Source organism: Mytilus californianus, unplaced genomic scaffold, assembly GCF_021869535.1.
Source record: "Mytilus californianus isolate M0D057914Y unplaced genomic scaffold, xbMytCali1.0.p SCAF_1, whole genome shotgun sequence".
Taxonomy (NCBI): domain Eukaryota; kingdom Metazoa; phylum Mollusca; class Bivalvia; order Mytilida; family Mytilidae; genus Mytilus; species Mytilus californianus.
In genome coordinates this window covers 75,406,303-75,550,481 of record NW_026262581.1, presented here as the reverse complement: position 1 = coordinate 75,550,481, position 144,179 = coordinate 75,406,303, and the positions used below count along the sequence as shown (strand labels likewise).

At 32.0% G+C, this 144,179-nt stretch overlaps 4 protein-coding genes across 5 annotated transcripts; 2 read left to right on the top strand and 2 right to left on the bottom strand.

Moving 5' to 3' along the window:
- The first annotated feature begins 17,626 nt into the window (after positions 1 to 17,626).
- On the top strand, positions 17,627 to 21,961 carry LOC127707663 (translation initiation factor IF-2-like). Its single transcript, XM_052212318.1, has 3 exons — positions 17,627 to 17,738; positions 19,790 to 19,838; positions 20,842 to 21,961. Exons 1-3 carry the CDS (start codon positions 17,673 to 17,675, stop codon positions 21,813 to 21,815), a joined length of 1,089 nt encoding a protein of 362 aa, XP_052068278.1. The 5' UTR covers positions 17,627 to 17,672; the 3' UTR covers positions 21,816 to 21,961.
- Positions 21,962 to 32,752: 10,791 nt separating this feature from the next.
- On the bottom strand, positions 32,753 to 49,019 carry LOC127707564 (histone-lysine N-methyltransferase SUV39H2-like). The gene is made up of 6 exons (XM_052212167.1): positions 48,708 to 49,019; positions 44,703 to 44,779; positions 40,000 to 40,833; positions 38,815 to 38,967; positions 38,162 to 38,291; positions 32,753 to 37,531 (listed from the first exon to the last, which is right to left on the bottom strand). Exons 1-6 carry the CDS (start codon positions 48,877 to 48,879, stop codon positions 37,191 to 37,193), a joined length of 1,707 nt encoding a protein of 568 aa, XP_052068127.1. The 5' UTR covers positions 48,880 to 49,019; the 3' UTR covers positions 32,753 to 37,190.
- A 9,248-nt stretch (positions 49,020 to 58,267) lies between these two features.
- Positions 58,268 to 81,142, bottom strand: LOC127707540 (carnitine O-palmitoyltransferase 2, mitochondrial-like). The gene is made up of 15 exons (XM_052212132.1): positions 80,997 to 81,142; positions 76,758 to 76,807; positions 75,775 to 75,974; positions 74,490 to 74,549; positions 71,887 to 71,990; positions 69,887 to 70,020; positions 68,894 to 68,998; positions 67,744 to 67,841; positions 66,629 to 66,775; positions 65,473 to 65,593; positions 64,529 to 64,725; positions 63,762 to 63,931; positions 62,765 to 62,993; positions 62,068 to 62,256; positions 58,268 to 61,418 (listed from the first exon to the last, which is right to left on the bottom strand). The coding sequence occupies exons 1-15, from the start codon at positions 81,060 to 81,062 to the stop codon at positions 61,267 to 61,269; spliced, it is 2,022 nt and encodes a 673-aa protein (XP_052068092.1). The 5' UTR covers positions 81,063 to 81,142; the 3' UTR covers positions 58,268 to 61,266.
- A 94-nt stretch (positions 81,143 to 81,236) lies between these two features.
- LOC127707529 (muskelin-like) lies at positions 81,237 to 124,841 on the top strand. 2 transcript variants are annotated; one of them, XM_052212117.1, is made up of 21 exons: positions 81,237 to 81,463; positions 84,576 to 84,645; positions 85,070 to 85,212; positions 90,121 to 90,209; positions 96,769 to 96,878; positions 99,171 to 99,308; positions 102,755 to 102,809; positions 104,767 to 104,841; positions 105,656 to 105,727; positions 108,212 to 108,324; positions 108,832 to 108,945; positions 109,728 to 109,885; positions 110,512 to 110,656; positions 112,288 to 112,417; positions 114,230 to 114,297; positions 115,103 to 115,179; positions 115,875 to 115,986; positions 116,606 to 116,683; positions 121,336 to 121,500; positions 122,392 to 122,452; positions 124,243 to 124,841. In XM_052212117.1, exons 1-21 carry the CDS (start codon positions 81,387 to 81,389, stop codon positions 124,368 to 124,370), a joined length of 2,178 nt encoding a protein of 725 aa, XP_052068077.1. In that variant the 5' UTR covers positions 81,237 to 81,386; the 3' UTR covers positions 124,371 to 124,841. The 2 variants fall into 2 exon arrangements, with proteins under 2 accessions (XP_052068077.1, XP_052068067.1); XM_052212107.1 differs by having other exon boundaries at positions 81,238 to 81,463; positions 112,288 to 112,507.
- The last annotated feature ends 19,338 nt before the right edge of the window (positions 124,842 to 144,179 follow it).

Here is a 144,179-nt window from a genome sequence, read left to right as displayed (position 1 = left end):
CGGCTGATATTGTTAGCACGAGAGAAACTTCTATCAATATCTCTTCTTCTGTAGTCTCTATTTTTTAGGTGACTTCGAAGTTCTTGTAATCGCTTGGTCACAGTATCATAATGACATTGGTGGAGCAAATCCGCTTTATTCTAAATAGTCTGATTGTAGAGAATGATCTCGGTGCAGTGGTTTGGATGAAAACGTAGGGGAGAAAGATATATTGATGTTTTTCTTTGGGCTTGCAATACTGATCTGAGAATTTGATTCCATTCTTCATTTGTGTAGCAGTGTCAAGGAATGTGAGCTTAGAGGAAGATATTTAAATATATATATACCGTTTCGATTCCTAACATCACTGAAGAGACATTAATTGTCGAAAGCCGGATATGGTGTACTAATTTTTGCACCTCATGTTTGCGGTATACCATCTTTTCCGCAAGTTTATTGTTTTCTGTTTGGTATTAAATTAATAATAAAGATCCATTTTGTTACACCTTGTGATCCGTTTATTTGGCAATCGCCAATGGCAGTCAGCAGGGTTTAAGAACATCCGTTGTTTGACCTGTTAGTCAAATGCGTTTTGTTTAAATATACTTTTTCACTTTTTTGGTCTTTTGGAAAATGTTGTTTGTGCTGTATTTAGACCCCTCTATCAAGAAATTTGTTTTGCATGCACACGTATAAAAATTGCGGTTTTTATCCAACGCAATCATAGGTTTGGACGTTGTTTTCAATTTAGACTTATATATATATATATATATATATATATATATATATATATGGTTCTTAGGAAAACTACCCACTTTACATCGAGGGCGCCAATCGTCGGGGCAATGGCCGTGCGTTTACATTTACAAAAAAAGTAAATCATGCAAATAATGTTAAAAAAAAAAAACTATGCAGTAGAATTAATTACTACTATCACATATATTTTACATATTTTGTGATAATTGTTAACAATAGAAGTGTTAGAATCACTGAATATCTATCAAATTCAAATTCTTTATTTACTTTGAAGCTTATGGCTCATCACCGTATAAAAATATGGTTTATTTTAAACAATTTTAACAATATGTATAAACAAAAATAGTTGACAATAGTAGTTTCAGGTTTACAAAATATCTTTACAATAGATTGTTATTTAATTTAAAAGAGAAATGTATATATTTTCTTATGTTATCAATTTCCTCTCATTATAATAATATACTGAAAGAAACATTCTAAAGCTATACCTGTAAAGCTTGTTATACAAATGTTTATGCATCGTACAAATACTACCATTCATTCCAATTATGTCATGTTAAACAATAAGTTGGAATAAACTATAAAAGTTATAAAATGTAAATTAAACACTTCATGTAAACCTAGTTACGCATCATTTGCATTCATTAACTAGTTTGTTTGTTTTATTCAAAGCATCAATAATGTAAAGTTTTACTATTTTTGCAATTTTCCCCCAACCCCAACTCAATTTTAAAAGTAGGAGACACTGAATAACAACAAGAATGTAATATTATATTTTATTTTTATTTATTCATTTGGTCACTGTCAGAATTTTCGAAACTTAACATTTTAGTTGATAGAAACTTCGATAAAACAATTAAATACATTTTCTCGTAAAACTTCTTAAGTCGGACAATTGGAATGAATACAAAAGATTTAAATGTATTACACATTTCATAAGTATCTATTTCCAACAATGACATCACAAAAAGATAAAGAGTTTAAATCTTTGCAAGCACCTTTGAGACGTGGTGTTTCGAATTTACAGTCGTTTAAAGTTCACATTCTTGCCATAGGCGACTTTAATAAGTCGGGCTACTGTGAGACGTAACATTTTCAAAACTATATCCTATGGTTAGGCCATAAAATATGAGGAAAACGTCAATGTTTAAATTATCGTTTTTGTAACGGTCTAGACGAACACTTTCAAGCAGCTGTTTGAAAAGCGAAATATATTCAGATGTATCAGAATTTGTAAAGTAATTCATATTTAATACTTTCTTACATAGATGACTATCAGGTAAACTTTGAAAGCATGCGAAGTAGGCAACGCTTTATCTTGTCGTGTAATCATTTGCAGTTTATACTCATTCTTGTATCTAAAATCAATTTAGCCATGTTGTACTGAATGCTCTCCAGTTCGATGAAGAGGTACATTATATTGATCAACCGTATGACAAAGACAGCCGCAATACCGAATGCCATAGAGCATCGCCAAATCTTAATCTTATCATTTTAATCCTGCAATATACCTTCTTACTATACAAATACAGATACTAGTGTCCGTATACTGAAAAATACTACTTTGTCGATATAGTTACAGTCTCAATTCCATTGCTAAGATTACCGACCCTTTTCCCCACAATTAAAACATGAGTTTAATCTGAATTAAAAATGAAGCTTCATTTTTTTTGGGTAAAATCTGCCGCAAATTTAGGAGCCTTTGTAAATCAGATTCAAATTCAGTCATTAGGGCAATAGCATACGCAAAATGGTAAGGAATTTGTCAATTTGGCATTCATTCATCCAAAATGAGAAAATGCTTGGTGATATTACACACCCTTGTTCAAGACAATAATCTTGATCACAACACTTTGTACAGGAGTCCAAAAAAAACTTAAGCACAATTATTCTATATTCCGTCATTTATCGAGCGTAAAAAATGCCAACTTTTCCCTTATTTTTCTTGTCAGTTGTAAGACCTGAGGAGCTATCTTTCAATTGGACATACCCATGGCTATTTATCTAATACTTTCTGCAATATTTTATTCTTATGGTCGACTAGAAGAAAAGCTGGCATCGGACATACGTCATATGAGTACAAACCCGGGTTTGACCATTTTTTACTAACTCCAACACATTATTCGTGGAACAAATACTGACACCAATTTCACCGTATTTGGTCCGGGTGAATTATTTCACCATTGCACAAGTATGTCTTTTGATTTAAGTTTTTTTCTGCACGCTGGTTCTTTTTTTATAGCGTTTGTCACAGTTTGCTAGGTATATCTGTCGTCAGCGCATTTTGTCACTGTATCAAGACAATTATTATACCTAAATATTACTCTGATAATGTGTTAAGGAAAAAACTTACAAATAAGAATTAACCTTTAAATTTTAGGAATTATAAAGAATCTGTATCGATGAAATGCACAGGTACATGTATTTCACTTTACCTATGTATTTAGTTTTTCTTGTTCTCTTAATTTTGAATTTTTAGACTTTAGATATAAAAAAAGGGAAACCTTCAACGAGATGTTATATCATTTGTTTTTGTTTCATATGTTTTCAAATCAAACCGGGGTGCATTTTATCAACTGCATCTAGAACATTATTTCAAATCATGATTCTTAAATCAGAATCACGATTCGTGTAATTAAAAACGTCGTGTTTCACAATACACTGATTTCCAATTTCTATATATGAAATAAACAAACAAAAATGCTGCTTTTGCCATGTTGACATTTTATCATCTCGTTGAAAAATCGGCGAAAACGTTCTTAGGGATGTAGTCATTCCAGGTTTAAGAATTTTTGTCAGTTGTTCGGACTCCTTGGGTTTTTTCCTACGATACAGGGTAACATATTTTGTCCCAGACCACCCACTTTTCTTTTCGTAGAAGACTTCAATGTCTCATAGATCTTACCAAAATTTTAGCAGATTCTAGATTTCTTTTCTTATTGCCAATGCTAAATATAATAAGTAAAAGTCCGAGTCAGCTCATAAAAATCAAATTTCTCGAAAAGGAGTTTCATAACCTATCAATATTTTCAGCTTTTTTTTCCCTTAACTAATGCTCTTCTGATTAATCTATAGTATCAATCTTAAATTCCAGAATTTTGTAATTTCACCTGACTACATCCTTAAATTTGTCTTAATATCATCAAAACTCCGATTTCAAATCCATAGATTTTTCTTAAAAAAACTATACATGTATGTTGTTGATACATAAATTTCCGTTTTAATGATATAAAATAATAATGCGGACACCGACTCCGTTTTCAGGGTATACTTCATTGAAAGTGGGTTTTTCACTACCAACGAGGTAACTGATTGGTTAATACACCAAAAACAAAGTCGTTGACCATATGATCATTTTATATCATTAACGGACCTTTATGTATAAACTATATATATATATATATATATATATATATATATATATAGATTGCCTAACAATGTAATTTTAACACACAATTTAGTATGTAAATATAAGAATGTTTAAAATATTTACAAAATGATGAAAATAAACGCAATATTTCGCTAGACCAACTAGCTTTATCAAGCGTGCATCTATCCAGGTGAAATCGGATGTAGATGATAAGAAACTTTTGCAGCTCAATGTATATGTTGCACTTGAATTTAGCTGCCTTGAAAATAATACATAATTTGGATGAAGTTCAAGATTTTTACAAAATTGGTAGTTGAAGTTAGCAACGTCCATTGGCCAATATTACAGGATAAAAAGGACGATGCTGTGTACTAAACTATTCTTTGTCTTTCCTGTATCTTTTCTCATCTTTTTCGTTAAGACCTTCAGGTTCTAAAGTGTGGAGTTGGTGGATCCAAAAATTTTCTCTTCTCCTTCTCGCCGTGGTGTCCCACTCGGTGTTGACTTCTATGATTTGGAAAGTAACATTATCAAAAGAATGTTTCGTTGAACGAAGATGTCTTGTGAGAGGACAGTTTTTGTTGGTTTTGTACCATGAACGATGGTTATTGAGCCGAATATTAAATTTGTCCATTGTTTCTCCCACATACTGAATGCCACAAGTGTCACATGTTAATATATAAATTGAGTTCTCCGTTTTACAGTTGGAATTTGAGTAGATGGTATAATTTTGTTTAGTAACGGAGCTGATGAAAGAACTGCTTGTATTGGCAGCTTTACAACACAAGCAGTTCCTTCGACCACATTGTTTGTAGCAACCGGGAGATGGAGTAGGCTGCTTTGCTAATACAGATGTCACTAATTTGTCATGGATGTTTTTAGGTCTTCTGAAGGCCATGACTGGTGGTGAGGAAAATACTTTTTTAAGATTTGAATCATTTTCTATAATTTTCCAATGCTTCTGAACAATGGAAGACACATTTTTAAAATCAGGATGGTAAGTGAGTACAAGGGGTGTTCTGTTAGCTGCTTTATTCTTATCTTTGTACTCTAGAAGTTCTTGGCGACTTGTTTTGTTTGCTCTTTCGAAAGCGCTATCAATGATGTTGTTATTGTATCATCGAACAACTAGATGTTTACGTAGTTGTCCAAGTCTAGCATTTTGCGTATTTTCAGTAGAGCATATTCTCTTGATTCGCAATGCCTGGCTGAATGGGATGCCACGGGAGCAGTGTTTAGGATGGCAACTTTTAGGAGAAAGGAATTGATGTTTGTCCGTTTGTTTGGTATGAAGGTCCGTTATAATGGTTCCGTTCTTGATGTAACTCGTAGTGTCGAGGAAGTTTATTTTCTCCATAGATGATTCATATGTAAATTTTATTGAATGGTGGAAAGAGTTACAGTGTCCTAGAAATTCATTAAGATGTTCTTGTGAATCTGTCCATTTAAAATCAATATCGTCAATAAATCGGAACCATGATAAGGGCTGGTATGGAGCACTAGCCAAGAGGCGTTTTTCAAGTTGGCCCATAAATATGTTGGCATATGACGGGGCCATTTTTGTGCCCATACTAGTACCGTCTATCTGGAGATAATGTTTTTCATTGAAAGAGAAGTTGTTGTTCTCTAGCACTAGTTTCAGAAGTGTAACAAGGCACTCAGTTGGAGGATTTTTTTCACTACGAGTGTTCCATGTAATGTTACTTTCCAAATCATAGAAGTCAACACCGAGTGGGACACCACGGCGAGAAGGAGAAGAGAAAATTTTTGGATCCACCAACTCCACACTTTAGAACCTGATGGTCTTAACGAAAAAGATGAGAAAAGATACAGGAAAGACAAAGAATAGTTTAGTACACAGCATCGTCCTTTTTATCCTGTAATATTGGCCAATGGACGTTGCTAACTTCAACTACCAATTTTGTAAAAATCTTGAACTTCATCCAAATTATGTATTATTTTCAAGGCAGCTAAATTCAAGTGCAACATATACATTGAGCTGCAAAAGTTTCTTATCATCTACATCCGATTTCACCTGGATAGATGCACGCTTGATAAAGCTAGTTGGTCTAGCGAAATATTGCGTTTATTTTCATCATTTTGTAAATATTTTAAACATTCTTATATTTACATACTAAATAGTGTGTTAAAATTACATTGTTAGGCAATCTATAATTTTATTTGTGTAATTGAATTAATCTCTGTACTGATTAATCCACACTCCCATAGATTTGTATGTCATGTGCTGCTATTTATAGGCACTTATATATATATATATATATATATATATATATATATATATATATATATATTACCAACAAGTCTAAATTGAAAACAACGTTCAAACCTATGATTGCGTTGGATAAAAACCGCAATTTTTATACGTGTGCATGCAAAACAAATTTCTTGGTAAAGGGGTCTAAATACAGCACAAACAACATTTTCCAAAAGACCAAAAAGTGAAAAAGTATATTTTAACAAAACGCATTTGACTAGCAGGTCGAACAACGGATGTTCTTAAACCCTGCTGACTGCCATGGCGATTGCCAAATAAACGGATCACAGATGTAACAAAATGGATCTTAATTTTAATCTAATACCAAATAGAAAACAAAAAACTTGCGGAAAAGATGGTATACCGCAAACATGAGGTGCAAAAATTTGTACACCATATCCGGATTTCGACAATTAATGTCTCTTCAGTGATGTTAGGAATCGAAACGGTATTTGGAAGGCCATAAAATTTGCCTCAATTTGGGATTGACTCTTGAATTTTGAAGAGTCGAAATAGGATGAACGGATCATATAAACCCGAAGGCAAATATAATACAAGCCCAAACGAAAAAATATAAACAAGTCTAAATTGAAAACAACGTTCAAACCTATGATTGCGTTGGATAAAAACCGCAATTTTTATACGTGTGCATGCAAAACAAATGTCTTGGTAAAGGGGTCTAAATACAGCACAAACAACATTATCCAAAAGACCAAAAAGTGAAAAAGTATATATATATATATTATATATACAAGTCTTAATTGAAAACAACATTCAAACCTATGATTGCGTTGGATAAAAAGCGCAATTTTCATACGTGTGCATGCAAAAAAAAAATATTGGTAGAGGGGTCTAAATACAGCACAAACAACATTTTCCAAAAGACCAAAAAAGTGAAAAAGTATATTTTAACAAAACGCATTTGACTAGCAGGTCGAACAACGGATGTTCTTAAACCCTGCTGACTGCCATTGGCGATTGCCAAATAAACGGATCACTAGATGTAACTAAATGGATCTTAACTATTAATTTAATACCAAACAGAAAACAATACACTTGCGGAAAAGATAGTATACCGCAAACAAAAGGTGCAAAAATTTGTACACCATATCCGGATTTCGACAATTAATGTCTCTTCAGTGATGTTAGGAATCGAAACGGTATTTGGAAAGCCATATAATTTACCTCAATTTAGGATAAACTCTTGAATTTTGAAGAGTCGAAATAGGATGAACGGATCGTATAAACCCGAAGGCAAACATCATACAAGCCAAAACGAAAAAATATAAACAAGTCTAAATTGAAAACAACGTTCAAACCTATGATTGCGTTGGATAAAAACCGCAATTTTTATATGTGTGCATGCAAAATAAATTCTTGGTAGAGGGGTCTAAATACAGCACAAACAACATTTTTCAAAAGACCAAAAAAGTGAAAAGGTATATTTTAACAAAACGCATTTGACTAGCAGGTCGAACAACGGATGTTCTGAAACCCTGCTGACTGCCATTGGCGATTGCCAAATAAACGGATCACTAGATGTAACAAAATGGACCTTAACTATTAATTTAGTACCAAACAGAAAACAATCAACTTGCGGAAAAGATAGTATACCGCAAACAAAAGGTGCAAAAATTAGTACACCATATACCAATTTCGACAATTTATGTCTCTTCAGTGATGTTAGGAATCGAAATGGTATTTGGAAGGCCATATAATTTACCCCAATTTAAGATAGACTCTTAAATTTTGAAGAGTCGAAATAGGATGAACGAATCATATAAACCCGAAGGCAAACATCATATAAGCCCAAACGAAAAAATATAAACAAGTCTAAATTGAAAACAACGTTCAAACCTATGATTGCGTTGGATAAAAACCGCAATTTTTATACGTGTGCATGCAAAACAAATTATTGGTAGAGGGGTCTAAATACAGCACAAACAACATTTCCCAAAAGACCAAAATAGTGAAAAGGTATATTTTAACAAAACGCATTTGACTAGCAGGTCGAACAACGGATGTTCTTAAACCCTGCTGACTGCCATTGGCGATTGCCAAATAGACGGATCACTAGATGTAACAAAATAGATCTTAACTATTAATTTAATACCAAACAGAAAACAATAAACTTGCGGAAAAGATGGTATACCGCAAACATGAGGTGCAAAAATTAGTACACCATATCCGGCTTTCGACAATTAATGTCTCTTCAGTGATGTTAGGTATCGAAACGGTATTTGGAAAGCCATATATTTTACCTCAATTTAGGATAGACTCTTTAATTTTGAGGAGTCGAAATAGGATGAACGGATCATATAAACCCGAAGGCAAACATAATACAAGACCAAACGAAAATAAATATAAACAAGTCTAAATTGAAAACAACGTTCAAGCCTATGATTGCGTTGGATAAATATAGATTATAACATGGCCTTTTTCATATCAGACCCCTTATCAGCCCTAGGTCATGTTATCAGCCCGAGAGCCGACAGGCTCGAGGGATGATTTTGGCCATGGGCTGATAAGGGGTCTGATATGAAAAAACGACATGTTACGTTCTTTTTATCATATACTTCAGCAGAAGACATACAGACAAAACTATTTGTAAAACTTTGAAACAATGCGTTTGTTGTAATATTTGTTTTGTATTTTTTAATAATATATTTTCCTGATTATTAATATTTTCGTTTTCTCCAACTTTGTTATGTTTTACCAAAAAAACCGTACCATTGAGGTACATTTTCCAGAATTTGCCGAATGACGCCGAACTGTCATGCGATAACGTTACAGAAAAGCATGCGATAATAACCGGAAGCAGTTGATATGAAACGGAAGCAGTTGATATAAACCGGAAGCAGTTGATAACAAAAGTCATATCACACGTCTAAGGCAATTCTTCAAATTTAATGAATAAATATATGTACAAATAAGTTTTATCATGGGGTACAATAATACCATTATTTTCTTTAAGTATATGATGAAAAATGCAATTTTTATACGTATGCATGCAAAAATATATAAATAAGAACGTTAAATGGGGCATTAGCTACGAGATATAGAAAAAAAAATAAAATATGATTTTATTTTGTTCAATCATTAATGAAAGTGAAATAATGAGCGATATAATAATTCGCTTATAGCAGCCAGTTTGGTTCAGTTTTGTTATGTTTTTAAATCTATGGATTTGAAATTGGAGATTTGATGATTTACAAAAATTTGATATATCCATATTCTGGGGTATCACGAAGTGAGGGTAAATATTTTGGAAGCAAATACTAGGTTCCATTGTCCAGTAAGTGGAATACTTAATTTGCATAAACCGATATACACTAAATTTAAACGCAAAGTTTGGGATTTTGAATAAGGGGACTATGATTGCTACCGTGAAGAGTTAAGACAAGTCTCCATTGTGACACACAAAATACTAGATGCTGCTAACATACCTAGTAAATTGATTGTTGTTCGCACCCTCCTTGGATGACGTCAATTATAAGGAGAAAAATTCGTAAACGGAAACGTTTATACAAAAAAACTAAAAAATACAACACTCCTGAGTCTTGGGCAAACTTTAAGAAAATAGAAATGGAGGTGTAAGTTTGATTAAAAAGGCAAAAACCCGGTATTTTGAAAAAAAAACAATGTGAATCAATAAATGCATGCACATGTAGATCCCATTAAGAATTGGTGGAAAAAATTGCGTAATTTGGCTGGGCTTCCTTCCAAATCTTCTGACTATCCCTTATCCTATTAAATGATACCTACTTAGACGATAATAGAGACAAGGCAAATGCCTTTTATCGTTATTTTTGTGAACAATCGAGCGTTGACGACTCATTTACAAATATTCCAGACTTAAATTTAGATGACGTTTTTCATACTTTAGATAATATAATCATAACGCAAGACGACGTTTATGACCAACACCTTTTGTTAGACGTGTTTAAGAAAGACAACAGGCCCCGACAGCATTAGTCCAAGATTTCTAATATATGCGGTTCGCGAATTGAACTATCCCCTAGCTCTGTTGTTCAATAGGTCACTACAATTATGCACTTATCCATATCATATGACTGGAAAATACTAGCAAATGTAAGGGAGCTACCATTTGATTTTTATGGGGGGGGGGGGCTAGGATGAAATTTGAAAAAATGGCAGGACAGGAGTTTTGAGTAAAAAAAAAGGCAGGATGAGCAACTTGGCAAAAAAAAAGGCAGGATGACAATTTATGTAAAAAAAGTCAGGATAAACTAATAAAAAAAAAAGGCAGGACCGAATAGAGTGAAAAATAAAAAGGCAGGACAGAGATTACAACTAAAAAAAAAATGCAGGACAAATTTTCATCCTAGCCCCCCCCCCCCCCCCCCCCCATAAAAATCAAATGGTAGCTCCCTAAAAATGGTAAAACGATGGAAAAATGTATTCTTAAATATTTATTTAGTTTTCTTTCTCGCTATAAGATAATTACACAGTTGCAATCAGGTTTATGCCTGGAGATAATATTGTTAATCAGCTTATTTATATCATCCACGATATTGCTAAAACCCTCGACTCTGAAAAGGAAATCAGAGTTGTGTTTTGTGATATCAGTAAAGCGTTCGACCTGGTCTGGCATGAAGGTCTCCTTCTTAAACTAGAAAAATATGGAATAAGATGGGACCTCCTGAAATGGTTCAAAAATTATTTATCCGAGAGAAGACAAAAAGTTGTCATAGGAGGACAGACCTCTGATATTTATAGTATTAAAGCCGGTGTCCCCAGGGCTCAACTTTAGGCCCTGTATTATTCTTATTATTTATAAATGATATTGTATGTGACATATCATGCAACATTAGCCTTTTCGCTGACTATACATCATTATATATAGTTGTTGAGGACGAGTATGCTACGGCTGAAATTATGAACTCATATATAGAAAAAATTCACTAATGGTCTCAACAATGACTCGTTAATTTTCATCCAAGAAAAACCGAAACCATGACCATATCTAGAAAAAACAGTGAAACCCCATAACCCACCAATATATATGAATGATATGCTTATACAAGTTGTTAAAAAACATAAACATTTAGGGTTAATTTTTCAAGAAAACGGCTGTTGGGAAAGTCATGTGAATTATATTATTGATAAAGCTACGCCGCGCTTAATCTCATGAGAAACTTAAAATTTAAGTTATCACGTAATCATCTGCAAGTTATTTATATCAGTTTCATCGGGCCTATTCTCCAATATGCGGATACTGTGTGGGATAACATACCAACTTATTTGAAGGACAAACTAAAAAGCATCCAAATAGAGGCGACTCGTATTGTCACAGGAGCCACCAAACTTTGTTCTAAAACTAAACTTTATTATGATACTGGCTGGGTACCTCTAAGTGAAAGAAGATCCAGACATAAAATTATCAAATTTCACGAAATGTTTCATGTCCAAGCTCCTGATTATCTTTGTAGTCTCGTACCTCAACAACTTTGCCAAGTTTATAACTATAATACCAGAAGGGCATTTAATGTTCAAAACATGAACTGTAGAACTTCTTTTTACCAAAATTCCTTCCTACCATCTGTTATTCGTGAATGGAACAGCCTTCCACAAGATGCAAGATGTAATCCATCGAAAATCACACTTAAAAAATATTTAAATCGTGATATTAAGAAAGTCCCTTCATATAATACTGGTTGTAGAAAAGGCCAAATACTTCACGCCAGACTCCGGTTGAACTGCAGTGACTTAAATGAACACCTTTTCCAGAAAAATATTGGTCATTCCAGCCTATGTATATGTGGACAAGTTGAGAGCAGCAAACACTATCTGCTAGAATGTCATAATTATAGACCCCACAAACCATTTCCACACTTACTTTTATGTCGATTTAGATTTTGAAACCTTGTAATTAAACTCTATTTTGTAAAACATATACATATCATATTCACAGCTACATGTAAGACCACAATTAGAAATTAGTTGATCACATTTTTCGATCAAACTGACTTCTGAGTAACGGGCAAAACACAGAATAAACATGTAATTTAAATTGAAAATTATATCATAGCGGGTTTCTTTACACTATATGTTCCCAATGTTGTCATTTTGTTAAGGGAGACTGATTTATATAAGTACTTCTTGTTTCCGAATCCCTGTATTTCTATTGTATAATTGTAATGTGTGCACTTTTGCATTTAAAAACGTTTTTCGTCGGTTTTATTCGCTTTATATACAAATGTTCATCTATTTTTAAAGAATTCAATCAGTAATATATCAGAGAATAAAAGAGATAAATGCATTATTTTTTCGACTTTCAGATACAGTTCTACGAGCCAAAGTTGTCTGCAAAATGTTACCAAAATCCGTGACATAGCCCATTTACTGCGCCTAGACCTTAAGTTTACACATGATATACATGAATATAGTTTATAGATTCAAACAAACATGCTATTTTGGTATTTATTTAACCTTCTATAATTGAGAGTTTCATAGCTATAGTATATTGTTTAATTTCAACTGGACACCCGTTTGTTAAACATGTCTTAAGGCTGATATGTAGAACTTTTCATGATACACAAAAGAGCTCTATAACTTATGAAAATATATTCATTTCGCTTTCAAAATAAAACAAAGTTTATTATACAGATATATTTATTGTATACATACCAGTATACTTCACTTAGAATTACATTTGAGCGCAAGAAAATCTCTATGTGAATCGGCTGAATCCCGGGGTCGAAGTTCAACATATCAACGGAAATTTTTGCGTGTGCTTGCGTTGCTTTAGATCAAGGCCACAGCTTTTCAACCAATCGGGGAATGTTTACTTGGGGCATACATCTATTTTTACTGCAGGTTTCGACATGTTTAAATCGGGATTATAGAAAAATGGAATGTTGTTGGTAGATACAAAACAGAAAATGATGAACACTTTTAGCAAAAGATAAATTGGATCGGGGGTCTGTGAATTCACATTATTTGTACAACTCTCCTTACTCTTGGGAAGCGTGTGCTTCACATCGAGGCTTGCTTTGCTTTACATCGAGGCTTGCTTTGCTTTACATCGAGGCTTGCGTTGCTTTACATTGACGCCATAGTAGTTCAACCAATCGGGGAATGTTTATTTGGGGCATACATCTATTTTTACTGCAGGTTTTGGCATATTTTAATCGAAATTAGAGAAAAATGGAATGATGTTAGGAGATATAAAACAGAAAATGATAAATATTTTTAGCAAAAGATGAATTGGATCGGGGTTCTGTGTATTCACATTATTTGTACAACTCTCCTTACTGATGGCAAAAAATGGAATTTCCGTGACCTAAATGGTTCGCGAAAATTAATATTTTTATATATATATAGTAAAAACTGCTGACGTCAACTATTGCTATATACACATTGATATTAGTATGCCTTATAACTAAATATTATATTGTATAGACTAATGAATCATAAGGTCAAAAGTACATGAATATTTAGAATTTGGTTGATCTTACGCTGGTATTAAGTTACATTTCTAAACAAACATATGAACGTCTTAGGACACATTCATGAAACTGTCCCCAGGTTTTCAATAGTATCCTTAAACATGCCCCGAGGTACATAGTATGGCCATGGAAGTACTTGTTTGATACGACAGACTTTAGGTAAATAAAATGTCTTAGACTTTAAGCCAACGATGTACTACGATAATCTTACTAGGGATGGTCATAAGATTGCCTTAAGTTGTATTCGTCTTTTTTTAAGACTGGTAAATGTATTCCCTTTTTTTTATTCGAGCGTCACTGATGAGTCTTTTGTAGACCAAACGCGTGTCTGGCTTACAAAATTTTGATCCTGGTATCTATGATGAGTTTATTTCCACATTGGACAGATACTTTGTGTTTACTTTAATGATAATAGTATACCTTTAGGCATTTCCACCTGTTTAAGGCAACTGTGAAATCATTTGTCAGATATGTACTTACTAGTCATACATTTTCAGAAAATCTGTCATAGATTTGAAAACTAGAAATCCGACATAGATTAGGATTCTAAAAATTCTGCCATAGATTTGGGATGGCATGACGTCATATTTACCATATATTAGGAATCTGCCATAGATCTGGAATCCACCATAGATTTGAGTCCTACATATATATTCATAAATAAATGATACAATATTTGAAGTCTTTATAGTTTAAACATATTCTATTGCGAAATATACACAAAGAATCGGACACAAGATGATCCAACTCACAAAGGTCCACTTCAATTTTTACACAAAAGTCTTTGTACACCAGGTTATTTTTATAAGATATAGAACCTCTTTGTCTGGTTTAAAACTTTGTTTGTCGGACATGTGCATGTTTGCACTGTCATGTCACTTTTATTCTGTCATGTCCACTGAGCTCTTGTCATGCTTAATAATATCAACTTTAATACATGTACCTAAATAAACCATTGTAAAGATGAGTTCAGTCAAAATGGACATTGTTTAAATCAACGCCATTTGGTATCTGGTTGATAGTTGTTTCGTTGACAATCATACCACATTTTCTTATTTTTATGTTTTCCGCCTAAAACGGCAATTTTAGGGAGTATATTTTAAAACAAGCAATGTATATATTTGTTTATAAGTTGCTGGGAATTAAAGTCATTTTCATCAGTACAATATCGATCTTAAAGACATGAAACGGCTTGTGTAGAAAAATACATGTGTTATCGGTATAATTGTAAAGTGTATGGTTAAACTCATACCAATCTTTAAGACATGCTTTTCTATGTTCTGTATTTGTAATATATCCTAAATTAAGACACTTTTTTAAAAATTGTATCTTAAGACCGTCCTAGAGTATATCTTAGTAAAAAAATACTTTCGAAAACCTTGGCCCTGTAAGTTTTGTAACCACTTTAACATTTCGATTTGAAAAAGAATCCTCATGCCGCTATCTTTATACCCGGAAATAAAAAGGAAGTCCTATAACAAATTGGTCGAATTTATCCGTTTTTAAACAATTTGAAAACTGCAAAAATATATACTCTCCAATTTTGGCGAAACGATGTTTTTAAGTTTCTTTACTACGCCCCAGGTTACTTTTTTCGTATGACATGATCAGACAAAGTATTTCTGTCTCATCAAGCATAACTTAGCTGACAAAATTGAGAAATATTCTATAAACATTTAGTTTCATACAAATAAATTCGTTAATTTACTTTTCGGGTTTAAATCGATATCAAAACATTTTTCTTCGCCATCTATTGTTATAAATCCCATAAATTTAAATGGTATCAGAAAGAACACCAAACGTAGAGGTGAATATATATGTCTAAGCCACATATATTTAAATTTTATTTTTTTCAGTAAAACCTTAGATAGAAAATAAACTGAATAAATGCCATACATATATGTTCCTTCTTGTATTTCAAGGATTCAAAATGTTAGAATGCTTGTAGGGACAAAATACAAAACACACTATTATTGCAAATTCTTCACCTGTATATAAATGTGTTACAGTGCATAATGGGATACTCAACTTATCATAAGTCACTAAGCAAGGGCCGTACGTTCCATGGAGTTTAAATAGTCAGGAATCTAGAACAAAAATTGTTACCAATACGTTACAGTCACAGTCTACAGAAAAGTCCATTTTGGGGACATCCACTTTCAACAAATTATACACTGGTTCCCATGACCCTTGATAGCCCTGGATAGCAATATTATTTGCCAACGGTCTTCACAAAAATTAAAAAGAAATAAGTTTCATATCAAGGAAACAAACTTTTTCCAAAAAATACTATCTCAAGTAACAGTGACTTAGAACTTTGACCTATCGACTCCAATATCTATCGGTGTCATCCCATTCCGCACATCTCCCATCTGTAGAAATTTAATCAAAGCACGCAAGGGAAACTAAAGTCACTAAAATACTAATTTTCCCCCAGATTTTCTATTTTAGTAACAGTGACCTTGAACTTTGACCAATTGAGTCCAAAATATAAAAAAAGTCTACACCTCTCCTATATCTTCCATCTGTATTAATTTCATTCTAATGAGGCAACGAAACCTTAAGTTACTATCAAGTAACCATCCCCATAGATAAATTTAAAACAAATTTGTGTCAGCGACCTTCAACTTTGACTTATTAACTCCGAATTTGATAGGTGTTTTCCCCTACCCTATATCTCCCATCTAAATAAGTTTTATTTTATTTATTAATCAGGCAAGGGAATCGCAAGTTACTATCCGGAAACCATTTTTCCATAATAATTCTCATTTTAGTTACCTTGAACTTTGACCTATAATTGTTATTCCAACCAAGCCAGTGAATACCAAGAAATCATCCGGGAACCATTTGTTTCGGGCACACAGAGGGACGAACAGAGGGACGCAGTATTTGCTATATGCTCCCTATTTTTTCAGGGAGCGTAGAAAGGAAAGGTCTGATACTTTAAAATGACCTTTGGTCTGGCTATGGTCACCGATGGTTTTTTTTCATTGGAGAGAATTTAGGCAAACTTGATAAACTTGATAAGAAAGAGATGCATGCCATGGCGCAGGTTTTTTTTTCTCCACACACTGTGTTGCATTTATATCACGAGATTTGAACATCGGTAAAGTTTTGTTGTCTCTAATTCTTATAAAATATGACTGGATGTTGAAAATGAGGATTCATTCGAATAAAAGCGCCTCGGACGAATACATTGTGTATGTTCATCTTATATTCCAGTCCGGGCTTTGTTGCGATAACCTTGTGTTCTTTTTTGTTCATCAATAATGCAAGCAAACTCGCTAATAAAAAGATGTTGCATATAGTATTCTGCTACATAGCTCAGGAAACCTGAAGGGTAAAAAAATGTATTCGAAACATCATGAACCATAAAGCAAAGACGAAAATTAATCAAATAAATATGAAGAATGACCATTGCCCCGTGTAGTGTTCCCTAACTATGAAATTCCCTCGCCGGGATTAACATGTTATATTTAATTGTGCAATTAGACTGTCCAAGACAATAAAAATAAGAACTTTATTGCAATAAATATATTGTCACGAGTTGATACAAACTGATTGTAACGAACCATCGTAATTGATCAAGTGAAAAAAAAAGAAGTAAATCATGAACAGAAATCGTGATTTTGGTCAGTCATTTTCTTTTGTTGTTGTATATTCTTATACAAATTTTGTTTAATCGTCCTACTTATTCCGTCTCAATTCTTAAACCAACAATATATACGCATGGGGTGTCATTGGTCACGATTGAAATAATTGACCAGGTATAAAAACCTTAAACCCGTCCAGCTACAATCAAGAACACCGGTCAAACATAATGAAGTGGACGTTAATTTTAGTGGCGCTGTGCGCCTGTGTGTTATTGACTGACGCTCGAAGCAGGGCAAGTATTCGTTTTTATTTTGTCTTTTCTTTTATTACGGCTTTTGATTTTCTGTTTGCTTATTGTACATATAAAAAAAAACACTGTACTTGTCTCTTGTTGCTCATCCATAATGCAAACAAACTCGCGAGTTAAAAATCGTTGCGTATAGTAAAATTTATTATTATTATCTAGTGTTCTTTAATTGTAACATGTAAAAGGGTTAAGGTTAGAAAAAAATATACTTCTATGATTATTATTTGTGTTTTCTAATCCGTTTCATGTGGACTAGAATTATCCAGAAATGAATTTTACTTAAAATCTATGGTCATTTCAATTAGGGATACAATTTAAAAGTATGTGTAACAGCAACCAAATTCTCTTAACGCATTTAATTGGTGCTTTAAACAAAATACTTGTCCATTAGAAGAAGGTCTTAATCGCCACAATTTGACCATTTAAATTTTTGTTTTAAATTAAAAAGTTTATGAAATAAAACAAAATAACATCTCTCGGGTTTTTACAAAACATTGTCAGATATCAGTTGTTATATTTTGTCTTTTGTCGCAGATATTTAATTTATATGTATTTTCACACTTCTTGGATGTGAAAAAAATCGGAAAGACTACCAAAATATTTCTTCTCATTTTCATTTTGGTGTGAGCAACTGCCTTGTCCAAAAATATGTAACTACAATATATCTTAAATAGGTATACCGACGAGACCTACCAGCTGTAAAAGACCCCGACATGAAAATTCACAATAAAATTATCATAATTTTGAAAAGATTAATAATTCTTCTGCTTTTTGCACGTTCAGTGGCAAGATAGTGTTTTTTCTCTGTTCCTCTTTAGCTAAAAAGTTGACAAAGGCAACAACTTGTTAATCCGGAAAATGACAAAAAAAACTTTATTATATTAGGTGTGCTATTGCTAAAATCTATCAAAACTTTGACAATGAAAGTTTTTTTGTTAAATAATTTATTTATAATTAAATACTTTATCAAAAGAAAATGCAAATTCCAATATCATAACTTAAAAAACGCGTACTCTCAAAACTATTTTATTTTTATTTCATTTTATATATTTTGTACGCTGTTCTTTTGCTGAAAACATAATTTTCACAAAAAATCTAAACTGAGGACGAGATTGGCTTTATGGCACACACAAAAAACCGACACACTAGTGAACATGAACATTCATTAGAGTGTAACCGATTTTTGTATGCCAAGGGGAGCAACTCCAACCATCGATAACATTTAATCACTTTCTTCTTCTTCCAGGTAAGGAACCGAATTCAATATCTGAATGTATGAGGTCCCGCGAAAACTATACACAGTGTCGGACAACACAGAAAGTTTTCTTTTGGCTATTTACAAGTTAAAACGTTCTCTATATATATAATTAAAATTATGTACAGGATGTTACTGTCTAAATTTTAGCAGAGCATGCCTTCAGGGCAGCTCTGAATCCTTCAACTGTGTCAGCTGATGTCGCTGATGTTGGCAGTTGGTTCCAGTCTCTGATTGTCCTTGGAAAAAATGATTGGCCGAAGGCGTCTTTTGTAGCCCTTTCTTGGTAGAAGCGGTTTTTAAACTTTGTTTGTACTATCAAACTTCATATGGGGCCTTTCGTGAAATAAGAAGTTTCAAAGTTTCAAAGTTTCACAAATTGTTAATATACTAATAATGAAGTTTAGTGTCCTCGCCCAAAACTTCACAGTGACGGTTCATACATGTAATACAACACAATTTCTGAAGTGTTCCCTAATTGAAATTTATTGCAGAGATAGCAAAGACCGATGAGTTTGGAGACGAGCATACTTTTAAATAAAACTTGCAAAATAAGGGGGGATTATGGCCTATTTTCAGCATGATTTTACTTCTTTAAGTTGCTCTTGACCTAGTACCAGAACGTCCTACCACAGAGTAGGTAATCTGTCGATACAGGCACCCTAAATTCGGCAGAAAAGAGGCTACAGTTATTTTATCTGTTCTCTGATATTTTCTAGTACATTGTATGTAAATGTATAGATAGGTTTCAGGGTTTTGATTTTATAATTGTTTATTTTAGAACTTTGACGAGGAAAGGGAACTCGACAGGATTTTGAAAGAACTAGAACGTATGTATCAATAGTGCTGTGGAAAATAAATAAACAAATTTAAAAAAAAAAATAATTCCTTCTTCAAATAAAGTTTGTATGTTGTAGTGTACTAATTGTTGAATAGTATAACAAGAGTAGTGTGAGCTATTTTCCCGTTATGTAGCGCCATCGCACTTCGTTGGAAAAAATGTACATTTATTCACATAAGATTCTCAGTCTGGACTATACTTTGCCATGTCAATTTGAACTGTTTTTTTTTGTGTCTCCTTTTATGTTATTTCATCTGGTATAATGCATTGCATAGTGAAGGGAACTAACTACACGGTCACATTATAACGAAATAATCTGTATAGTTCATCGTACAGTTAATCAATTAATTGCATATTATGTAAAGGTAAAAAACTTAATTGCGCCGGGGTTTTGCTCTCATTTTACCTGCCCTTCAGCCGGCTCTAACTACAAGCTCGACCGCATACAAAAAACAATTGACAAGATACGCAAGATGATATATTCACTTTTTATTACACTGTTTCCTTATTGACAAAAATTTGCCCCTTCCCTTCGTGAAGTACAGGAAGATTTTCAGGTAAACTGTCAAATTTCTACCAGATCGTGACGGATGGGAAAATGTTCACTGGGACGTATAACTGTGGTACTTGCAATGTCAGTGCTAAATAATAATTGTACATTTTTTAGGAAACCAATTTTTTTTTTTAATGAAAATGGAGTATCTCATGCCATAGAGAAAATGAAAACTTAAACTTTAAATTTAACTATTATTGACAGTATTTGTCAGGAAGCTATCCATCAAAATTATCATCACATCTTCTTGTGTATAATGATATATATTTGGTCATTTAATATTTTTGAATATATACACTTTAAAATGAATTGTTGACAACGTTTTTTTTATCTTTCTGTGAATGTTTTTTTTTATCATAAATGCTGACATTCCTAATTCACTTATCATTGGTTTATTCAGAAATACATAAATCATATTAAATCTATTCAATTAATACAGGTGAAACGGACATAATTAATCGTGGGGGAAAAGGTCCACGTCCAACAGGCGATGAAGGGCTTCGTCCAACACCTCCAGTTGAAAAGAGGGGAAATGGCAAACATGGCAAAGGAAACAAACGACCAAAGGGTCCACGTCCAACAGGAGAACGCCCAGATCGTCCACGTCCAACAGGAGAACGCCCAGATCGTCCACGTCCAACAGGAGAACGCCCAGATCGCCCACGTCCAACAGGAGAACGCCCAGAGGGTCCTCGCCCAACACCTCTAGTTGAAAGGAGGGGAAAAGGAAACACTGGCGGTAATAGAAAAGAGAAAAATGGCGAAGGAAACAAACGACCAAAGGGTCCACGTCCAACAGGAGAACGCCCAGAGGGTCAACGACCAACAGGAGAACGCCCAGAGGGTCCTCGACCAACAGGAGAACGCCCAGAGGGTCCTCGCCCAACACCTCTAGTTGAAAGGAGGGGAAAAGGAAACACTGGCGGTGATAGAAAAGAGAAAAATGGCGAAGGAAACAAACGACCAAAGGGTCCACGTCCAACAGGAGAGCGCCCAGATCGTCCACGTCCAACAGGAGAACGCCCAGAGGGTCCTCGACCAACAGGAGAACGCACAGAGGGTCCACGTCCAACACCTCTATTTGAAAGGAGGGGAAAAGGCAAAACTGGCGGTGATAGAAAAGAGAAAAATGGCAAAGGAAACAAACGACCAAAGGGTCCACGTCCAACAGGAGAGCGCCCAGATCGTCCACGTCCAACAGGAGAACGCCCAGATCGTCCACGTCCAACAGGAGAGCGCCCAGATCGTCCACGTCCAACAGGACCACGTCCACAAGGACCACGACCAACAGGACCACGTCCACAAGGACCACGTCCAACACCAAACGAAGGACCTGGACCAAATCAACAACTCGCAAACGAAGAATCGATGCTCTTGGACATGATTCAAATGTTAAACAAAAGAAGGAGCTAATCTTTTCAAATGTTCATAAAAAAATAACTACAAACTGATGAAACTGTTAACAATTGTTGTCTGATGAAAGATTTATAAAAATGTAAACAAAAATTAGCAGATTTTAATTGTCAAAATCTGTTTGTTAACAATAAACTTGCAATCAATTTTGTGTTAAAAATAAGTTTGCATATCAATATTATTATCTTATAGAGGTGTCGTTTTCACCTCGTACAGAACTGGTTACACTATACGATTCAGTAAGTCGTACAGACAAATGAACTTGTAAATGGTTATACAAGTATTTTGGCCTGCCATTCGGCCTTCAAGCATATGTAATAGTCAAGATTTTTGCGTTAGCCTATTATACACATCATACCTATGCATCTCCTGTTTCGCGTGATCAACCACATATAGGGGAACGGCAACCCAACAACAACAACAAAAAAAAACATCTAAAAGTCAAAATGTGGTCAACAACAATTGACATGTAAGTGCCTTTACAATATATCAAGCTCTAAATCCCCACCAGTCTTGCATATGAAAAGACAATAAATGGAGAATGTGTCCCCATGGACACAGATGATGACCCCGCTTGCATACAACATTATAAAGGGACATAAATCAAGAACAATAAAAGGGACGCTACCAAAATTTGTACTTGATCTGAGTTTTGTGGTAATAAGTATTGTGTAAAGGTTTCATAATGTTTGGTTGGGGCAAACTTAAGTTACAGAACGGAAACTAAAAATTTTGCAATTTTTCGATTTATAAAGGGGCATAACTCGATAATGATTAAAGTGACGCCACCAAAATTCAACTTGATCTGTGTTTTGTGGTAATAAGCATTGTGTATAAGTTTCATAACATTTGGTTGAGGCAAACTTAAGTTAGAGAACGGAAACTAAAAATTTTGCAATTTTTCCATTTATAAAGGGGCATAACTCTAGAACGGTTAAAGTGACGCCACCAAAATTCAAACTTGATCTGTGTTTTGTGGTAATGAGCATTGTATATAAGTTTCATAACATTTTGTTGAGGCAAACTTAAGTTAGAGAACGGAAACTAACAATTTTGTAATTTTTCCATTGATAAAGGGGCATAACTCTAGAACAGTTAGAGTGACGCTACCAAAATTCAAACTTGATCTGTATTTTGTGGTAATAAGCATTGTGTATAAGTTTCATAACATTTGGTTGAGGCAAACTCAAGTTAGAGAACGGAAACCAATTTTGGGACGTACGAACGTACAGAGGAACAAGGGTAAAACTTAATGCCCCCTCTGCTACGACGGGGGCATAAAAACAGCTTACACAGATGAGGTCCCAGCCATATAAACATTTAGTGGGTTAACTACTTTTTAATTTTTTAGTGGCTATTGAATGACTATGTTTGAGGCGACCGCCAAACATATGGAAATAAAACAAAACAGCGCCCAGTTGATCCGCGCCAAACAGGACAACATCCACACGAACCACGTCTGAAAGGACCAATCTTAGAGGATCCATGTCCTACAGGACATTTTGCACAAAAATAACTCGGCTTATACGGACATTCGGGCGATATTAGTAGTACAGACGTTTATAAATTTGGGTCAGGTTATTTTTTTATATAAGGAAAAATTCCATCAGTACCCACGTAGGTAAGCAAGACGAAGACACAGTTATATATGTATGAACATGTCGTTCCTAGATTTTTCCCGTTTCAGAATCTAAAAACTGCGGGGAGAGGGGGACGATTGACTCAGGAGTAAAAACTCTACAACCCCCTATTTTTTTTTAAATGATCTGTCCCTAATCGGGGAGGCGACATAAAAGTGTTATCAAGACAGCAACTAAACAACACCACAAGGCAAAATTGACTATTTAGATATGGTTGATTTTTCCTGTACATATTTTTTTGGAACAAAGTAAATAGGCTGTATATTATTGGATTCAGGGTAATCGCTACGCTAAGTCTTCCCTTTTAAAAATGATTCATAACCCGATTTGGGAATTCATCGATCTATAGATAAATCAAAATTTGAGTCAAATGTGCTCGTTTTTAGAAACAAATAATTTAAACTTCACATGTATCGGTATTTCAGATGTTGAATCACTGCATTGCGTTGCGTCCGTATGACTTGTTGTCCTGTTTTAGTCTTCGGTCGTATTATTCTTCCCTGTAATGAATAAGATAATAAAAGATTACCGATGAACACGTCGTCAACATTTCTTTTTTTTCTGATTGGCGTAATAATGCTACGTAATTTCATTATGTTTTGTGTTTTTGACTCTATATAAGCAAAAAAGTCCCTATGATGTATAACATCTGTACGACCAATATACGCCGAACGTCCATATTGGACGAGTTGCTTTTGTTCTAGTCGAGTCAAGTTAATTTCTCGTCAATCAAGTTGCTATTAACTAATTGACTAAGAAATTGGTCGTATGGTATGTGCATTTGTCTTCGGCTTTCTACCAATACACTCGCGACAAGCATTGGGTCAATGACTTATGGAAAAATAAGGAGATGTGGTATGATTACCAATGAGATAATGTCCACCAGAGTCCAAATGGCATTGATTGGAAATCATCCAAACGAGAAAACCAACGACCTAACTCATGACAAAACATAAAACAAAAAAAAACAAATATGACAGACATTAATTACAAGCTCCTGGATGGAAAAGGCACATAAAGAATATGGCGGTGTTAAACAAGTTTGAGAGCGCTCAACCCTCCTCCTAACCTGCACTATGGTATGACAGTACTTCATAAGAAACAAAGTTTTTTAAGAATAAAAAATCAGTAAGAAATGACTTGCCTCATCAGATGTATAGCACGAAGCACACACGCAATAAATATAAAGACAAAAGATGCAAAGTATCGATCTAAGGGTACTCTCAGCCAAGCCTATATATACAAAGATACAACCATAGAAAAATTAAAAAGTATGATTCCCTTTGTTGGGATTTAATCATAAAAAATTAAACACAGAAAAATGCGCGCTTCTACCTTAAAAATAAGATGTGGTATGATTGCCAATGAGACAACAATCCACCAAAGTTAAAATGAAGTGGATGTAAGAAATTATAGGCAACCGTTCGGCCTTCAACAATGAGAAAATCCCATACCGTATAGTCGACTATAAAAGGCCCCGACATGAAAAATATGAAACAATTCAATTGAGAAAACTAACGGCCTAATTTATAACAAAACAATTTACGAAAAACAAATATGATAGACATGAACCAACGACAACCACTGAACTACAGGCTCCTGACTTGGGACAGGCACATAAAGTATGTGGCGGGGTTAAACATATTTGAGAGCGTCCAACCCTCCCCCTAACCTGGGACAGTGGTGTTACAGCACAACATAAGAACAAACTATAAAAAAACAGTTGAAAAAGGCTTAACTCATCAGATCGATACAAAGAAAAACATTAAACAAAAACACAGACAGGACGTGGCAGGGTATATATCTATCCCTCATACCTAACAACAAATTAGACACAGATCTGAGAGTACTACTCGCAGTTACTGACAGGTAGTTCAGAGGGTGTCTTCCCGATTGTCCCACTTTTTAAAATTACAGGTAAAAAAGTCATGAAATTTTGTGGGACAATCGGGAATATGTTTGTGGGACAATTGGGAAGCTTAAATGTGGGACAATCGGGAATTGTTTTGGTAGTGATTAATTTGTTTGTATAGGGTGTAGAAGGAATAGTTACAGGTAAACAATCAGTGTACAATTGAAGTATCATCAATCATAGAATATAATATTAAGTAAAAAAACATCACATATCAATTTTTCATCCTGTCTTGTGCAAAGTCATTTATTTTCAGTTAATACCAGGCCAAGTTATTCATTTTCAAAATCCTCCACCCCTCCCCCTTTCGAAATCAAATGGTCGTCCCCTTATTGAAAGCTAATGTAAGGACGTCATCAATAGTCTTAGAAAAGTATGATCATAAACATCGTTACCGTAAAAACTAGGATTCTACTATTACAGCATGTTTTACTTACTTACTGTATTTTGTAGAAAGTCTTTGAAAAAAGGATTATACATTCTGTATATGCCTGTCCCAAGTCAGTATCGTGCCGGTATTTGAGTGGTTGTCGTTGGTTCATGTTTGTCATAATTTTTTGGTAAATTGTTAAGTTATTTTGGCTGTTAGTTTTCTCAAATGAATTATATAAAATTTTCCATATCGGGGCATTTTATAGCCGACCATACTGTATGGGCTTTCTCATTGTTGAAGGCCATACGGTTGCCTATAAATGCTTACTTCTACATCTCCTTATTTTTATATTATACAACTAGTACTACATAAAATTAACATTATCAATGTTCCATGTAAATGAGGTAAGGTCAGATTAACTCTGTCACAAAGACATGTACACCCTAATACCATTCCATACACCACGTATTTGACCCACTACTTATAGCATCTGAGATACGGCCTTGGCCATTGAAACTTAACCTTGTTCATAGATCCATAAAATGAGGTCGAGGTCATGTGAACGAAGATGTCTGACGGACATGTAGGCATTGCAAGGATACCATATATTAGACTAGTAGCCAAGTATAGTTATCCTAGAACCTATGATAAACGAGACATTCACATGACGAAAACAAGCTATACAGTTTTTAGCAGTCTTCAAACCATGATCATGAAGTCAAGGACAATGATTATATGACAGACGGGAACTTCGTAACACAATGGATCTATATACAAAATATGAGCCATCCGATTCCTCTACCCCCTGAAATATAAAGCTTTACAAATAGTTAACGGTGTTGCCGTCACCACCATCAGATTGTATTCTGTATGATAAAGAATCTTGTGTAAATGGCATCTGACTTCACTGGTAAAAGTGCAAAGACTAGTGGAAACATCTCTTCATCAACTAGTGCTTTATAGTGTACAGCGTAATTAAGTTTTAAGTTACACTTTTCTTTAAATTGAATGGATTATATCTTAATTCCTTTTAAAAACTTTCGAAAAAAAATTTAAATTAAAATCACAGTATTGATATTTGTTTTATATAAATAAACGTAAGCTTATAAATATAACTCATAAATGTTATATTATTTACTCAAAAGTGCATTAATCTGATGATATACCAAAAAAATCATATCTTATGCTTTTATAAAATTTATATTAAATAAAAGTTTGAACAAGCAATAATTAATTCTTGTTTATCTAGCAAAACAAACAATATATTCCTTGTTTATTTAAGAACATTTTACTTCATAAAATAATGTGGGACAATCAGAACTTTTCATGTGGGACAATCAGAACTCTAAAATTTTAAAAAGTGGGACAATCGGGAATAAACCGTTCAGAGCCAATAACAACTAATGTTTTTGTCGTAATATATGATGATAAGATCGATGACAAAGCAAACAAGTTTTAGAGTTGTCCCCTCGTTTGTATTGTCAATCGCAAATATTTGATTAATTAATGTATAGAAGTTTTAGAGAGATATGCCAGGAACACGTTTAATATAGTGAAACAGTGTTGACGGTAGATGGGTTTAAACTTTAATTGGTTACGAAATTGTAAAAGCCGTAAGGGATAACTGTACTAGCACGTGATTTTACGATTCAAAACTTTAGAAACACGATGAAACAACGAGATTTTGAGTTTGTAATACGGTCATATTCATGAGATCTTATGTTGTAATACGGTCATATTCATGAGATCTTATGTTGTAATTCAGTCATATTCATGAGATCTTATGTTGTAATTCAGTCATATTCATGAGATCTTATGTTGTAATTCAGTCATATTCACGAGATCTTATGTTGTAATACCGTCATATTCATGAGATCTTATTTTGTAATTCAGTCATATTCATGAGATCTTATGTTGTAATACAATCATATTCATGAGATTTTTTGTTGTAATACAATCATATTTATGAGATCTTATGTTGTAATTCAGTCATATTCATGAGATCTTATGTTATAATACAGTCATATTCATGAGATCTAATGTTGAAATTCAAAACATAACATAAGTGCCGAAAATTAGATTTTACCAGAAAAATTCAATACAAACAAATTTGGTGAGCCTAAGGTCTCTATAAAGATACTATATCTGAATAAAACGCAGAAATGACAAAACAAAATAGCATTAAAATCAAGTACAAATTAGAATTCCAATATTTATTAGTAGAAATTGGAATATTCAGATATACCATCAGAAGAATAGAGAGGTAAATCGGTTTATATGAACCAAAAACAAACTGCCATCGTCACTTAAGTTTCAAGTTTTTTTTTAATTGCTTGAGTATGAAAAATTTCCCAGAGCAATAAGAGGTTAATGGAACTAAGTCCAGAAAATACAGATTGTATGTAAATTAACAAGATCGTCTTAAATTTGGAAAATTAAACATTTTGATCTAAAAAATTTGCAAACGCGTTATATTTTTTTCTTTGCAAGCGATCCCTTGAAAACCAAAATGTCCTTTTCACCAAAAGTAGTATATTAATTTCCTGAAGTTTTTATGTTTGTTCAAATGTTGCTTTTTCAAGTGTTTTAACATCCTTGTATGTATCATAGCACTTCAAAATTGCAGTAAATTTCTCAACGGATAAAACTTTTTTGGTAACTAGAATTGAGCTTGTTTATTGTTAATATTTTAATCATTACTTAAAAAGTGTTCAGAACAAAATGAGCACCCTCATGACTTTCATGACATGTGTCTGAAGGTAGATTAACGGACACAGTGTCTCTCCTGCTTTATTTGTCATGATTGAATTTATGTTGAAAGTCTGCAATATGAAGGTTTTAAAATAAGTATCACATAAACTTAACATTATCAATGATCCATGTAAATGAGTTCTAGGTCAGAAGAACCCTACAAGACCGACATAATAAAAATAAAAAAGAAGATGTGGTATAATTGCCAATGAGACAACTCTCCACCAGACACCATATGACGTAGAAGTGTTCACCTAACAATCATACAAGGCACTAATTATAGTTAGCCTATTGCTTAGGGTATCTGAGAAACAGACCTAAGTAAGAAAATTGAACATTGACCAATAACCCTTAGATTGATATTGAGATCAAAGTCAGATGAACCCTGTCAGATAACATGTACACCATCCGTCATTCCATACACCAAATACAGTTGATATATTGCTTATAGTATCTGAGAAACAGAGATAGCCCTGAAAACTTAACATTAACTAATGAACCATGGAAATAAGGTCAATGTCCAAACAGATATGTACACTTTACAATCATTCCATGCGTCAATTATATAGTGGCCTAATGGCTTATAACATCTGAGAAATAGACCAAACTTGAATACAGAACATGGTCTAATGAACCACGAAAAAAGGTCAAGGTCAGATGAAACCGAACAGACGGACATGCGCACCTTACAATCATTCCATACAGTAAATACAGCTGACCTATTGCTTAAAGTACCGTGGGCGGACTGGAGTACAAACACTTAACCTTGATCACTGATCCATGGAATGAGGTAGAGGTCAGGTGAACCCTATTTGACGAACATTTAGACCTTGCAAGGATCCCTTATACAAAATATAATTATCCTATTACTCAAACGTGAGCATTTCACATGACCAAAAAACTATAAATTTATTTCAAGCAGTCGCTGAACTATGAAAATGAGGTCAAGGACAATGGACATATGACAGACTGAACTTCGAAATATAAGTCATCTGCATACAAGGAGTGAAGCATCCAGGTCTTCTACCTTATGAAATATAAATCTTTATAGGAATAGTTTAAGCCGTCGCCGTCGGGTAAAAATCACGTCTTGCATTCTGTGACTTTGGTCGCAAGCGAGATAACAACTGAGGTAGGTCAAATTTCCCCTGAATTTGTTTCACTCACAGCTTCAAAATCAGAAAGTTGTTAAACTTGATGGAACTAAAAAATAAATAATGTTATTAAAAAAGGATCACACGTTTTACCTATTCCCTTAATGTTACTCAGAGTTCAGAGACACTGAAGACAATATTGAAAATTTTACATGCTTTCGTTAAATTTTGCATGAAAGAACATCATTAAACTAAATGAATTAATTTGTATCTGAAAAATCTTTATATATCTGAAAAATCTTTATATATCTATATTTGCATCTGAAATACACCAAAGTATTTTTAAAACCTTAAAGTACAAATATTAACCTACATTACTCTGAATTCTAGTAAAGATGGAAGGACTTTTAGAAAAAGGTATTAGGCTCTGGTTTTGAAATTAATTAAGGAGAAATTGGCCTTTTTTATTTTCTTTTTGATTCCGACATGTTTTGATTTTCAGTTTATTTCATTATGAAGTAAATCAAATAAATGTTATTAAAGTGTCTTAAGTAATCATTTAATACGATCCAAAATCTGGATATCTCAATTTCTACAACTAGATACTGGAATTCTATATAATTGTATTGTTTTTTAATCTTTATAAATCAGAATTTCCAACTAAATGTAATAGATATTGGAATTACAATTTACAAAAGGATTATTCTGGATTCTATTGAATTGCAATTTGTACTGCAAAACATTCATTAAACCAACCATTTTTAGACGATTAATCAATTATTCATTCATATTTCAATGGGTTTTCAGTCAATAACACTAAAAATTTGCGAGAAATCCAAATAGTTCTATAACAACTACCCCTTCTCGTCAACTCTAAATAGAAAACCTTACCCATTTGCATGCCTTCCTTAACAAGAATGCACACGCTGAAATGTCTCGCCTGTTGTACTACCCTTGATTGATTTAATATATTGAAAATCTTAAAAAATATAGGTTTTACTTCAAGTATCACATAAACTGAACATTAGCAATGATCCATGACAATAAGGTCAAGGTAAGGTAAAGCCTGACAGACAGACATCTTCACCTTACAATCGTTCCATTTACCAAATATAGTTGACCTTTGCTTAAAGTATCAAAGAAACAATCCAAACCATGATAACTTAACATTGACCAATGAACATGAAAACGAGATCAAGGTCAGATGATACATTGCAGACAGACATGTACATATTACAATCATTTCTTGCACCAAATATAGTTGACCTATTGCTTCTAATATCTAAGAAACAGACTTAACTAGGAAAACTGAACATTTACTAATGAACCATGAAAATGAGGTCAAGGTCAGATAAACCATACACCAAATGTAGTTGACCTATCACTTGTACTATCTCAAAAGAGGACCTAACCACAAAAATTAAAATTGAACAATGAAATATGCACTCCATGCGATCATTCCATACACCAAATACAGCTGACCTATTGCTTATAGTATCGGAGAAACAGATATAACCCTGAAAACGTAATATTGACGAAGGAACCACAAAAATGAGGTCAAGGACAAATGATACCTGCCAGACAGACATGTTCACCTTACAATCATTCCATATAACAAATAAAATTGGCCTATTGCTTATAGTATTAGAAATACAGACCAAAACACAAGAACTTGACATTGACCAATGAAACATGAAAATAAGGTTAAGGTAAGGTTAAACCTACCAGCCTGACATGTACGTACCCCTAACAATCATTCCATACACCAAATAGTTGACTTAGTACTTATAGTATCAGTAAACGGACCTAATCGCACAACTCTGACCATCACTGATCTATGAAATGGGGTAGAGGTAAGGTGATCCCTGTCTAACAGACATATAGTTTTTAACTTCTATCTCATTTGAAATGTATCTGGTGGAGAGGTGTTTCATTTGCATATGTGGATGTTGAAAGGAACCCATATACCAAATATAGTTATACAGTTACTTATTAGTGAGAAAAAAACTGATTTTTTTCAAGCACTCACTGAACCATGAAAATGAGGTCAAGAACAAAGTTCATATGACAGACGAGGTAAGAAGCATCCAGGTGTTCTACCTTCTGAAATATAAAGCTTTGTACAAATAGTTTCTGCTGCCACCACATAGTAATCCCCGTCTTATATTCCAAGACTTTTGTCGCAGACTGGACAAAAACTATATAATTCTAGTAATTGATCATTAAAAAGAAAGAGCCTGTCAGGCAAATTTTCGAGTAAGAATATTGTACTCAACAACTCAGAAATCAACCAATCAAAATACTTCAATAATAACATTACATGTATGTTTCATTATAATACGTTATTTTGATTGGCTATCAGCAATCTTGCATCATTCTGAAATTAACCTTAATTTCAAAATGAAATTTAACATTCATGACTACATGAGCTTCCACAATAAAGTGCACAGGTAAATAAAATAAAAACTTAATAGAAATCTCCTAGCAAAAAAACGTAATTATAAGTATTGAATGCTTTTTTTTTAGTAATTTTGTAGGGTTTTAAAAGCATTGACTGTGCGCACATTTTTAGAATGAAGCGCTTCTGCACTTCATACAAAATGTACTTTGGTCAACACTTTTACACCCCAATAAATTTACTATTAGAAACAAGCATTCAATTCTTAAATAGGTGGTTTAAACTGCTTGACTGAACTTCGAGTTTTATGTATGCATAATATGAACTCTTGCTTTCAATGTTTAATTTGTGTTTGCATGTTTTGATATGTGCTTTTGTTTTGTCAGTTTTAAAATCTGTCTAGAGCTTACATTTATAATCGTCTTTTTAAACCAACTTGAAATAAAGTTTTATGTCTTATGGTTCAGACTTTAAAGTATCAGTACCTGAAAGTCTTTTTCTATTTGAGCTGTGTTTAAACTAACTGGTTCATACCAGTACATAGTATTTGATTTAGAATATGTAAATCAATTTTCTGCACAGAATTTTTAATAGTCTACTATTAATAGTAGCTTTGATCTAGTCCTTTGAAGTCAAAGACCATATACTAAGAATACAAACCCAAAACCAACATTTTTATTCATAACTTTCTTTTCAAATAGATTTGTAACATCCCATGGACTTTGACAGACAATAGGGACAGAGGCCAAGTGATTTCATGAGAACTATAAAATAACAAAACAATTTTTATTAGGTTTTTAATTGAATTGACTGATAAAAAGAGGTGACAATCAATTAAAATAGAATATATTCAAAAATATGCATGAAACAATTCTAAATGGTATTATAATTAAAAGCAATAAAACAATGAAATATCACTTAATTTCTTCTTATTAAAAAATTTCCCTTAATGATCGGTGAAAAGAATGTCTGTTCATCTTTACAAATTTTATATTTTTCAAAGTAAATTCACTATTACAAGGAAAGATGCAAAAACGACTTATGTTAATAGATTTCTTTTCAATTTCAAAAAACTAAATTAGAAGACAATACAACTAGAATTTTTGAAATGAATATTAGTTTGTGTTGATTTTAATTAATATACCAATTATAAACCTAATTACATCATAAATAATATAATGTAATTTTTACTGGAAAACCCATTAAATCTGTAGGACATTATAAACTCTATTTAGAAAAACCGATACAAAGTGAAAATGACTAGTATGAGCCATTATTTAACCTCAGAAATTACACAAGTTTCATTCAACTGTTACACACTGTTAATTTAATTGATTGGACAATGGATAGACAAACATAGTCTAGTAATTTAATAAAGAAATTTCATTAGTTGCTTTTGTTGGTCATAAACACGTTATAAATGCAATATTTAACAGGAATGGTCATTCTCATAAAATTAGTTTTCCCTGTTGAGATATATTGAGTCAAACCTCTTTAGTCAAAAACACAAATCAGTGTCACGGTATTTTGTCATTCCTGTGAAATTCTTTTTTGTTTAATGCATTTTCAACTTAGGTGGAGGAATTATTTTGAAGTTCTCTCAAATAAAAAAATTACAAATTAACTGTGACCAATCAATATTTGAAGTACAAGAAAAAAACATAATTTGAGAAGTCCTGTTGGGTTCTTTTGAGTTAACTTATTTAGGTTCGACTGTATTAGCTAAAAGATATCTATCAACCATCATAATGTTGGTTCAAAAAGTTTGCCGCTCACATCTTGGTGTAAGTAGGAAGATCTCTTTGAGTCAATATGAGTTGTTTTTTCTCTCTAAAATACAGAAATATGAAAGCCTAAACAAATATGCATGATAAAAAACTGCAACACTGGTTTACTGTTATCCAATACATTATAGCTTGTGTGAACATTTATAATGTTGTTTCTTTTTTACTATAATCAAATACAGACAAGAATAAAAGTGAATAATGTTCATATTTATTTATAATAAAACAAAATCACAGAGTGATACATTGTAAGTTTAGGTGTCTACTTAGCACTAATGGATAATCTAATCCCTTAATAACTGCTATTCCTTACAATCAAACTTAAAATTCAATTTTCTATTTATATATGCTACACTATCTACATTTGTATTTGGTTAGAATAAATTACATGTGTTAAAAACATTCAACTTCATTTAATATTGCTTGTTTTGAAATAAAAATTATCTTTTGGAAAATTCAACTACATTTTTTCTTCTTTGTTTAAACTTCTCACTTAAAAAAGTTTACATATGGATATGAATTTATACAAGATACCCTCAAAAAGTACAAAAAGGGAGACCATTATTGGATTGTAAAAACCACAACTCTTCATTTTATTCAGCAACTTAATCATTTTATTTAGCAACTTAAATACAGACCATTTCATAGAAAACATCAGCATATTTTTCATAGACTAATGCATTAATATTACATACAACTTTCTTATCAAAAACCTACATAACTTTTAAAATAACTCATGGTCTGATTCACATGTTTTTTTAAAGGTATTTTGTTAAAACAACAGAAAGTATTGCAAATTTAAAGGATATTCAAGTTTAACCATCATCTTTATCTACCTGTTTTAGGAGAGATAATCACAGTTGGATGCTGTTGGGCAACACGATGACATATCTTAAAATGAAATAATTCTTATTGAGGGACTATATTTTTACAAATATGCATGTATCTATGAATTACTAAGAAATCTCTTTGGATTTAATATAATTGGATGAGTACCATTCTTAGAATTTAAAGTGTAATGTTTTCCCCTACTACTATTACATTCAAGGTTTAAGGAATGAAAAAATCCCTTTAGCTTCACATACATACATTTACATTCATAAATGATAAAGCCACTGAGGAGCAGCATATGAGCTCAATATTACCAGATTTAACATATTCAAAGGATTTACAGATGATATCAAGACTATTCTCTTTGAATGACATGAGGTGAATTTTTTTTACTAATTCAAGCACTTACAGAACCAGTTAAACACCCTTTTCGCCAACATGTTTATAATTCAGTTAAAATACACATTTGAACATTAAAATCTGTTGCAATACTATTTCTAGTTATGAAATACTGTAAACCTAAAAGTTCAAGAGGATTTTTTTTTTACTAATCAACTGAATAAGCATTTTTCATAGCTAATCATTTTTTGAATTTAAGAAAATAAAGTCTAAATTAAACAGTTATTGGTTTAAATCTGGATGTTAATATACAAATATAAAGGTATGTTTTAAATATTGAGAAAAGTTAAATATTATGTTATAGGAGGGACAAGAACAGCAATTTCAGTATGGAAGTATTTCACAAAATATGAACATCATTTAATATATACACAAGCAATTTCTATGTACAATTAACAATCATTTACCTGTTACAGGTTCATGTACCATGACCAATATTATCCTCAATTCCAGTAAAAAAAAATGAGTTATGAATCCTGAGAAATTTTATAATAAATTAAATTTAAAGTATAAATAATGTAACTTATGAAATGATACAATATTTTACAACTTTTATGATGAATTTCATACAGAACTGAACAATTTCACTAAAATTTGATCCCTTTTTTATTTAAATCTGTGTACACAATATTTTTAATGCAACATAGTATTTCCATTTTGTGTACTTTCAAAAACTTCCAGCAAAAAGCTACACCAAAATAATTTTTAAGAAATCATGCAAATCTATTGCAATATTACAATTATCATTTATCCTGTTGTAATCCACATGGGCGGACATCTTATGGACATAAAATTAATTTAAATTAGCTTTTAATATAGGTCTTGACATATCTTATATTTTACAAACAGTTAATGGGTATAACTTGATTATAAAGTTATTTCAAATCAGTAGAAAATCATATAAATAAGTAAATCATATTTTTTTTTTATTAAGAATTTTGAGGTCGGACCTAAATTTTAAGTTCCTCGACAAAACAATAATAATAATGTATTTCATATATAATTCAATTCCATAAATTGCTTTTCAAAAATCTTTCGCCCAATGAATTAAACAAGAGTATTTACCAAGAACATTATTCCAATACAAAATTTATAATTTTAAGAATGAATCTATTACCCTTTTTACCCCCATTAACAAAAAATTAAGAACTCTTATCAGCATAATCTTTATAAGAAGATAAAGAAACAAAATGAAAGATTTGAAACATCTAAACCAGTTAAAATCGACTTTTCTTGGGTTTGTTTTGAGGAATCAAACACAGAACTTTTGAAAGTTAGTATCTATTAGAGATAACTTTTGACATTTTAAAAAAGTTAAATTTTCATGCATCATTTATTACAATGTAATGTCTCTTTAGCAAGGGCATTTATAATAAAAACTTGCTTGTGAGCCTTCTTTACTCTTTGTTAATCTAGATGGTTTCACTTAGCTTTTCATTCATTTGAACATAGTGGGCTACAAAAAGACCTTATAAAATCAATGTGCCCCTATGCATTTTTATCTAATCGTCAAGATTTGTGTAGTTGTTGTTAGATAGTACAAACTTGTTAAATATCAAAGCGCAAAACAGAAATGTATTGCAGAAAAAAAAGCAAACAAAACAAGGAGAAAAATGTATATTTTCCCTAACATTTGGGCTGGTTAGTTAATAACTGTTATATATATAAATATTGTAATGTCAGTTCCAAATGATTTGCCTCTTGATCAATAAAGTTTGGTAAATCAATCAAATTTCTATAAGGAATTGCTGCAAAACCCTCTTACACTATCATTAGTGCCAGTATATAATACTTGTAGGCAAACAATCAACAAAGTTTAAGAAAAATTGTATCTTCAAATATAAGGCTTACAAACATTTTCAGTATCACACTTTAGCATGTATATCTTGAAAAAAGTGAGAAAAAATATATGGAATTGTTGGTTTTGTTCATTCTTTTATATCCAAATCATAATGTACGGGTATTATAACATACCAATGACTAGTAATCAATTAAGAAATAAAATTCTCAATTAAAATAAAATTTCCTCTTAAAAATACCAAAGCCATTTGAGTAACATGAGCAATACCAAATTTTTCTCAAATATATATATTTCATCTTTATATATTCTGAACACAACTGTGAGTACACTAAAACAATGATCTGAATTCATTATAAAACAACAAATGTCTAATGATTAATAACAATCAACAATTAAAACAAATATTTTCTACAATTTTTTGCACCACACTGACAAACAATTCTATATTGATCAGTCAATGACTTTGGAATAAGTTCACTTTTTTGTGTTTCAAGTTTTGGAGGTTCATCAAAGACCTCTTCCGACTCATTGGATAATTCTGGTATATTACTATCAGCATCTCCTGTCTCTTTGACATCAGTCTTCAACTCTGGTAAACTGTCATTCTCCAGGGTGACTTCTAATGAATCCCCTTCAGCCTCTGGATACGTCTGTAGCACTGGCTTTTTCAGAAACTCTGCTGCTAGATCCTTTTCCACTTGATCAAGTGTTGGTGGTTGATTTGTAGTATCTCCTGTAATTAACACAAAATTTTTTAAAAATGCCTCTATCAAAACTTATAATTTAAGAATGAATTGTAACAAACATAACCCAGCAAGTTTGTGTTCAGTATAGTTGGATTCAAAGTATAACCTGTGTTGACCAAACAAGTGTTCGACTTATAAGCTCACTTATGTCATCTTGTCAAAATCTAATTTGTATATTATTATCAATGATATTGTATTTATATTCAACATGAAGTGGAACATCTACTTTTATCCTAGAGCAAAAATAAGAAAAAAATAAAATTTGTTTAAGGAACTTTAGGGGCATAACAACAGTAAATGTTAAATCTGTCAAAATAAAACTTCCCTTGAAGTTATATATACATGGCAATTATGTGTAAGAATATATAAGTATTTGTTTAACTGGAAGTAGATAAGCAATGAGTCTGAAAATGCATTACACAGTAAAGCATATTCACATGGAAGTTAGAATCCAAATTTCTAGAAGCTCTGAATTGCACTTCGTTAAAAAAACTGACCAGACGGATGGAAATAAAGACAAATGTAAACCAGGTCACCCCTATCCTTTTGGAATGTGGGTATAATTACAAGTAGGCAGACACTAAGTGCTGGCACATACCCTTTGGGACTAAACATACCTGTCATCATGTAATCAAATGTTAATTCTTCTCCTTTCTCAATGTCTCTCCTTGAAAACAAGGCAATCCTCGGTAATGTTGGATCTAATGTATTAATCCATACTCCAAATACTTCCAAGTTAGGATCACACTGAAAGAGACAAGTCATTATTTCCAAAGAGGACTTAATTTGTAAAATGTCTGTAGATAATAAAATCTTCTCAAAACACTTCTTTTTTTCTTTCACATTACTTAATACACCTATGCATCTTTAATACACAGAATACATTGTTTGTGTTGAATGTCATTGATGTGTTGCCTGGTTAACTTACATAATTTCCTCTGTTTACAATTTCCTCTGATTTTTAACTGATCTAGATACCTTTATGTCTCTACTGATCTAAAACTCTGATGTACATTAATATCTTGTATAATATAGACGTAAACAAATTATTTTTTATCTAAAAAATCTCCTTGTTTGGTTCCAGGATCAACCTTTGGTCAATTCTCATGCCATTTTAAAGTGGGCTGATCCCAACAGTGCCCATGATTGGTTTAGATTTAGATAGCCAGCGAAATTTTATCTCAAGAGATAAGTATTTACAATGTCAAAATCTCTTTTAATAACAGCTACCTATATACATGATATATGTACAAAGTAAAAAATATCTTACTGAATGATTGATAAAGTGAGACACATTTCCATAGTAACCAGCATCAACAGTATATGGACAGTCTCCATCATTATAATCGAGATCAAAGAGGTAGGTTCTTCCAACAGCATCATAATACTTCCCTCGTTTTTCTGCTTCTACATCTGTTATGACCTGTAATGACAATATTAAAATGTAATCACAACAGTTTAGAAGCCATTACTAATCATTTTCATTTGTGAATCATTCAGCTTATCCAGTTAAATTTAATTTTTTCTCTTACAGCTAATTTGCACTGTTTAGATTCAAGTGCATCTGATGAGCCTTATAAAAATGTATATAGTTGGAATGTGCTTTTGGCGTACCAAATTGAAAGCCTTGTATTTTGGATAGAGTTTTTTGTACCTCATTTTTTGGCTATTTCTAATGAGCTTGCATTTTTTGCTTTTATTATCTTTAAAAGCAAAGACAATTTTCTTATCAAATTTATGCAATACATGATGTACCTATAAATTTAAGTTCTATTAAAAGATACATGGGAACCAGGGAAGGCACTACAAAATCCCATCTATGGATATAAGTGTTTATGAACAGTGCAAGTGAAAGAGAACTTCTAAAACTGCCTCTCTAGATGGTTAACCATTTCCAAAGTGCTGATCCTGGGTACCATGTATGTTTTAATTGCATAGCCCTAATTTTTCTTGAAGTTTATCAGTATAAAAATTGTAAAAAAGTGAACCCATCAAATAGTAGAAAATTGAAGAACTATTTTTAGTGAAAGTTTCACAAATAACTATAAGATAATCAACCAATATTATTCTTTAAATGCAAACTCTACAGCACATTTATCACACAATTCTGACAGTATAAAGTTATATGTAATTTCTCTGTCTAAGGTTATAGGTGAAAATAGTTTGGACTTCAATGTACAACAGAATCACTGGGTCAGTTTGGTGTCGGAATAAAATCTTCAGGTGAGTGAAAAAATAATAAACTTTTGTCTGATAAAAAAAGAGAAAAACTCATCTAAAGCAAATCAGCGGATAATCTTTGTAAATCCCAGACTTCAATTTTGTATTAGAACTTGGTTTAAAAAAAAACAAACTATTGTTTGCATTCATGTACAAGAGTTTTTCTTTAAATGAACTGTTACAATTACATTGAGTCAACTGGTGAAAGCATAGCAATGCATATAGTCTTCCTTACCTCTCCAACATATTCAACAACAAATGACCCTTTCTTAATCTTCTGAAGAGTTTTCACACCCCATCCTCTACCATTGATTGTCCTAAATATGCTCAGTTTGAATTTTCTTCCCAACTGAACTACACGATTAGGACACTCTGGACCACATTTACATCGTTTATTACACTCATAAATTGGTGTTCCTTTGAGAACTCTTAGTCTCTTGTTTTTGTAGTAGGCAAACTCTGATCCACACTGGGTTACACAGCATTTTTTCTTATTATCTAAACAACTGTCACATTCACATCCTACAAGAGGATCATTTGGTATGATAATTCCTCCCATTGGCTTATAGTCATTGATATATACAAAGTTTTCTGGGGGACCCTCAAGATCTATATTGTTTTCTACAACTATTCCGGCAGGGTCTGTACTAATGGCATTTAAATGAACTTGCCATTCCTTGAGTGCTTTATGAATTTCCACTTTCTTTTGTTTGTATGCTTTGGATCTAGGATTTAATGGTTTTCCTGCTGAAGGATTATATTTTGGTTTGTACTTTCCACCAGTAGCAATCAGCCCTTTGAAAACAGGTTTGCCACCTTTAACTGGACTACTGACAGAGAGTAACTGTAGAGGAGATATTTTCCCTTTCATTGGTTTAAGTTTCTGAAAAATTTCATCTACTCTACTCCTCTTGGATATTGGGATGTTGTCGTCATATTCGAACTTCCTCTTGGTACCTCTTACATGAAACTCTTCCAAAAGATCCTTACATTCTAGATTTGCCTTTGGTTCCCAAGAATTGTGTGCATTACTCCAGTCTTTCCATTTGATTAGATAATATTCTTCTCCCTAAATGAATTGTGATTTAAAGTATTTCAAAATGATTTAAAATGCATGCCAGGAAGGTACAAACTTTTCATTTAATCACAGAAGTTTCAAAAGTCACCTGCAGTACTTTCTTTTTAAAAAAAGTTTTCAGTTTCATCATACATGTATTTATACTCAACTTTTTTTCAGCGGTTGCACACCACTTTTTCTGTAAAAGTTAACGGACGATGACAATTGACACCAAGTGATGAGGAAAGCTCACTTGGCCCTTTTGGGCCAGGTGAGCTAAAAACTAAGGTTTCGCTTGCTTCCACTTCTTTCTGTCCTCCATAGAACACAATATTTTTATTTATCAAATTACAAGATTTGAACAATCACATAAATCCGGGCAAAACATAATTTTCTAACTTTCAAGTCGAAAAAAAAGAAGAAAAAATATTCAGCACAAGCTATTTTGTGTGTGTGTCATTTTTAAAATCATTGATTTATTTGTTTAAAATGGAGAAATTATGACAGAAACATTTTTTTTTTATTGATCACGTTTTCTAAGGAAACTTTGATTTTATTTAAAATGAAAATTGTGTTATTCATTAACTATTCTTTTTTGTAGATTTATTTGTATTGCTGGTTTACTACCTCATTTATATATATTCTAAATATCTTGATCAAATTGAAAGAGAAAGAGAATTGCAATCGAGATCACATTATGTAATGGGATAATTTCATAAATTTTTACTTGCCTGTCTTTATTTATTGTTGGGCATTGTGCTTCCTTTTGAAAATACTAAATCGAATATGAAATACATACAAGAAGAACTTTGTCTGACGTGAAAAGACATTGCTCAATAACTCACAGTTTCATTTACAAACATAGTGCACTGACTCTTTAAAACATTTTTACGAAATCATTTGAAAGTTTGTTTAACATAGACAGACCAATATTACAATCCATTACAATAAGCATATATAGTGAGGCTTGTAGTACGTGACATGCCACTGCATGATAATTCATAATGGTTTGAAGGCATGTCAAATTATCACTAGTACAATAAACTGTTAACACAGAGATATGTCTCGCCTATTTGTTATTTTGATAATGCAAATGTTGAAATTAAAATAGCAATACTTTAACATGTAAGTTATGCAAATATTCAAAGTCAATGAACCATGACTGATAGTACAGGGTTAAACAATCTCCATGGAAATGAGATGTGCCAATGCTAATACAACTGCAAACCAAATACCATTGACTTTTCATAAGTTGTTCCCTTTAAACAAACCTAAACACAAACATTAACTTGTAAACTATGTACAAGTTTCAGTCAATGAACCATAATTAGGGGGTGGGGTTATATAATCTCCATGGAAATGAATATCATGGACTTAAAATTAGTGGTTCATCTTAAACTGACCTAATCACAAACTAATACATGTAAACTAAGCAAAAGTTTCAAAGTCAATAGACCATGACTGAGGGGTAAGGACCAAATATTCTCCATGGAAATGAGATGTGCTTATGCTTATACAACTGCATACCAATTATCATTGACCTACCACTAACGGTTCCCCTTAAACTGACCTAATCACAAACTTATACATGAAAACTAAGCAAAAGTTTCAAAGTCAATAGACCATGAATGAGGGGGCGGGGCCAAAAAATCTCCATGGAAATGAGATATGCCAATGCTTATACAACTGCATACCAAATAACATTGACCTACCACTAGTGGTTCCCCATAAACTAACCTAATCACAAACTAATACAGGTAAACTAAGCAAGGTTTCAAAGTCAATAGACCTTGACTGAGGGGACAGGGCCAAATAATCTCCATGGTAATGAGATGTGCAAATGCTAATACAACTGCATACCAAATATCATTGACCTACCACTTGTGGTTCACCATGAACTAGACCTAATCACAAACTAATACATTGTTGACGCCGCCGCCGAAAACAGCATACACGTCTCGCTTTTCGACTCTGTCAAGGTGAGACGATAAAAGAACAGAGTTCCAATGGCCTTGCATTGCACATATTTTATATTTCCAAGGGGCATAACTAAAAATAAGTGGGGAATGTGTCCCATGGACACAGATGATGCCCCCGCTTGTATACAACGTTATAAAGGGACATAATTCAAGAACTGTAAATTGACGCTACCCAAATTTGTACTTGATCTGAGTTTTATGGTAAACATTGTTTATAGGTTTCATAACATTTAGTTGAGGCAAACTTAAGTTAGAGAACAGAAATAAATATTTCAGCAATTTTTCCATTTGTAAAGGGACATAACTCTAGAACGGTAAAAGTGACGCCACCAAAATTCAAACTTGATCTGTGTTTTGTGGTAATAAGCATTGTGTATAAGTTTCATAACATTTGGTTGAGGTAAACTAAAGTCAGAGAACGGGAATGAAATTTTTCCATTTGTAAAGGGGCATAACTTTAAAACGGTAAAAGTGACGCCACCAAAATTCATACATAATCTGTGTTCTGTGGTAATAAGCAGTGTAAAAGTTTCATAACATTTGGTTGAGGCAAACTGAAGTTAGAGAGCGGAAACCAATTTTGGGACGTACAAGGGTAAAACTTAATGCCCCCCCTACTCTACGGTGGGGGCATAAAAAGTCGATTGTCCAACAATATAGAACTTGTCCAAGATATTGCTGATATTAACATTTAGTATAAGTTTTATAAAAATCTGGCAAGAATTGTACCCATGAGAGCACTAACAAGACAGGTCGGACGCCCGGTATTTCCATGTCCCCCGCAACGCGTTACGCAGGGGACAAAAATATCCAATCAACTGTTCTATTCCACAAAGATTGAGTATGGTGATGCTTCAAACAATGTAATTTATGAAATGACAATGTCAAAGTTTTAGGACACTGTTATATCAACATCAGAGAGTAATGTACTTTATTGTGAAGTTTTTGGACTACTGTTCAAAATAATGTTGATTTCAACAAGGAGCTTTGCAGCGCAGAGAAAACGTTAAGTATAAATTAATACCTATTCACATGATTTATTTTGTGCCAATCTGTATTATAATTACAAACAAGAATGTGTCCATAGTACACGGATGCCCCACTCGCACCATCATTTTTTATGTTCAGTGGACTGTGAAATTGGGATCAAAACTCTAATTTGGCATTAAAAATAGAAAGATCATATCATAGGGAACATGTGAATAAAGTTTCAAGTTGATTGGACTTCAACTTTAATCGAAAACTACCTTGACCAAAAACTTTAACCTGAAGCGGAACAGACAGACGAATGGACGCACAGACCGTAAAACATTATGCCCCTCTGCTATCGTAGGTGGGACATAAAAAAAAAGTGTTGGGTATCAGTATAAAATTATAATCAATTAATCAGACAGCATGCTGTTATTCCATTTTTCATTTTTATGCAAAAAATGAAGAAATTGAGTAACACTCTTTTACTTTTTTAATACTTGTGCATGTCATTTATAGTAATAAAGTAGAATCACACAAATATAAATATCCATAAGTACTGGACCCCCAAAAAGTGTGCAACAAATGGATATTTTATGAATGTTCAAAGGCATTCCTTACATTTACAAAGAGGTGTCAAAGTTTCCTTTATAAAAAACAACATTTTTACAGATTTTCTTCAATTACTTTTGCACATGCTTAACGTTAGAAACATGTTACAAAATGAGCGCCTTCTTAATGTGAACTAAGGTGACCGAAAACATTACATCGAAAAATTTTGCCCGATCAAATAATTTAACTCTAATAATTCAATTGGACATGTACATTTGTGCAAGTTTTACTATGCTGAGCTGAACACAATTTTAGCAATTGTCAACTGTTTTAAAGACTAAAATAAATTATGTAAGCATTGGGAAATAGACATTTTCATACCTCATCTTCACAATGGTCAATGATTTGTTCAACTTCCCAGTGGCCATCTTCCCAATTTATTTCTCCCTTTTCAACAACTGAAATCAGAAAACAATACATAAATTACAACCATGTCAGATGTAGGACGACATGATTTCATATCAGCAAATTAAATACTCCTGAGCTTGCTTTCATTCACTTTTTGAGCATCCCTTGATAAGAGTATAATATTATTGTTTGTATTTTGAATGTTTTGTGTATGAGTTCAGTGCTTTTCCAATGTTATTCACTGTACACTGTAGTTTCTTTTGAGAACCGTTGTTAGTCAGCTGATCAAGATTTAAAGGGGTGGGTTGGGATTTAATTATTCTAAGAAATGTCTAGTTCCAAGTATGGAACCTCCTTAGTGCAGTGGTTCAAAAGGCAACTGGACATTTGGTCCAGTAAACATTCTTAACTGGACCAGAATCTTTTTTACAGGACATTTACATTACGCATATGATTTGGTCCAGTAATGCATATCACTTCACTGGACTAATCCAATTTTTACAGGACTTTGCCCAATGATACCTTGGGAATGACTCTTTAATATTGAGAATATGGTACTGATGTCAGATCTTTGGTTGCATAACATGTTTTACTTCTTTAAGTGTCTCATTGTTGCAATTTATTTTGAAATATCTTATAAAACACAAACACATTGTCATCTAGCCCATAACAAATCAATACCATACTAATCCAAGAAAACATGTTGTAATTTACCTGTTTAGTCAGATAAATTATGTGCATTGATGAATAAAACAGTGAGCACAGCATTTCTAAATGTCCCAATTATGATTGACACGATAATTGTTGAATGAAGGAGATAATTATAGTATCCTTTCCTTGTAATTGGCAGAGTTTAGGATTTGTTAGAATTTTTTAAATACTGAACTTTAACTTTTGAGATTTTTGGCACAAATTTATATCCATAAATTGGGATTTCATCATTAGGCCAGAGTTTTTTAATATGTTGGTTTACAGATCCGCCAACCCTATTTTTCCGATTTGCAGAATAAAAATGAAATTGACATATCATGCTTTTATTCCCGCCAACCCTAACAAATACATTATCCCTGAAATTTAAATAAAAAATTCTTTTTTAAGAATTAAATGCATTAAACATTGTGTTGTAAAAAAATAAAAAATAATCTGTATGTTTACGTTTCTAAAAATAAGACAAATCAATCATAACTGACCTTGAAATGTTGTTTGCATTATTTGCGGAGCGAAACCTGTGATTAAAACCCATTACAATAAGTTTGTTTTCCTTTTTTGTCATAATTCCGTAAGCTGCATCATCTCATAGATGAAATGGACCTGTCCAAACGTGAAAGACGTCATAGTAATACAATGTAGATATTCACAAACAATTTGAATATTTCTTGTTTCATAGATATTAAAAAAAGTTCATCCATTTGGATATCAAAAATATGAATGCATGACAACTGATGAATCCGATATCCTCGTGTTTCCAGTGGGCGAGTCTATTTCATTTTTTGACACGGATGGTAAAGCTTATTTTCGTACAACGTGTTTGCAATTTTTATTTATTAGCTTTTCGTGCTTGAAGATCATTATAATTACCATGTTTCCTGAAATTTGATAAAAAGCAAGGTGGATCTGTTTTTTCTTGTTCGTGAAATGACGGTTTAATTTCGTCTGTCTGTGGACATATCCCCCTTTTTGGAAATTGTATAACGATGGCATGTATTTTATGTTTAAAACAGCTCAGCAATAATATTTGGAACTAAAATTTAAGAAATGATGACAAAATAGCATACCATGCATACCAAACATATTGTTAGTTAGATGAAATATATATATATTTTTTACATACATGTATTTATGTCTTGAATGAAAGATATTTTGTGTTTTTTTCCCCCCGACCGACCTGACTTTTTCATGTAAAAAATCCGTAAACCTACAAATTAAAAAACCCTGGCCTAATTCTCAATAATGAAGATTCTTCATGTTGAACTGGACATTTGGTTCAGTAAAGATAAGCATTTACTGTTTCAAATAAATCTTTAACATTTTTAACCATTGGAAAAATCAAATAATTTCTGACACACAAAAAAAGAGGTAAAGACGTCCTTTAGTATTCAGCAATTGTAATACACCCTCTAGGCTATAGGAAATTAATTCAGATATGTAATGAGGGGTTCATTTTCTTTTATAAATCAAGGTGCAATTCCAAATGACAGAAAAAGAATATTTAGGATTTAATAAAATTTAGCAGGCCGTCTATTCTTTTAAATCACAATTTGCAACTGTTGACATCAATTTATCGCAAAAACTCAGGAAGTTTTTGTAAAGGATAGTTTACATATTCTTCTGTAATTCTAATTATCATGTTTCATTGCACAATATTTCATGGGAAAATGGATTTGTATTATTGATTTAGTTCTTTTTTTAAAATTCTGAAAACCACCATCTTCACACAAATCAATCTAATCAGTTATCAGCAATACAGAAAATGTGCCAACTTGAAAAATATCCACAAATAAACAAAATGCATTTTTTATATGGAAGTGTTCTTGCAGTGAATCACGCTGTGGCTGCTCAATTACAAGTAATGGGACCTAATACATATTTTTTTATTACATCACAACTAACTGACCAATCAGATGACCCAATAAAAACCTGTTATCAGACTAGGTGATTTTTACCAAATTCATCATGTTTATACACTGTTAATACAATGTTTAAACTGTCAGATATATATTTTGACAGAAATTATATTTTTTTTATTTGATATCATTTTTCACATATATTATATATATATTCATATGTAGCACATGAATTTTGAGTTTCATTTTTACTTTAATACAGATTGGGGAAGATCCTCGTAGAGGAGTACTATCCCTATTTATGGATATTGTACCAAAAATCGAGTATCAATTTACAGTGATAAAAAATTAACTTTAAAATTTCATCATAATGGCTGTCATGGCACAAACATTCATAAAAATGGCTACATCTTTTCCTTTCGTTTAAGAACATAGTTCAAATGAAAACTTTTTGAAGGCTATTAACTTTTACCCAGATGATATTTCAGTCAAGGTTTGGGCAAAATGTTGACATTTACCTGAATTTTTGCGCCATGACACCAGATACATGCATCTAAAGTTTTTATTTTTTTTCAGTCAATTGTTACCAGTTTTGGGGTATTATATCTGTAAATGGGGATAGTACCCTTTCTAAGGATCATCCCAACCTGTTAAATATCTCACAAGATAAAAAAAAATAACAATAAGTAATTGTTATAGCAAGGCCAAATTACAAGAGGTTTGGTAAATATCATCTTGCAGAAAGTTAAATGCCAGGATGTTCATAATTAAGTTTATATAGTAGTAGTGGTGGACACTTTGGTATCTATATATATACATGTATGTTCGCCCCATTTTAAGGGTGCATTTGTTAATTAATGTGGTGCATGATGGGTATGCTATGTAAGAGAGATCAACAACTAAAGGATATTGCAAGTGAAAACGTCAATGCAACAGAATAAAAAACAATTGTGTTTTATAAACAACATTTACACGAGGATTTTCCTGTACCTTTCTGATGTCGCAGGACATACATTAAGACAGTAGTAGATTGCTCAAAGAGGTCATTTACGCAGATTGACACAGGTCTACTTGCCAACTCATTTATCTGTATGGGTACGTTGTAGAAATTATACCTAAGGGCTTCATAATTTATAATATAACAGTAATTCCTTTTTTTTCATAATAAAAGAATTTGAATTCGGTATACAAGATCAGTCATGTCAGTACTGTTACTGAACACAAACTCTCATAAACTTATACTCATCGACCCCTTATGCCCCGTACAATGCATTCACTGTATTTGAAAAGGATTCAAAACAATTACTTTCCCGCAATCATTGAAAAGCTTGACATCATGCCGGGTTGTCCGCCTGAACTTTAAAACTAATAAATGTCGCAAAATGGATATATTTAAAACTATCAATAAACTTACGTTTGCTGATCAATTTTTGTGCAACGAATGGACCCAATTTTTTCAGTGTCAAATATACGAGATACTGATTTGTTTCGGCTGAAAGTTTTAAATTTTGTTTTTGACACGCTCTTTGCAAATCGATTATTCCTGACAAACAGGACACCTGGGCATCTTTAATCTCATCTTCCATGGTAGAAAATATTGATTGATGTTTGAAGTTGTCTCAAAATTGTTGATCTTTAAAAGTTATCTGAAAATATCTGGCTGTCACCATTTACGATGCCAAGATAAGTTGACCACTGGATCAAACAAATGGCGCGCATTTGAATGTTTCCCGTTTGTGGAGACAGTTGATTGGTCGAACATTTTGTCGTAGGAGTTGTCCCCCTTATCAGTTATTTTTCACGCTAGCCATCCCCCGCGCATTGATTAGTGACTCAGTAAATCTGTTTGTTTCTGTCTCATCGCTTCGCTACAAATTATGAATTCTGACTGCGCGGACACAGGAATGGATTTCCTTTTTTTAAAGATATTACTTGTTTTGATTTTTATTTAGTAAATCTGAGATTTCTATATAGCTGGGACTATTATACTAACAGTTAGTAAAACAGTCCCAGGTTATATTATAGTAATCACAGAGTAAATATTCTTTAATATTTTAAACTATTTTCACTGATTTAATGTGTTATTACATGCTCTTATCCATGCGATATATTACTTTATTTATGATGCCCCTCTATTCTTATTTCCCACAAGTATAAAGATTAAAGGACAAAGAAATATTTAGAAAAAAGGGGGTCCATTCCTTATAAGTACCTGTCTAATGCAGCGAATCAGAGATTGGACCAGGCTACATGTAAAATTTAATATTGCCATATTTCCATATACTATTTCTATTATAAATTAACTCATACGAGATACCAGTAAGTTAAAAGGGACTTATAATTTTTTATCATGAAAGGATCAGCGAGTGCTGGTCAACTGTACTGAGGGATCGAGGGTATATAATTCTTTTCTATACGGTACAGGGAGGGGGATTTTGTATTCATAAAATGAGAAGTCCATGCTAGGAATGCCATGGACTTCTGATACAATATAAAATGGGGAATTGATTTTCCTGCAACATTTGGTAAACTTAAAAAACGAAAAAGAAAAAACCTTGTTTCATAATTTATTTTATCCTGCATGGGTCCATCTCTAACAGGTTTTGAAAATATCTTATATCAGAATTTCCTTAACCTTTAAAGTATGAATTATGTTTTGCATATATAAAAATACCCAATCAAAATGTTTCTGATAAAATTAAGAAAATATCTTGCATGTATAATTTGTCAATTTCACGGAAGGTTTAATATATCCATGGGTAGTTATTTATATGTAAATAGGTTATACATTTTAATCTTCTAATTAAATGTCTTCAAACATCTTCCCTGCTACATATTTTATTCAGGGCGGACACAAGTAGGGGAAGAGGGGAGTAAACCCCAGCCGCACGTCTGCACCCCAAATTTGTATGTTGAGCTCCCTACCCCGTAAATTTGAGAGAACCAACAGTAAAGATGTTCTTGCTGGCTTAAACTAGACACACGGTGCATTTAAAATGATAATATCCACCCGTTACCATAAATCGGTCACAACTTGAAAGATTTTTATAAATTATTTTTAAGACACACAAGACGACTAAACTGCCGAAACTAAATAAACTTTCTCAGTGAACTTCATAATAAGTTACGCTGTTTCGAGCATTCATTTGTGTTTTTCAGTTGCACATGACCCACGTAACCTAAAATCGGACGACCGCAAAATATGACTATATAACGCACAGGCACTCAAGAGAAAGAGAGAAAGATTTGTCCACCACGTTTCATCAGAGACACTTTTAATACCCTATACATGTCTATTGTATAAGTTCGAAATTTTTCAAAGCACGTACACATTTCTTGTAACAACTTTATACAATATGTACAACATTATAAAAAGGTGTGACAGCCTAAGTTTTTTTCCACTGGTTTCCTTTTAATATAGATTTTCAAATGTAATTATGCCTTTGGTCATTCAAATACAAATATTATCTCGTCTTTAAATTCGTTTTCAAAGCATTTTTGCAAATTCTAGTGTGCTGAGGAGCACTCTGAAATCAGAAGCATACACTACAATTGCATTATATGTGTCTGATGAAATATACCTATCGTGGCGAATCTTAAAACAGCGTATACATATTTATTTCACATGTCAGATAATGAGTGTCAAGTTCGGCTACACTCTTTGATAAATGTTGACTTCAACATATTAATATGATTTTGAACACAAATGGAGATTCATTTGGAAGTGCCGTGATTGGTTTCTTTTCGACAAAACATCCCAAAGTGGAATATCACAACATGTAAACTTATTCTTAATGAAATAATTTTAATAACGTGATTTTTAAGAATTGTTATATCGGTACTTCCATTGATTTTGTTTTTGATAAATTAAAACATATAAACTAAATATTTATTGCTATATATTTATGAAACTTATGGTTCTACATCCTGATGATGATGATGATGATGGATGCAGATGCGGATCCTGGATTTTGAAAAGGGGGGCCCGCGGGCCCCCAAACTTGACACAATTTGTAGTGGAAGCGGTAAAAAGTCTGGATTAACCATAAAAAAGCTTCATAAGAGCGGCCCCGGGCACCCCCTAAATCCGCCCCTGGGATAACTATTTAACGTCCTGCTGCAAATCAAATCTGGACGAGAACAAGTTAATGTACTGACATGAATATCAACGGCCTGCTTTGTATTAAACTGACTCACTGGGCCGGATTTTTAACGTGCTAGTTCACATTATTCCCAGTCCCTGCTCTTACTACTTAATGCCGCATGCTTAGCGGAGGTGCAGCTAATACCAATTTTAAAGTGTTTGGTTTGACCCGGCGGGAAATTCACATTCGCCTTTAATTCTGGCCTTAGGGAACACATCGAAATTCGAACACCTTCGGCATATATAACTTAACGTTTTATTTTTTTTAATAAAAAGATATTCACCAATTATCATAATTCTATATCGTTTGTGGAATAGGACTCTAAGAACAATTGATGTTTCGCTTTTTGGACCCTCTAAGCATCATGGCTCTAGGGTTGAGATGCACATTCCGATCCCATTAGTAAAGTTTTACCATACAATGCTTGGTAGTTGCAAAACAAACACTATTTTATTGAAAACCCAAATGTACCGATTTCAACTTACCAATTGTCAACTTTCCCTTTCTCGTCGGTAACATACCAAATTTCTCAGTGGTAACATATCAATTTGACCCAGAAGCAAAACTAGTCAAACAAGACTTAGTCCGCAAACTTTTACGAAACTTCAATCGATACTATTTTTATAGAAGGTCCGGTAAGGGCTTATTTTGGCCTAAAATTTGAAGTACATCCGATGAAAGATTTTTGACATTTTTTAAACACTTAAGTGTTTACCTTATTCGATTCAATTTGTTTATGTAAAAAGCTTTGAACTTATTGGTCATTAAAGAAGCTCAAACTCAAGCTAAAATATAGAAAATCATTCAAATATGCCAGAAAACGCCATTTTCAGATGTTTTTTTGTCTAAAATGAAAGTGGCCGCATTCGTGTTCAGTCTCAACCTTTATTTATGTTATGTATTATCATCAAATACAACATATATATAAAGGTTAAGACTGAACACAAGAGCAGTCACTTCCATTTTACACAAAAACCGCCTAGAAATTAGCACAAATGCTGAAATTGTGAAGATTTCAGTAATTTTACATGAATCAATGATGCTAGTACCTGATGCATGTGCATTGCATTGTCAAAAGCAGCCCATATTTATGTAGCAAAAGTATTCTACTTTCCAATAAATGGCCAAATAATTACATTTCTAACAATTTGTAAAAATGGTATATATTTAGGGCCAAAAGGGGTCTTACCGGGCCTACTTCTTTGATAAATTGATCATTGACGTTCAATTGACACAATTTATTCAGTTGAAACAACCCTGATGTCAAACGAGTCAAGCAAGCTCAATCTGTACAGAATGTTAATTGACACAATTCAGTCAATGTAATCAATTCACAGCCGTGTAATTGATTCAACTGATGTAATTGAGATCTGGAGTTCGATTGAGTCATTTAACTGTGCTGTTTGTGTCAAATGAATATTTGTACGGAAGCTAGGGATCAATCAATCCAGTTAGTAAATCAGGAAAATATGAGACAGAAAACAAAAGATTCGTTTGACAAACAACTCAAGCTTCTACTGGACTTCAGTTGATACATTCAATTCAATTACATTAATTGATACTGGAAATTCAAATTGAAGCGATTGATTCAATTGAAATCCAAAGTTAAATTAATTTAATTGTATCAGGTGTACTAATTCAATTGAATATGGAAATACAAATGAAGAAGACTTGACTGGTTTGACATTCTAACGAGTTCAGGTGAGTCAATTGTATAAAGATGATCTATAAATTGCATTATACACGGATCAATTGAGTCAATTTTGAAAATTAATCAGGAAAGTATGAGACAGGAAAGAATTGAATCGTTTATAAAAAAAGGTAAACCTTTACAGCACTAAATTTGATACAATTCAATTTGACCAATTGACATTTGATTCAATTGAAATCCAGGGATGAATTGAATCAATTGAGTAAAAATTCGTAAGGGTTCCGCGGAACCCAGTGTCTCGCCTACTTTTGCTGTTAATCGCAGGCTCAACAAAAATGAGGAAAAAAAATTAATAAAAATATTCCTCTCTATACTATCTTTTGATTGTAAGTAGCTTTTGTCCTAGTTTGGTAAAAATCCAGGATAGTTTATGAATCTAATAAATGTTTTAAAAACTTAAACTGCAGACTGTATGTAATGTTAACTGGAAGAAAAACTAAGTCTATTTATAAGTAAAATACGAAAAAAATGGAACAAAATTTTAACAAAATTTCCTTCTAGATACTAGCTTTTAATCATAAACAAGCTTCTGTCCAAGTTTGGTACAAATCCAGGATAGTTTAAGAAAGTTGTAGAAATTTTAAAAACTTTAACCACAGAGTGAATGTAATGTTAACTGGCAGAAAAACTGAGTCCATTTATAAGTTAAATACGGAAAAAACGGAATTTTTTTTTACAAAATTTACTTCTGGATACTATCTTATGATCATAAACAAGCTTCTTTCCAAGTTTGGTAGGAATCCAGGATAGTTTAAGAAAGTTATTAAAATTTCAAAAACTTTAACCACAGAGTGAATGTAATGTTTCCTGGCAGAAAAACTAAGTCCATTTATAAGTAAAATACGGAAAAAATGGAATTTTTTTTTTACAAAATTTACTTTTGAATACTATCTTATGATCATAAACAAGCTTCTGTCCAAGTTTGGAAGAAATCCAGGATAGTTTAAGAAAGTTATTAAAATTTCAAAAACTTTAACCACAGAGTGAATATTTGTGGACGCCGCCGACGACGACGACGACGACGACGCCGACGCCGACGGAATGTAGGATCGCTATGTCTCGCTTTTTCGACAAAAGTCGAAGGCTCGACAAAAACGTCAGATGGAAAAAATAATGACTCATTTGACCTCCTACACTCATTTGATACGATTATACAAATGATACTCTAGTTATTAATTCATTTTCTTATTTTTTTCTCATCGGAAAATGTCGTACCAAGTAAGGAATATGACAGTTGTTTTTCACTCGTTCCGTTTGTCGATAACGTTTGATTTTGTCAGTTTTTATGATCTTACCCTTTTTGAATTTATCCTGGAGTTTGGTATTTTTGTTGTACTTGTTTCTATCAATTGAATTGTATAATATATAGCGGTAACAGTAGTATACCGATGTTCAAATCTCAGAAATCCAGAGACAAATCAAGGTAAATAAAAACTTGAGTTAAGACAGACACATCGATTCCAGTCGTTCTTCATCATGACACCGTTGTTAATGAAGTCCATACAGTGTAAACATGCATGACTGAAACGTTTTAATTGATTTATGTAAACGCCATACGATTGGACAGAAGGTATGTTAACGCTGAGAAATGGGAAGTTGGCAACTGGAAAGTTGATCATAGATGACATATATGAAATATCATGTTTTGAATTGATTAGTTTAACACCTTCAACAGCCCTTTCCAGATGATATACTTGAATGCACTGATTGATGCTGTGTAAGGATTGAAAGGAAGATCGATTTGACTCAATTGACAAGTAATCTCATCATATATACCAGGATTATAATTTTGTACGTCGGACGCGCCTTTCGTCTACAAAAAAGACTCATCAGTGACGCGCGGATAAAAAAAGAGTTAACAAGGCTAAATTCAGTACGAAGTTGAAGAGCATTGAGGACACAAAGGTATTGCCAAATACAACCAAGGTAATCTATTCCCGTTGTAGAAAATCCTTAGTTTTTCGTTAATTCAAAGTTTGTAAACAGTTAGCTTATAATTATAACCATATCCAGGGGCGGATCCAGGATTTTAGGGTAGGGGGCTCAAACTAAAATATCAATGATAATTCATCTCAACACAGAAGTGCTGACTACTGGTCTGGTGATACCATCTGAGAAAAAACCTCCACCAGCAGTGGCATCGACCTAGGGGTTGTAAACAAACTCATCATAGATACCAGGATTAAAATTTTGTACGCCAAACGCGCGTCAGTTGCAAAGTCAAATCAAATACGAAGTTGTAGAGTATTGATAACAGAAAAGTCCGAAAAGTTTTGCCAAATACGGCTTAGGCAATATGTTCCTATGAAAGCAGTCTTTATCATAGGGAACTGCTGTATATTGTTTAGTGAAGAAACTAAGGTTACACCTCCCTCAGGCAAAATTGTCCTTAGATGGTTTTGTCTATTCCTGTTAGGTCCCTTTTTGTCATATGGTTCCTTAAATATTTATACATCCCTGGCTTTCAATTGTTTTGTTTTGAGCTTTCCCGAAGACAATAAATTCTTAAAAATTCTTCAGATGCAACAAATTTATTGTATTAATTTATTGACTAGCGCTGGGCCGATATCCCTGCTGGTTGACTATTGTCTCGTGGGTTTCACCATTGACATGATTTATAATATTCATTTTCTGAATCCATTGATTTTTTATAGATATTAATAAGTAACATAGGCTGCAATTCCCTCAGGTAAAGTTGACCTTAATAAATCTTGGCTACTTGTATTCTTTTTGGTCTCTTTCAATTTGTCACATAGCTCCTCAAGTATCTACACACCCCTTGCTTTCAAATATTTGGTTATGAGCGTTTCTGGTTAAGGTAAATCTAGAAAAGCACTTCTTTGAAATTGGAAGTACAAGCAAATTGAGTATGAATATCAAATGATCATGTTATATACCAAAATGCAATAAATATTCCGCTCAATTGTACTTTCAAACGTTGTTATTTAATATGGTGACCTTTGCCTTGACTTATGAACAAGAATTCGTTCTGAATGAGTTTGGATTAAATTAAATTCAGGGCTAAATTTTACAATCTAATATGGTTGGATCAGATGAGATGATATGAAACACAAGTCGATAATAACATTACCTTTGTATCATATTTCCTGTGACATTTTGATTAAGTCTTGATTCACATGCATAGAAGGAGATTGTTTCTCACATGTTGTCTCTCTCCTTTTGAAGTTTTATGATAATCAGTTGTTTTCACTTTGATTTGTATATACAGTGTATATATAAACAATGGATTATAGAAATTGGAACATTGGTAAACTACTATTTCCTCTTACTTACTTCTATACATGTGTTGCCATATCCTGACTTTTTTAAACAAGAGTTCATCATGCCCTTCTAGTATTTATGCATCGTGGGCTTTCAAAACCTTTAGATCTGAGTGTTTTTTGTAGAATGTAGATCATAAATTTGTGCCAAACAAAGAAAGTTTGATGTATCTTCTTTGATAAATACAGTAACAAGAGGCTGTCAAATGAGCGCCAGCATTTATAAATGTCATTGTTAAACAAATTAAGGACCATAACTCTTAAATAGCACTAGTGGAAATGGTAAAAAAAAACTTGACCTCAGTTTTGTTGTTAGAAACAAATATATTGAAATTTGAAAAAGAATGGACCATTTGTTTAAAATCAGTTTTTAATCAACCAGAGACTTTAGTGGCAACAGTGAAAAATTGTGAAAAAAAATCATTTTTCCAGCAGAAACAACATACACAATATATGCAAATTAAAACAAAAGACTGGTTGAATATTTCTCAATTGTTGTATAGGAAGGACATGAAGCAGTATTTTTCAAACAATCAAGGACAATTATTTCTAAATGGCAAAAATGAAAATCTTCAACATCAAATTTTACCTCAAGTTTGTCATATGAAGGACATATTAAAAAAGAAAAGGATCGGCTTAGTGGTTCTCATATTTATGCATACAAACTATTTGGAACTGACTATCTGCTTGCCACAATACGATAATACGATGTTTTCTTTGGAAAACCACATATAAATAGGGCTGGAGAAGATACCAAGCATAAAACTACTTAGAACTGACGATCTGCTTGCCACAATAGTATAATCAGATGTTTCCTTTGGAAAACCACATACAAATAGGGCTGGAGAAGATACCAAGCACAGAAACTACTTGGAACTGACTATCTGCTTGCCACAATACTATAATCAGATGTTTCCTTTGGAAAACCACATACAAATAGGGCTGGAGAAGATACCAAGCATAGAAACTACTTGGAACTGACTATCTGCTTGCCACAATACTATAATCAGATGTTTCCTTTGGAAAACCACATACAAATAGGGCTGGAGAAGATACCAAGCATAGAAACTACTTGGAACTGACTATCTGCTTGCCACAATACTATAATCCGATGTTTCCTTTGGAAAACCACATACAAATAGGGCTGGAGAAGATACCAAGCATAGAAACTACTTAGAACTGACTATCTGCTTGCCACAATAGTATAATCAGATGTTTCCTTTGGAAAACCACATACAAATAGGGCTGGAGAAGATACCAAGCACAGAAACTACTTGGAACTGACTATCTGCTTGCCACAATACTATAATCAGATGTTTCCTTTGGAAAACCACATACAAATAGGGCTGGAGAAGATACCAAGCATATAAACTACTTGGAACTGACTATCTGCTTGCCACAATACTATAATCCGATGTTTCCTTTGGAAAACCACATAAAAAAGGGCTGGAGAAGATACCAAGGGGCAATAAAAAACACAACAAAAAGAACTATAACATCATTGCCATAAAAGAGGTGAAAAACACAAAACAAAAATTAAAATTAAGTTGGCAACACAAACCCTAAGCAATTATCTATGGTGAAACAGATCTTCATGAAAGGTAAGTAGTTCCTACTTCACTAGTGACACACATCATACTGCTAATTTTATGTCAAAAGCTAGTGATATATCACATCTGATGATGTCTTAAATAAGGATACAAGGAAAGAATTGTCCCTGCAACAAGAGGAGTATGTCTGAGGTCATCTGTTTCACAGATTTTCCATACAATCAATCAAATAATGATGGTGTTTGCTAATCTTTTAAATACTAGTAGATGAGTAAAACATCAAATTATTATGGTGTATATATAAATTTAATTCATATCAAAAAAGTAAAAAAAAAAATATAACACATTCTGTTTAACAATACAAATTTTCCACATCTAATACACTTCAAATACCTTAAAGGCAAGAGAAACTCAAAATTCAATAATAAGTATTTTTAGGAGGCAATAAGAGAAGCAAGTCAGAAAAATTTTACAATTATTTGTCACCTAAAAACAATTTTTGCGGTAGCAAATGTTCAATTCAATACTGGTATGAGTTTTTATCTTTTTGGCACTAAAAATGCAATTGGATTACTTTAAACTACCAGTAACTTAACTTTCAGGAAATCAGTCAGCAAACATTATGGCAGTATTAAATGGAAAATGCCAAACTTGGATCTTCACTTAAATAAATCCTGCAGTAAAGGTTAATGAATCCTAAAAAAGTCTCCTTAGCAATAAGTTGGTTTAAAGTAAATGTTATCAAGAATAAAGTCTTAAAGTCATTGATCCTTGGAAGCAAATTCTATCACTTAGAAAATACTTCTTGTAATATCCTGATAAGAGTTTAATTAAACACACCAGAAATTCATCAAAATAGATACTGTTTATCATAAGTTACTAGAGCATGTCTAGGTATTAAGGTTAGTGACATAAGAAAAACTCAGTAAATATTACAGGTATCCCTGGTAGTATTATACAATCATGCTTAATAGATATCCGTCAGTATTACACAACAAAATTTCTATGCATACCCACTGCTTCATCATTTGTAATGCCTTTGAAGCGCCATTAGGTGGATATAGTCTGATCAAACTCATTTGTATGTTGTCGTTTTTTAAGTTTATAAAATTTGGTTACTTCTGACTATCAAAATGGTTAGTTTGTCTAGTAAAGAGTCTTTAATAACATTTATGCCTGTTAAAAAACCTTCCTAATCTGATTATAATAAAACACATTTTCATTCATTGAACTGAGGTAAACTGCCAAAATAAAAAGTAAAAATAACTGCATAATAATTTTCAAGGCTTTCTGATAATGCAAGCTGATAATCCTTGTAAAAACAAATTATATACTATCTTGATTTGATATAAAAACAGTTACAAAATATTTTTTAAAAGAGCTTAGTGGTCCATAAGATAAAGTTATCCAGTCTTTAAATCTTGTTTATCCAGCGGATGAAAGTTAAATAAATGGACAATGTCCATGGAACACAGATGAGGCCCCCACTTGCATATAACGTTATAAAGGGCCATGACTATAGAGAACTGTAAAAGTGATGCCACTCAAATACAAACTTTATCTGTGTTTTATGGTAATAAGCATTGTGTATAAGTTTCATATCATTTGGTTGAGACAAACTTAAGTTAGAGAACAGAAACAAAAAATTCAGCAATTTTTCCATTTGTAAAGCGTCATAACTCTAGAGGTTGCACTTTGTAAATACAGCTGTTTCTCAAACCACGCCTCTTTTGGGGAGATATATAATATTCATAGATATGTTAATTTGTTAACGTACTGGTTCCCATTTATGATCTCTGTGTTTCATTTCATAGAGACATCACTTGGGAATGTATCCAGTATAGAAGAACATGGTAGCGCCTAAATTTTAATTCTTAGGAGGTCCAAAAATGGAGGTAAGGGTAGTATAGAATTTTAGTATAAGTTTAAACTCTTAGAAGTTCAGGGCATATAAATGTTGAAAATATGCTGCACAGCCCTATATTTTGACCTTTGAATAAAATAGTAGTGCATATAAACTTTCCGTTCTAGGATATTATTTTTCACGAAACTTCATAGTAAAAGTGTCACAGTTTTAGCCGCAAAGGGAGTTCTTATGGGAAATTGCATTGTCTATATTTACAGAATTGCAACCTAGAACAGTAAAAGTGACGCCACCCAAACTCAAACTTGATCTGTGTTTTGTGGTAATAATCATTGTGTATAAGTTTAATAACATTAGGTGGAGGCAAACTCAAGTTAGAGAACAGAAACTAATTTTGGGATGTACGTACGAACAGACAAGGGGAACACTTAATGCCCCCTCTGCATGGGCGGGGGCATAAAAAAAGGAGTTAAATTTTGAAAACATACAGGAAGTACTTTAATAAAAAAAATGGTGTTTACTTCAGTCTTGTCTCAGCTTAACAATAAATATTCTGATTAATTAAGTAACATTAATATTTCTTCTATTACATGATATAACAAACAGATTCTTGGGATGATTCTGTTTTAATATAAGTATGAGAAATTATCATGTTGAAAGAACCTTGTACCGAGGGGATAATTATAAGTCACTTATAAAAAAAGTTGAGTTTACTTTGAAAGGGATTTGCTATCATAAAGATTAATCATAAAAGTTATTACTTTTCTTGCTTAGCAAGCATGAAGCACTAAAATATTGTAGTCAACCACCAAATTTTTATAATGCTATTGTCATCTCTACTTTTAACACCTATTACTGTAAATTCAGAAATTATTGTGTGCATTTATTATTGCCATTTTTGAAGAATTAACAAAAATGCGAGTTTAATCATTGCGATTTTAGGAAAAGCTTCATACATATATATATATCAGTATATATATCATATATCAGAATGCGAGTTCTTATTACTGAGATACTTAAGGAGTCGCATTATGGCATTTATAAAAACCTCGCTTTAATTTCTGAATTTACAATAAATTTTTTGACAGTATAAATGAGGGCAAATCCACCAAATTAATAATGCTGTCTTCAGAGGTTTATTTTACTACAATTTTCAATGATTGTGGTATCAAATAACAATATAAATCTGTATCATTGCACAATAATAAATATTTGTTCAAAGTTTGATCTTCAATTAAACATAACTTGAATGAAAAAACTAAAGAGCCGAGAAGAATTTACTGCATATATCAAATAAATATGTATACAATAAATAGCTTCTCTCTGTATCTATGGGATACTGAAATAAAAACATGGTCCCTTTAGATGCTGATTATAAAGTATTTTCTCGATGAATATAAATTGATCCCATCATCTCCACTTTCACTTTGCTGATTGTCTTGGAATTCTTCCATGGAATATTTCATAGATGTCGTCTAAACTATCATTAAGACACTGTATAAATTCTCGTACATTTGTGGCAGGAGGATAACTAGTGACATTGAATCCTATTCTGTTGTCTTCTATTGAATAACCTGAAATGTTAAAAATATCAGTAAATTATAATATAAAGACTAAAATTAGTCCATAATTTTCCAAAAGTATTTCGACCAGATCTCAGAGAGAAATGATATATTATCTCTGTCGCATAATAAATGGTCTACCACTGCTACCACTTCAGTTCATACTATATACTATCCAAACAAAATGAGAGAATGACTACAATTATAGTTCCCTTGTGCATTTTGCAACTTATAATAAGTAGCTCTTTTCAACAAATAATTTCATGAATCCTTTACTTAACTTGATATCTAAATTTTGTTATCAGTTGTTTCTAAGTATAGTATTAGTTTGTTGTAAGGTTCAACGATGTTTCAAGTAAAAAGTTGATTATTTATTATTTCAATGTTTAAAAATTTCAAGCTTTATACTGAGTTGGATTACAAAATTTTAAAAGTAAAAAAGTCATACATTGTTATTTATACAACAAAAATACTGTATGAAAATTAAGGGCAATAATCAATGTAAACTAGGGGATATCAACAGCTATTCGTTGGCTCTTACTTGCTGCAATAAGTAATACTCTCTGGAAAGGTTAATATCTTATTCAAGTGTAATAAATTAATATGGAGTAAATTCAATATACTTTAAATGGCTAATAAATAATCACAAAGATTTACTCACCTACTCCATAGCCATCTCTAACAACAGGAGCAAAGCCTCCTATATTGATAGAGGGACTAGCTACAGTAGAAGTTGACAGGATTATATGGTTGATCTTTGCGTAATTTGGATCTGAAAACATTTCTGTTTTCATGCCATTTTTTTCAGCTAGATTCCTTAAAGCAAACAGATGTCGATCAAAGCCATTACCTACAACAGAATTACATTAAACCTTCAAGTAATAAAGTTAATCAAGTGGATGGCAAGAAGACAATACATAGATGGAAATATTGGCGTATGGCAATCCTCCCCTCACACATCAAAAATTCAGTTAGAAATATGAGTGCATGTAGTAAATGGCAAAAAAAAATCCAGTTTGGCATTAACATAAAAGATGAAGACAAAAGGGCAGTGTAATGGGTGCAATTGTCCTCCCCGCACAATTTAGAAGGTAATGGTCTTGGAAAGTGGGATCAAAGTTCTTGTCCAGCACAGATATTAGCATCCCTGTGGAGACTAACAGTGCCCTTCTTATTGCCTTATTCCAGATTCTTGCCATAACCATTATGAATAACCTTCATTGAATCTAAAAGTCAATCAATCAATGGCTTAGTTTTACTTTTAAGAACATTTTTACTGTTACAAATTTAAACCAATAATTTAAGAACATCAGATGTATTTCCAAGATAATTCCTTTAAAATACTATAAATATATTACCCATTGCTGCATCCTTGGTTAGCTTGTTGTGAAGATCAGAACAATTCATTAGCGCTTTTCCTAATTCTAATTGACTTGCTGTGATATTTTGTTTACATATCATCTCACAAGCTTGTTTAGTTAACATGGTGGCAGGTCTCATTGTTTCAGTTCGGCCATGCTTAAATGCTGCTGTACTGCAAGATTCATATGTAGCAACAAATTTACCATTTTGTTTGTAGTAGGCCATCTGAAAAAAAAACATTTGTTTATCTAAAGATACAAATTGTAGTGTGACACCTAAAAAATGCACGTCTATTTATAGCTACATATGTTCACATATCCTCTGTAGTAGGCCACCTGAAAAAATATACATCTGTTTATTTCTACAAATTTTCAATTATAAACATAAAAAACAATTGTGAAAAATATACAACTATGTGTTACAACAGATGGATAATGAACCAAGGACATGGAAATATTTGCACAGGCCATTTCGACAAGATGAGCTTCAAAATCTGTAGATAACTGCATGAAAGAATCAGGACATACACAATATTCTTCAGAAAAATAAACTAAAATACCAAGTGCCTTAGAAAGTCAGTGTTCATACAAAGTTATTTGGTAAATAAAGTACCTGTTTAGCTGCATCACAGATCAAGGTCTCTTAAGTGGGAAAAGGAAGGATATGGTATTGATTTGTATCAGATAATTATCTAACAAATTACCAGATGATATCTAAAATATTAAAGAAACAGTGCTTTTTATTGCTGTTCATCACAAGGACAGTTGAAAGAAGGTCTTCAACATTGAACTAAAAGATCACAACCTATAAAAGATGGAATCTATCCACCACCAAAGCAGTCCTCTTTGATATTGGTAACATTGGAATAGAAGGAACATCAATGAGTAATCAATAAATTGCTCATAAAACTGGGGAATTCTTTCAACAAATTCCATCATTCATTGCCTGACTAAAGATCATGATCATAACATATTTTCAATAAAATCAAAATACCTGTATAGCTAACTGCATCAGAGAATCAGGACTCATGCGAAATTCTTTAGCTGTCTTCTTTGTTATTTTAAAATACTCCAAGTGATGCTGATCTAATGCACCAACATGTTTATCAAAATTGATCTTGGCTGTTTTTATATCTCCTTTCACATTATTATCCAGTGTGAAATCTATAGAAATAATGAGATAATATCAGAACATTATTATAGTGAGTTGTATGAAACCCCAAGTATCAAGCACTCTAAGCTAAAGTTGATTTGCATGCATTTTAAGTTAAATGAAATTTTATGGTTCAGATAAAACAAACATGCAAATAAAATTAAAAAAAAAAACAAAGAAAAAAATGTGCTCTTTAGTGCTTATGCCAATGGTACATACATTCACTCAAATTATATTAAAAATGATCTAACGTCCACTATTTCAACAAGGAATAATTTCTATTGCTGGGTAAAATATATTACAACTAACAGACCAAGTATCTTCAACAGATGGAGAGGAAATAAATTACCATTCTTTGCTATAAACCTGTCAACATTGTGTTTGGCCTATGTTTTTCTTATAAAAAACATCCAGTTTTAAATTTCAGGTCAAAGTTACATGTCAGTTTTTATGGTACATTACATTGTCTTTTGGTGATACACCAACATGCTAAAGTTCTGGCTAAGAAATTCAAAATATTATCATTATTGTTTTTTTGGATAATATACTACAAAACAAGCCATTACACAGGCACATTTTTTCATCAATTCACATTAAAAAAAAATTACCTAAGCACTGTACAATTTTAGAAGAATCAACATTTGCTGGCTTAGTGTCAGGATGCACTTTAGGATTCTCTGTTGAATCTTTGTATATTTCATTAATATATCGAACTACTGCCACACCATCTCCCCATGAATGTTCAAAGTGCGCACAAGCAACACCTTCCTTATCAAATATCAATGAAAAACTCTTGTCAAACCATCTGAAAATAGAAAATCATTGAAGTACTGTAAATTGAAATTTCTTTGCGATGTTTTTATAATTGTGACCAGATAGGTGTCGCAAAAATAAAAACTTGCATTTTAAATTTTGTAACAATATTTGTATGCAGCCTTTCCTCAAAAAGCAATAATTAAATTTGTATTTGTGTTGATTGTTAAACGAACAAATAAATTTCTGAATTTACAGCACTTTTCTATTACCTAATGGAACTGAAAATATAGTCTTGTGCAATGGAATGCTTTTGTTGATATTTTCAAATGAATGTTCAAAAGTTTACACAAGTAACAACTTCCTTGTCAAAAAGAAAGAAATTTCAAGGACTTTACTCTGTTTCTTTATTGAATTGAAAATATGGCCTTGTGCAATGAAATGATTTTGGTGATGATCATTTGGTCTTACTTTCTCCAGGCTTGGTGGGTGGCATTTGAGCCATTAGAATAAATGTTAGCATGCATCAAAGAAAGAGATAATACCTTCTGTTTTCTTATCATTATTATTTGGATTTGTAATTGTCTGTCAGATGATCCTATATTTGAAATGTTGTCTTTTTTTTCTTTCTTTTTGTATTTAAAAACAACAGTTTTAAAACAAAACTTATCTCTTAATTTGTGACCGTATCTATGCATACAACTAATGCTGTTACTGGCTGAGTATTAATTAAAACAGCAAATGTACAATAAAAATATGTTTATTGGAAGAATAGTATGTATGTGTAATATAAGAGCACCTGTTTTTTCCATCTCCATGTAAAAAGTTTTTAGTGATATCATTTGGATCTTTAGGAGCACAATCATCTAATGTCAACACAAAAACTGCACTGTCTATCAGTTGTAGGGTATTTTCATTGCCTGAAAGAAAAGAAACCAAAACAAATAATGACATCATAACTGAGTGAAAAGTAAAATAAGAAAAATACCAAACTCCAAGGAAAATTCAAAACGGAAAGTCCCTTAACATAAGTCAAAATCAAAAGCTCAAACACATCAAACGAATGGAAAACAACTGTCACATTCCTGACTTGGTACAGGCATTGTGATCCTTATTTTAAATGGAAATCAAAATTGCTGGAAGTTCATTTTTTAGTTGTTTCTTTTTTACCTACTTTGAACAATTTTGCTACACCATAGCAATATGTCCACTGCAGCTTATATTAATGTGCAACATAATAGTTTTAAGTGTGAAGACTGCAAAACAACAGGTACCAATATATGTTCCCAGATGAAACGTTAATTTGATTTACTTCAACATTGAAATTATTTATAGTACATTGTAATCACCACAAGCATACAAATCACAGAACCCATAAAAAAGCTGTTACATCAGAATCATTAATTAGGTATTGCATCCTGCAAATATCATTATATGAAAATTGTGTTAAAATTGTGAAACTATGCTTGATGACAAACAATCCTATTAAGTATGAGAGCTTTCTGTCAAGTGGTCTAAAAGAATTAGTGTTCAAAATGTTGTAGTATGCTACGATAGATCAAAACAACCAAAGACCAATAACACTTGCAAAAATTGTCAAATGTTTGTTTAGTATGGTCATGTACCCATGATGACAAACAATCTGTTAAAGTAAGAAAGCTTTTGAGCAAACAGTCTTAAAAAATTAGCATTTATAAAGTGTTATGAAAAGATGACCTCACTGACTGATGAAACTCATTACAAAAAGTAAGGTTTGAATTTCAAAATATGTTGCATAATTCTGGAATTTTTTATGCATGTGAGATATTTTTCTACAAAAAATATTCTGAATCAAAATCTAATGTGGGAATACACAAAACTTAAATCAAATTATCAAACAACAAACTATACAAGAATTTATAAGTTGTTGCCTAATTTTGGTCATGGCATTGTTCAGACAAAATACACATAAATACCTGAATTTAAGAGCTGTTGTCTAATTGTAGCCCATGTATCACGGTTTTCAGAAGTCAGGACTCCCACAGGATATTCAGGAGCTGGTCGACTGTCTTGTAGAATATAATTCAGATGGGCCATGATAACATCAGGTGCTAAAACCATTCCTGCAAGAAACAAAGTTAATCAAAAGTCAAGATCAAATGAGTGAAGAAGTTATACAACAAGAATGGATAAAAAGCTCTAAACTATTGTAAGCCATTTTGAAAAATCTTTTGATGAGCTCAACATTTCGATTCATCTTTTTCTGGCAATATTGATTGTGGTTTCAATATCAGCATAATAGAAAATGTAACATAAAAACATCAAAATTTCTGTCAACAATATGCTTATTTTAAAAAATTGAAAAGCAAAAGATTTGTACAAATGTTGCAGTGTTCTGTTTCAACAGTAAAGCTGACCTCGTGTAAAAATAAAATATTCTTTAAATCTCATTAAGGAATGACTGTAATATTTTTTCTGTCTACGAAGAAATAACATCAAAAATGTGGTGCACACTGAATAACCTGTGTAGCGGGTTATTTTAAAGTGTGCACCACACTTTTTATGTAATTTGAATAGACAGAAAAAATATTACGGTCATTTCTTATAATCTAATTCTAAATTCCATTTTAAACAGAAGTAAACCATGAAAAAACGTTGATGACGTCACGGTCACATGACAAAATTATGTCTATGAGCTGATAAACAAAACAACGTCAGCCAATCAGAAGACGTGTTGCATCCAAAATTAAATTATAATGTTATAACACAATGCATTGTTAAGATTTTTTTGGTGCTTTTTTTATTATCATCAATAAGGATTAATACTTATAGTAAACCTCATGAAACTGTACTAAAATTTCGACTTCCATTCATAAGGAGATTTAAAAACACCCTAAAGGAATAAATGTCTTAATAGCTTCAATTATGTCTTTCATATCAAACCATACCGTTAAAAACAATTATCATACAATGTATAGCATATCCATGCTCCCACATGAAAAGAACCCATCACATTTCCCAACTACACCATTTTTGTTCTAAATCAACATTTATCATTATATGAAGACATAATATTGATTTTGTATCTTACCATCTCTATCAAAAACATCAAAGATATAATAATTTCCATTTCTCATCACGAGAATATGTTTAGCTGTTTCATCTGTAAATAGTTCATCTTTACCATGCCTACAAATTACACAAAATAGCACTATAATTATATCTTCAAATTACATCATACTTGAAATTCATTAGTTAACAATATATCCAGCTGTCAATCTTTTAATAGAAATTTGATGGTTATAATTATTGGTATCTCAATAGCGTAACTCCAAATTTCAGAAATAGATGACAAAATCTATCAAACATAAAATGACTGAGTGCACTTAGCCATCTTTGCTCATGGCAGGAGTGAGAACTTAACCACATTTAGTGTAGTGGTGATGGGTTGAAGTGGTTACAGTTATTCAATCAAAAATATGAACTAAAACAGAATATTTTTTTTTATTGGCAGTCAATTCTTGTCACAAACCAGATATGGGTCTTGTAATGTACAAGAATAGTTCATAAAACACAATTTAACTTTGACTAGTAATTGTTGGGTTACTTTAACAAATATTATCGCTATTTTACGAAATTTTCCTTTGATCTTACTGACTGATAATTTCCTTTCTCAGCACAGTAGAGCGATATGAAAAATTATTGCTAGAAACTAAGGGTGCATGTGCCGTTGTCAGTGTAAACATCAACGTCGTCATAGGCAAAATAGCGATAAACAGATTATCATTGGTCTCCTCAACTTGGTTGCTTTTCTCACTTTTGCCGTACCGGCTCAAGCGAGAAAATCAATCTCGTTGAGATGACCAGTGATAATCTATAAATAACAGTCTTTCTCAATGATTACCTAGACTGTCAAGAACTGTTCTCCACACAGGGATTCACAAATCACAGTACTTGAAAGTCCATAAAAGCAGACTTTGTCTTAACAATATGTCAATGAATCACTGCCTGGGACAGTCTATTAATTAGTAAGTTAACGCTGAAAAGGACGGATAAGTGATTTTTTTCTTATAATACTGTCTGTACAAAGGACAGCCATTATTTTGGTCCATAATTCAACTGTACAATGGTATCCAAGATCCATGAGTTGATTTATAAGACTTGAAGTTGCATCAATCTTTGCTTAAATGGTGTTCCCTTGCAAGTTTTCTATGAAAAAAAAGTGTATTTGTTATTCTTACTTTGGTATTCGTGTAGAGTTGAATAATCTAAAATATTGACTCATATCTAAAGGAAATGCTTTGTACCAGTAAGCACCATACCAGGAAATAGACTCCGGTAACCATCTGCAAAAAAATTAAATAACAAACTGAGGACTGATTTGTGATGTCAGAAGATTTTTTCCTAATTGATTCATACAGTTAAACTCAATATTGTAATTAATCATTGCACATCATCTTTAAACTAGATTTTCAGTAAATGCTAAGTTTACCTTGTATTTTTTAAAGGTTTTTCTCTCACTTGAAAAAAGGTTACCAGAATACTGTCAATTTCATTTAAACTTTATGATGAGACATTTAAAAAAAAAAAAGTTAGAAGTGCTGTTGATAAATTTCACTCAGCAGGTTTCTTATTGTGTGTTTACTTCTACTATATATATGGTCAAGGTAAGCAAAGTGTGTGGTTTGTGCAAATATGGAATTGGTTTAAACAAACAACATTTTGTTTCTGTACAAAGTCAGGATATCTGGAACATGTGTTGTTTGTTGTTGTTTGTACTTCTATTGGTGGAATCTTGTTTTGGTAGTTGGTGTCCTCTATTGTACAGTCCAATATTATTGGTAATTCCAGTTATCTATTTTACATAACGGGTAATATAATAGTATTTTTGTCTATGACTGACATTTACCACCAGGATCCACTAAAACCTTTCATCCTACAACTCTAACTAAATCGTCCCCTTGTATCATCATTTTTAAATGTAAATAGGGGTAAACAAATGTCATGTACAGCCATTCATATTCTTAGTTCATAAAAAATAGAAAATCTATTATATTACTACATTGTATCCTTGTATTGTTTAATCTGACCTTGACTCATTCAAATAAAACATTTAATGTGTAAGACATAAAAAGTCCATTTGGAAAACACCATGTACATCCAATTTTCTTTTATACAATCTTTTTTCCCTTTTTTCCCCAAAATGATTGCCTTCAACAATAAGCATGACATACCTTACAAAGTTTCTAAATTTCAAAGTATCACTTTTAATAGGATTCAGATGGAAAACTTCCGGTTCTAAGACCTTTGCTCTATATGTCTTCAGATATTTCATGGATGACACTAACATGTTTGTGGCTCTAAGCAGCTAAAATTGAAATATAAATTTAAAAAATGCAAAATTCACAGCAATGTAAAAATATGGTAACTACAGTCAGGTATAGTATTGTTTAATTGTATTTGTCCTGTTGAGACTTTATTGTCGAAATGTGTATCTGGTGCAGTTAAATTGGTAATGTAAATTTTATTATTCAAAAGTGGCCATATATCAGAAAAAATCAAATTGCTAACAAACAGTCTCACCTCCTTTGCAATTGTTTGATAAAACTGCCCTATAAATGCATGTATATGGGATTGTGATGAAGTTTTTTTTTCAAAGTATTTCTTAAACTTACAATAACAGAAAACCTAACACTGAACAATATAATTACTTAAAAGTTAAGGGGGCTCGAGGGTATAAATCAATTTTTTTTTTAAATATAGGATTTCGCTATTATTTTCTATAAATGAACTTTATCATATACTTAATAGAAAAATAAAATAAAAAAATGGGGTCACCGTTCATTTAAGCTCACAATCTGCCTTCGAAAGATGCATGCATTTTTGTTAAGGTACTTTTTTTCTGTTGAACTAATAGGAGAAATAGAGGTAATATCGAAATAAAAAAAGAACTAAATTACTGAAATCGCTTAAATTATACAATTGTTTAGTTTAAGTACAGCTTATTTGAAGAAAATAATAAAAAATATAGGTCACCGATGAGTTAAAAAAGATATTTCAATTTTAATGCAAAAATATGGCATTTTTGCACCAAAGGGAGATAATTTGGAGCTTTTTCAATGATATAAACATTTTAAAAGTCATCTGGGGCCAAAACGAATCGATTTTTTAGGTTGATTTTTCTACCATATCATAAAGTAACAACTGATAGTGTAATAAATAAAATTTGTTATGAAAAAAAAAATGTTTAAAATTTTTCTGAAAATTTTGTACCCTCGAGCCTCCTTAAGTTTAGCGTATCTAAAACCAAGGTTTCAAGATATCTTTCAAGGACATGCCTCATAAAAGAAATTAGACACTTGAACAAAGTAAAAGCTTAAAAGTTACTGAAGCATGACTAAATGTCAGATCCTCATATTCTGCTTAAAAATGACAAATAAAAACAGTCAACCAAATAACAATTGTCTAATTCAATTATTACTTATTAATAATAACCGCCGCTAAATTGACAACAACACTTAAGAAAACTGCATCTTTTATTGATCGACATGTTTCTCCTATTAGATCAGCATCTTCAGGACAAAGTATAAAAAATTAGAACCCCTGAAGTACGATCTAATCGGTGAAACATGTCGACCAATAAAAGATGCAGTTTTCTTAAGTGTTGTTGTCAATTTAGCGGTATTTAATTTTTTTATCTGACAACCCTGCATATCATCTGGTATCCACTTAAGGGAACTCTACCAGCACAAAACATAGGAGGTGTTGGTTCAGCAGCTCTTTATCTATTAATAATAAATAAACTTAAATCTTAAAGTCAATGCTAGTGCAGTTATAGTTACTAGTTCCTTGTAATTATTTTCTGAAAACAAAAATGTGAACTAAATCAGGACGTTGGTTTTCTCTTTCGATATTTTTCACATTTTGTCATGCTAGGCCCTTTCATAGCTTACTTAACAGTATGTGGTTAACTTATTGTTGTAGGCTTCACAGTAACCTATAAGGTTGTTTACATCCTCATGCTTTGGTCTATGATGTAGCTGTCTCTATGGCAATCATACCACATCTCAATATTTTTTTTTATAGAATTACATTTTTTTTCTCTCACTAAACCCCAGGAAATTATTTTATTTTCACCATACCATCTGCCCTAAGTTGATGCAAAAAATCCATGGAATAAAAATCAAAATACATATATATCTTGTCTTCATTTGTGCAGATATCATATTTGTACCTGATTTTGATATTCTGGTTTAGGATCATTACGGAACACTATAAATGGATTATAGTTCAGTACTACCGATTCTCTGGCTTTCAGGTACATATCAAACCATGCTTCTATTTAACAAAACAGGAAGATAAAAATTAAATAAATTTTAAGATATTAAATTAAAAAATTCAAAGTGTGTTTAAATACTGATTACTGTATTGAGATATATAAAATTCATTATAAGGGAAAGACATGTATGACATATTTTTTCTGTCTGAACCTAAGTTCTGTGTTCCTTTTTGTCTAAGTTGTTAGTGATGTTTAGATGATCAAGATCAATTATAATCAAAAGTTGGTAGTTTGAGGCAATCCGACTACTGTAGCTAACGATATAAATATATTGTAAAATTTCATAATCAATTATAATCACTTATGAATACTTTTTCAGGGTTCGAGTCCACTTTAAAAGATTATTCTATACATGTAAAATCCCTGCCTATATGCTCTTGATCATCAAGCAAAATAATTTGTTGCATATTCGGTGTGGTAAAAAGCCTTGTTTTTCATTTGCAATGTTTTGATATATTAAAAATGTTCCTGTTTGGTTTTTAAAACACAACCAATTAGATAGCTAGCAGTCCGTTGGTTTAGCTTTTCCAATAATAAAACATATCATTGCTTACACATTTTTAACACTTTTAATTGTTAGAAACTTAAGTGTGGTTTCAGTTTCACTTGATACATTTAATGATTTTGTATATTAAATTCCTTCCTTATACATAAATACTATTGCTGTATATATTCCTTTTCTTTCCTCTATCTAGTGTAATTATTTTCCTCATCTCTCTTGTTACAAATAAAGATTTACCGGTAGTTTTTCATGTTGCCACTGTTACATAACAAACTATATAATAAAATTATTTTCATTTACCTGTGTTTAAAGTTATTGCAAATGGATGGTATTTTTGTTCGAGCATATTGTTTTTCTTTAATTGTTTAACATTTCTTACCGATATAACCAGTCAGAGATATAACTCTATAGGGTTATTACAGAAAATAACTTGCGTGTGTTATTACAGATACTTTCATGAGTTGTCTACTCTTTATTCCTTAAATTTTATAAATCTGTAATAACATATGTTTGTTATTTGTAAAATAGATCAAAAATATTTTAATTTATAGTGGGCTCTAGGGAACTCTTGAGACTTTGCGCAGAAACTAAATGCATAGCCTTGATAACTAATTTTTCAATTAAATTAATACATTTTTGATTAACCATTGTAAATCAATGAGACAAGGCTTTTAAGGGATAAATTTAGCTGTAATAACAAGGCTTAGTTATTAAAGGAATGTAACTTATTATATGAGACACTTGGGAATTACTGGGAAGCTTGCGCAGAACCTCATTACATGCTCTGGTCATTATTTCTTACAATGAATTAAAATACATTGTAATTAAGCATGATGGATGCCTCAGCAAATGCTTTGGAGTGATATAGAGAAGCTGTGATAACACCCTTTAGTTATTACAGGCATACTTTTTCTGTAATAACATAGGTGTACTATACAAAATTGGCAAACTATGAACTGTTATATCTTTCAATAGTTAAGTATACATAAAGACAACAGTAATATCAATAGAACTTGTATGCATTTTAACTAAACTAATGATGTATATTGTCCCTTTGAAACATGTAACATACATATGTTATCACAGTTCTTTGATTTTTTAGTCCACAATAACAAATGTATGTTATTTTTCTGTAATAACCCTATAGAGTTATATCCCTGACTGATAACATGTTACTTTTATTATTCTTCCCTTAGTTTATTTATTTTGTATTCAAAATTAATAAAAATATTTCCTTTCTCTATTGGTACTGTACAGGTATACCTAACAACAAAATTATTTTCATTTACCTGTGTTGAAAGTTATTGCAAATGGATAGTATTTTTGTTCGAGCATATTGTTTTTCTTTAATTGTTTAACATTTCTTACCGATATAACATGTTACTTTTATTATTCTTCCCTTAGTTTATTTATTTTGTATTTACATTGTGTCATAGGTCAAATTTATTTGTTCAGTGTATGTTCAATGGTGTTAATATGTCCTTTGAGTTAAGCTATTTCAGTTGATATTTTATAGTATGTCTTTCTAATACCCTTCCCTTTTCACGAATGTGACTTACCGAATTAGACTATTTACCGGATTTGTAATAACATAAGCAACTCGACGGGTGCCACATGTGGAGCAGGATCTGCTTACCCTTCCGGAGCACCTGAGAATGGTTTTACACTAGTAATTTTTTGGGGCCCTTTATAGCTTACTGTTCGGTGTGAGCCAAGACTCCGTGTTGAAGACCGTACTGTGACCTATAATGGTTTACTTTTATAAATTTTGACTTGGATGGAGAGTTGTCTCATTGGCACTCATACCACATCTTCTTATATCTATATATCTCATCTAGAGTCTTGCTTTTCCTCTCATGAAATTTTTCTTTTTTTACTTGTCTATTCCTTCATATAATATGATTCCTATTTCTTGCTTTATATAACCTGTCAAACTATATTTATTTTTTTTGTTTTCCAAAATTATACTTCGTGTGTTTTGATTTTTTTTTCTTACCTGTCACATAACTGGTATGTTTGTTTTTCTTGTCTTCAGCAATCAAAATGTTGTTCAGTTCTAAAATATAAACACTTTTAATCACTTCTGTAAGATTTCAACAAAAGTTCTAAAATATAAACACTTTTAATTACTTCTGTAAGATTTCAACAAAAATGAAATAGAAATTATACAATGTGATGCCATAATAGTCAGAATACCTAGAGGGCAATAAAAAAGTTGAATAAAGATCAACAGTAACCAAAAAAAAAAAAAAAAAAAAAAAACAACTGATCTCGCAACACTTAAGAGAAATCTAAATATTGATCTACATGAACCAATCCAAAATCCAGAAGCCATATACCATCGAAATTTAAAAGAAACTGATTTAATACAAAATTTATTAAAAAAAACTTTATTTGACTAAAACTTTTGATGTGTTTCATATGCCCAAGCCACAATTCTGTCCTCTTTTTTGCTGCTTATGACATCATTAAATGCCACTTACCACCAAATTATTAATTGCCCTAAGCAACACTTCAGGTGCCTATGGCGGAGAAGAAACTGCTTACACTTCTGCAGCACCCCTTGCTGTGTTAGTGTTGTTAAATCTTTAGTTCTCTGTGTAGTATTTTAATCACTTGTCTGTCTTACTTTAACTTATAATTTTTTATTACCCCTTTGATATCTTCTCTCCATTTTACTTCAGAAAAAGCATATTAGTAGCTTGTTTATCAAAAATATATGCATCTACATTGGCTAGAGGTATAGGGGGAGGGTTGAGATCTCAAAAAACATGTTTAACCCCGCCACATGTTTGCGCCTGTCCCAAGTCAGGAGCCTCTGGCCTTTGTTAGTTTTGTATCATTTTTAATTTTAGTTTCTTGTGTATAATTTGGAGTTTAGTATGACGTCCATTATCACTGAACTAGTATATATATTTGTTTAGGGGCCAGCTGAAGGAAGCCTCCGGGTGCGGGAGTTTCTCGCTGCACTGAAGACCCATTGGTGGCCTTCGGCTGTTGTCTGCTCTATGGTCGGGTTGTTGTCTCTTTGACACATTCCCCATTTCCATTCTCAATTTTATCTGACTCTTCTCATTTTCTTAAATATTCATTGACATAATACCTTAATTTAGCTGATGATCTAAAGAATTTGGGAATATGTTTAGATTAAGGACAATTATTACAAACTTGTAACTTTTCATGGACAGGATTTTACTTGCTCTTGTTGACAGATATTATGAATTATATAAAACCAATAAAGTATTCATATCTAATCTAAACAAATCAGTGTAGTGACAAACCTTGTCCATCATGGTTTTTAAAGTAATTTGTAATAACGGCTGTCTTCTCAAGCTCCTCTGAAGTAAGTATAACCTCCTGTGCTGTAAGATATCTTTCACATGTTTTCTCTAATGGTGGAATTGGGAGGCGAGGCAAACTTTTTTGGAAATGTTCTGTTGGTACAATACTTTCGTGAAGAAAGTCCGGATCTGACAAGGTACTGTAAAAATAATGAAATAAATTATCTTTTAAATGTATTATCATTATGATGCCTTTTTAGTACAAAAAATTCCCCCTTATTTCATATCTTAACATGGACATATTTAGATGCTTACCAATTATTACCTTATCTTATTGTGAAAGGCTGAAATCATTTTTTTCTTTTTGCTCTTTTACTCATTTTTGACAACCCTCCAGCAGCATCCTAGGTGAGGAAAAGTAGTTATAGCCCTTTACTTTATATAAAAATTAAAAGTGCTACCAAAATATTAAGTCAACAGAAACTACATGTATGTTGCTTAGGTTTTTGCAATAGACATCTTTGACAGCTATCTGATGGAACCATTCTGATGAAATCTTGAAAGACAGTTTACTTATCTGCATCTGGACAACATCAGAATATTTTATCTATATGGAATCATGTCAATAAAGTCTGGAAGGAAAGTTCAATAATCTGACAGACTCATGAGCACAGACCTTGTTGGAACTTGACTGATACTGATTAAATCACTCCATGCCTAGGGGAAAGAACTGAAGTAGTCAAGGAATAAGAAAGATAGGAATACTACACATATATAAATGTAATAGATTTTTTTTTGTTCTGATGGTTTCTGAAGCTTTGGTGTACAGTGTGATATTGTGAATATTAAGTAGACATGGTTAGACATTCATTTAATTCTGAGTATTATATACATGTACAGCATTTTAACCAACAATGGATAAGATAATAAAACATTCACATTTTTCATCTGAAAAAAATTGAATTCCTTTTTTACACATATACCTGTAGTGATTTGCCTGTGGAATCCTTTTAACTATATCTTTACACAATTTCTGAAATAAGACACAAACTATAAATGAAGGCTCTGATGCATTAATCAATCTTCACATTACTTCAAACAGATTAATCAGTTTATGTCTATAGTTGTTCGTAGGTGTGGTAAATTAATCATTAAATAACTACTTGAATACTATTGTTTCCATATGTTTTATATTGCAAAAAATATTTCCTACATTGTTCATGGTATTGAATGACATCTCAATTTTAAATGTGCCCCGACATGATTTATATGCTCTAAGGTTGCATTCAGTACCCATGGTCATTCCTTAAAATTGTATTATTCAGTACTGTTTACCTGTTTCTGTGGTAATATCTTTATGTATAAACAATATTATTAAGTGAGCTGATTTTTATTCATAGTGTAAATTTCTCTGTACCTTTTGTTCTTCCAGTGACCCAGCTCAAAGGGGAGTTGAGTACTTAAATTTTTCAAAGTGGTGGTTCAAAGCAATAAAACTCATCAGTGGTTGTCTGTGTTCATTTCTTAATTCTTTTTGTAAATATCCTTTAAGGAGTTTCTGTTGATAGCAAATTTCACATTTTACATTGTAGCTATAAAATGGTTCACCTAGTATACCTTATTAATCTTTGCCTGCCATCAGCAGTCCATAGTTTTACCCCAAAAAAACACTAAAGAAAGTAAAATCACTTAATACATGTAATAACCATTAAACATATCCTTTCTAGTGAAAAAAAAATCATTTTACTTGGTTACTTTGGGGTTTTTGGGCTACTTTTCATGTTTTTATGTGTTTTGGGGGTAAATCTATGGACCCTGCCATCTGAGTACATCATAGATATTCACATAAAATATTTTTAAGTCACTGATGCCAAAGTTTAAGAGTGATTTTTATGCATAGGTGTCAACTCTCCAGATATTGCTGGACACGCGAAATTACAAGCATTATTATTACAATGATAAGCCGCATCCGGGATCAGACCCCCCAATGAGTCCATTTAAGAACTTGAAAATACCCTTTTGATTCCAATTTTTCTGACAAGGTGGCATTTAGATGGTAAATATGCATGAGTCAACTTCCACATACAGATGCAGGATTCACATAGTTAAGACCGTTTTGTGATTATAAGCATCAGTTTCATAACATTTGGTGGAGGCAAACTAAAAGTAAGAGAATGGAAACGACAGATTAAGCAATTTTTATGTTTATAAAGGAGCATAACTCATGAACCGTAAAAGTGATGCCACCCAATTTCGAAATTGATCTGTGTTTTGTGGTAATTAGCATTGTGTATAAGTTTCATAATATTTGGTTGAGGCAAATTAAAGTTAGAGAACGGAAACCAATTTAGGGGATGTACGTGACGGACAGTCAAGGGTAACACTTAATGCCCCTCCGCTACGGCGGGGGCATAAAATTTGAGTAACTTTTAATTATTATCAAACACTGTTTACTAGACTACCAAAGCTTTCTGACATGTTGTTTTGGCTAATAAATTTGTTAATACATGGATTTATTTTAATGTTGATTGCGAACTTAATTTATTTATTAACAGTTGAACTTAAAAAGCAATAGAATATTTATATAAAAACAATGTGAAATAAATTTTTATGAACCAGCTCTCTCTAAACAATTTGTCCTAAAGTGAGATATCCCACTTGGAGAAATTACAAACATTATTATTACAATGATAATCGGGATAGGGGAATCTGACAAAACAATAAGCGGGATATGGGATCAGACCCCCAATGAGACCCCCTTTTAAGAACTTAGAAATATCCCTTTGAATCCAATTTTTCTGACAAGGTGGCATTTAGAATTAAGTGGAATTTAGATATTAAATAAATGGAGAATGTGTCTATTGGCCACAGATGCGGCAGCTGGTAAATATGCATGAGTCAACTTCCATATACAGATGCAGGATTCACATAGGTAAGACCATTTGTTATTATAAGCATATGTTTCATAACATTTGGTTGAGGCAAACTAAAAGTTAGAGAACGGAAACGACAGATTTAGCAATTTTTTCATTTATAAAAGGGCATAACTCATGAACGGTAAAAGTGACATCACCCAATTTCGAACTTGATCTGTGTTTTGTGGTAATAAGCATTGTGTATAAGTTTTATAACATTTGGTAGAGGCAAATTAAAGTTAGAGAACGGAAACCAATTTAGGGGATGTACGTGACGGACGGTCAAGGGTAACACTTAATGCCCCTCCGCTACGGCGGGGGCATAAAATTTGAGTAACTTTTAATTATTATCAAACACTGTTTACTAGACTACCAAAGCTTTCTGACATGTTGTTTTGGCTAATAAATTTGTTAATACATGGATTTATTTTAATGTTGATTGCGAACTTAATTTATTTATTAACAGTTGAACTTAAAAAGCAATAGAATATTTATATAAAAACAATGTGAAATAAATTTTTATGAACCAGCTCTCTCTAAACAATTTGTCCTAAAGTGAGATATCCCACTTGGAGAAATTACAAACATTATTATTACAATGATAATCGGGATAGGGGAATCTGACAAAACAATAAGCGGGATATGGGATCAGACCCCCAATGAGACCCCCTTTTAAGAACTTAGAAATATCCCTTTGAATCCAATTTTTCTGACAAGGTGGCATTTAGAATTGAGTGGAATTTAGATATTAAATAAATGGAGAATGTGTCTATTGGCCACAGATGCGCCAGCTGGTAAATATGCATGAGTCAACTTCCATATACAGATGCAGGATTCACATAGGTAAGAACATTTGTTATTATAAGCATATGTTTCATAACATTTGGTTGAGGCAAACTAAAAGTTAGAGAACGGAAACAACAGATTAAGCAATTTTTCCATTTATAAAGGGGCATAACTCATGAACAGTAAAAGTGACACCACCCAATTTCAAACCTGATCTGTGTTTTTTGGTAATAAGCATTGTGTATAAATTTTATAACATTTGGTTGAGGCAAACTAAAGTTAGAAAACAGAATTGAAAAATTCAGCTATTCTATGTTTATAAAAGGGCATAACTAAGAAACGGTAGAAGTGACATCACCCAATTTCGAACTTGATCTGTGTTTTGTGGTAATAAGCATTGTGTATAAGTTTTATAACATTTGGTAGAGGCAAATTAAAGTTAGAGAATGGAAACCAATTTTGGGGACATACACGACGGACGGTCAAGGGTAACACTTAATGCCCCCTCGGCTACAGTGAGGGCATAAAATTTGAGTAACTTTTTATTATTATCAAACATTGTTTACTAGACTACCAAAGCTTTCTGACATGTTGTTTTGGCTAATAAATTTGTTAATACATGGATTTATTTTAATGTTGATTGCGAACTTATTTTATTTATTAACAGTTGAACTTAAAAAGCGATAGAATATTTATATAAAAACAATGTGAAAAAAGTTTTTATGAACCAGCTCTCTTTGTCCTTAAGTGAGATATCCCACTTTGAATTTAAAAAAAAATGATGCCTATGGTTGTTTGACATCAGTAGGTCAAGTATAGCAAAATATCATGTGGGTCAAATGTCGGCGTGTCCAAAATAGTAACGAGTTCTAATAAGGGGACGAAGTCCCCTATAACAATAGAAAAATCAATAAAAAAAAAAAAAAAAAAAAAAAAAACGGGAAAATTTCCCGAAATTTTCATTGTACTAATGAACTCAAATTCGTTAACTTTTTCTTTGGTAACTTTTTTCAATTCCCGCATTTGCACAGAAATCTACTTCCCTCTACCGGTCTCGTTTGTCATGAGACTTTGAGTGAAATATATATTTATCAGTCCAGTAAAATATAGGAAGGAACACAATAACAATTTCATTTATAATTATTCTTTGATATGAAAAAACGTTACCTGATGAAAGCGTTTCTTTGTTTACATTGAATATGACATCATAATTAAAATAACGTCACAACTAAAATCCCTAACAACAAAACCAAAATCGGAAACGTTACGGTATTTCCGTTTCTTTTTTAACAGATTTAGAACTTAAAATATGTTTGAATTAAAAAAAATAATTTATATAGACTTCGTCCCCTTTCACAGGTATTGCCTGCCTCATATCAATTCTATAAAAGATGACCCTTTAGGTCCCCTTGGTTGATTGATTATTGGTTGCTTAACGTCCAGTGGCAAATATTTCATGCATATTCAGGACGAAATGTCCTTAGACCTTACTGTCTTAGTGTAATTAAATAGATAAACAACCTTTCTTTGTTTAAGGCATGATGCTTGGAAGTAATTTCTGCCCACTAAAATTTTGCTTTGTAGCATAATGTTACAATTTAAAATCTGTTTCTGTAGTAAAACTTTGATTTCTTTGACTTTTATTTAGTTGAAACTTTGCACCGGTCGGCGACGGAAGTTTGAAAATGATTCTAGTTTCTCACGAAAGACGGATATTGATTCCGGAATTCTGAATGATAAATGAATGCAGCCGTGAAAATAAATTGTAATCCAAATGACAGGATATACTATACTGCATAATTTGATTGAATTTTAATGTTTAGTGGACAGCTATATGCTGCTTAACATAAATAACATTTCAATCGAAGACTTCCGGTTTCTAAAAATATCACGCAGTGAAGAACATGAAGTATGGCAGACACTGGAAAGGAAATTTTGAAATACAAGATAAAAAATTGGTCAAGTTTTTCATACAACTATTTACCAGAGTATGTGCATTGTCACAAGTATTTTTTATTGTCCCAATATTGATATTGGTAGGAAAAAACTAATAAAAATAGAAACATTAAAAAATATAAGCAATTTACCAAAATTACACAACAGTCCACTGTACAAATTGGGGTAACACGAATGACCGAATAACACCGTTATTATCCAAATAACACTTGTAATGACCAAATAACACTTGAAATTTTAATATTAGCACATATTGGTGACTTTTAATCATTGATTAATATGAGGCAGGCATTACCTGTGAAAGGGGACGAAGTCTATATAAATTATTTTTTTTTTAATTCAAACATATTTTATTTAAGTTCTAAATGTGTTAAAAAAAGAAACGGAAATACCGTAACGTTTCCGATTTTGGTTCTGTTGTAAGGGATTTTAGTTGTGACGTTATTTTAGTTATGACGTCATATTTAATGTAAACAAAGAAACGCTATCATCAGGTAACGTTTTTCCATATCAAAGAATAATTAGAAATGAAATTGTTATTGTGTTCCTTCCCATATTTTACTAGACTGATAAATATATATTTCACTCAAAGTCGCATGACAAACGAGACCGGAAGAAGGAAGTAGATTTCTGCGCAAATGCGGGAATTAAAAAAAGTTACAAAAAAAAAGTTAACGATTTTGAGATCATTAGTACAATGAAAATTTCGGGAAATTTTCCCGATTTTTTTTTTTTTTTTTTTATTGATTTTTCTACTGTTATAGGGGACTTCGTCCCCTTATTAAATAATATTATATTATAAGTGTATTTTATAACTTAAAAATGATTAACAGAAAGCAGGTAAGTTCATAAAGATCGTTTTAAATTTAGTGTGTACATCCAACATGAGGGGCCTGATGGGGGGGTCTCATCACGATTCATGAGTTGATTTTTTTGTCAATCAGGATTCACAGAAAATAAATTTCCATGATCACGGATCACGAAAAAAAAAAAAAAAAAAAATCTGTAGAAAAACGGATCACGATAGCGAAAATGCGCCGATCACGAAGAACGAAAATAACCCATCAGGCCCTTCCAACATGGCGACCATTGTGATTTCCTTGGTCGCCATGTTGGATGTACACACTATATTCAAAATAATCTTTATGAACTTACCTGCTTTCTGTAAATCATTTTTAAGTTATAAAATACATTAATAATACACTATTATTTATTAATCAATGTTTAAAAGTTACCAATATGTGCTAATATTAAAATTTCAAGTGTTATTCGGTCATTACAAGTGTTATTCTGATAATAACGGTGTTATTCGTTCATTCGAGGTATCGTACAAATTGTATATACATGTACATTGTAAACATTATCACCTGTTGCTGGACTATAGGATCCTATAGAAATCTATTGGATGTAGAACCCAATTTATATTTTTGTGCAATGGAAAGGGAGTGATACATTTTGTTGTACATGTTGTATGTTGAACTTGAAAATGTTCCTCACATATATATTCTACTGAACAGAATATTACTTCATATTTGTTCAGCAATGCTAAGCATGACTATGCATGCATTCTTGATGTATTCATGCATATTAAATTCATCATATCTTGGTGATAAACCGCATTTCTTACAATTTCATTGCAAACAATAAGAAAATAAGGAGATGTATAAGATTGCAAATAATGAAGTAAAAAGGCATTTAAAATCATGTCAGACAAAGGTTCTATCATCATCAATATTATCTTTTTTGCTTCTTGTCAATATTTTTACTGGAAATTGACTCTGGCATTCATAAAATGCTTGCAATACTAATCAAATCACAATTTACCAAAGAAAATGCTGTAATCGATCTCTTACACTATTAGGATAAAACATATGAAATTGAAATTTCGTTGCTTACCTTTTAAAGCCGGCAGTACTAGTAAAGTCATGAAAGTTGTCAAAAGATACCAATGTATTGATTTTGAGTATTTTTCATCATGTTTATTGTGATATAAATATAAGGAGTTGAGTTATTCTCAAGGATGTAAACAACAACAGGTCATTGTATGTATGGCCTTCAACAATTAGCAAAATCCATACTGTATGTTTTTGGAATAGGTATAGGGGTACAAAGATTTGGTTGGTTGTATATAGATATATATACCATATTAACCTAACTAATCCAGTGTTGTCCTTCCATTCGAGCATTACAGTAAGATAGTTCAGATATTAAGTCTTGTACCTGTTATTGTTTACACCCTTAAGTTTTCTGATACTTTAAATGCCAGTTTGGGTATGCCTAGCCTGACATTGGGTCAAGATGTTTTTTTTTGCTTTTTTGTTTATGTCAAACATTTTGTCAAATGAATAAAAGGGTATATATATATATATATACAAGTCTCAATTGAAAACAACGTTCAAACCTATGATCGATGATTGCGTTGGATAAAAACCGCAATTTTTATACATGTGCATGCAAAACAAATTTCTTGTTAGAGGGGTCTAAATACAGCACAAACAACATTTTCCAAAAGACCAAATATATATATATATATATATATTAATGAGACAACAACCCAACAACAAAAAAACAATATTCTAAGCTCTAAATCACTTCAAATATGAAAAGTTGTGAATAATGAGTGAGATTATAATGAAAGTACCATAAAAATAGAACAAAAGACAATCACTAAATAGGTTCCTGACTCACAGGCATATACATATGTAACTAATAGGAGGAAAAGTTAAACTAGATTTTTTAGGTTGAATCCCTCCTCCTTTTAGTCTCAATAAATTAAAAAAACAAATTGAACATAAAATAATGTACAAAAAATTTAGAACAGGAAAAGAGCTTTAATGTGAAATAATGGTATGATGAATAACAAAAATACCCAAGAACAAACAAAACCATATCAAACAATATGAATATCATGGATTTTTTGTATAAATTCGTAAGGGATGCACAACTCGTGCTTTTCAAACAAAATATATGATGTCTATATTGTGATGACCTTTTGCTGAGTAACAATTAATGGTAAACAAACTGATGCTTAACTAACCCTGTTCGACCTGCTGTGCTAATGATTAAAGTGTCTGAATCATCAAATGAAGTTAAATGGTATCCTTGGTAACACATGAAAACTATATAGTATTTTATTTCTTGTAGAAACATTTATCTTGATAAGCCAACAGATCAGTCGTCTAGGTGGTCATCAGATTCTAATCATCCACCACAGGTCAGTGTATTGTCACATGGTCTCCTGAATAATGTTGCTGGTACATTTATATTGTTCTCAAAATGAGCTATATTTTAGGTATAATAGACACATGAGATTTTAATTGTTCATGACATTATGCTTTTATGTATAGTTAAGACAACAGTTAAACACTCATTTACAGCAATGTGGTCAAGAGAAATATAAAAAAAAGAAGAAAATATGACTTTACTTATAAAAATCTTAGTGCATTTATGTAATAGGAAAATATTTTGATTCTAAAACTGCATTGTATATTTAATCAATGCTTGACCAAAATGGCACCAATATTCCCTTCATTTTTGAATAAAAATATGTTTTAGAAATTTTAACATTTGTTCCTTGAATTGTAATGTTATCAGGTAATAATACATTTGAATAAATTTTTTTAAACGTTTTATTTCAGTTCCTAATATTAAAATTAGATAAACCAAGCATTGTACAGACAATAACATTTGGCAAATATGAAAAGACACATGTATGTAACTTGAAGAAGTTTAAGATATTTGGTGGAATATCAGAAAGTCACATGCTTCAGTTACTAGAAAGGTTAGTACATTCTGTGATGTTGAAGGATTTGTACTGAATACAGGAATATACAGATTAGATCTATTCAACTTGACATTTGATTACAGGTAGTTCAAAGGTCAGTACCCAGTAGTTTATGTCAGAACTCAACAATTAATGTTCCATAAGGTCTACTCTATACCATGTCTTAACATAAACAATTTTTTTAGGGAACTTGTTCTGAAGGGATGGAACAAGAGCAAAATTAAGTACTGCAAAATAAACAGACATACAAGACTCATTCAAAACTTAGATTTGATTTGAAAGACATCATTGATAGTACATACCTTTTTGTTGTATCATACAATTTCTGTTCATAATAGGAAAATGTAAGTGCCAATCTATTTTGGAACATGTTCCATGGGAGGCAATCCTTTGCTGGCAGGAGAATAAAATGGACAAATTGCTAAGAGAAATTCTTTTAAGCTTCCAAATATGGACAGGAATGAGCTTAACCCGGTAGAAGTTTCCAAATTTTCTCAGTGGCACATTATACATATAAAACAAGATTTAAACACAAATTATATGTTGTTTCTTACAGCAATCTGATTGATTCCAATTCTGGTGGATATCAGAAAATGATAAAGTCTCTGTTGATATGGTTGAACAGTTGACACAAATAGGTTGCTATATAAATTTACTAGGGTTTGCCAAGTCTTGCTATGCACTTGTACTGTGTAGATGAAAAGTATAAACACCAAACATACATACAAATATGCTAGTTTTGTGTAGAATGGAGCTTTAATTATCATATTATCTGTTCTGATCTTTTAAGATAATATCTATGATAAAAAGGAAAGATGATGTAACAACTTATTTCAGAATTTTAAGTCTGTTCGAAATCTGAATAATATACACAATTTCTCTCCTAAAATGCAACAACATTTAATATAAAAATGTTTCATGTTTTTATACGACCGCAAAAAAATTTTGTGGTCGTATATTGGTATGACGTTGGCGTCGTCTTCGTCGTCGTCGTCGTCGTCGTCGTCCGAATACACAATGGTTTTCGCACTCTAACTTTAGTTTAAGTGAATGGATCTCTATGAAATTTTACCATAAGGTTCAATACCACAATAGGAAGGTGGGGATTGATTTTGGGGGTTATGGTACCAACAGTTAAATAATTAGGGGCCAAAAAGGGGCCGAAAATAAGCATTTTTGTAACTTCCAGACATAACTTGTGTGTTATTGTATGGATCTCTTTGACATTGTACTACAAGATACCATATCACAAAGGGTCGATGATGGGATTGATTTTGGGGTTAATTTCCTCGAAATTTTAGGAATAAGGGGCCAAAAGGGGGCAAAAAACAAGCATTTTTCTAGTTTCATGACAATAACTTGTGTGTAAGTGTATGGATCTTTCTGAAATTTTACTGCAAGGTTCCATTTCGCAAAGGGAAAGCTGGAATTGAGTTTTGTGGTAATTGCCCAAAACGTTTAGTAATAAGGGACCTAAAAAGGGGTGAAAAATAAGCATTTTTTAGTTTCTAGACAATAACTTGTGTTCAAGTGTATGGATCTCTCTAAAATTGTATTACAAGGTACCATACCACAAAGGCAAGGCTGTTATTGAGCTTGGTTTGGGGGGGAAGGGGGGGGTGATGAATCATAGGGGGGGGGGGGGGGGGTCAAAAAAGGGGTAATTATTTTTTTTTGTTTAAGGAATAAGGGGAAAAAAGGTTAAAAAACTAGGGTTTCCATTTTAATAGACAAATAATTGAGTAAAGAACATTATTTAAAAGCAGTGTAAGGTTGGTAATTCAAACTCATTTAAATATCTCACCTGCACTATGTTTGAATTATGTAAATTGGAAATTTGCCAATTATTTTAGTATAATAAACTTCATTGGAAATTTGCCAATATAAAATTTTGCTGATGAAGGTTTTTTGTTTACCTTTAGTCTGACTATGATGTCATTTTCTATTTTAATAGCCTTATGATGTAGTTAAATTTTTTTTAATACTTTTATGATGTATTTTAATGCGCTTTTATGGTTGCAAATTTATTGTTTTAATATAATAAACTCCATTGGAAATTTACCAATAGTTTGTTTATTTTTAGCTATGACTATGATGTCATTTTCTATTTAATTTTAAGGTTACAAATTAATTTCAGTTTTAAATATTATTGTAAAATGTTTGCCCAAAACATTTATTAATAAGTGGCCAAAAAAGGGGGCAAAAATAAGCATTTTTTTAGTTTCCAGACATTAACTTGTGTTCAAGTGTATGGATTTCTCTGAAATTGTACTTAAAGGTACCATACCACAAAGGGAAGTGGGTCAAAAAATTTTGGGGGAGGGGGATTTTTTTTCCTTTTTTTTTTCTTTAAAATTTTCCATTTTAAGTTGGTTAATTCTGATCACAAAGAGAAAGTTGGAATTGAGTTTGGGGGATAATTGCTCAAATGTTTAGGAATAAGGGGCTAAAAAAGGGGTTAAAAATAAGCATTTTTTTTTTGTTTCCAACAATTAATTGTGTTTAAGTAATTGGATCTCTGTGAAATTGTACTGCAAGGTACCATACCACAAACTGAAGGCTGGGATTGAGTTTGGGGGGGGGGGGGGGGGGGGGGGGCGTGATGTGTGAAAATTTTCCACTTAAAGTTGGTTAATTATTTCTGATTTAGATATAAAAGCAAATAATAATGATGTGGTTTGATTTTATCAAAAACTTAAATTGAAGTTATGTATATTGTAAATTTAGGTTACATTGGAATTTAAGAATTGGCTTTGGGGTAGGGTTATGGCTCAAACCTTTAAATAATAAGGGAAAAAAAGGTGAAAAAACAAGGGTTTCCAGGTTAATAGACAAATAAGTACAAAACATTATTTAAAAGCAGTGTAAGGTTGGTAATTCAAACTCATTTAAATATCTCACTTACACTGCTTTTAAATTATGTAAATTGGAAATTTGCCAATAACTTTATTGTTAATAAATGCATTGGAAATTTGCCAACAATTTTAGTATAATAAACTTCATTGGAAATTTGCCAATATAAAATTTTGCTGATGAAGGTTTTTTGTTTACCTTTAGCCTTGACTATGAAGTCATTTTCTATTTTTATAGCCTTATGATGTAGTTGAATTATTTAATACTTTTATGATGTGTTTAAATGGGGTTTTATGGTTGCAAATTTATTGTTTTAGTTTAATAAACTCCATTTAAAATTTGGTAATAAAAAAAATTTTTGTTTATTTTTAGCTATGATTATGATGTCATTTTCTATTTTACTTTTATGGTTGCAAAGAAATTTTTATTTTTAGATATTACTGTTAAATGATGCTGATTAAGGTTTTTGCTATGTTTAGCCATGACTATGATGTCATTTTCTATTTTAATATCTGTCATGATGTATTTAAATGGGCTTTTATGGTTACAAAGGAATTTTATTTTTAGATATTACTGTAAAATGTTGCTGATTAAGGATTTTGTTTATTTTTAGCCATGACTATGATGTCATTTTCTATTTTAATACCTTTATTATGTAATTTCCATTTTTAGATATTACTGTTAAATGATGCTGATTGAGGGTTTGAATGCTGGGATTGATTTTGGGGGTAATTGCCTCCAAATTTTAGGAATTAGGGGGCAAAAAACAAGCATTTTTCTAGTTTCATGACAATAACTTGTGTGTAAGTGTATGGATATTTATGAAATTGTACTACAAGGTTCCATATCACAAAGGGAAAGCTGGAATTGAGTTTGGGGGTACTTGCCCAAAACGTTTAGGAATAAGGGGCCAAAAATAAGCATTTTTCTAGTTTCCAGACAATAACTTGTGTTCAAGTGTATGGATCTCTCTGAAATTGTACTGCAAGGTACCATACCACAAAGGGAAGGCTGGGATTGTTTTTGGGGGTAATTGTCTCAAAATGTTAGGAATTAGGGGCCATAAAGGGGCAAAAAAACAAGCATTTTTCCAGTTTCATGACAATAACTTGTGTGTAAGTGTATGGATCTTTATGACATTGTACTGCAAGGTTCCATATCACAAAGGGAAAGCTGGAATTGAGTTTGGGGGTAATTGCCCTAAACTTTTAGGAATTTGGGGCCAAAAAGGTGCAAAAAACCCAAGCATTTTTCTAGTTTCCAGACAATAATTTGTGTTCAAGTGTATGGATCTCTCTGAAATTGTACTGCAAGGTACCATACCACAAAGGGAAGGCTGGGATTGAGTTTGGGGGTGATGAATCATAAGGGGGTTTCAAAAAATTTGGGGGGGGGATTTTTTTTTCCTTTTTTTTCTTTAAAATTTTCCATTTTAAATTGGTTATTTCTGATTTATATATAAAAGCAAATAATAATGATATGGTTTGAATAGGTAAATTAAAAAATTTTAAGTTCTTAGACTACTTTCATTCTGTGTGAGAAACCTATGCTGTGTCAAATATTTAATTACAATCCAAATTCAGTGCTGTATCAAGCTTGAATGTTGTGTCCATACTTGCCCCAACTGTTCAGGGTTCGACCTCTGCGGTCGTATCAAGCTGCGCCCCAGCGGAGCATTTTATTATAAAATTTTGTTTTAGTTACATGAGTGGAACAACACACTATAGATGTGTGTATTTTTGCATGTTTGGATGATATAAATACAATCTTGGGGGTAAAAAAATGAGCTGGGACCTAATATCCCAGGCTACTGAATGTTTACTTCGAACATTTATAATCTTTTGTGTTGTGGCAGGTTGTGCCCCAGATAGTTTGTGCTTTTCCGTGCAGCTATCATAGAATAGAAATTAAAAAGATAAAATAAAAAATTCAGTTGTCTCACCAAAAACCATACTTTTGCTTATCTTTACCATTTAGTGGGATTTAATGAACTGATCTTAATATATATTTATATTTATATATCTTTATATGATGAGTTTCATTTTTTTACAGCGGATTAAAGAATGACCATATACCAGAATCATTTCCAATAAAACATGAAATAGATGGGAACCACTTTCCATGTAAATACCTCAAAATAGGTAAGATAGAAACAATACAATAACAATGGGTTGTAGATCTTTGAAAGTCTCGGTTAAACTTATTCAATACTCATCCAGAATCAGGGTACCTAGAACTTGAAACCAGTCTATTATTGAAGGTCATATGTTGACATGTAGATGACTTCTGTTTTGCTGTTGTTGGGTTGTAGTCTCATTAAGGTATGACCCACATCTCCTTTTCTTCTAACATTATTAAACATGGTAAAGAGAAAAACCAAGTTGCATGCTAATCCTTCAAAATAGGTAAGAAATAATACAACTCTTTAGAACAATGATCATGATTATTATGGGATTGCTATAAACCTAGGTTATGTTGAGTTTTATTTCTTCAGCTTACCAAATTACATTAGACAAGGAAGGTAAGTCATGACAATTTTGAGGAAAATTCAATATCCTCTATACTTGACATTTCATGAGTATTGGCAAATTCTTATAAACTGCAAGTTGAGATTCCAATCCTGGAGGGAATCAGACAGTAAATGTCTCTGTTGTCATGGTAACAGTTGACATACACAACTTTCTATATAAAGTAATTATGGTGTGACAGGTCTTGCTACATACTAGTACAGTGTAGATGAGAAGTATAAGCACCATATATTTATTTTCCAAACCATACATGTATATTCAGTTCTTCAATTTTTGCATGATTTACTTGACTCTTTTACTGCAGATTTATAGTTCAGGCCAAAATTAAATATATAATTTTTCCTCTATACACTGCCAGGTCAAGAAAAAGCCCCCTTTTAAGGCTTGGATACTAGAACTACATTTGTAAAAAGTGATTTGCAGAAAAAGTTTGGTGCCCTCAAGTTTGATTCAGTAATTATCTGAGGATCTTGGTTTTGTTCTGATCTTCAATTTTGAATATTCATGGTACAAATTTCATGAATGGCCAAATTTGAAATGAAATAATGCATCCTCCTTCCAGCTTGGTACCTGAATTTACAAAAAAGATTGATAATCAGAAACTAATTGTCAAAATTTTAGAGCACATTTTGCGTTTAGAAATGATTAAAAACTATGATTTCAACACCTAAGGCAAAATTTACCATATGCTGATTTGGCTATTCATTTTAGATCTCTTTTTAATCATACATCTTCTCAAGTATATGAGTATTTATACATCCTTGGCTCTCAAACTTTTTCAGTTTAAGCTTCCTGATGAAGGTATATAAAAAATAGTTCATCAGATGCACAATATTTATTATGTGTTAGTTTCATTTCATAATCTGATGAAATTATGTAGTAAAACTAGAAGCTTCATATCAAAGTTGTTAACCTTAGATAGTTTGAGCTGTTTCCTATGGGAATATTTTTTGTTTTTATGTTCCAAACGCCTTGATTCGTCTCTAATTGTTTGCTTTGAGGATATCTGTTAATGGACTTTCAATGAATATCTGTTGATTGCAAATTTAGTATTATCATACATTTACTGTAATCATTGAATTGGTACTGCAACTTGATAATTGATAGTTGACTGCATCATTTCATGAGCATAAACACATTCTTACTAACTGCAGGTTGACTGGTTCCAATCCTGGAGGGAATCAGACAGTAACTGTCTCTGTTGTCATGGTAACAGTTGACAAACACAACTTTCTATATAAAGTAATTATGGTGTGACAGGTCTTGCTACATACTAGTTCAGTGTAGATGAGAAGTATAAGCACCATACATTTATTTTCCAAACCATACATGTATATTCAGTTCTTCAATTTTTTGCATGATTTACTTGACTCTTTTACTGCAGATTTATAGTTCAGGCCAAAATTAAATTTATAATTGTTCCTCTAGACACTGCCAGGTCAAGAAAAAGCCCCCTTTTAAGGCTTGGATACTAGAACTACATTTGTAAAAAGTGATTTGCAGAAAAAGTTTGGTGCCCTCAAGTTTGATTCAGTAATTATCTGAGGATCTTGGTTTTGTTCTGATCTTCAATTTTGAATATTCATGGTACAAATTTCATGAATGGCCAAATTTGAAATGAAATAATGCATCCTCCTTCCAGCTTGGTACCAGAATTTACAAAAAAAGATTGATAATCAGAAACTAATTGTCAAAATTTTAGAGCACATTTTGCGTTTAGAAATGATTAAAAACTATGATTTCAACACCTAAGGCAAAATTTACCATATGCTGATTTGGCTATTCATTTTAGATCTCTTTTTAATCATACATCTTCTCAAGTATATGAGTATTTATACATCCTTGGCTCTCAAACTTTTTCAGTTTAAGCTTCCTGATGAAGGTATATAAAAAATAGTTCACCAGATGCACAATATTTATTATGTGTTAGTTTCATTTCATAATCTGATGAAATTATGTAGTAAAACTAGAAGCTTCATATCAAAGTTGTTAACCTTAGATAATTTGAGCTGTTTCCTATGGGAATATTTTTTGTTTTTATGCTCCAAACGCCTTGATTCGTCTCTAATTGTTTGCTTTGAGGATATCTGTTAATGGACTTTCAATGAATATCTGTTGATTGCAAATTTAGTATTATCATACATTTACTGTAATCATTGAATTGGTACTGCTACTTGATAATTGATAGTTGACTGGCGTCATTTAATGAGCATAAACACATTCTTACTAACTGCAGGTTGACTGGTTCCAATCCTGGAGGGAATCAGACAGTAACTGTCTCTGTTGTCATGGTAACAGTTGACAAACACAACTTTCTATATAAAGTAATTATGGTGTGACAGGTCTTGCTACATACTAGTTCAGTGTAGATGAGAAGTATAAGCACCATACATTTATTTTCCAAACCTCTGTTTTGGAATTATTTACTAGACCTTTTATGGCAAATTTATAGGTCATAAAATGATGAAGAAAAGAAGTTGTTAGTTTTGTTGTGGGTTTTCTTTAGGTTTTAATCACTTGTAAGGTACTTCTAAATTAAATGTGAAGTGTACAGCCATAAACATTGCTTGAACAAAATATAGAATATTGATTGGAAAATACTTTGCACAGTTTTGATGTTGTTTTATTGTTAATAAGGCTAGCCGCTTTAGTAAGCATGTGTGAGCTTTAAAGAATTATGTTCCAAATCTTTTAGAATTAAGTTAAAAATTAGTCTTATGATAATAAGAATTGCAGATCTCGAAACTTGATCAACTATGTCCAACAAATATTATATCGGCCAAATCAGTAATATATGGAGAGCACCCGGTTCTAAGTTACAGAAATTTTCCCTGTTGACATTATTTTGACAAATATGATCAATGAGCATTCCAAAAAAGTTTCATAATTCAAAACTGTCTGCTTTTTCATTACACACATTCTTATTAACTGCAAGTTGACTGATTCTTATCCTGGAGGGAATCAGACAGTAAATGTCTCTGTTGTCATGGTAACAGTTGACATACACAACTTGCTATATAAAGTAATTATGGTGTGACAGGTCTTGCTACATACTAGTACAGTGTAGATGAGAAGTATAAGCACCATACATTTATTTTCCAAACTTCTGTTTTGGGATTATTTACCTGAACCTTTAACTGGAGATTTATACTTCATAAAATGATGAAAAAAGGATGTACAGCCATTTCTTTTGCTCGTTTTATTATGGTTTTCCTTTAGGTCTTTATCATTTGTAAGATTGATTTTCTTCTAAATGAAATATAAATTGTACAGACATGAAAATTGCTTGAACAAAGTACAATATATTGATTGGAAAATCCCATAGGTCACCCTTCTTTTGCTCAATTTTTATGTTGTTTTATTTTTAATAGGGTTTTAGTTAGTACCAGTATGTGGGAGCTTTAAAGAATTATGTTCCAAAACTTTTAGAATAAAGTTAAAACCAAGTCTTATGATAATAAGAATTGCAGATCGAAAAACAAGATTTACTATCTGCAACAAATATTACATAGACCAAACAAGTAAATTATGGACACCAAAGGTTCTAAGTGTAGAAATTTTCCTTGTTTTTCAATATTTTGACAAATATGGTCATTGAGAATTCGAAAAATGTTTCCTAATTCAAAAAAATCTTCCTTTTCATTACATGAGCATAAATACATTCTTAGTATCTTATAAACTGCAAGTTGACTGATTCCAATCCTGGAGGGAATCAGATAGTAAATATGTCTCTTTTGTCATGGTAACAGTTGACACACACAACTTGCTATATAAAGTAATTATGGTGTGACAGGTCTTGCTACATACTAGTACAGTGTAGATGAGAAGTATAAGCACCATACATTTATTTCCCAAACTTCCTTTTTGGGATTATTTTCTTGACACCTCTACTGCAGAATTATAGTTCATAAAATGATGAAGAAAGGGTGTACAGCATTTCTGTTGTTAGTTTTATTGTGGTTTGACATTGGGTTTTCTTATCATTTGTAAGGTGTATTTATTTCTGAACAAAATATAAGTTTACAGGTGCAAATATAAATGTTCAGACTTCAAAATTGTTCTAACAGACTATAAAGTCTAAAATTTTGATTGGAAAATCCCATAAGTCACCTTACCTTTGCACTGTGTTGATATTGTTTTATTGTTAATAAGGCTTTAGTTATCATGTGGGGACTTTAAAGACGGATGCTCCAAAACTTTTAGAATAAATTTTAAAATAAATCTTATAATGATAAGAATTGCAGATTTTGAAACTTGATTTACTATCTGCAACAAATATTATATACGCCAATTCAGTAACATATGGAGTCCAGATTTCTAAGTGTCAGAAATATTCTTTGTTGACATATTTTTGACAAATATGGTAATTCAAAAAAATTCCAAATTCAGAACTGTCTGCTTTTTTATTACATGAGCATAAATACATTCTTACAAACTGCAAGTTGACTGATTCCAACCCTGGAGGGAATCAGACAGTAAATGTCTCTGTTGTCATGGTAACAGTTGACAAAAACAACTTTCTATATAAAGTAATTATGGTGTGACAGGTCTTGCTACATACTAGTACAGTGTAGATGAGAAGTATAAGCACCATACATTTATTTTCCAAACTTCTGTTTAGGGATTATTTACTTGACCCTATAACTGGAGATTTATAGTGCATAAAATGATTAAAAAGGCTGTACAACATTTCTGTTGTTAGTTTTATTGTGGTTTTCATTTAGTTTTTTTTTACTTGTAAGGTGGAATTACTTCTAAATGAAATATAAATTCTACAGACATAAAATTTGTTTGTACAAAATATAAAATATTAATTGGAAATCCCCATAGGTAACCCTGCGTTTGCACTGTTTTTCTGTTTTATTGTTAATAAGGCTTTAGTGAGCATGTGGGGGCTTTAAAGAATTATGTTCCAAATCTTTTAGAATAAAGTTAAAAATTAGTCTTATGATAATAAGAATTGCAGATCTTAAAACAAGATGAACTATCTGCAACAAATATTATATAGGCCAAACAAGTTAATTATGGCCACCACGGGTTCTAAGTGTTTCCTTGTTTTTCACTATTTTGACAAATATGTGTCATGCAGAATTCCCCCAAAAAGTTTCAAAATTCAATACTGTTTGCTTTCATTGTATGCAATCAGAAAACCAGTCTTAGAAACTGCAAGTTGACTGATTCCAATCCTGGAGGGAATCAGACAGTAAATGTCTCTGTTGTCATGGTAACAGTTGACAAACACAACTTTCTATATAAAGTAATTATGGTGTGACAGGTCTTGCTACATACTAGTTCAGTGTAGATGAGAAGTATAAGCACCATACATTTATTTCTAAACTTCTATTTTGGGATTTATTACTTGACTCCTCTACTACAAAATTATAGTTCATAAAAGGATGAAATTATTAAGTAAAACATGAAAGTTTATCTCAAAGGCATAGTAGTCCTTATATGACTATGGCTGTTTGGTTGGGACCTCTTTCAGGAATGTTATGCTCTAAATAATTTATATCTACTGGTATTTGTCTCAGAATTGTTTGCCTTGGTTGTGCTTGAAAAAGGTCATTCAAGAATCATAAGTTGTTTGCATAAATTTATTATCTGTATATATCAAATTTTCTTATTTAATTTGTATTGCTGACTGTTGAAAAATTGTCACCATTTCTTACATGTAAGCGTTGCTGTAGTGCAAATTACCTTAAAAAAGTTTTTTTTACACTATGGTTCAAGAAGTATAATACTTATAAATAGAAAGTGGAATATTCAGTCGCATTAATTATGCAGAATTCTGTATGTTTTAAGACACAAAGCTAGGATATTAGGACATTAGATAATCATAACTTTGTAAGAATAGACAACATGGTCAAATGAAAAAATGATTAGACAAACAATGAACTATAAACAATACACACAGAATAAGACGTTGATACTACGTTAAAATTGAGACATATTTTTTTGTATAATCAGCATCAATACTTATCTAATAAACAGGAAAAGATACATGACTTCTAAAAAAGAGAATAGAAATTTATGGGCTTTCCTTTTAGTTATTTTTAGCATGGCTTGTTTCAAAGTAGTTGGACCTATCAAAACAGGTGAATGGATTGTATTAAACTTTAAAGAAAACTTTCATCACATTATACTTTCATTATTTATTTTTTTTATTTTTCAGTTCCTATTCAGTCCTGGGGACCTAGTTTTAATTTCAGTATTTGGTATGTAGAACTACAAGGAATCTCAGACTGGAATATTGTAAAACCAACAATGCATTGGTACAATAATGTAAGTTATATAGTTAAACCAACCATGAAGTACATGTAGTATGATAACATAACTTATTATATATATTTAGTAGTAAATACAAGTAAATTGTATGTGTAATACACTCAATGGCAATCATGCTTTATCAGCCATCCGTGATGATATAGATATCAGTTACGGTTGCAAAGGCTTTATCAAACCCCTAATGTGTATGACGTCATGTCATCGATATCAGTCACGGTTGCAAAGGCTTTATCAAACCCTATTATATGTTTCTTAGCTAAAATTTAATAATTTAATTTTGGATGTAACACGTCTTCTGATTGGCTGAAAGTGTTTTGTCTATCAGCTATTAGATATAATTTTGGCATGTGACCGTGACGTCACCAACGTTTTTTTCAAAATTTACTCCTTAACAATGGAATTTAAAATTAAATTATAAGGAATGACTGTTATATTTTTTCTGTCTATTGAAATAACCTAAAAAATGTGGTGCACACTTTTAAATAACTCGCTACACAGGTTATTCAGTGTGAACCACATTTTAGATGTTATTACTTCTTGGACAGAAAAAGTATTACAGTCATTCCTTACATCTCAATTGTTATTTTATTGAAATTTTAATATATATAATGATTTAGAAATTGTGGATTCATTTATTTTTCATGTGAACAATTTTCAAGGATTCAGAAAAGATTTTCTTTTTCATGATACTTGATTTAAGGTCTTTCAAGCAATAAGAAATAGATATTTTGTTGATCATTTCAATTTGTGGTTCTCCCACACCAATGAAATCCATGAAAGTTAGTACCCAACTAGTAAAGATGACTATAAAGTACATGTCTATGAAAATGTCTACTGCAGTGTAACAATGTGTAAAGTGGAGATTAAATATATTTAATTTTCTGGTTTTTAAAGCTCATTGTTTGGAAATTATTGTTCACCTTTTCAACTAAAAGTGTCATTTATATATCTATTTTTGTCGAGCCTGCGACTTTTGTCGCAGAAAGCTCGACATAGGGATAGCGATCCGGCGGCGGCGGCGGCGGCGTTAGCTAACTTCTTAAAAGCTTTATATTTTGGAAGATGGAAGACCTGGATGCTTCATACTTTGTATATGGATGCCTCATGTTACAAAGTTTCCGTCAGTCACATGTCCAATGTCCTTGACCTCATTTTCATGGTTCAGTGACTACTTGAAAAAAAAGTTCAGATTTTTTGTAATGTTAAATTCTCTCTTATTATAAGTAATAGGATAACTATATTTGGTATGTGCGTACCTTGCAAGGTCCTCATGCCCGTCATACAGTTTTCACTTGACCTCGACCTCATTTCATGGATCAGTGAACAAGGTTAAGTTTTCGTGGTCAAGTCCATATCTCAGATACTATAAGCAATAGGTCTAGTATATTCGGTGTATGGAAGGACTGTAAGGTGTACATGTCCAACTGGCAGGTGTCATCTGACCTTGACCTCATTTTCATGGTTCAGTGGTTATAGTTAAGTTTTTGTGTTTTGGTCTGTTTTTCTTATACTGTATGCAATAGGTCTACTATATTTGGTGTATGGAATGATTGTAAGGTGTACATGTCTAGCTGGCAGGTGTCATCTGACCTTGACCTCATTTTCATGGTTCAGTGGTCAAAGTTAAGTTTTTGAGTTTTGGTCTTTTTTTCTAATACTGCATGCAATAGGTCAGCTATATTTGGTGTATGGAATGATTGTAAGGTGTACATGTCTAGCTGGCAGGTGTCATCTTACCTTGACCTCATTTTCATGGTTCAGTGGTCAAAGTTAAGTTTTTGAGTTTTGGTCTTTTTTTCTAATACTATATGCAATAGTTCAACTATATTTGGTGTATGGAAATATTTTATGATCTATATGTCAGTCACGCAGGTTTTATTTGACCTTGACCTCATTTTCAAGGTTCATTGCTCAGTGTTAAGTTTTTGTGTTTTCGTCTGTTTTTCTTAAACTATAAGCAATAGGTCAACTATATTTGTTGTATGGAAGAATTGTTAGCTGTACATGCCTGCCTAGCATGGTTCATCTGACCTTGACCTCATTTTCATGGTTCATTGGTCAATGTTTAGTTTACTTGGTTAATGTTAAGTTTATGTGACAGTTGTAATAAAGCTTTATATTTAGGACTATCAACATAATATCAATGATTAGTAAAGAAGGCGAGACATTTCAGCGTGTGCACTCTTGTGGTGAACTCCTTTTGTTTTTGCTGCTATCTCAATGATGATTATCCCATGTTATTATTCATAACTGTGGTCAGTTAACTTTTATTATTACTTTTACTTTCAGTTTAGAGAAAGAGAAGCAATTAGATTGTGTTTAAAACACTTTAGACAGAGACAGTATTTAGAGGCTTATGAAGCCTTAGAAAAGAAAACAAAAATAGTCTTAGAACATCCAATATTGACAGAGTTACATACAAAACTGGTAAAATATAAAATAAGTATTAGAGCATAAGCATAAGAACATTGTTAGTGCTCCAAGATCTGGTCACTTTAATCTTTAGCCTTGATATCTTCAAATCATTCTGTGGAAGGGTTCTGCTGGTAATTGTAAAAGATCACACAGATTTATATATATTGATACATACATGTATGTACATTTAACATGTTGCCTACCATTTCTATTTTAACCTTTTGAATATTTAACCTATAAGTATGTTAAACACTGTCTAACATCCAATCAAGTTTGGTTTGATCCATAAGGATTAGTGTTTAGCAAAATTCAGAAGAGTTTAATTTTTTTAACCTGTGAGATGGTGAAAGTCAAAATCACTTATTCCATAAAAGGCTGGTAGTTACTGACAAAGTGAAAATATGATATACAAATGTATATGAACTAAGTATCACTGGTGATAATAATAATTACAAAACAAAAGTGAACAATACTGAAAGTTATAAGATAAAGACACTTAGATATAACAAGTTACCAGTCCCTCCAGATTCCTTCAGTTTGTACCATGGCATATGTATTTAGTGGAAAAAGGAAAATAAATATTTTCAAAAATTTGCACTAGATACTGTATTTTGGTCATAAACAAGCTTCTGTCCAAATTTCATAAAATTCCATGAAGGTTTGATAAAGTTATTGATGACTGAAAAACTTTAACCTCAGACTTAAATCTGAATGTTAACTGTAAAAAAAACTAAGTCCATTTATCAGTAAAATACGGAAAAATGAAAATAAATACTTTCAAAATTTTGCCCTGGATACTGTATTTTGGTCATAAACAAGCTTCTGTCCAAATTTCATAAAATTCCATGTAGGTTTGACAAAGTTTTTGATGTCTAAAAACTTTAACCACAGACTGAACCTAAATGTTGACGCCTACGGCGGAATCTAGGAAAGCTATGTCTCGCTTTCACAGAATAAATTTCACAGGCTCAACAAAATAAAAAAATTAGGAACTTTATTGCCCTACCTGCTCTTTGTAATAAAAAGTAAAATAACAAAAATACCGAACTTCAAGGAAAATTTAAATCTCAAGGTCCCTTATCAAATGGCAAAATCAAAAGCTCAAACACATCAAACGAATGGAAAACAACTCATATTCCTGACTTGGTACAGGCATTTCCTTATGTAGAAAATGGTGGATTAAACCTGGTTTTATAGCTAGCTAAACCTCTCACTTATATGACAGTCACATAAAATTTCATTATATTGACAACAATGTGTGAACAAAACAAACAGACATAATAGGTAAAAATGTCAAAACTAGGGGTACAGCAGTCAACATTGTGTTATAATCTTAATCACTATAAAAACAAACAAATATGTCAAGAAAGAAAAACAAAATGGTATATAGACAAAGCACATAAGCAAAAATGAAAGACAAGAATACAAAAAATGACCACAGCACAACAACACATTGGCGGGATGCATAAGTACCGATACACGCCAAAAGGATATTCCCAAAAATGGACTAAACAGTAAAGGTTAATACTGTAAATTCAGAAATTATTGCGAAAAATGCGACAGGGTTATAATCGCAATAATTTAAACTCGCATTTTGAATTTTTATACGACCGCAAAAATATTTTTGTGGTCGTATATTGGTATGACGTTGGCGTCGTCGTCGTCCGAAGACACATTAGTTTTCGCACTCTAACTTTAGTTTAAGTGAATGGATCTCAATGAAATTTTACCATAAGGTTCAATACCACAAAAGGAAGGTGGGGATTGATATTAAGGGGTTATGGTACCCACAGTTAAGGAATTAGGGGCCAAAAAGGGGCCAAAAATAAGCATTTTTGTAACTTCCAGACATAACTTGTGTGTAAGTGTATGGATCTCTCTGACATTGTACCACAAGGTTCCATATCACAAAGGGAATGCTGGGATTGATTTTGGGGGTAATTGTCTCCAAATTTTAAGAATTAGGGGCCAAAAAGGGGCAAAAAACAAGCATTTTTCTAGTTTCATGACAATAACTTGTGTGTAACTGTATGGATCGTTATGAAATTGTACTACAAGGTTCCATATCACAAAGGGAAAGCTGGAATTGAGTTTGGGGGTAATTGCCCAAAAAGTTTAGGAATAAGGGGCCAAAAAGGGTCCAAAAATAAGCATTTTTCTAGTTTCCAGACAATAACTTGTGTTCAAATGTAAGGATCTCTCTGAAATTGTACTGCAAGGTACCATACCTCAAAGGGAAGGCTGGGATAATTAGGGGCCATAAAAGGGCAGAAAAAACAAGCATTTTTCTAGTTTCAGGACAATAACTTGTGTGTAAGTGTATGGATCTTTATGAAATTGTACTGCAAGGTTCCATATCACAAAGGGAAAGCTGGGTTTGAGTTTGGGGGTAATTGCCCTAAACGTTTAGGAATTTGGGGCCAAAAAGGGGCCAAAAAACAAGCATTTTTATAGTTTCCAGACAATAACTTGTGTTCAAGTGTATGGATCTCTCTGAAATTGTACTGCAAGGTACCATACCACAAAGGGAAAGCTGGGATTGAGTTTGGGGGTGATGAATCATAAGGGGGTTCAAAAAATTGGGGGGGATTTTTTTTTCATTTTTTTTCTTTAAAATTTTCCATTTTAAATTGGTTATTTCTGATTTATATATAAAAGCAAATAATAATGATATGGTTTGAATAGGTAAATTAAAAAATTTTAAGTTCTTAGACCACTTTCATTCTGTGTGAGAAACCTATGCTGTGTCAAATATTCAATTACAATCCAAATTCAGTGCTGTATCAAGCTTGAATGTTGTGTCCATACTTGCCCCAACTGTTCAGGGTTCAACCTCTGCGGTCGTATCAAGCTGCGCCCTAGCGGAGCATTTTATTTTTATATGAATTAAACAGGATTTTTCTCAATATCGCAAAAATTAAAATCGCATTTTAGTCTAAAATGACAAAATCGCAATAATAAATGCACGCAATAATTTCTGAATTTACAGTAATTAACAAAGAAAAATAAAAGAACACTATAACACGTAATTAAGATGATAAAATGTCAGTACCTAGAATCTATACTTCAAGACCATCATGTATTATTTGTGAAGTTGATACCGAATATTTATCAACAAGGTCTTGGTATCTTCCGATGAACTTTTTTAGAAAAAAGAAGAGACGTTCTTTGACATAGCACTGGTTCATCAACTTTCTGCTCAGACACTGGTGACGTTTTATAATGTCTTGAGTACCAGCTGCAAGCTCTTGAATACTGAATTAGTTGGGAAATGTATATCCCATATGCAGGTGAAGTTGGTATATTGCTACTAAGGTGGGGAAAATTGATAATTTCAAAATTAAAATCTTCTCGTTTGTCATAGATTCTGGTACTGAGATGAAAAGTTTGTATTGTTAATGGAAAGAACATCATCAATATATCTGAATGTGAAAGTAAAACTTATCAATGATTTTCAGGTAAAAGATGGTGATTTTGATGCTTGTGAACATTTAGTGTATAGAGCTTGTGAAGGTAGGTGATACTTTACTTACAAACATCCAGCTTGTTCAGAAGAGTTTTATCCTTATAAAAAGGAATTGATAATGGTTCGCCATACAAGAGGAACTCAATATTTTATTTGATGTAATAACCCATACATGTCCAAGACATACCAAGATGTTGATATCGTCGATATCGACAATGTCGACACAATATCGAATCGATATCGATGAACTTATCCACTCATATCATAACCAGGTCTAGATTTTGATTACGACACAAATGACAAAACCTGATGTCGATATCGACTCGATATCGGTGATTACTTATAATAATGAATAAAAATAAGACATAAAATGCTGATTAGATTAAGACCTAAGATTGATATAGGGATATATGATGACTGAACTGTAATATATTTATTTTTTTAAAAGACAATCAGGTGGTCACTTCTCCAAAGTAATGTATCCTTTAAAACACATTAATGTATTCTTAAAAAAAAACAAAAAACAAAATTTTTGCTTGTATTACATTGACAATGACTGACATGGTAATTTAGGTGTTAACTAAGTGAGATATGGTTGCATACAAAGATCTAAAAATGCAGATATAGTACAAACATGACTTGCTATGTAAAATTCAAATCCATGAAATGTGAATTTGTTCCCATTTTAAACAGAGAAAACATGGTTTATCTATTAATTGAAATTATATTTTAACTTTTTTTTTGAATAGTTTTGAGTACTCGTAGGTTGAATTTTATGTATTGATGCTATACCACCGTCCTAGATTTAAGGGAAATTTTAATGCTCAAGTTTAACCTCGCCACATCCTTACTGTGATTGACTCTTCTCGGTAGCTCTTTGATTAAGTGGTTGTCGTCCATTGCTGTCGGTCATATTTGATTTTTGTTTAACATTTATACATAAATCAGGATGTTTGTTTTCCCTTTTGAAATATTTGACATTTTGTCATGCCGGTATTATTGTTAATCTTTGTTGTGAAGACTGTAAGGTGACGTATAGTTGTTAACATCCTCATTCTTTTTGGTTTATATACATATCTATAAAACAGATAGACATTTGGAACATAATGTGTCGATATCGACTCGATATCGTCGATATCGCCGATATCGACATCTTAAAACAGACGAACCAGGAGAAACTAAATTGTCTATATAGATCATCGTAGTAGATAATCATTTGAAACATAATGCGTCGATATCGACTTGATATCGTCGATGTCGTCGATATCGACATCTTTATTAGACGAACCAGGAGAAACTAAATTGTTTATATATAAAAATGTAGCAGATAAACATTTGGATCATTATTTGTCGATATCAACTCGATATCGTCGATGTCGTCGATATCGAGACTACATTGTGTCTTGGACATACCTCAAATAACCCCAAAAAATATGCCATATTAGTCAAGAATTTTTAAACTTAGAAAAAAATTAAATATTCAAATGAAAATGAAATTATTTTAGTGCAGGTAACTCATAATTTCAGATGGATATAAGTATCTTAAAAGAGAATTCATAACTTGAATCTTAACTGTTTGAAGTTACTAGTCAACTTTCAAAGATTTTTGTTACTTGTAACTTGTGATGACATTCAATTGAAGCAGAACATTGGTTTTGGCTAAGGTTTTTATGACAGTATGAACCATTACCACAGTTTTTTATTAAGTCATTTAAAAGAATCCACAGATGATTGGTCAATATTTTGTTTGCCTTTGCATTAACACCAGAATATCTCATTCCCATGGAAATTGTTTCGCTCTTCTTCCTTCTTTTCCAACTTTGAGGGTGGTAATCATTATTTTAGGCCAGTATTTTTAGTACATATATAGTAATATACATCATTCTTCCTTTCTATACAATACTGTTTATCAGATTACCTCAATTTATATGCAAAAAGTGAGACATTTTTGTTTGTTTATTGTTTGTATAATATATCATGTATATTGCTTTTTATATTTTACAGAAGGATTATTTCATCATTATATAAGTTTACAAGATTATAAACCATTATGGTCACCTATTGAGCCAGTAATTAAAAGTAAGTAAACAGCTTTTGCAGCTTTCTCATGCAGCTGGTAAAATGTTTTATACAATTTACTTTTGTTTAATAGCTATTGCTGTTGCGATATATTTGGAATCAACAATGAAATACATGAGTTTCCCAAATTTGGGTCAGAAATTTAAAAACTCGAATTTTATCACATTCTTCAGTATTCAGGCTTTCTGTTTTTGATTGGTTAGAATCTAGTTTAAAACATTTATGAAATCAATGCAAGAATACACAATTGATAAAAGAAAAAAGTTGGTAAAATGATTTAATTCTCTATATGTATTCTGTCATTTGTAATGTTTCATCACCTTGTTAAGTCTTTATTACTAAAATTTACTGTTTCATGAAGAGAATAAAATTATTCTTCCCTCATGAATAATGTTAAACAAGTTGGTTTGTATTTTCTCAAACCATAAACAGAAACTTGCAGACATTGATGAAAGCAAGAGCATAATAAATTGGAAAAATTACAAACTATATGAACAGTGCTTACTACTATATAGCAATGAATATAAGGTTTAAGATATATATCTGCATCATATCAATTATAATGAAACAATCTTTCAAATATAATGAAACAATCTTCCAAAAAGCATTTAAAAGGACCCTTATGGTATCCTCAACTTGCATGAAAATTAGTATTTTACCAATGATAATGAATAATAGTTCTAAACTTGATGCAATTATATTTTGTAATCTGCTAAGTGATTCTTTGAGAAAAAAAAATGAATAATGATATATGTGAAAATCTATTATACCAATTTATACTGTTTCAATGAATAATACTGATATTTGTTTTTAGCAAATGACAGTTTGATAGATAGTAGACCTGGTATGAGAGGTGGACATCAGATGTGTGTTGATGTATTAAGTGGTAAGGACATATTTGTTTCCTCTGTAAAGATTTTAGGTCAGACTAAGGTTGAGTTAACTGCTTTATATTGTTTTTATTTTGACTCGACAAAGAGTATTTTTAAAAAGCTATCTTCTTGTAATTAATATCAAAATTATTTAATTTCTAGTCATATTGTAGTGCTTTTCCCTGTATGATAAAAAAAAATATAAGAATTTGCACAGTTTGTTGCTTGAAAACATACATTCCACTCTGATGGATAGTTGTCTCATTGGCAACCATACTAAATCTCCTTATTTTTATATTTTTGTCTCGCTTGACGGAGTCAAAAAGCGAGACATAGGTATGCTGTTTCTGTCGTCGGCGACAGCGGCATCAACTATGTATTAGTTTGTGATTATGTCTAGTTTGTGGTGAACCACAAGTTGTAGGTCAATCATATTTGGTATACAGTTGTTTTAGCATTGGTACATCTCATTTCCATGGAGATTATTTGGCCCTGCCCCCTCAGTCATGGTCTATTGACTTTGAAAATTTTGCTTAATTAACATGTATTAGTTTGTGATGAGGTCAGTTCAAGGGGAACCATTAGTGGTAGGCCAATGTTAATTGGTATTCAGTTGTATAAGCATTAGCACATCTCATTTCATTGGAGAATATTTGGCCCCATCCCCTCAGTCATGGCCTATTGACTTTGAAACTTTTGCTTAGTTTACATGTATTAGTTAGCGATAAGATCAGTTTATGATGAACTGCTAATGTTAAGTCAATGATATTTGGTATGCAAATTTGTAAGTATCGTTTCCATGGAGATTATATAGCTCCACCCCCTCTTCATGGTTCATTGACTTTGAAACTTTTACATAGTTTACAAGTTAATGTTTGTGTTTAGGTTTGTTTAAAGGGAACAAAATAATAAGTCAATGATATTTGGTATGCAGTTGTATTAGCATTGGCGCATCTCATTTACATGGAGATGGTTTAGCCATGTACCTCAGTCATGATTCATTGACTTTGAATATTAGCCTAACTTGTTAAGTATTGCCATTTTAATTTCAACATTTGCATAATCAAAATTACAAAAAAGCGAGACATATCTCTGTGATAACAGTTTATTGACATTTTTTGAAATATCTGAATGTATACCATATCTTTGCAAACTATAAAAATTTCTATCAATTTTCATTTACACTCGATTACCATATTCTCAACAGGCTCATATATGAATTATTGTAATAATTTGGCATCTTTGTAACTTTTTAAAAATTTCCATTTAAGAAACCACTCTGCTGCTTGATTTGGGGATGTACAGCAGGCATACGGGCGGCTGCCAAACAGTGTCTCTTCAATAACATGAAAACGCTGTGATGATTTTTTTTCAAATTTAGATATGTTGTTTTTCGTGACTAAATGAAGGTCAAGTTCAATTTTCACGATTGTAGTATTTCTCCTTTTTGAGCTATTGCCATTTTTAATATCCAAATGTGGTATTTTTGAATATTTTTCTCTTGTAATCATAAGCATATGGTAAACGTCTTATCTCACAATTATAATTGGAGTGACAGATTTATTTGAAAATTTTCTATTTCCTATTAAGGGAAATAATCCTTCAGATTTGCAAGTATGATTTTCATTATTAATTTTTCTTTTCTTTGGTAAATTTTTTGAAGAATTTTATGGTGTGTTTGTTATTCTGTAAACACTAATTTTCTGAGTGATATATGTATATAATTGTTTTGTTGTGTCTGTTAATTTTAATTTTTACTTGATCCTGTTTGGGGTTCCAGATTTGAAAATTCATTAGATAATAATCTATTATTTATAAGTTAAAAAGTTAAAATTAAGATAAGATAAGTTACAGATCTATATTAGTATGTTACAAATGAAAGAAAAAATATTGGGAACTATCAACTATATATATAAAGTTTGATTACACTAAGTGATAAGATAACACACATCTGGTAATTGTCAATGCAATCACCCAATTATAATTGGAGTGACAGATTTTTTAGAAAAATATAAATTATATTTGATTATAATTTAAAAATAAATATAACATCATATCTAATTTTAGAGTCTATGGTTGAATCATATTTAATTTTAGATTTACATTATTGGTTCATGGAAATAAAGTTTGAGTTATTTCCATTTGAACAGAAATGGTTTAACTAAGAAGTATTTCATCAAAAATTGAATTCTTGGGGTTCTTTGATATGCTGATTCTAGCAATGTACTTAGATTTTGGATATTGGACCAATGTTCATTTTCAAATTTTTCAGTTCTTTGACCACATTTATATTGTGTCACAAACCCATGCTGTATCAAATATTCAATCACAATCCAAATTCAGAGCTGTTTTAAGATTAAATGTTGTGTCCATACTTGCTCAACTGTTCAGGGTTCGACCTCTTCAGGAAAATCTGGTTTGCTGTCTCTCTGACAGCCTCTTGTTAATCTATGATCTTCGTTATATATATTATTTACTTTTGTCTGATGTCATTACAGAAACTTTATATTTATTTGGTGGTTGGGATGGTAACCATGATTTAGCAGACTTGTGGATGTATCATGTACCATCTCGTGAATGGACGTGTTTATCTAGAAATACACAATTAGAGGTAGGTAACTAATTACTGAATTAAAAAAAAAGTCCTATTTCTGCTTTCAAAATATTGAAAACTTTAAATAATTCAAGATTTCTCTTAAACATGCTGTAAGAGTCAAGTGAGCTATTGTCAAGTTGTTATGTAGCAAGAAAAATTGATATAATGATCATGTTTTTCTTCTTTTTTTGTTAGAAAGGATTTCATAAAGACTTTCTTCTTGTAATTCATTTCAAATTGCTTTAATTTCTAGTCACACAGAAAGGCTTTTCCTTGTATAATAAAAAAATGGGAATTTGTACAATCTGTTGCTTGGTAACAGTGCCAGTCATTGATTCTGATTCACTTCAAAAATAATATGATGATCTTACACTTGAATTATGCTCTTTAGAATAATTAACAGTAATCTAACATTTGTAGTAACATAACGTTTGGTGAGAATATGAAAAAGAATTATTGACTTTATATTTAATTCTGTTGAAAGATTGCCATGAGTAATTTGATGTTATAATTATTTTTCAGGGTGGTCCTGGTGCTAGATCGTGTCATAAAATTTGTATTGATTATGAAAGAAAACAAATATTTACCCTTGGTAGATATTTAGACTCAGCTATGAGAACAACAGAAAATCTAAAGGTAAGTTCTATGGTAATTGTAAAAAACTAATCCAAGAATTTTGATATAGAAAATTATTCAACGATTGATGGAACAACACATTAATTCTTGATTTTGTGTTCGCTAATTTACAATGTCTTGATAATACCCATTGCTGTATGTGGTCATAGCTTTAAAATAACCGGTACAGGATTTATTTCACATGTGAAATTATCGAATTTTATTTTATTGAGAAATCATGGTATTTCATTGCAACCAATGTTAAATTGTCTGTAAAACTTCTAGTGATCAATATAACAGTCTTTTCATGTAAGCTACTGTATATTGGAAACATTTTGCTTGGGTTTAATTTTTGCTATGTTTGCAGGAGGTGGTTTACCTTGAAATTAACCCTAAACAAACATTTCACTGTCCATTTTACTGCATAGTACAAACAAATACAAATACAAATACATTGATTTTAAACCACAGGAAAAATTGTGACTGTGCAAAGAAATAAAAAAACATACAATTTATTTATAATAATGGTAGACCATTACATATGTGTACAGATACACAGATCTTAGGCCAGACTTTCATTCCCCTACCTATATTCATCTGGATTCATTTTAGCCTTACCAAGCTAAGCAAGAGTTGTGTCACTTGGTCTGTCAAACTTCTGGTATTACTTTGAGTCGAACTACAGGTTTGTTGAAATATTTCTCAGGTCTGGCTATCTTTGAGATAACGAGAGTCAACGTATATATCTTTATTTAGTGAAGAATTTTCAGATTTACCTCCATATATCTAAATTTTGTTTTCAGAGTGACTTTTATATGTATGATATTGGTTCTGGAAAATGGACATTGATAACAGAAGATACACATGCAATGGGTGGACCAAGGCTTGTCTTTGACCACCAGATGGCAATAGATGTTGAAAGAAGAACATTGTTTGTGTTTGGTGGACGAGTTTTACTAAGGTATAAAATATGACATGTAAAATTGTTACCTAAGCCTACACAAATTATGAATGAATTCAATATACACTAATGAAGATCTATCATCATTGACCAAAAACATTAAGAAACAATAACCATGGACAAAGTTTTTGACTTCTGACAGGTGCATTTAGGTTAAGGATAAAGTAGTTTTGTAACTAGTTAACTTCCCTTTTTTTACTGTAAATTCAGAAATTATTGCAAGGTTTTTATTAATGAAAATAATGCGTCTACTCGAGTAGCGTAATAAAATTATAAGAACTCACATTCCGATATCAAATACTCATATCAGTATGTACATGTAGCTTTTCCTAAAATTGCAATAATTTTAACTCATTTTTGTTCATTCTTCAAAAAATCGCAATAAAAAATGCACACAATAGTTTCTGAATTTACAGTATTTCAATATTTCATGTGTTTTTAAAAATGATACATGTGACAGATATGAAAATAAAATTTCAAAGTTTGAAAATTAATAGAAATTTACAAAGCAGAAATTTTTAAAATTTGAAATAAACAATTGTGCTTAATAATACATTCCTTAAATTCAGATATTCAAAAAATGAAAGTGTAAATTATAAATATTGGATGCATGTTTTTTTTTTCAGTCCAACTGAGGGTGGAGAACGGGGAAGTGAGCCAATATTTAGTGGTCTGTTTGCCTACCATATACCTACAAATACATGGAAATTGGTGATGGAAGATTGTGAACAACTTAGATCTAGAATAGGACATTCTATGTTGTTCCATCCAGTAAGTTATTTCACAGAACTTATATATATATATATGTATGCCAGAGTTACTCTTCAATTCGTAAGGTCAAAAATGAATAATGAAAAGTGTTAATGATTCAAATATAGGTGGTCATTGGATTAGCTCAATTTTTAATATGTCAATTAAAGATGGGGCATATTATCTAATATTGTTATCAGTCTGTCCATCAGTTTACATGTAAAATAACTAGAAAGTGCATTATGCAAATTTCATGAAAGTGCATGGAATATTTGAATTTGTAGAAGGGAGATGCTGTCTTTTGATTTTTTGTCTCGCCGGGATTGCTTTTCCGGCGAAGGCATCAACAATTGTTAAATTTCCTGCGAAAATTAGTTTGATAGGAACTACTTGTGATAGATCATTGATATTTAACATAAAGTTGCAATACTTTCAGTAAATATCAGTTTGAAGACTATTTCAAGGCCCTGCCCCCTAGGTCATGGTCCAGCGACTTTGAATTAATTAGCAATTTTCAATGTTAAGTTTTCTGCTTAAGTTAGTTTGATAGGAACTACTTGTGATAGATCATTGATATTGAATATAAAGTTGCATTACCATTGGTACATATCAGTTTGACGATCATTTTGAGGCCCTGCCCCCTAGGTCTTGGTCCAGTGACTTTGAATTAATTAGTAATTTTCAATGTTAATTTTTCTGCTTAAGTTGGTTTGATAGGTTGTACTTGTGATAGATCAATGCTATTTTGTATGAAGTCGCATTAGTATCTGTACATATCAGTTTGACGATCATTTTGAGGCCCTGGCCCCTAGGTCATGGTCCATTGACTTTGAATTAAAGTTTTCTGCTTAAGTTAGTTTGATAGGATGTACTTGTGATAGATCAATGATATTTTGTATGAAGTTGCATTACTATCAGTTCATATCAGTTTGACGATTATTTCCAGGCCCTGCTCCTTAGGTCATGGTCCAGTGACTTTGAATTAATTAGCAATTTTTAGGGTCAAGTTTTCTGCTTAAGTTAGTTTGATAGGTTCCACTTGTGATAGATCAATGATAATTTGTATGAAGTTGCATTACTATCAGTTGATATCAGATTGACGACTATTTGGAGGCCTTGCCCACTAGGTAATGGTCCAGCGACTGAATTAATAAACCATGTTGCTGTCCATCAGGTTATCAGAATTTTATACCGACAGGCGAGAAATATCTCTGTGTCAACAGTTTACTAAAGTTTTTGGTTTGTTTTCCAGAATTATATGACTATAAATTGTAAGATAGCCATCTTGAACTGTATAATTTCTTGCAATTTAAAGATAGTACTGTTTTTGTACTGCATGTTATTATACATATAAATTGCTTTACTATTTTTCTATATAGTTTATAATATGATTACCTAAATGTCTTAGTATTGACTAAGATTTTTATAAATGTATAACACTTGTTCTACATGTAGTATATTTATTTGATAATGATTTTGATGTACCTTTATATAATTTTTTGTGAAAAGCTTATTTTTAGTCAAAAGGTAACATTTCATGCAGACAATGTTAAAATTGCCATACATTATCTACACTTTATCTTTTTAATTGGGTTCACTGCATGTGAAATTTGTTTGCTAGGTTTTAATGATAGATCATATTTCATTTACAGAGAAAAAGATGTTTATATATCTTTGCTGGTCAAAGATCAAAAGAGTTTCTGAATGATTTTCTAACATACAACATAGACACCGGTCAGATAGATATGATCGTGGATGGAACCAAGAAGGACTCTCAAGGGGGTACGGTATCATCACAACACATATTATTTGATCAGCCAGTTCATCATCCATATTACCGTCATGTCTTGAAAGACTTCGTCAAGACTTCTGGTGAGAATTGGGTCATCACAGTGTTTGAATGTTTTAGTGTTTTCAACTTTACACTATCACAAAGTACATGTATCTCTGCACACCTGATATGCTATTGACTGGTTACCTTCTGGATAATTCACTTCAACAGTAGAACAAAAAGTAGGGATCCAGTTAGAATTAACCATACTCTGCAGCAGTATATGTTACAATGAAAAGACATATTTACACTATTGGGTATTTAGCTGAATTTGCTCCGAATGACCTTAGATCTGTCCGAATAACCTTCTGGTGTCATGCAACAATCACTTTTTGATTATGACGTCAAATGTTTAAAATTGTGACGCAAAACTTTATGGGAACTTGTTTGACTTTAAGTAATTTAGATTTGCATACAAGTGTAAATTTGTCTATTAGATTCTAGTCATGTAATTCTACTGTTGCAATGAACAGAGCATTGGTTTCCAGATAACTGCAATGATAGTGTACAGGGATACAGGATGACTATCCACTAACATTTGGTGGTTGGGTTGTAATTTTCCTTGCTGTAATTCTTCTGCATCATACCTTTCATCATAACATATTTGTTTTATCATCTTTTGAGTAAATATATGTGCATTGCCTTAACATGGCCCCTGTGATTATACATTTATAAGAGGTAAGGAAACAATATTTAACTTGTATAACTAGTGGTTTTTGTACAATTTAAGTCATCTGTAGTATTTAAGACCATGTTATAGCGAAATAACAAGGATATTAGTTCAAACAGAAGGTTGGATCAATTGGCTAACTCCTAAAGTAGTGTTTAATCAGTCATCATACAAAAAGGATGGCTGTTATATACTGATTATTTTAATTTGTCTGTCGGAGCAATTATGTTTTTAGATAGCTAAAAAAGTTTTTTATTTGATAGTTTAAAGATAATGCATTATTGTCATTTATTTTAAAATGTATAACTTAATATTATTTTGATAAGTATTGAAACTAATTAATTTTCTAGCTCTTTCACATTTTTTTCACAGTTTTGCATCACACTTAAATAAAGGTTGGTCCATTTTCAAGTTCATTCACCATTTTAATCTTTTGTGTTCACTAAGCATGTACCCTGCAGTCCTGTATCTGTCATTCTAAATTAACATTTGGAGCTTCATTTTCAAAAACTACTAGAGCAAATACCAAATTACGAAAAGATGTTTAAGGAATATAGTATGGACATTGTTACTTAATTTCCAATCAGATTGAAATAAAAGTACAGCATAAATCTGGCTTTGTTGTCATAATCCTTAAACATGCCATGTTATTTTTCCACTACTGAAGCTATATATTGTGGATTCATTGTATTTTGTTGAACATTTAAATTTGTGGAAAATTGTTATCTGACAATAATTTACTGAGTTGCTTTGGGAAATGAAGAGAAAAATCATCTTTAGAGTTGCTATATCAGTTGAAAACATATATGGCTAAATTGAAATTGGTAAGGCTGATCAAGTGTAGTGTTCTTGAAAATGAGGAGATTCCATATCTCATCAGATATCACTGTTAAGTGAAATGTATATTAGCCCATTAGACATTATATTTAAGTTATTCAAAACCACAGTTTGTCAGATTTCTGGAAAATTGTCTCATATCTATACTCAAAATTTATAGGAAATGACAGTCAAATACACATATCTTGAACTATATTATCTTACTAGTACTATTAAAACTTTCTAAATTACTATTAAAGTTTTGCTATATTTATAGTACCAGCAGCAGGATTTACTCAGAGAGCCACTATAGACCCTGATAAAGATGAAATACATGTCTTGTCTGTAAGTAACATGCTTGCATTTAAAAATACTAAGCATTATCATAGAATGATAATTGGTTTTATACCCAAGACTAGTAGACATTTTTTTCTACAGAAAACTTACTGTAAACATTCCAATGTAAATTCCAAAGTGGAAAAGATTGTGATAAAAGTTGAATTGAGATATTCACCAAAACAAGCTTGTGAAGAATGCAGCAGCAGATGACTTAGGACTCTATTGTCAAATGAAGCTAACTTCATGTCAGAATGACAACATTCGATGTTCAAGAAAGGCAACATTTGATTACCATTTTACCAAATCTTCTTGAAATGAACACAAATTAGAGCCTAAGTTGTAAATAAATACAAGTTTTTATTCTCAAATATTATGAAACTATTCTAGTTTTTTTAATCCCTTTTTTTTAAATGGGAATATCCATTTCCATACATGTAAATCACAATGCAACTCTTAGCTTTGTCTTCTTTTGTTTCCTAGTTAAATTTGCAGATGTTAGAATCCTGTCATAAATACAATGTCTTTGAATCCTTCGTAGCGAAGTTACCATGGTGACAGGGGAGATAACCTTAACATTAAACTATAAGGCATTCAGTGAAATTGCTTGTGCATAAATATTTTCTAACAGAGGTTAAATTTTTATGATTCCTCCCTCAAATGACAAACCTGACAAAACTGAATACGTGTCTAACTCAAACAAATTCTACAGTCCTGACAGTGTTCAGTTTTGACAGATTTCAATGTATTTAGAGCCTTCTTTAGAAAAATGAACTCTTGTCATATCTTAACATTATACATAATCTGTTTTCAGGGTTTAAGTAAAGATAAAGACAGAAGGGACAATGTAAAAAATTCTTTATGGGTGTATGATATTAATAAAAATAAATGGTAAGATTATCTGAAGTAAATAAAAATGAAAAAAAATCTTTATAATTGTATGATATTAATAAAAGTAAATGGTTAAATCGTCAAATGATAGATTGGTAGATTAAACCCTTACCTGTATGGCTATGACAGATATAAGAGGGTAGGAATAGCCTTTTTTCCTGAAGCATCCATTTCTGGGTATCACCATTGAAAACAGTTTGGGTACAATAATGACAGCAAATTGTTGTTGTCATATATTCTTCTTACATCACCTCAGATTCAAAACAGATTTTTCTGCAGAATCCATTGGCAGAATGTATGTGTTAGAATCCCGACATAAACACAGCAATTTTGAATTCTTGGAAGCAAAGTTACCATGGTGGCAGGGGGGAGAACCTACAGTTAAACTATTTGGCATTCAGTGAAATTGCTTGTGCTTAAATCATTTCTAACAGATGTTATCATTTTTATAATTCCGACCTCAGAAAAGAAAGTTCTTTCTAACATTTGAAATTCACATTCAGAAGTTAATGTCACATGCCAATCTTTGCAGCAACTAAAGATCAACCATTATAATGCCTACATCTAAAGTGACTGCTAATGCCTGGTATAAATGAATGATATAATGACAGATTGGAAATAGTATTTGTTTAATTGTGTTTATTCAAATATCAAAGATCTTTATGTCATCTTCCTACATGTTATATTTCTTTTAGGTCATGCATTTATAAAAATGAAAATACTGGTCAACAATACTGGACGAAAATGCAGCATTTAGAACCTGTTCCAAGGTTTGCACATCAACTAGTATTTGATCATATTAAAAAGGTATGATAATGAAATACCAAGTTTATACTGACTGATTTATATTCAGACCCTTACAATGGAATACTCATGGCCCTTGTCCTTGTGAACTATTGCTATCTGTTCAAATTTATTGTCTTTAATATCATTGTTTGCATTGACATACACTAAAGTTGATGAAATTGATGATAATGATGGTCTGTGTCAGTACCAATACTATACTTTATGAGGGTACAAGATATCTGTTTGACCTTTTAAGAAAATACTGAACATATTTGAAAATGCCAATATTTCGTTCATTTGAAAGTTCAAAGTTTCCATAAGTTAACAGTTTTGTATCCAAAACAAAGTTTTTAATATTTAATTTTTCATTGCACTGGCATTCATACATCTGGGGTTCAAATAGTGAATGAAATAATTAAACTCATAGCTTAAAGGTATGTTATATTGATATTATATATGTATATTTGTGTGTATGATCGCTTGAAATCTCAAATCATAAGTATATTTTTGTAGTATTTTAGGAGATATTTATATATTCATTTACATCCACTCAAATTTCAGTGTATTCAAATCTGTTGCTATTTTGCATGAGAATGCAAGGCATATATCTGTTCCATCAGTTACATCTTGTATATTTTAGGTGCATTATTTATTTGGTGGAAATCCTGGGAAGGAGAGTTTACCTAAAATGAGACTAGATGATTTTTGGTCATTGAGAGTAAGTATAAACTTGCTATTATTATGTACATGTTTGGAAATTCACTGTTGCTTTACATTTTTCCTGATGGTTTGTTCATTTTCTGAGAATTCATGCATGATTTGCTTCTTCACACTCAAAGTTCGTTGAAATTCAGTGATGAATTCAAAATTCCTTGCTCTGAGGTTTTATCATTTGGTATCGTGTGAAAGGCTAAACAATGGTCAGAATATACAAAAAAAAACTGGCTAAATAACCTTGGTGAGCAATTGTAATAAAATTGCTGAAAATTTGGACAAGTTAAATGGCATACAGCCAACAGTTTTTGTCTCGCCTTGACGGAGTCAAAAAGCGAGACACAGGTATGCTGTTTCTGGCGGCGGCGGCGTCAACAACGTATTAGTTTGTGATTAGGTGTAGTTCATGGTGAACCACTAGTGGTAGATCAATGATATTTGGTATGCAGTTGTATTAGCATTGGCACATCTCATTACCATGGAGATTATTTGGCCCCACCCCCTCAGTCAAGGTCTATTGACTTTGAAACTTTGCTTAGTTTACATGTATTAATTTGTGATTAGATCAGTTTATGGGGAACCACTAGTGGTAGGTCAATGATATTTGGTATGCAATTGTATAAGCATTGGCATATCTCATTTCCATGGAGATTATTTGGTCTTACCCCTCAGTCATGGTCTATTGACTTTGAAACTTTTGCTTAGTTTACATGTATTAGTTTGTGATTAGGTCAGTTTAAGATGAACCACTAATGATAAGTCAATGATATTCGAAGTTTCATTTCCATGGAGATTATATAACCCCTCCCCCTAATTATGGTTCATTGACTTTGAAACTTTTACATAGTTTACAAGTTAATGTTTGTGTTTAGGTTTGTTTAAAGGGAACGACTTATGAAAAGTCCATGGTATTTGGTTTGCAGTTGTATTTGCATTGGCACATCTCATTTCCATGCAGATTGTTTAGCCCTGTACCTTCAGTCATGATTCATTGACTTTGAATATTTGCATAACTTACATGTTAAAGTATTGCTATTTTAATTTCAACATTTGCATTATCAAAATTACAAATAGGCGAGACATATCTCTGCGTTAACAGTTTATATTCTTATATGAATAGACTGAACTGGCCATTTCCCAAGGCTGGATGATCTTTTTAGGCTAAATAAAGCACTGAGTGGTATAGCTATTTATAAAATGGCTTTTATTGACATAGATGCTGAAAAAGCTATGCAGGCTTTAGTTGTTTGAATTATGAACCATATATTGGTGTTTAATGCCACTTTCAACACAATTGTGCTATTTCGTGGCGGTCTGTTTTTATTGGTGGAGGAAGCCAGAGTGCCCATGAGAGAACCACAGACCTTCGGTAGGAAAACTGACAATCCTAGTCAATTAAGATTGGAGTCAAGTGCACCTGCTATGTGCAGGATTCTAACTCACAACCTGGGTGTTGACTGGCTAGTGATACAGTAGTTCAACTACGTAGACCACTCCTCCACCGAGGCCTCCATACTTTTGTATTGCAATGCTGATCTGTGATTTTGTTAGTCTGTTAAGTCTGATCTTTTAAACTTGTCAATGAAACACATGGATTTATCAGACAAATGAAACTCCAGAATTGTCTGTAGATATAAGAAGATGTGGTATGAGTGCCAATGAGACAACTCTCCATCCAAGTCAAATTTTATAAAAGTAAACCATTATAGGTTTGGAATGAAGTTACACAAAATTTAATGTCAATTTTGATGTGAAATTTTCATTGACAGTTGTTTGTTTCTACTCTGTGGAATAAATACATCACAAGGTGCAAAAAAATGTATTATATATAGTATATCTTGAAATGCTTAAATGGGTTAGTTTTAATCAAACAGTTTGTCAGTAAGTGTTTGAATGATTTTCAAGCTGTACAAACAATTATGTTATTTTTATACGACCGCAAAAATTAAAAAATTTTTTTGGTCGTATATTGGTATGACGTCGTCTTCGTCGTCGTCGTCGTCGGGGGTCGTCCGAAGACACATTGGTTTTCGCACTCTAACTTTAGTTTAAGTGAATGGATCTCCATGAAGTTTTACCATAAGGTTCAATACCACGAAAGGAAGGTTGGGATTGATTTTGGGGGTTATGGTACCAACAGTTAAGGAATTAGGGGCCAAAATGGGGCCAAAAATAAGCATTTTTGTAACTTCCAGACAATAACTTGTGTGTAAGTGTATGGATCTCTCTGACATTGTACCACAAGGTTTCATATCACAAAGGGAAGGCTGTAATTGATTTTGGGGGTAATTGCCTCAAAATTTTAGGAATTAGGGGCCAAAAAAGGGGCAAAAAACAAGCATTTTTCTAGTTTCATGACAATAACTTGTGTGTAAGTGTTTGGATATTTCTGAAATTGTACTACAAGGTTCCATATCACAAAAGGAAAGCTGGAATTGAGTTTGGGGGTAATTGCCTGAAACGTTTAGGAATTGGGGGCCAAAAAGGGGCCAAAAATAAGCATTTTTCTAGTTTCCAGACAATAACTTGTGTTCAAGTGTATGGATCTCTCTGAAATTGTACTGCAAGGTACCATACCACAAAGGGAAGGCTGGTATTGAGTTTGGGGGTGATGAATCATAAGGGGGTTCAAAAAATTTGGGAGGGGGGATTTTTTTTTTTTTTTTTTTTTTTTTTTTTTTTTCCTTTTTTTTTTTCTTTTAAAATTTTCCATTTTAAGTTGGTTATTTCTGATTAATATTTAAAAGCAAATAATAATGATATGGTAGGAGATACACACCAAACAGGATGTGTAAATTATTATATAATAAGTATTGTGCAATAGCAAGAAATTTTCAATTGCGCAGTATTGCACAATAGCAAGAAATCTTCAATTGCACAGTATTGCGCAATAGGAAGAAATCTTCAATTGCACAGTATTGCGCAATAGCAAGAAATATCCAATAGCACAATATTGCGCAATAGCAAGAAATTGTCAATTGTACAGTATTGTGCAATAGCAAGAAATATTCAATTGCACAGTATTGTGCAAAAGAAGATACTTCGTATTAATTGCTTATTTCTTGATCAATTTCAATGGGGTTTTATTCTTGAATTCTTGGGGTTCTTTAATATGCTGAATCTAACCGTGTATTAAGTTTTTGGATTTTGGGCCCCATTTTTAAATTGGTCCACATTGAGGTCCAAAGGGTCCAAAATTTAACTTTGTTTGATTTCATCAAAAATTGAATTATTGGGGTTCTTTGATATGCCGAATCTAACCGTGTATTTAGATTCTTAATTTTTGGTTCCGTTTTCAAATTGGTCTACATTAAGGTCAAAAGGGTCCAAAATTAAACTTAGTTTGATTTTAACAAAAATTGAATTTTTAGGGTTCTTTGATATGCTGAATCTAAACATGTATTTAGATTTTTGATTATGGGCCCAGTTTTCAAGTTGGTCCAAATCAGGGTCCAAAATTAAACTTTGTTTGATTTCAACAAAAAGTGAATATATGGGGTTCTTTGATATGCTGAATCTAGCCATGTATTTAGATTTTTGATTTTTGGGCCCCGTTATCAACTTTGTCCACATTGAGGTCAAAAGGGTCCAAAATTAAACTTTGTTTGATTTCATCAAAAATTGAATTCTTGGGGTTCTTTGATATGCTGAATCTAACCATGTATTTAGATTTTGGATATTGGACCATAATAGGTGAATGTCAAATTTAAAATTTTTAAGTTCTTAGATCACATTCATTCTGTCTCAGAAACCTATGCTGTGTCAAATATTTAATCACAATCCAAATTCAGAGCTGTATCAAGCTTGAATGTTGTGTCCATACTTGCCCCAACTGTTCAGGGTTTGACCTCTGCGGTCGTATCAAGCTGCGCCCTGCGGAGCATTTTATTGATATTTGAAATCATTTAAATACTGTTATTTTCTGTAATTTAGACACACCATGTTTATTGAAAGAAATATTAAAGAAATTAAATATAGATAATGAAAAGAAAAAAAATAAGGCAAGGAAACCTTTTAAAACCAGTTAGTTGACTTGTCTCTAATTTACTGTGGATTCATGTATTTTCATGGGTACCAATTGTCGTAGATTGAGGAAAACTTGAACATTTAAATTTGTGGTTTCCATGTACCCATGAAATCCACAATTTTTTTTTTTTTTTTATTCATCATGGATTGACAGGCATTCACATGTATTATCTATAGTGGCACATAATAAAGCAAGCGAGATAAATAGCATAATCAAGCAAATGAAAGTAAAAAAAAATAGTAACAATAATACGATACGATATAACAGAATACAATATATATATATATGGACGAAGTATAACATTTTCATTAAATAATATAGTGATAATTGTAATTACATTTCAAGCACAAATACATAATAATTCATTATTAAATCGTGAAATCGACGATAATTGTTATCCAACGAATAGCTATGAATCCACAGTATAAAATTTACAATTATATATGTGATGAAATATGGTGTAACAATGTTTATGTTATCAGGTCAACGCAAGTGCCATTTGTTTAATTTAATAATTTACACAGATTGAACTTGGTCAAAATCAGACATCAAAATCTTGTATTAATGATGCAGACCCCAATATTTATGAGTAAAATAAGGAAGTGACCATGTTTTGATTTATATTTTAGTTGGGAAGACCTTCTGCAGAGAACTTATTACGACGATGCCAGTATTTATTAAGAAAACATCGATATCAAGAAATGGCGGAACGATATCCAAAAGCAGCCATGGAATATTTACAAAAAGATTTAGCACAAATAGTGGATCATAGAAGTGAAGATGAAAAACAAGAGGTCTGTTATATAATTTCTCATGTTTTACTAAAATATAGAACCAAGGATTTTTATTTTACAAATTTAACTGTATGCAAAATATAACACATCAAACTTTGATACAGTTGTTACTGAACTTTTCAGTAGATATTTCAAAATAGAAATTACTGAGATTTCTGCGTTTCTGGAAGTGGCCTGAATAAAGGAAAGAGTTACCAATGGATAACAGACAAAAATGATCTCCCAAAAACCATAATAATCCAAGGAATAGAATAGGTATTTGATTATTTCCTGTTATTGACCAGATGATTGGCTTATATATTGGTTTTCATCCTGACTTATTGTAGATTGTACTATATAATTTTATTTCAACAGTAATGATGTCACTGAGGTGTGTTGATCAGTGTACTGATAGGGCATATCATAAATATTATTTTTGTACTGAGGATAGGTAATTCTTTTTGTACCAGATTGTTTTGATTGTTTATTTGTTGAATAACATAGAACATATAATCCCCTGATTTTATATGGGGTTTATATTGCCCCATCTTTATGTTTAATATTTACTACCCTTTGTCTTTGCATCATTTTTTCTGTTGGTCAGGTTGGTTTTTTTTTAGCAGATTACAAGTAATTCAATTTTTATAAGAAATATGCTTTTTGCCACTTTTGATGTGGTGACACATTTTAACACAGAACATTTTATGTCAAATACAGGTAAACAGTTTCTTCTATAGGAAACCATGTCTGAACTTAACATGAAGTGACTACCAATGCAGGTTAGGTCATAAAACATAATGAGCCAGGTCATACAAGATACTACATGAATCTTTTAGATTTAAATGTGTCTTTACTTCAATATTATACTGAAATAGATTTCTTTGTTAAGACATGCATATATTGTAATTACAGTTTCATCAGCTTGCAGCAACATTATTTAAAACTGACAATGAAGATGAAGAAATGTTTGATGGTGAGTAGGGAATATTTCGTTATAACTCAATACAATAGTAATAACTGATTTGGACCAACTTTTGCTGGATGTTCTTAGGTTTACTTTTAGAAAAAAAACACTATATTTTTCCACTAGAGACATCCAATGTTGTGAACCACACATATTTTTCTTTTACACATGATTTTCATGGGAAAAACAAAAGTTTTGTACTCTAAAATGGTATGCCAATTTCAACCAAAAATGTTCTTTGGGGGGTCTTTGATGGCACTGATATTCAAAATTTCTGTTGGCTTTTTGGCAATAGAGAAAATTTTTCATGCCTGTGATTTTCGTCGCAGTATGGGAGACAGGTATTACAATCTGGCAGCAGTGACAGCCTAAACTATTTGTTTAAAGCTTTATATTTCAGAAGGTAAAAAACTTTGATGCAACTTACCTTATATGTAAATACCTTATATTACAAAGTTTCCGTCTGTCATATGTCCATTGTTCTTGACCTCATTTTCATGGTTCAGTGACTGCTTGAAAACAAATTTCAGTTATTTTGTTAAGTGAAATACCCACTTATTATGAGTAATAGGATAACTATATTTGGTATATGGGTAGTTTGCAACATTTACATCTCTGTCAGGTAGGGTTCACCTGACCTCAACCTTATTCCATGGATCAGTGACCAAGGTTAAAGTTATGTGGTCAAATCTATATCTCAGATACTGTAAGCAATATTATTATAATGTAAGCAACTGTATTTGGTGAATGGATTGATTGTAAGGGATACATGTCCGACTTACAGGTTTCATCTGACCTTGACCTCAATTTCATGGTTCATTGAACAAATGTTTAGTTTTTGTGGTTTGGTCTATTTCTCAGATACTTTAAGCAATAGGTCAATTATATTTGGTTTATGGAATGATTGTAAGAAGTACATGTCTGACTGACAGATTTCATCTGACCTTGACCTCAATTTCATGGTTCATTGAACAATGTTTAGTTTTTGTGGTTTGGTCCATTTCTCAAATACTATAAGCAATAGGTCAATTATATTTGGTTTATGGAATGATTGTAAGGGGTACATGTCTGACTGACAGATTTCATCTGACCTTGACCTCAATTTCATGATTCCTTGGACAATTTTAAGTTTTGTGGTTTGGTCTATTTGGCAGATATTATAAGCAATAGGTCAATTATATATAGTGTATGGAATAATTGTGAGGTGTACATGTCTGTTTGGCAGGGTTCATATGACCTTGACCTCATTTTAATGATTTATTGTTCAATGTTAAGTTTATGTGATACTTGTAGTAAAATCTTCATATTACAGACTTTCAACATAACTTCAATGATAAGTAAAACAGATGAGACATTTTAGCATGTGCACTCTTGTTTATAAGTTTCATTGGATATGAATGCAACTGATGAAGTACATTAAACATAAGTGTAGAACCACTTCTTGCTTTAAATATGCACGTCTCTTTGCTTTTTTTTGACAGAAAAATGTACAAAGTTTGCATTCAATTCTTATAGTTACAGTAAAAATAAAAACTGTAATATAGCATTTAGTGAATTGTGATTATGAAATTAAATTTTGATAAATAATCAGAAGTATTGATTTAACAGATTTAGTATTGATAGTGGCACATGCTTCAAAATGGTCACTGGTTTTCATATGATATGAAAGTTTGTAACAACATCACATGACAATTGTTTTAGCCAATTATGCAAAACAGATTTGATTAACAAATATATTCTTTAAATATCATGGTGTTTTAACAAAAAAGTGTAGTCATTTCTTGATATCTATTTTTCAGACTCTATTACAGTAATGAGTGACCATTATCAAAGTCGGACTAATCTGTTTGATGAACTTGTGGCATTTTTCCCTGATAATATGACACAGCCAAAAGAAAATCTTGTTGATTTGATACCTATTTGTTGAAATGGGGCATTTTGATAACATCCTGGATGTACGCAATTGAGGTGTCTTATAAAATGGATACCAGTTTTAATGGTGTCTGAATTGGTACCAGTTTAATGGTGTCTGAATGGATACCAGTTTAATGGCATCTGAATAAAAATCAGTTTAATGGTGTCTGAATGGACATCTGAATGAATACCAGTTTATATATGGCATTTCACTATGGATGTTTGAATTCTTTTATGGAATATGAAACCCTAATACTGTGATACTGTGTTTTTTTAAAGGTACTAAAAATAAAGTAGGAATTGGTGCTGGACTTCTGAATGAATACAATTATAAAAGAATCAATGTTAGTGTCTGTTTTCCTTGTCTTGTATGACAGGTGTGATTGGATTAATATAAGACATTGCAATTATTTGACAACATGTGTGACTTTTATATTTCATCAAATGCATTAGCAAGTTATTTAAATAAATGATTAAACAACAAGTTCATCATAAAAATGTAAAAAAAATACCAGCAGCAGTTTAATACTGTGCATGATTCCTTCCTATGCTTGTCTAGCATAAGCAACCATATCAGAGGCGGATTTAGGGGGGGCAGGGGGCCGGGCCCCCTTTTGTGAGAAATGACTGGAAAAATTTCTGGATCCGCCACTGCATATGGGTTATTATCTTTATTTGGCATCCAGTCATTATTTCAAATCTTCACTTTGAATCTGTCTGAGCTGAAAAAAGTAAAATATTTTACCACTTGAAAAACAACAGTACAATTATGATATAATTCCACATGAAGAGAGGCAAAAGATACCAAAGTGATCTTCAGACTAATAACTCCCAAGACTAACTGAAAATGCCGTGGCCAAAAGACAAAACAACAGTCATCAAAACACAACATAGAAAACTAAAGACTAAGCAACATGAACCCCACCAAAAGCCTGGGGTGATCTCAGTTGCTCTAGAAGGGTAAACAGGTCCTGTTCCATATGTGGCACCTGTGGTGTTGCTCATGTAAGAACATCAATACAAGTACAACATTAAGAATATGTGAATACAAATAGTGTCTTAAAGACTATACAATTTTCCATATGAATAACAGCACTATTTGCAATGTCTTTCACATTAAGAACAGCAAAAAAGTACAGAGTCCTCACATACAAATCAATACAGCTACAATATCCATACACATGAAGAAGAGCAATACAAATACAATGTCCTTCCACATGAATAACTTGAATACAAGCACAATGACTTTCCACATGAATATCATCAATATCAGTACAGTGTCTTTCTACATGAAGAACAGCATTACAGAATTTATCACTGGGAAAAGATTGGTTACAGTAAGCTCTCTTCAATATTAATGTGTAGCTCAATTATGACAGTCAAACTCAGTTCATAATATAATGAATGCCACCAGATGTCCAGGCATCTTTGCAGCAACATTTCAGTTTATTGACCAAATCTTTTGAACTATAAGGTATATCTTTTCTAAACTTGATAATGCCACGTGAGAACAGGAAGACCCATTTTGATTTTGATGTCAATAGGTCAAAGTAACAGCAGCTATTCATAGACTGAAATTTTGGCAAAATTTTGTGTTTCTGGGTGTTATCTTTTGAACCAAATGTCCAGCCTTTACAAAACTTGTCGGATAATACCCCATAGGTTGAGGAAGAGGTCAATAGGATAAAGTTCATAACAGTTATTGCTAAACTGAATTTTTGGACCATATGTCCAACTTTAACCAAAATTGGTGGAATAATGCCTCATAGGGTGAAGAAGACCCATATTAATTTTGGGGTCAAACAGGTAATGTCATAACAGCTATGGAAAGACTGTAACTTTTTTGTTTCTAAATGTTATCTTTTGAACCCTGTCTAAATTTTGCCAAACTTGGTTCAATAATGCCCTATTGGATGAGGAAGACCCCTATTGGTTTTGGTTGAATGTGTCAAAGGTCAATATACCCCAGTAACAGCTTTTTTGTTTTTGAATCATGTCCAACTTTTACCAAACTATGGAATGATTGTAAGGGGTATATGAAAACTATTGAACTTATGACCAAAAAGTCACAGCAGCTTGACATAGACATTTTTTTTTTATTGATAATATCTTTTTGAATTCTTTATTCAGCAATATCCAAACTTTTTGTTTGGTAATGTCACATGGGATGAGGAAAATGCCTATTAAAATTTTGGAGTCAATTGGTTCAAAGATAAGGTCACATCAGCTATATTGATATACTGATATTTGGCAAAATGTTGGTTTTGATGTGTTATCTTTAACCACATATCAAACTATTGCCAATTTGTTGATACCTCATGAGAAGGAAAAGATCCCTATTAGTTTTGGATCAAAGTCAAGGTCACAGCAATTATTGTTGGAATGAAATTTGGGCAAGTATTTATTCCCAATATTACCAAATTCGACTTAATGCTTAATGAGTTGACAAACTCCCCTTTTCATTTTGAGGTCACTTATGGACATATCTTTTGAACCATTCGTCCAACCTTCACCGTTTTAGCCGGAGAATGGCATTTGGAAAGCAGACCCTGTTGATTGTTTAGTCGGTAGGTCAAAGGTCAATGACGCAGTCCTTATAAAACATTTAGCTTTTTGGTACAACTTTTATAATATATACAAGTTTCACAAGTCTCATTACATGATCGATATAAACCAACAGTATCTTTAGCAGTACAAAAAAAATAATGTTATGAGCAATACGCATCCATAACCGAGATTAAAACATCAACAATCAAACTTATTCGTAGCCGAAGATTTTAAGTTGGATTTCTTCTGTATCGGTAGCCTCATCCGAAAATTAGTCATGTGGACTGTATCGATATAGCACGTTCAAACTCCGTATTGGTATATAGTAAAAACATGGTTTATTCATTTGTTATTGTCAAAAATATGCATGTAATGACTGTTGCTTGACGTAATCATTCAAGTAATTAATCTGAATAATATATCTATTACTTAAGACCATGTGCTAGTAGTAGTACGAAAATGAAGAGTTTGGAACACTTTCACTTGAATTTATTTCACACCAGGGCCATTTTTCAAAACGTATTTCAATACTTCCTTGTGTGTAATTCCAGGTTTTAACAATATTATGGCTTCTGCTTAAACCAACGACCAAAACTATAAATGCCCGAATTTAGCTAAAAATCGCAATTTTGACGGTTTGCAAATTGTTTGGCATTTATCCAAAAATATTTATGAGAAGGACGTTTATCCAAAAATATTTATGAGAGGACATTCTTAACCAAAACCAAAATATCCTTCGTCTTTCATATGCATTTTTTTTTTGAATTTTGGTTTAAATGTTCTTCAGAACACAATTTAACAAAAGATTTGAAGTTTTGTATCAAATGCCATCAACCGCAACATGTAGCTCACAATAACATTTTGATTTTATAGTAATATAAAATCATGTCTTAGACTAAACATATATTTGGTTAACGACTATGGTTTTGATCCTGCAAGTGAAACAAATTCAAGGGAAATTTGCCTGTAAGGGTAAAACTAAGTTTGCAACTCCTTTCGGTGAAGTTGACCTTAGACTGTTGTTTTTACTGTTTAGGCTAAGGGGGTGACACAGGGTGTCCATTTTCCAAATCCCATTTTTTGGTAATTTTTCCCCATTTCCACTTTTTCCCCTTCTTTTCCCCCAGATCCCACTTTTTTACCCTTTATCCCACATTCCCTCCGAGTTTTTTACCCGCTATATTCCACATCTCAAAAGCGTGTTATTTCCCTCTAGGTTATTGTTTTATTTATTTAGCCTCCCCAACTTTTGGTAACGAGAATCCTTGATTAATTTTTCTCCAAAGACCCGTGATATGCGCGCTGAAATTGGTATTATATCGACGAGTAATTTTGGTTCATTTGTGAATGCACATGTAACTCAAACTTCTCTGATTTCTATTTTGAAATAAATATTTAGACATTAGGTGCTACACGATGTCCTTAAAACACAATTTGATATTTGATTTATTGTAAGGATATCAATATAATTGTAGTGCTAGGGGATTTGAAACGACGTCGAATTATACATATTGCGCATTTCCGTAATTCATTCCGATACTTGATTCTGTTAGTACTAGAACATTTTCTATTAAATTTGGAAATTTATTGGAAAGTGTAGAGTCGTTTCGTGCTTCCGTTAAAGTGTTTCATACCACCATATTTGTTTATGTGAGAAATTATTTACTCTGTATACAAATAAATAAACCGAACAAATGATATGCTTATAATTTATAGATTTTCAATGAATAATACTTGATAAATTAATCACAAATTTAAGTGGTGGGATTGAGACATTTTCAACTGAATTGTAAGTCGACAGGAGATAAAATATGCCCCCTTGGATTCATAATTTATGACTTGGTTTTGGGATTATTAAAGTAAATGTTATTTTAAGAAAGAAGATAAAGAATGAAGGTTTTGATTGCACATTATTTAAATGACACTAAAATAAAGGCAGCAGTGAAAATTGAATTCAAGCAAGTAAGATATCGTCAAGATACAAAGAATTGCACAAAAATCAAAGTTAAGATATAGATACCAGTTGCGATGAAAGCCTGTAAACACAGATACTCTTATTAAGTTAAATCAGGTTTATTATAAATCAATTTTAAAAAGTACTATAATCAATATAACCGTTTAAAACCATAGTTGCACAGATCGTGTTATCACAAAAAGGCAGATGGAACACTATGGAATTTTCATAATAACACATTTTAGAATTCTTTTCAAATATTTATGTTTTTTTGGGTTTTTTTTGGATTTTTTTTTTTTGGCTGAATTTATAGCATTATCGAGTAAACTAACTTTAACTACTAGTATTTAGATAAAGATTGATAAAACCTACATGATTATTTCTCCAATTTTACTTCAAACTGCTGTTTCAAGTACATAAAGTACATATCTTTAAGGCTAGAGTTACACAGAATTAAGTTTTCGTGATGGCTGGATCTGTTTCTCAGATATTTCAAGCAATAGGTCAACTATATTTGGCGTATGGGGTGATTGTAGGTTTGGACACTTGTTCCTGGTGTTTGTCTTGCCCTCGACTGTCGACTCAAGTGTTTTTTCCGACGTTAGTGGCCTAAACGATTGTTAAATATAAAAAGAAGTCGATTTGGTATGATTGATGGATAAGGGCGTACACAACTAAAGGTCGCCGTTCCGTCTCAACAATTCGCCAAACCAATAGAGCATAGGGAGATCAAAACAGACAATTTAAGCCAAAAACTAAATGACAGACGACCACTGCATGTGGCGGGTATTAAAGTTTATGACCAGGTTACACAGTTTAGAAGTATTGTTACTGGATTAGCCCTTCCAATGAATTCTTGTGCACCCTTTCGACATGGTTTCTTCCCGATTGAAGTTGTAATATTCCGAATATTTTCGTTCCCATGTTTGTCTTTCTATATCTGATAATTTGAAAGATGTCGGTATAGTCTGCTAATTTAAAGTAAATGACACTTATTAACAGTAACGCATTTTTAGATTAAACTTTATGGATACGCTCGAAGCCAAAGATAATAAAAAAAAATGAAAAAAGATCGGAAACACATATACGTACATTGATAAAGTAAGATTACAAAGACTGGTTCAAATAAGTTTTAAACTTTTATACATCTTATTGAAGAAACAAGGTCGTAGCGATGGTTGCTCGGCAAACTGTTCAATGGTATGTTGGAGAATAAACAACCAAAAGCGGTATCGATTCATTGTCAGCAATAGAGAACTTGCTGCTAGATTGACCCACTGTCGTCTGTCAAAATCTGTATCATCCCAATGTCATGGTATCGAAGTTTTTCAGTGCAGGAAAGGTATCTGCTAGGTAATTTTATGTCAGAAAATTATCCTGCATCGGTGATAACTATTCAGTTTCGTGTACAAATCATATTGCTTCCTTCAATGCGCGTGACTGTCTCTGTGTTACCTTACTCGAATATAAAGGAACAGATAATCTGTGTAATAAAATATGATTATAATAGAAACCGTGACTTGTGAATACCTATGCCTCGACTATACACCACAATTGTATTATTTTGACTTGTTACATATTTGATAAATAGTTAAATGATAACTTTAAAAGAAATTCTTTAATCAGTATTTATTTTAAATTGAGGTTTTGCCAGGTGACTAATGATTAGAATAACTATGTGTACATATATTAAAGTAAAGAGGAGGAATACAGGTTTGTGATAATCTTTGTTAATGAATATGAAATAATTATAACAGTTAAAATATGGCGAAATGCTATCAAATCATAATTCATTGCATTTTGTATTTTGTTTTAATTATTGAAACTGATTTATCATTTGGAGTAAAATTAGATCCAGACGCAGTGAAAAATACTTGGATTCCCAATTTTTCAAAGACTCTGATGACATTTTCTAATGATGTTCTATCATCACAAATGATACAACGTGACATTGCAAATCATAGACGGACCAATGTAAACAAAATTCTGGCGAAAGACATACTAAATGAAGTGTTTCAGGATATGTGTCAAAAAATTGGAGACAGATTTTCCCAAGTTAAAACAGCTGTATTTAAAATAAAAACTTCAGCTGAGACAAAAACAAAAATAAATCAGGGAATTCATATTGAAAGGTGTTGCAAAAGCGGACCTGTTCGCGGAATGGTATACGAAGGAAGGCTCCGACAAGACGTTAACAAAGATATACCATGTATTGGTTCCAGAAATTCAACTACAATACCGAAAATTGATACTGAAAAGATATTTCCAGTATTCAAGGTTAGTTTGATTTGATAAAAATAGGTATATTTTTTCGATCTATTATTTTTCAACTAGAATGAAATTTTCACATTATGTGTTAATATTTAATGAAATAAGTTAACTGTTCAATTACAACAAATATGATTATCAGCAATACGCAGTACTATTCCACGTCTACAAGCCACTTTACTCATATGTTGAGAGTCTTATATATGTTATACCATCTAAATAGTAATGTTGAACACGAACACAGCGGGTATACTAATGAATTATAAGAGAATTGTCAAACCATTCCACATCACTCGAATTTTATAGTTTTCTGTTTATTTTTTGTTGTTGGCAGGGGCGGATCCAGGATTTTAGATTTTTTTGGGGGGGGGGGGGGGGGGGGGGGCAAGCTTAAATTTTTTTTGAGGTAAAATTATCGAAATATTCTGTATTAAGCTGAGGACAACCCATGCTTTGCAAATTTTAGGGGGGGGGGCACGCCCGCCACGCCCCCGCCTGAATCCGCCCCTGGTTGGTTGCAATCCGTCATTATAATACGTTCTTTCTCCATCTCCCTTTCCTCTGGTTTTTCGTACCCATAAAACAGAGAAAACAGCTTCAGTCCCATTAACACATAGTACAGCAGTCAACAAAACATAAATTCCTAGTACAACAGTCAAAATAAGTATCAACGAATAGTACAACAGGCAACATAACTATTGATGTTTCGTACATCACTCAACAAAAACATCAGTGACTAGTACAATAATAAACATTAACATCAATGACAAATACAACAGTTAAAATCAATGTTTAGTGCAAAAGAGAGGCGAAAGATACCAAAGGGACATTCACACTCATAAGTAGAAAATAAACTGACAATGCCATGGCTAAAAAGAAAAAGACAAACAGACAAACAACAGTACACAAAACACAACATATAAAACTAAAGACTGATCAACATGAACCCCACCAAAAATTGGGGGTGATCTCAGGTGCTCCGGAAGGGTAAGCAGATCCTGCTCCACATGAGGCACCCGTCGTGCTGCTCATGTAAGTACAAACCCGGTAATAAGTATAATGGCAACAGTCAACATAAACACCATTGTCTAGTAAAAAAGTATAAACAGAAACATAAATGTCTAGTACAACAATCAACATAAACATACACAGAAATGTATAGTACAACAGTCAACACAAACATTAATGTTCAAAACAAAAGTCAACATTAACACTTATGTCTAGAACACGAGTCAACATAGACATTGCTGTTAAGTTCAACAGCCAACAGAAACATGAATGCGTAGTACAACAGTCAACATAAACATTGATGTTTCATACAGCACTCAACATAAACATTGATGTTTCGTACAGCACTCAACATAAACATTAATGTTTCGTACAGCACTCGACATAAATATCAATGACTATTACAATAGTCACATAAACATCCGTTGCTACTTCAATAGTCAACATAAACATCAACGAATAATACAATAGTCAAACTCAATGTTTAGTGCAACAGTCAACATAAACATCATTGTCTATTAAAAAAGTATAAACAGAAACATAAATTTCTAGTACAGCGTTCAACATAAACATGAATACTAAGTCCAACAGTCAACATACACAGAAATGTCTAGTACAACAGTCAAGACAAACATCAATGTGCAAAACAAATGTCAACAGTAACATTAATGTCTAGAACAAAAGTCAACATAGATATTGATGTTTAGTTCAACAGCCAACATTAACATTAATGCATAATGCAATTGTCAACATAAACATTAATACTTAATACAACAGTCAAAAATAAAAGAAATGTCTAGAACAACAGGCAAGACAAACATCAATGTCTAATATAAAAGTCAACTTTAACATTAATGTCTAGTATGTAAGAGTCAACATAGACATTGATGTTTAGTTCAACAGCCAACAGAAACATTAATGCATAGTACAACAGTCAACTTAAACATTAATTAATGTTTAGTACAACAGGCAATATACATGAATATAAAAGTGAAGAGAAGTGGTTTAATTGCCAATGAGACAACTATCCACCATAGTCCAAATTTCGTGTATGAAAGCACTTACAGGTCACCGTACGACATTTAACAATAAAAAGACCCCATACTATATAGTCAGCAATAAAAGGTCCCGACATACCGAAGTTGAAACGTTTGCAAAGCTGGCTATCACTAAAAGAAAGAAAGAATATGAAGAAGTACAACCATATTTGAACCGAAATTGAAAACCAACATTCATCTGAGAATATCTATGTATATAATATATTAGGATATGGATGGGGTTTACAGGATAGAGAATAATGAGCAAAAAGAGTAGAATAAAGGGCCAAACAAAAGAGAAAATAGGTAAAAAAATAAAGACAGTGAATAATGGGGTTCTAAATTATAAAGAATAGAGAATAATGAGCAAAATGAATAAAGAATAAAGAAATGAAGGACCCTCTATCAAGACCCTCATATTTACATCATGGACGATAAATATAGTAGAGGAATTTCCTCATAACAATGGAATTTGGTTTCATTTGAAAAATAGGTTGTATATCAATCCTTGTTTAATCAATTAGAACAAATGAGTTGGGTTTCACAAAAGCTTGACTAGCTCGATGGCCAAAGCTTAACATAGGAAAAACATTTTACAACCACGAGGATCAATTAGTACATACGGTGTTGGACTTAAAGGCAACATATACACGTATCTTGATTCTCTCTGTTAGTTTATCATGCTTTAAGCGATGGAAGTCGAAGTTTTTATAGTATGTGTATTAACAGGGCTCTATTTGCGATAACGCCCATTGTTCAGGGGCTTCTAAGGTTAAACTCCATAATCACAGTAACATATTTAGGAGAAGACTGGTGTTAACTGTTATTTCTACATCCATACATGTAAACACTCAAAAATATATTTTTTAACACAAGTGTATGATTTAGTTGACTTCCTTACAAAATGTTTCTTATGTTAACGAAAGGCAAATCTTCTTTCAACGCTATTTATAAACGCTATATAATTTTACTATTATTCTGTGATGAACATCATAAGATATATTCAGTAATTTTAAAGAAGTAAGAAACAAAAGTTCAAATGAAAGATATTTATTGATGTTGATCGTATACATGTATCCGATATCCTCGTTTTCATAGGAAATTGCGGTTATTGCAATCTATGCCGACATTACAAATATTCGAAGCATTGAACACTAAATAATCAATTTAAAATTTTAAAAATTTAAAACAATGAATTGAAGTTGTAATTTATTTTAAAAGTATGCATCAAATTACTCAGTTACTAGATGTGCACAAGTAAAGGTAATATCATCTAAAACCCGTATGAACAAAATTTTAGTTAGCTAGTAGATATAAGAAGATGTGGTATGAGTGCCAATGAGACAACTCTCCATCCAATTCACAATTTGTAAAAGTAAACCAATATAGGTCAAAATACCGCCTTCAAGAAGGAGCTTTGGCTCACACCGAACAGCCATCTATAAAGGGCCCCAAAAATGACTAGAGTAAAACCATTCAAACAGGAAAACCAACGGTCTAATCTATATAAAAAACGAGTAACGAGTAACACTTATGAAACATTTTGTGCTATAGGTTCATGTATATAACAGTTAGCTGACACTTACATGACTTTTATTGCAAATTTTATTTGTTTTATTCTGGTTTTTATTTAGATGCGCTTGTCTAAAAATATTTGGTAATTTTCGTATGTTTTCATCGTATTTGTTTCGCCGGCAGGGTACTTTATCCAAAGTTATGTGATATTTTAATAGAATATACAATATCAAAGTGTTATCTGTGTAAAACGAGGTCCAAGTTCTGAAAACATTATCAATGTCACATTTCTTGACATCTCTTAGGCTCCTTAATGGCTCAAAGCCACAATAGTGTTGGCAGTTAAGGAAAAAAAAAAACTATTACTAAAAAAATAGTTTGTCATAAGCAGGGTCTACTCGTTTTCATCAAAGTTTCCCGACGTTGCCTCTGTTAGTCGAATACATAACAGGGAAATTGACCTCATTCTAATATAAAATATTTATAAAATTATTTGACAATTCCTTGAATAATTTATATTAAAAATATAGTTAGGTTTGATTTATTTTATTTCCAACACCTACGTCCGTTTAAAATATAAAAATAAGGAGATGTGGTATGATTGCCAATGACGCAACTATTCAATAAGACAAAAGGAAAAAGATGTGAACAAATCCAGGTCACCGCACGGCCTTCAACACTGAGCAAAACCAAAATAGTAAGCTATATAGATGATGTCCTGTCACCAAATACTCTAATGTTATAATTTAAAGTTTGGTGACTATGTTGAACGTATCTATCCATGCATCCAACTTGAAATAAAGGATACCACTGATACGGTTAAGACTGCCTCATATCTTGATTTACATCTAGAAATTGACAATGGAGGGGGGGGGGGGGGGGGAGTTGGTTGAGAACAAAACTTTACGACAAAAGAGATTATTAAAGATTCCCAACTGTGGTGAAATTTCCATTTTTATGTACCAAAATTTCATCAGCGCCTCCATGTGGAGCATATATCCCCCAATTGATACTATATTCCAAAACTTGTTGCACGCCTACAAGCAATTTTACTCTCATGTCGGGAGTCTCACATAATTTATACCACCTAAATAGTAACATTTAACACGTACAAAGTGGGTATACCGGATATATATTAATGAAATATGAGAAAATGGTCAACTACTTCCATATCACCCGAATTTTATAGTTTTCTGTTTTTCTTTTTTTTTGTTGTTGGTTGTTATCTGTCAGTATGTTACGCTCTGTCTCCATCTCCTCTGGTTTTTCCTAAATCATAAAACAGAGAAAACAGCTTCAATCCCATTAACAATAATGTATAGTAAAGCAGTCAACAAAAACATAAATGCCTAGTACAACAGTCAACATAAGTATAAATGAATAGTACAACACTCAAATTAAACATTGATGTTTCGTACAGCACTCAACATAAACATCAGTGACTAGTTTAATATTCAATATAAATATCAGTGACTAGTACAATAGTCAGCATAAACATCAGTGACTAGTTTAATATTCAATATAAATATCAGTGACTAGTACAATAGTCAACATAAACATCAGTGACTAGTACAATAGTCAACATGAACATCAATGACAAATACAACAGTTAAAATCAATGTTTAGTGCAACAGTCAACATAAACTTCATTGTCTAGTAAAAAAAAGAACATAAACAAATGTCTAGTACAACAATTAACGTAAATATCAATACTTAGTTCAACAGTCAACATACACTGAAATGTATAGAACAACAGTCATCACAAACATCAATGTCTAATACAAAAGTCAACACAAGCATGAATGTTCAGTACAGATGTCAACATTAACATTAATTTATAGTATGTAAAAGTCAACCTAGAAATCGATGTTTAGTTCAACAGTCAACAAAAAACATTAATGCATAGTACAACAGTCAAAATAAACATTGATGTTTCGTAAAGTACTCAACATAAACATCAATGACTAGTATAATAGTCAATATAAAACATCAGTGACTAGTACAATAATCAACATAAACATCAATGACAAGTCCACTAGTCAATATAAACATCAGTGACTAGTACAATAGTCAACATAAACACCAATGACAAGTACATTAGTCAACATAAACATAAACATCAATGACATATACATTCAAAATCAATGTTTAGTACAATAGTCAACATAAACATCATTGTCTATTAAAAATGTATAAACAGAAACATAAATGTCTGGTACAACGGTCAACATAAACATTAATACATTTTTTGTACTTACTTCAACAATCCACATAAACAGAAATGTCTAGTTCAACAGTCAACAGAAACATTAATGCATAGTACAACAGTCAAAATAAATATTGATGTTTCGTAAAGTACTCAACATAAACATCAATGACTAGTATAATAGTCAATAAAAACATCAGTCACTAGTACAATAAACATCAATGACAAGTACACTAGTCAATATCTATATCAGTGACTAGTACAATAGTCAACATAAACATCAATGACAAGTACACTAGTCAATATAAATATCAGTGACTAGTACAATAGTCAACATAAACATCAATGACAAGTACACTAGTCAATATAAATATCAGTGACTAGTACAATAGTCAACATAACCATCAATGACAAGTACAATAGTCAACATAAACACCAATGACAAGTACAATAGTCAACAAAAACACCAATGACAAGTACACTAGTCAACATAAACATAAACATCAATGACATATACAACATTCAAAATCAATGTTTAGTACAATAGTCAACATAAACATTAATGACAAGTACACTAGTCAACATAAACATAATCATCAATGACATATACAACATTCAAAATCAATGTTTAGTACAATAGTCAACATAAACATCATTGTCTATTAAAAATGTATAAACAGAAACATAAATGTCTGGTATAACGGTCAACATAAACATTACATTTTTTGTACTTACTTTAACAATCCACATAAACAGAAATGTCTAGAACAACAGTCAGCATAAACATCAATGTCTTATACAACAATCAACACAAATATGAATGTTCAATACAGATGTCAACGTTAACATTAATATATAGTATGTAAGAGTCAACCTAGACATCGATTTTAGTTCAACAGTCAACAGAAACAGAAATGTCTAGAACAACAGCCAATACAAACATCAAAGTTCAAAACAAATGTCAACATTAACATTAATGTGCAGAACAAGAGTCATAGTAGACATTGATGTTTAGTTCAACAGCCATATTAATATAAACATAATGCAACAAGCAACATAAACATTATTACTTAGTACAACAGTCAACATAAACATACATTAAATACACAAGTAGGAGAGATCGATAACGGGGATGTTGATTCTCTCTGGTTGTTTATCATGCTTAAAACGATGGAAGTCGAAGTTTTTATAGTATGTGTATTAACAGGGCTCTATTTGCGATAACGGCTATTGTTCAGGGGCTTCTAAGGTTAAACTCCATATCACAGTTACATATTTAGGAGAAGACTGGTGGAAACTGTTGATTTCTACATCCATACATGTATACACTCAAAACTATAATTTTTAACATTAGTATATGATTCATTTGACTACCTTACAAAATGTTTCTTATGTTAACGAAAGACAAATCTTCTATTTATAAACGCTACATAATTTTACTATTATTTTGTGGTGAACAATGGACTTTTTTTGTCATAAGATATATTCAGTAATTTTAATGAAGTAAGAAACAAAAGTCCAAATGAAAGATATTTATTGATGGTGATCGTATACATGTATCCGATATCCTCGTTTTTATAGGAAATTGCGGTTATTGCAACCTATGCCGACATTACAAATATTTGAAGCATTCCGGGGGCAACACTAAATAATCAATTTAAAACATTTATTACCATCCATTATTCAATTGCTCATTACTGAAAGCCCGTTTTAAACAAACTGTTACAGATAAACTGTTTTAAATAATATATGATAGCTACTGTTATAAATTGTGAATTCTTATTCAAATTCTAAAATTATTTTACAATGCAACATACAGGTAATTCAATTTATTATTTTTCATTTAATGAAGCTTTGATAAATGAATTGAAATTGTAATTTATTCTAAAAGTATGCATCAAATTACTCAGTTATTAGATGTGCACAAGTAAAGGTAGCATCATCTAAAACCCGTATGAACAAAGTTTTAGTTAGTTTGTGCTAGTCTTATATATGTAGAACTGTTGCCGCGCTGACATGTATATGTCTTTTATTGCAAGTTTTATTTGTTGTATTCTGGTTTTTAATCAGATGCACTTGTCTAAACATATTTGATAATTCTCGTATGTTTTCATCGTATTTGTTTCGCCAGCAGGGTACTTTACCCAAAGTTAATCGATATTTTAATAGAATATACAATATTAAAGTGTTATATGTGTAAAACGAGGTCCAAGTTCTGAAAACATTATCAATGTCACATTTCTTGACATCTCTTAGGCTCCTTAATGGCTCAAAAACTATAATAGTGTTGACACTTTAAGAAAAAAATAACTATTACTAAAAATATATTTTTTCATAAGCAGGGTCTACTCGTTTCATCAAAGTTTCCCGACGTTGCCTCTGTTAGTCGAATACATAACAGGAAAGTGACCTTAATTTAATATGAAATATTTAAAATGCGTGCACATTTTGTGATGCTTATTTGACAATTCCTTGAATAATTCATATTAAAAATATAGTTAGGTTTGATTTATTTTATTTCCAACACCTACGTCCGTTTGAAATATAAAAATAAGGAGATGTGGTATGATTGCCAATGACGCAACTACTCAATAAGACCAAAGGAAAAAGATGTGAACAAATCCAGGTCACTGCACGGCCGTCAACACTGAGGAAAACCAATATAGTAAGCTATATAGATGATGTCCTGTCACCAAATACTCTAATGTTATAATTTAAAGTTTGATGACTATGTTGAACGTATCTATCCATGCATCCAACTTGAAATAAAGGATACCACTGATACGGTTAAGACTGCCTCATATCTTGACTTACATCTAGAAATTGAGAATTTGGGGGGGGGGGGGGGGGGAGTTGGTTGAGAACAAAACTTTACGACAAAAGAGATTACTTAAGTTTCCCAACTATGGTGAAATTTCCATTTTTATGTACCAACATTTCATCAGCGCCTGCATGTGGAGCATATATCTCCCAGTTGATACTATATTCCAAAGCTTGTTGCACGCATACAAGCAATTTTACTCTCATGTCGGGAGTCTCACATATTTTATACCACCTAAATAGTAACATATAACACGTACAAAGCGTATATAGTGGATATATATTAATGAAATATGAGAGAATGGTCAACTACTTCCATATCACCCGAATTATATAGTTTTCTGTTTTTCTTTTTTTTTGTTGGTTGCAATTTGTCAGTATGTTACGCTCTGTCTCCATCTCCTCTGGTTTTTCCTAAATCATAATACAGAGAAAACAGCTTCAATCCCATTAACAATAATGTGTAGTAAAGCAGTCAACAAAATCATAAATGCCTAGTACAACAGTCAACATAAGTATAAATGAATAGTACAACACTCATTGATGTTTCGTACAGCACTCTACATAAACATCAGTGACTAGTTTAATATTTAATATAAATATCAGTGACTAGTACAATAGTCAACATAAACATCAATGACAAATACAACAGTTAAAATCAATGTTTAGTGCAACAGTCAACATAAACTTCATTGTCTAGTCAAAAAAAAAGAACAGAAACAAATGCCTAGTACAACAATCAACATAAATATTAATACTTAGTTCAATAGTCAACATAAATAGAATTGTCTAAAACACCAGTCAGCATAAACATCAATGTCTTATACAACAGTCAAAACAAATATGAATGTTCAATACAGATGTCAACATTAACATTAATTTATAGTATGTAAAAGTCAACCTAGACATCGATGTTTAGTTCAACAGTCAACAGAAACATTAATGCATAGTACAACAGTCAAAATAAATATTGATGTTTCGTAAAGTACTCAACATAAACATCAATGACTAGTATAATAGTCAATAAAAACATCAGTCACTAGTACAATAAACATCAATGACAAGTACACTAGTCAATATCTATATCAGTGACTAGTACAATAGTCAACATAAACATCAATGACAAGTACACTAGTCAATATAAATATCAGTGACTAGTACAATAGTCAACATAAACATCAATGACAAGTACACTAGTCAATATAAATATCAGTGACTAGTACAATAGTCAACATAACCATCAATGACAAGTACAATAGTCAACATAAACACCAATGACAAGTACAATAGTCAACAAAAACACCAATGACAAGTACACTAGTCAACATAAACATAAACATCAATGACATATACAACATTCAAAATCAATGTTTAGTACAATAGTCAACATAAACATTAATGACAAGTACACTAGTCAACATAAACATAATCATCAATGACATATACAACATTCAAAATCAATGTTTAGTACAATAGTCAACATAAACATCATTGTCTATTAAAAATGTATAAACAGAAACATAAATGTCTGGTATAACGGTCAACATAAACATTACATTTTTTGTACTTACTTTAACAATCCACATAAACAGAAATGTCTAGAACAACAGTCAGCATAAACATCAATGTCTTATACAACAATCAACACAAATATGAATGTTCAATACAGATGTCAACGTTAACATTAATATATAGTATGTAAGAGTCAACCTAGACATCGATTTTAGTTCAACAGTCAACAGAAACAGAAATGTCTAGAACAACAGCCAATACAAACATCAAAGTTCAAAACAAATGTCAACATTAACATTAATGTGCAGAACAAGAGTCATAGTAGACATTGATGTTTAGTTCAACAGCCATATTAATATAAACATAATGCAACAATCAACATAAACATTATTACTTAGTACAACAGTCAACATAAACATACATTAAATACACAAGTAAGAGTCAACCTAGACATCGATTTTAGTTCAACAGTCAACAGAAACAGAAATGTCTAGAACAACAGCCAATACAAACATCAAAGTTCAAAACAAATGTCAACAGTAACATTAATGTCCAGAACAAGAGTCATAGTAGACATTGATGTTTAGTTCAACAGCCATATTAACATTAATGCATAATGCAACAGTCAACATAAACATTATTACTTAGTACAACAGTCAACATAAACATACATTAAATACGCAAGTAGGTGAGATCGATAACGGGGAGGGACTGAAGGAATTATTCGGGTTAGAGAAAAAAAGGCAAAAAAAAAAGAATAGAGAATAATGGGGTTCTAAATTATAAAGAATAGAAAATAATGGGCAAAATGAATAAAGAATTGAGACAAATGGTCTGAAAAATTGAAGAATAAAGAAATGAAGAACCCCCCATCCATACCCTATTATATACACCATGGACGATAAAGAAAGTTAAGGAATTTCCTCATAACACTGGAATTTGGTTTCATTTGAAAAATATGATGAATATAAATCCTTGCTTAATCAATTAGAACAGATGAGTTGGGTTTCACAAAAGCTTGACTAGCCCGATGGTCAAAACTTAAACAGAAATGTCTAGAACAACAGTCAGCATAAACATCAATGTCTTATACAACAATCAACACAAATATGAATGTTCAATACAGATGTCAACGTTAACATTAATATATAGTATGTAAGAGTCAACCTAGACATCGATTTTAGTTCAACAGTCAACAGAAACAGAAATGTCTAGAACAACAGCCAATACAAACATCAAAGTTCAAAACAAATGTCAACATTAACATTAATGTGCAGAACAAGAGTCATAGTAGACATTGATGTTTAGTTCAACAGCCATATTAATATAAACATAATGCAACAATCAACATAAACATTATTACTTAGTACAACAGTCAACATAAACATACATTAAATACACAAGTAAGAGTCAACCTAGACATCGATTTTAGTTCAACAGTCAACAGAAACAGAAATGTCTAGAACAACAGCCAATACAAACATCAAAGTTCAAAACAAATGTCAACAGTAACATTAATGTCCAGAACAAGAGTCATAGTAGACATTGATGTTTAGTTCAACAGCCATATTAATATAAACATAATGCAACAATCAACATAAACATTATTACTTAGTACAACAGTCAACATAAACATACATTAAATACACAAGTAAGAGTCAACCTAGACATCGATTTTAGTTCAACAGTCAACAGAAACAGAAATGTCTAGAACAACAGCCAATACAAACATCAAAGTTCAAAACAAATGTCAACAGTAACATTAATGTCCAGAACAAGAGTCATAGTAGACATTGATGTTTAGTTCAACAGCCATATTAACATTAATGCATAATGCAACAGTCAACATAAACATTATTACTTAGTACAACAGTCAACATAAACATACATTAAATACGCAAGTAGGTGAGATCGATAACGGGGAGGGACTGAAGGAATTATTCGGGTTAGAGAAAAAAAGGCAAAAAAAAAAGAATAGAGAATAATGGGGTTCTAAATTATAAAGAATAGAAAATAATGGGCAAAATGAATAAAGAATTGAGACAAATGGTCTGAAAAATTGAAGAATAAAGAAATGAAGAACCCCCCATCCATACCCTATTATATACACCATGGACGATAAAGATAGTTAAGGAATTTCCTCATAACACTGGAATTTGGTTTCATTTGAAAAATATGATGAATATAAATCCTTGCTTAATCAATTAGAACAGATGAGTTGGGTTTCACAAAAGCTTGACTAGCCCGATGGTCAAAACTTAAACAGAAATGTCTAGAACAACAGTCAGCATAAACATCAATGTCTTATACAACAATCAACACAAATATGAATGTTCAATACAGATGTCAACGTTAACATTAATATATAGTATGTAAGAGTCAACCTAGACATCGATTTTAGTTCAACAGTCAACAGAAACAGAAATGTCTAGAACAACAGCCAATACAAACATCAAAGTTCAAAACAAATGTCAACATTAACATTAATGTGCAGAACAAGAGTCATAGTAGACATTGATGTTTAGTTCAACAGCCATATTAATATAAACATAATGCAACAATCAACATAAACATTATTACTTAGTACAACAGTCAACATAAACATACATTAAATACACAAGTAAGAGTCAACCTAGACATCGATTTTAGTTCAACAGTCAACAGAAACAGAAATGTCTAGAACAACAGCCAATACAAACATCAAAGTTCAAAACAAATGTCAACAGTAACATTAATGTCCAGAACAAGAGTCATAGTAGACATTGATGTTTAGTTCAACAGCCATATTAACATTAATGCATAATGCAACAGTCAACATAAACATTATTACTTAGTACAACAGTCAACATAAACATACATTAAATACGCAAGTAGGTGAGATCGATAACGGGGAGGGACTGAAGGAATTATTCGGGTTAGAGAAAAAAAGGCAAAAAAAAAAAGAATAGAGAATAA

Excerpts from the sequence above, each read along its gene's own strand:
- LOC127707529 (XM_052212107.1), top strand. The coding sequence starts at position 81,387 with ATGGCAGACACTGGAAAGGAAATTTTGAAATACAAGATAAAAAATTGG. Across the intron at positions 96,879-99,170 it reads CAATGCATTGGTACAATAAT|TTTAGAGAAAGAGAAGCAAT; the intron begins GTAAGTTATATA and ends TTTTACTTTCAG. Across the intron at positions 108,325-108,831 it reads CTAGAAATACACAATTAGAG|GGTGGTCCTGGTGCTAGATC; the intron begins GTAGGTAACTAA and ends ATTATTTTTCAG.
- LOC127707564 (XM_052212167.1), bottom strand. The coding sequence starts at position 48,879 with ATGGAAGATGAGATTAAAGATGCCCAGGTGTCCTGTTTGTCAGGAATA. Across the intron at positions 40,834-44,702 it reads TTGACCATTGTGAAGATGAG|GGAGAAGAATATTATCTAAT; the intron begins GTATGAAAATGT and ends CAATTCATTTAG. Across the intron at positions 38,292-38,814 it reads CTCACTTTATCAATCATTCA|TGTGATCCTAACTTGGAAGT; the intron begins GTAAGATATTTT and ends TGTCTCTTTCAG.
- LOC127707663 (XM_052212318.1), top strand. The coding sequence starts at position 17,673 with ATGAAGTGGACGTTAATTTTAGTGGCGCTGTGCGCCTGTGTGTTATTG. Across the intron at positions 17,739-19,789 it reads TGACTGACGCTCGAAGCAGG|AACTTTGACGAGGAAAGGGA; the intron begins GCAAGTATTCGT and ends TGTTTATTTTAG. Across the intron at positions 19,839-20,841 it reads GATTTTGAAAGAACTAGAAC|GTGAAACGGACATAATTAAT; the intron begins GTATGTATCAAT and ends CAATTAATACAG.
- LOC127707540 (XM_052212132.1), bottom strand. The coding sequence starts at position 81,062 with ATGCTACAAAGCAAAATTTTAGTGGGCAGAAATTACTTCCAAGCATCA. Across the intron at positions 74,550-75,774 it reads TAAAAACCATGATGGACAAG|AACTGAACAACATTTTGATT; the intron begins GTTTGTCACTAC and ends TTTATATTTTAG. Across the intron at positions 62,257-62,764 it reads AACCAAGGATGCAGCAATGG|GTAATGGCTTTGATCGACAT; the intron begins GTAATATATTTA and ends ATTCTGTTGTAG.